Raw genomic sequence first — 144179 nt, 5'->3', positions numbered from 1 at the left:
CGAAGGTAGCGGGTTCAAACCCGGCAGAATTAGTAGGATTTTTTGAAGAGCGGAATAATCCTACAGCCCTTCAGGCAAGCAACTCAATGTTGAAAACATCCTAGGGATGTGAGCTATGAATTTTAGGTAAATAAAATATAATAAAGTATGAGAATATATTCTTTATTTATTATTCCTAAAATTACAATCATTTTCTTAATCATCGTTATTCGGTCGGTTAGATTAGCAGTTTGCCTTTTTCTAAGCTACGAGCGCTAATGTGAGTCAATCAACGAGCTAGAAAGAGAAATAGGGATAACATTCTTTATAAATTCTGAGCAATGTACTAGCTGATGTACCCGTGTTTCGCTACGGGATTCTCAGAAATACTGACTTTATGGTTATCCTAACTGAAGTCAACATAGGTCATTACAAAAACGTCTGGAGGAATGTAGTGATTAAAAGCAATGCTATCATATAAAATACTCGATCAAATGAAAAACCGCGCATTTTCTCACTTTTAACGAACGGTACTACGGTGCCGATCTAACAGTTCAAAGTTTCAGAGCTGGAATGACCAGGCCGAAGACTGCCATGAACACTCCTCTGCCATTATTCCCTTGAATATGCACACTGCTCATTTCATGAGCATGAAGGAACTTTACCAAATGAATGGAGAGTTGCTATAGTAGCCCCTGCATATAAAGGAAAGGGTGATAGACATAAAGCTGAAAATTACAGGCCAGTCAGTTTGACATGCATTGTATGTAAGCTTTGGGAAAGCATTCTTTCTGATTATATTAGCCATGTTTGCAAAATTAATAGCTGGTTTGATAGAAGGCAGTTTGGGTTTAGGAAAGGTTATTGCACTGAAGCCCAACTTGTAGGATTCCAGCAAGATATAGCAGATATCCTGGATTCAGGAGGTCAGTTGGACTGTATCGCGATTGACCTGTCTAAGACATTTGATAGGGTAGATCATGGGAGACTACTGGAAAAAATGAGTGCAATTGGACTAGACAAAAGAGTGACTGAATGGGTGGCTCTGTTTCTAGAAAATAGAACCCAGAGAATTAGAGTAGGTGAAGCTATATCTGTCTCTGTAAACATTAAGAGGGGAATTCCTCAAGGCAGTATTATCGGACCTTTATGTTTTCTTATATATATCAATGATATGTGTAAAGAAGTTGAATCAGATATAAGGCTTTTCGCAGATGATGTTATTCTGTACAGAGTAATAAATAAGTTACAAGATTGTGAGTAACTGCAAAATGACCTCGATAATGTTGTGAGATGGACAGTAGGCAATGTTATGACGATAAATGGGGATAAAAGTCAGGTTGTGAGTTTCACAAATAGGAAAAGTCCTCTCAGTTTTAATTACTGCGTTGATGGGCTGAAAGTTCCCTTTGGGGATCACTGTAAATACCTAGGTATTAATATAAGGAAAGATCTTCATTGCGGTAATCACATAAATACGATTGTAAATAAAGGGTACAGATCTCTGCACATGGTTATGGGAGTATTTAGGGGTTGTAGTGAGGATGTAAAGGAGAGAGCATATTTGTCTCTGGTGAGGCCCCAACTAGAGTATGGCTCCAGTGTATGGGACCCTTGTAACGTTCCAGACGTCACAGTGTAATTATGTTAATTTTATTATGTGTAATTAATTCAGGAATTTAACGTCATGATATTTATCTTCGTATGTTATTTTATTATAATTCATGTCCGATCATTTGCTCACTATCATTTCATTACTTTGTAACTACGACTTGTAAACGAAGGCTGAATATCCTAATATTAACTTAGATTCTTGCGACATTCGTTTAAATTTAACTTGCAGTAGATTTTCCTCTATCTTGCCACATCACCGAGGAAGAAGGAAGGACAAATTTAGACATCAAATTCTGGGAAAAGCGAGCACGTGTTCAAGCGTTGTAACCACAGCTACTGTATTTCGACCAGAATAATTCAAACTGATCACCGCCTATATTTTCAAAGGAGCGCCATGTTGCCATGGATACTGAGTGAAAGGGCTAATAGAAGAACAGTTGATATCATGGTTGGGACCCATCAACTTTAATATCTGGAGTGGGGAGAGACGTGTCAACTGATTGGACCACGTGTAGCGACCTGTAATTAGAGCCAGAAAAGGTTATAAAAGGGCGTGTTGGAGCTCTTGGCATCATTCTTCTATCTTGTATTTCGCTTTAGGTCTGATAACTTGTCTTATGGTTGTTGTACCATAGTGGACTAGAGTGATAGTTTATCACTTCTACATTCATTACTTCGTTACCACGACGTGGTACTTAGGAATTTCTGAATGATGGGTGTATAGCCACTCTCATCAGGAAGTACGAACAGCTCTGTATTAGACCAGTTTATACCAGTCTAAGACAATAGGTAGCATTAAACTAGATAGAAATGAAACTTCAGTGCACATTTTCAGTAAAGTTGGAAGGATTGTTAATTGAGTATCCTCTCCACATAACCCAAGGGGGTTTTTCTAACTATGATTTAGGGCTCATCTCCAATATATGGGATAGAGCATAACAGGGAGTGATAGTTTCAAAGCCATCATCCAATTAGTGCTTGATGCAATTTGCAAGGCAGGAATGGTACTTAGCTGCAGATGAAGATATCTCAAAGACGACCGGTGATGTCCCAGCTACAAGGATGGAAGCTTTCCAAGGACCAGCAGAACAAGACTACATGGTGAGCAAGCGAGTTAAAAATATTGCAAGTTTTCGCGAAGTAGAGTCATTCAATTTTTTGTTAAATTCATTTCCTATTTTAAATTCAGTTCTCGTCAAACCGTCGTCATTTATATTCAATATAATAAATAGTATTTTCCTAGTTCACTTTAATCAGTCTGCCTTAATTAGCCTTTTGATTTATAATTCTCCTGCTTAATGATTAGTGCACTATCACCCCATCCCTGTGATGAGAGTCCGTCCAAGCTTTATTATAAATTTTTGTTTTTAAGTCATCAACTTAAAGATTGGCGCCCTTAGCTTGCATAGTTGCATTTCTCGTTCAATTATTGTTCTCCAAAAAGGGAAATGTCACACCCTTACCAGGATTACTTGATTCAGGAACTGGAAAAATCCAAAGAAAAGCAGCTCGATTTGTTCTGGGCGATTTCCGACAAAAGAGTAGCGTTACAAAAATGTTGCAAAGTTTGGGCTGGGAAGACTTGGGAGAAAGAAGACGAGCTGCTCGACTACGTGGTATGTTCCTAGCTGTCAGTGGAGAGATGGCGCGGGAGGACATCAGTAGAAGAATTAGTTTGGATGGTGTCTTTAAAAGTAGAAAAGATCACAATATGAAGATAAAGTTGGAATTCAAGAGGAAAAATTGGGGCAAATTTTCATTTATAGGAAGGGGAGTTAGGGATTGGAATAACTTACCAAGGGAGATGTTCAATAAATTTCCAGTTTCTTTGCAATCATTTAAGGTAAGGCTAGGAAAACAACAGATAGGGAATCTGCCACCTGGGCGACTGCCCTAAATGCAGATCAGTAGTGATTGATTTGATTTTGATTTGATTGAACAGTGCCTCAGAGTAGAGACTGAATAGCTCGAATCTATGGTGAACCAGTGTGTTACGTACCAGTAGAATCAGAAAATTTATGATCCAGAGGAATGGCATGGTAAAGAAGAAAGTTATCTAACTTCCCATCTACTTTCCGCCAATATTCAGACAGGCTGTTACACTCGGTACGACCGGGCGAGTAGGCCGTGTGACAAGGCGCGCGCAGCTGTGAGCTTCAGCCGGGAGATAGTGGATTCGAACCCCACGGTCGGCAGCCTTGAAGATGGTACTCCGTGGTTTCCCATTTTCACACCAGGCAAATGCTTGGGCTCTACCTTAATTAAGGCCAAGGCCGCTTCTTTTACACTCCTAGCGCTTTCCTATCCCATCGTTGCCATAAGACCTATCTGTGTCGGTGCGACGTAAAGCAAATTAAAATATATTCGGTACGCAGCAGTAATCCTATCTATCGAGAATGAGTGGCAACAGAAGACAGAAAGCACATCACAACAATGATCAATATAATGTTATTGTTGATCAATTATTTTATGAGCTTTCTAAATTGTAGGCCTTCACATTTAGTTTTCTTTCGACTCTATGATATTAGGGCGTCTTACAATTATTTATAGCGTAGACTGTAGTTCCTTATTCTCCGAGTTTACATACCGAGTTTCATTATATTCTGTTTACACATTTTTTCTCGTGACTCTGCGCTGATATGGACTTATTAAGAAAAATCCAAAATTCATGAATATCTCTGTCGGTACGGTAACAATGTATAAGACATAAATGATCGGAAATTTAATTCTATGTAACTTCAGTTGTGTAGTATTTATCGATACGACCACTAATAACATAAATATTTGAGAAAGAAATTTTAGGCATTCCCCTAAACTACCATTTCAATCGGCATGACTAAAATTATTTATGGCCTACATTATAGATACTTATTCTCTGACTTTGCATACCGATTTTCATTAAATTATCTTCAGTCATTTTCTCGTGATGCGTGTACATACATACAGACAGACAGAAAATACCAAAAAATTAAAAAGTGCATTTCCTTTTTACTGAGGACACGACCGATACAGAAATACCGTCCTTTTTAAAATTCTGAGCAATGTACAGACAAAAGTCTTATTTTATACCAGGTGGCTCTCGAACGCCGTACTTTCTACTTATAAATGCCCCGCATGCTCAAATGATGAATGGGAAATCTACCAACTGATTTTCACAGGGGAACTACTGCCAGCGGGTAAGTTACGTCAGAATATGAAGAGATAAGAAACGGAGTGTCGCTCGCAGCATGATACTCAGCGCTACTGGTATAATGCACCCCTTGCATTAGTAAACATTGTTTTCGACCGCATAGTTCAAAGGCTGGTGTATGGTACAGCAGCACTATATTTGCTGTCTGCATATCGGCAATGGCTAGTGTGATCAGCAGCGGTGAATACACAGGCATTATATTAATCTGGACAACCTGGTCGGAGTGCAACAGAAGCTCCAAACAGACGTACGCCTTCGACACACATATTTCGCCGAACAGTATTAGTTTTGGTTCCATACATTCAACTCTTTTATCGAGTTGAATGTCTACACGTGTATAAATAAATAAGTTATTAGATTTCATTTAACTTACTGCATCTTTGGCGTGTCTACAAACAGTAGTGGCGGTGAGGGGTGGGGTGAGGAGGGACAGTCGCTCCCACTCCCTCTTTGTAGAGTAAATATTACATTTTATTCCACTTTAGCCAGCTGGAACTAAGAATTATTTTAAAAAAGCTATTTGTACAAGGCTTGTTGTCTTATATGCTAAATCTTTCCTTTATTGTATAGCGCTACGGCAAGTAGTGGAGACTTTGCATGTACTGTGAGGAAGGGAAGTAGGGGTAATTTTTTTTTTTACCGAGGTCGTGGCCACTGAGTTATAATTCACCCGCTTGCCGCGCGCATTCGTCAGTCTGGCAGTCACTTTATTATCTGTTAGTTTCTTAGTGTGTATTCAAATACTAAATACCGAGCTCGATGCTGCAGTCGCTTAAGTGCGGCCAGTATCCAGTATTCGGGAGATAGTAGGTTCGAACCTCACTGTCGGCAGCCCTGAAAAGGGTTTTCCGTGGTTTCCCATTTTCACACCAGGCAAATGCTGGGGCTGTACCTCAATTTAGGCCACGGCCCCTTCCTCCCCACTCCTAGCCCTTCCCTGTCCCATCGTCGCCGTAAGACCTATCTGTGTCGGTGCGACTTAAAGCGACTAGCAAATACTAAATGATTTTTAATTGCATAATCATGCCGTACTTCTATTTAATTATACCGGGCGAGGTGGCCGTGGGGTTAAGGGTGCGCAGCTCTTAGCTTCCTATCATTTATGTCTTATGCATTTTTTACCTTACCGACTATTAGAATGGAACTGATGAATTGAGATTTCTGTTGCTCAGTCGATGTCAACGCCGAGCATTGCTAACGTGGAAATATTGCTCAATCTTGTTAACTGGCGATGGTTTTTGACACGATTGTCTTGAAGTGTAAAAGCATCGGTCAATATCAACAAGAAAAATAGTGAAGATGATTGTAAAAAATGAGAAAAAATTGTAAACAAACAATCGCTTGAAGAGAATCATGAAAGAAGGAAGGACTCACTTTACATTAGATGCCCTAATATCACAGAGTCGGAAGAAAATTACCAATGCGATTGCCTAAAATATTGAAAGATCGTACAAATGATTAGCAATAGCATTGAATTGACCATTGTTTATTTATTTATTTATTTATCTATTTATTTATTTATTTATTTATTTATTAAGTGGTGAATTTAGGGCTGTTGGCCCCCTCTTGCACTTACTCACATACATTTTTTGGCTTCTGCAGCATTACTTTTAAGTCTAATAGTAATCAATTACAGTTTATGATATAAGGAATAACAATAATACAATTAATTAAGAATACTATTGGCGAAAAGCTATGAGATAAATAGAGAGTGGATAATAACAGAAATATATCAAATTAATACCTAATGAATGTATCTGTCGGCCTCTGTGGTGTAGTGGTTAGCGTGATTAGCTGCCACCCCCGGAGGTCCGGGTTCGATTCCCGGCTCTGCCACGAAATTTGAAAAGTGGTACGAGGGCTGGAACGGGGTCCACTCAGCCTCGGGAGGTCAACTGAGTAGAGGTGGGTTCGATTCCCACCTCCGCCATCCTGGAAGTGGTTTTCCGTGGTTTCCCACTTCTCCTCCAGGCAAATGCCGGGATGGTACCTCACTTAAGGCCACGGCCGCTTCCTTCCCTCTTCTTTGTCTATCCCTTCCAATCTTCCCATCCCTCCACAAGGCCCCTGTTCAGCAAAGCAGGTGAGGCCGCCTGGGCGAGGTACTGGTCATTCTCCCCAGTTGTATCCCCGACCCAAAGTCTGAAACTCCAGGACACTGCCCTTGAGGCGGTAGAGGTGGGATCCCTCGCCGAGTCCGAGGGAAAAGCCAACCCAACAGATTAAGAAGCTAGAAGATGAATGTTTCTACTTACTAGCTTAAAGGAGAACTTATTCCAATATAACGCAAAAAGAAATTAACTGAATATTACTATGTTACAATCAGAATATAATAAACGTGATGTTACTATGTTATTTCCAAGGAACAATGCATAGTCTTAAATGAGAAGAGTAAAAACGTAAATGGGATAGATGGAGATACTTAAATCTAGTACGTAATGTCTGGTTTCATTCACACGTCATTCACTCTTATATTCATTCGAGTCAACTGTATGCACTCTGGAGGAATTTACGGTAGGCTGTTTTAAACGTCCTAGACGAGCAAGATTTTATAACACCTTCCGGGATCGTATTCCATAACCTCGAAGCAGGTTGTGATGTGGTTTGCAGATCTTCGATAGATGGGACTACTGCTGTTTCCGGAGTGAAACAGCTGGTAGAGTAGCTGGGGAGTGAAATATCTTTGTACACGCTAGAATATTGTCCCGTCCACGTCGAGTACTACAGCTAGTGTAATCATATAATATAAATGAATGGGAGGTTAGAAGTGGAAAGTTAAATGTCCAACTTCACCAGATTACTGGTCGACTGTTAACTCATTTGAGAGGTTAACACCGCAATAAAAGGTTTTCTGATTGCAATATTGAACAACAGCTTTATTTCTATCCGACATGATTTGTTTTAATTGCTATTGCTAGTGACACCCACGCAACCATATTGGATCTGTCGTGCGATGTATGCGTTGCCACCATATGGCTGGAATTAACTTCTTCACACATACTAGAGGTGTGACGAACGGTTATTTTTGTGTCACTGATATAACTGTCACTGCTACAATAAATTAACTGTGAAAAGTAACAATTAAAAATAACGTCCAATGTTAGTCACCTTTTATTGGTCACAGCCTGGTCACGGCTTCAAGCTTGTCTCCTTACAACTGTGTTGCGAAGTCCCCATTCAATTCACTCGCACATGCGCGCACGCATCACTACACTGTTGTAGCCAAACACGCATTCCTATTTGCTATAAAGTTAACGAGAGGCAGACAACGGATGAAATGAGGGGACAACACAGCGTATTTTCTGAAATATAGAGGAATGAGTTTGACAATGCACCGATCAAGAACAGAAGAGAAGAAAACATAATGATCTGTCTGCCGAACCTCGGCACAAACCGGCACAAGAGGATCGATTAAGTAAAATGAAATAATTTTATGTTATCTATAATATATTATCTATCATATCAATATGGAAAGTTAGCATACTATTTTATTTATGGCACATGCAATATTATACGGGTGAAACTTATAATAATATTATAATGTAGGTAGCCCTGCGTGATGTCTGAATCAACGATTACCCCTGAGAAGTTGAATATGTCATAACAGTTTACATTTTAGTTACCAGATGACAGCAGCAACTTAAACAAATACATTATCGGGTATATTATACACTATAGTGTATTTGGCTTCAAGCGATCTCCTACGAAAGCGCTTTCACTTGGAACACAAGCGTAATATCTGTGTCTGTAAGGTGGGTGCTACTAGTGACAGTTACCACTTCCCAGTTACTGTTTTCACTAGTACGTCATTCTATTGTCGTTACTCGTTAACATGTTATTTTTGTCCTCGTTACAGTTGTAACAGTGACAGGCATGTAACTGTGACAAAGTAACTGCTACGTTATTTTTCAGCCTTCCCTAACTCATACAGCAGTGTACCACAGGTTATCCAAATACCAGATCTACTGCCGTTATTGATGGTAACTATAAGTTGAGCTGAAAATGGACGAGAGACATTAAATATGTACAGATTAGAACATAATAAAGGATATTAGAAGACCTATGACAGTGTACCAAAGCAGTTGATTTGGGATGCACTGAGGAGAAAGAGGAACTAGACAGAGCAGAAGTGCAAACGATAATAGGTTTGCACAAAAATGTGTCAGTGTTGTATTAGGAGGAACAAAATGGTTTGACCGGGGTAGTTGGTCGTGCGGTTAGGAGCTCGCAGCTGTGAGCTTGCAACCGGCAGATAGTGGGTTCGAGCCCCACTGTCGGCAGCCCTGAAGATGGTTTTCGGTGGTTTCCCATTTTCACACGAGGCTGTGCCTTAATTAAGGCCACGGCCGTTTTATTCCCACTCTTTGGCATTTCCTACCCCATAGTCGAAATCAATCAATCAATCAATCAATCACTACTGATCTACATTTAGGGCAGTCGCCCAGGTGGCAGATTCCCTATCTGTTGTTTTCCTAGACTTTTCTTAAATGATCTCAAAGAAATTGGAAATCTATTGAATATCTCGCTTGTTAAGTTATTCCAATCCCTAACTCCCCTTCCTATAAATGAATATTTGCACCAATTTGTCCTCTTGAATTCCAACTTTACCTTCATATTGTGATCTTTCCTACTTTTAAAGACACCACTCGAACTTATTCGCCTACTAACGTAATTCCATGCAATCTCTCCACTGACAGCTCGGAACATACCACTCAGTCTAGCAGCTCGTATCCTTTCTCCCAAGTCTTCCCAGCCCAAACTTTGCAACACTTCTGTAACGCTACTCTTCTGTCGGAAATGACCCAGAACATATCGAGCTGCTTTTCTTTGGATTTTTTCCAGTTCTTGAATCAAGTAATCCTGGTGAGGGTCCCATACACTGGAAACGTACTCTATTTGGGGTCTTACCAGAGACTTGTATGCCCTCTCCTTTACATCCTTACTATAACTCCTAAACACTTTCATAACCATGTGAAGAGATCTGTACCCTTTATTTACAATCCCCTTTATGTGATTACCCCAATGAAGATCTTTCCTTATATTAACACCTAGGTACTTACAGTGACCCCCATAAGGAACTTTCACCCCATCAACGCAGTAATTGAAACTGAGAGGAATTTTCCTATTTGTGAAACTCACAACCTGACTTGAAACCCCGTTTATCATCATACCATTGCCTGCTGTCCATCTCATACATTATCGAGGTCATTTTACATTTGCTCACAATCTTGTAACTTATTTATTACTCTATACAGAATAACATCATCTTGAAAAGCCTTATATTTGATTCCACTTCTTTACTCATATCATTTGTATATAGGAAAATATAAAGGTCCAATAATACTGCCTTGAGAAATTATCCTCTGAATTATTACAGGGTCAGATAAAGCTTCGCCTACTCTAATTCTCTGAGAGTTTTAAAGAAATATAGCAACCCATTCAGTCAATCTTTGTCTAGTACAATTGCACTAATTTTTGCCAATAGTCTCCCATGATCCACCCTATCAAATGCCTTAGACAGGTCAATCACGATACAGTCCATTTGACCTTCTGAATCCAAGATATCTGCTATATCTTGCTGGAATCCTACAAGTTGAGCTTCAGTGGAATAACCTCTCCTAAACCCGAACTGCCTTCTATCGAACCAGTTATTAATTTAACAAACATGTCTAATATAATCAGAAAGAATGGTTTCCAAAGCTTACATACAACGCATGTTAAACTGACTGGCCTGTAATTTCGTTTGTGCACAGGGGCTAATATGGAAACTCTCCATTCATTTGGCATAGCTCCTTCATGCAAACAATAATCAAAATTGTACTTCAGATATGGTACTATATCCTAACCCATTGTATTTAGTATATCCCCCAAATTTTATCAATTCCACCTGCTTTTCAAGTTTTCAATGTTTGTATCTTATTGTAAAAGTCATTGTTATCATAAGTAAATTTTAATACTTCTTTAGCATTAGTCACCTCCTCTATCTGGACATTATCCTTGTAACGAACAATCTTTACATACTGCTGACTGAATATTTCTGCTTTTTGAAGACCCTCACATACACACTCCCCTTGTTCATTAATGATTCCTGGAATGTCCTTCTTGGAACGTGCTTCTGCCTTATAGTACCTATGTATACTCTTCTACTTTTCACTAAAATTTGTATGACTGCCAATTATTCTTGCCATCATGTTATCCTTACCTGACTTCTTTGCTAGATTCAATTTCCTAGTAAGTTCCTTCAATTTCTCCTTACTTCCACAGCCATTTATAATTCTATTTCTTTCCAATATGCACCTCCTTCAAAGTTTCTTTATTTATCAGTTATAATAAAGTGGGTCTTTACCACTCCTTACCACCTTTAAAGGTACAAACCTGTTTTCAAATTCCTCAGCAATTGGGAACATGCATCATTTTCAAAAATATTATTTTTGAAAAGTACACCAATGAAATAGTACGTAAACGTATTACATTGTGGTATGTTGCCTTGTTTTCTACCATTAAAAAAATATTTAATAGTGCCTTTCCGCAAGGCGAGTGAAACGGCCTCTGACGTAAGCGGCGCGCTGTGACGTCACGATCCAGTACCGCATGGAGCTCTACCAGTCGTTGTGCATCAGCCGTTGCTAAAAGCCGATTGTTTATTATTCATGATCGCGAATAACTTCAAAATGACAGAAGAAAGGTTCAAAACAGCACAATCAGACAACCTATCTTGAAAAATAGTGACTTTTGTGGCCGCAGAAATTCGCGGATAACAAGCAAGTTTGTAAGTGGCGTCTTTTATATACGTGCAATGTACTGTAACCCATAGTATTAGGATAACAACGAACCTGGATAGGTATCACATCACTTTCAACATTTCCTTCTAGACTGATTCCCTTATTAAAGAATAACATTACATTTTCGGGCTTTCAGCATTAGTAAAGTAAGAAATCGGATTTCAGCACTAACATAAACATATAGGTTGTATTATAGTACTAGTCCGCTTCTGTGGTGTAGTGGTTAATGTGTGCCACTCCCGGAGGCCCGGTTTCGATTCCCGGCTCTGCCATGAAAGTTGAAAACAAATAGTACGAGGGCTGGAACGGGGTCTATTCAGCCTCGGGAGGTCAACTGAGTAGAAGGGTTTCGAATCGCACCTCAGCCATCCTCGAAGTGGTTTTTCGTATTTTCCTACTTCTCCTCCAGGCACCTAAGGCCACGGCCGTTTCCTTCCCTCTTCCTTGTCTATCCCTTCCGATCCTCCAACAAGGCCCCTGTTGAGCATAACAGGTGAGGCCGCCTGGGCGAGGTAATGGCCCTCCTCACCAGTTGCATCACCATACTCAAAGTCTCACGTTCCAGGACACTGCCATTGAAGTGGTAGAGGTGAAATCCCTCGCTGAGTCCGAGAGAAAACCAACCCTGAAGGATAAACTGATTAAGAAAGAAAGAAAGAAGGAAAGAAAGAAAGATCATAGTACTATAGGGCTATAATCTATCATTCCCAAAAAAATATATATTTATGGTTGGGACAACTGGCCTACCGTCTTCCAGGGCCCATGAAAGAGAAATATCTTTGTGGAGGGAAAAAGTTAAACATGATAAAGATAAATATGACTTCATCTAGTTTTCACAAGTCGGGCTGAGTGGTTCAGACTGTTGAGGTGCTGGCCTTCTGACCCCAACTTGGCAGGTTCGATCCTGGTTCAGTCCGGTGGTAGTTGAAGGTGCTCAAATACGTCAGCCTCGTGTCGGTAGATTTACTGGCACGTAAAATAACTCCTGCAGGACTAAATTCCTGCACATCGGCGTCTCCGAAAATCGTAGAAGTAGTTAGCGGGGCGTGAAGCCAATAACATTAATTACATTTGGCTTTTAACAAGCTGAGCATATCAGGAAAGAAAAGTGTCCTGGTGACATTTTAGTCGCTCAATACAGGAATATCTTTGGGTGCTGTGACTTTTCCTTTTTTTTTTTTTTTTCTTTACGTCACACCGTCACATATAGGTCTTATGGCGACGATGGGACAGGAAAGGCCTAGGAATGGGAACAAAGCGGTCGTGGCCTTAGGTACAGCCTCAGCATTTGCCAGGTGTGAAAATGGGAAACCACGAAAAACCATCTTCAGGGCTGCCGGCAGTGGGGTTCAAAATCCACTCTCTCCCGGATGCGAGCTCACAGCTGCGCGCTCCTAACCGCACGGCCAACTCGCGCGGTATTTTTACCCTTCGGTTTATGACTTGGCTTGTATAACCTAAAACTTAGGCTAAGTTGGATAATATTTTAAACACCTACATCACTATTTTCACCTGTGTGCAATTATATTATTTATTTCATTAATATTATGATAATTATTATAATTGAGCATTGTTAACTTATAAGGCCCCAACAGACAAGCATTGGTTTTGTGTAGTTATACATTTGTTAAATTCACGTTGTTTCCTTTACCAATTAAGCTCTTCAATAAAGACATACACAACTGTCCCATGCCAAGATATATTGGTAGAATTAGAGCTGTCAAATGGTTCATAACCCTTTTGATTTATTATCTTGATATGGATCACCCAAAACATAGGTTAGGTTTGGAGAATACTTTAATAATCAGCATTATTTAATGCACTGTTTGTTACTTTCATATTCCAAGATGTAATTGAAGCATTTAAATAAAGCATCATACATTAAAATTTAAAGTTTTACCACTAGAACAGCTGACATAGAAAAGTGGTTTGAAAATTCAAACAAATTCATCTTACGTTAAAATCTTCAAAAAAAAAATTAACTGTAGACTTTTCCCATATATCACCAGCATTTCTCCAGCTCGCCAAAATCCATTTCTCTCTAGTTTTAGCGTCTTTGGAACGTTTATAAACAATTTGTTTATGGTATGCGATGTGCTATTGCACATCGGAACTCTACACCATTTATAAGTTTTCTGCCTCACTGTCTGCGCAGGATTCATTTTAAGTCTAAAATATACCACTCAGATTATTATCCAATGTATAGACCTCGAATTTAATCATACTAGACACTAACGTAAAGTAGAAATACGCGAAGTGTATCCTGCTTCTCACAGCACACTATGTGGTCTGCTAATTCAGCCAACCTGTACGATGACGTCAGGCCAATGAGATCGCGTACTTGCGTGACGTGACATTTTCGTAGATTTTTATCATGTTTGGAGTTATTATTTGTACATTCTGATCACATTTTTGAATTCTGCATGCAATTTTGAATCAGATTAGCATATTTTTAATTAAAACCCCGGATCATGCATGTTCCCTATTGCTCTAGACCTATCCCAGAGTCTGTTTACATATTTATTTTTCGTTTTCCACCGATCATAGTTATTTCTTAAAGACTCCCTCATGCCTGCTTATTCAGCCATATGATACTGCCTAATAGTCCTACTTTTAAGACTTTCCTTTCTTTCAAATTTATTTTTAACTACGACAAAAACAGCTTCGTGATCACTAATATCATCTATTAATTCGGTTTCTCTATAGAGCTCATCTGGTTTTACCAGCTCCACGTCCAGTATATTCTTCCCTCTAGTTGGTTCCATTCCTTTCTGAATCAGCTATCCTTCCCACATTAACTTAGTTGCCATGTGTTGGTCATGCTTCCTGTAGTTCGTATTACCTTCCCAATTGACATTTGGTACATTGAGATCTCCCGCTACAATCCCATTCCTTTCCATGTTGTTTTCCACATAGCTAATTATCTTATAAAATAATTCTAAATCAGCGTCAGCGCTACCCTGTACTCCAAAGACATCAAGTTGCCTATTATCCTTAGAAATGATCCTTACACCTAGAATTTCATATTTGTTATCTTTTTTAGTAGCTTGCAAAGTCTTCTTTCACTAGAATGAATTACCACCCCCCCCCCCCCACCTCCACCCTCCTACCATTTCTATCCTATCTCTACAATACACACTCCAGTTCCGTGAGAAAATTTATGCATCCATTATATCATTTCTCAGCCATGATTCAACTCCTATTACAATATCTGGTAAGTATATATCTATTAAATTACTTAATTCTATTCCTTTCTTTACAATACTTCTACAGTTCAAGACTAACATTTTTATGTCAAAGTGAAATTTAAGACCTATCTGTGTCGGTGCGACGTAAAGCAAATTGCAGAATGGTTTGATGTGGAGAAAGAATTTAGGGAAGGTAGCGTACGGTTCCTTAAACCCTTCCCAAGAGTCACGGATGACATCCATCAAGCGTATAAAGCACAAGAGTGATATGGAGAAAATATGTAGATGCCTGAAAAATTGTTCTCATTCAGTACATGGGAGTCGTTGCGAATCTGCATCATTATTCAAATAAAATTCTACAATTAGCGTAGCTTATTCTTCTTATTCTTATTCTATTACTCTTCTTCACATACTAGAGACAGGTAACTTACCATTACTCTTCAAGCAAACAAAAATAATAGCCGTATTGAAAACATCTAAGGACCCCAACAAAAGTTGAGAGTTACCGGCCAATAGCTCTCCTCAGTGTTACTATGAAGCTTCTGGAAAATTCTGATACATAACAGGACCTCTGCGACAACAAATTGGCATATTTCAGTCGAGCAAGCTGGATTTAGACCTGGACGAGGATTATTACTATCCTTCAGTTCTCTTATGCCTTCAAGTCGGTCTAGAAAACCAAGAATAACGGCCGGGAGGATTCGTCGTGCTGACCACACGACACCTCGTAATCTGAAGGCCTTCGAGCTGAGCAGCGGTCGCTTGGTAGGCCAAGGCCCTTCAAGGGCTGTAGTGCCGTGGGATTTGGTTTGGTTATGCCTTCAATTCTGGGGTTATTTATTATTTAGCGTATGACATTAAAAATAAAAAACACACAATCACAAATTAAATATACAGTACACTATGTAGGTTACAATTTCACCATCAAGCTCTGAAAATAATCTATACAAGAAGGATTTGGGTCAAGAAAGTCTTTTCGGCTACCCTGATAAGCACTCAGGGGGCACTGTTCCACTATATGACGTACTGTTTGCTTAGGGGCACCGCAGCTACATTTCGGGGAGGGAAGTTTGCCCCATTTATAGAGGAAGTCAGCGCACATTCCATGGCCTGTCCTGATACGATTGAGGGTTGTCCAGGTTTTGCAAGGTAGGTCAAATCCTTGGGGTAATCTCATTCTAACCATTTCTGCCACGCAGATATATTCTCGCACAATCTTTTCATTACCAACGCTGTTTTTACAGGCTTCTGTCCTATTCTGTCACCCTGTCATCCTATGAGATGTGCGGTCTGTTTTGCCCAGCTGTTAATTCCACTTTAATTTCACAGATCTGCTTCGCTTTCCCTTCTCCTAACATGTTTGTACCTACGTTCCTCGACTCAATATTTTCGTTTTTCCGGCCACCTCAGGAAGTTTTGATTTCTATCTATTCTTGTTTTTCCTATTGTTGACTTAAAAACTTACGTTTCTATGGTTGTTACCTTATCGAGGTGTCAGTCTTGTAGTGCTAGGCTCTCTGCACCATACAGAGTAATCGGGCCCATGATTGTTTTGTATATCTGTACTTTTGTTTTGAGAGTGTACTTTCAAAAATCTTTAAAAATCTTCTCTCCCTACCTCATTGAATCACGTTTTAGTTGTTCCATGAAATGAATTTCTTTTTTTGATCTGTGTTGATAATTATGTTATATAAGTTGAAAAATATACTGGTTCAATCTAGTCAATACATATAAGTTTATTTACAATTGAAAGTTGTAAAAAAATCATATTGGAAACGACAGTACATATTTTAGTCGCTTTAGGCCATTTTCAGCTGTCTATAAATAACTTAACTTAAAAGTAATGTATTAAAAATTGCAACAAAACATGAGTAAAATTTACATTGATACTAGAAGACTCGTGCTGATCCGCAGCATTCGTATACGTGAGACGACTCGTCTTGACATGCCCTTTTCAATGGTTTTATCCCCCTGTGGGTGGGGGCGGTAGAATAACACCCACGGTATCCCCTGCCTGTCGTAAGAGGCGACTAATAGGGGCCCCAGGGGCTCTGAACTTTGGAGCGTGGGTTGGCGACCACGGGGCCCTTCGCTGAGTCCTGGCATTGCTTCCACTTACTTGTGCCAGGCTCCTCACTTTCATCTATCCTATCCGACCTCTCTTGGTCAACTCTTGTTCTTTTCCGACCCCGACGCTATTAGGTTTGCGAGGGCTAGGGAGTCTTTCATTTTCACGCCCTTCGTGGCCCTTCTCTTACTTTGTTCGATATCTTAATTTTTCGAAGTGTCGGATCCCTTCCATTTTTTCCCTCTGATTTGTGTTATATAGAGGATGGTTGCCTAGTTGTACTTCCTCTTAAAACAATAATCACCACCACTTCAATGGTTTTATGTACATTTAATAAGAGGTGCGTTGTGGCATGCCACAGTTCGTAGTCAGAGTACATCAATTCTTACGTCATCATGCCCTCTGCTTGGTAAAAAGAATCTATCCACATATCCGCTTTTTTTAAATTCTGAAGTTCTTGATGTAAAGCTTGGTATTGTGTCGTAGAAGGCTATGGTATTTTTAATCGCAGTTCTTCTATACAGAACGGTTGTCTTGTGAGCTCATAGGTTAGTCTCGAAGGAGCGTTTTTTGCCAGGCAGATACATGGCCCTCACTCTTTCTAGTGTAACTAGGCTGTCCGTCTGTAGGTGTTCCCAGATAATGACTAAGGCGTATGTCCTGTTCGAACGTAGACATTTTTCTCTTAGCAGCAAGTAAGTTATCAGGAACGCCTGCCATCTGTTGTCTGTATTTGGAAGCTGGGAAAGGTTAGAGAATTAAAGAGTGTTCTTCCGTGATCAGAGCAATTGTATAATCTCTGGCTTAGCAGGTAGTAAGAAAACATATGCTGCATTCAGTGAGGGTGAAATTCACATATTATCAGAATATTACTGAAAGGAATTTGGGGTTCCACTGCACTTAATATCGTTACTGAAAAGCCTGTATAAAAACCACGCAGCAACCATAAAGGTGGATGGTGATCTCTCAGGCATTTTCAGTGTGACAAATGGAGTAAGGCAAGGTTGTATATTATCACCTCAACTCTACAACATCTATGCAGATTGTGTCATCAAAAGAGCTCTCAATGGCTGGAATGGTGGAATTTCGATTGGTGGCAGAAAAATTAATAACCTGCGCTTTGCAGATGACACTTCCCTCATCGCTGGTAGTGAAGAGGAACTTCATGACCTGCTTACAAGGCTGAAGAAGAGTATGGTCTAGAGATAAACATCAAAAAGACCAAACTAATGGTAGTTGATCGGCAAGGTGAAATCCAACTTACGGGATACCTGAAGGACCTGGATATAGTTAAGGAATTTGTATACTTGGGGTCTGTCATCAATAGCACGGGAAGCTGTGATAAAGAGGTAAAAAGAAGCATTGTCTTAGGTCGTGCTGCAATGGTTAAACTTACTAAGATCTGGCAGAACCGGGCAATATCAAAAGCCACGAAGATGCGCTTGGTAGAATCACTAGTGTTCTCCGTCTTTTTGTACGGCTGTGAGACCTAGACCGTGGATGCTAAAGACAAAAAACGCATTGATGCCTTTGAGATGTGGTGTTGGCGGAGAATGCTACGTGTACCCTGGACAGAAAGAAGAACTAATGTTTCCATTCTGGACGAACTCTGCATCAATAAACGCCTATCTTCCCGTGTGAGTGAACGTTACCTCCAGTTCCTTGGCCACATTTTAAGACGAGACGGAGAGAACTTGGAAAAGGTAATTTTACAAGGCCAAATTGAAGGCAGTAGACCACGAGGAAGAACAGCAAGCAGATGGATAGATCAGGTGAAGAAGATCACTGGGCTACCACTTCAGGTCATATTAACGAAATGTGAAAACCACTCGGGATGGAGACATCTAGTCAAGGTTGCAACAAGGAAATGATGGAGTTATGAGGTCACGACGCTCAGTAATGAGCACAACGACTAATGATGATGTTGACTGAAAGGGTTAGTCGCTTAGCAACCTGCTAAGTACAGAATGTATTGTGGGTTAGTGTAAGCCTTCGTCTGCAATTATTGGAGTGATCATTTAATGATTACTCAAAGTTGACCTAACTTGGAGACCTATCAATGTTTCATAATTCACCGCCAGGAAATTCCTGAGAGAATAAACCTAAAATGAAGCAAATCGGTCCAGTAGAACGGAGAGACGGATTTGCCGAACTGTTTTTAGTAAACTCTTTTAAATTCAAATAAGTGCGTGCTAGAAACATCATTAGAGTCGCTTGATGGAGTATGATGAAGTCAGAATGAGTTTGACCTTGAACAGTTTTACGTAATAAATGACATTGCTGATGCAATTAAAAGTTTCTTCTGTTTAACATTTCTTTCACGTAAAAATATTGATAGTTAATTTATTATTTTATTGTTTCACTTCATATTATAAAAACTTCTAGATGTTACAGTTTACAAGTGTACTTTAATTACACCAGCATTGCCATTTATTACGTAGAACTGTTCAGTGTCAAACTCATTCCGACATCATCGCACTACGTCAAGCGACTCTTTAATCTAATGATGTTTCAGCATGCACCTATTTTAATTTAAAATTATATCATATGAATATAAATTTTACTCATGTTTTGCAATTTTTAATACATTAATTTTAAGTTAAGCTATTTCTAGACAGCTGAAGATGCTTAATGCAGCCGAAACATGTGCTGTTGTTTTTAATATGATATTTTAACAAGTTTGAATTTTAAATAAACTTGTATGTATTGACTAGATGGAAACAGTACACTAGTTTTTCAACTTTTAGTCGTTTGCTTAGGGAACAGCAACTCATGCAATAGTGTCTAATTGTTGGTGCAACTCTCCAGAAGTTTTCATGGGAACTGATATACCTCACTTTCACATAACATACGATCTCAATATAATTTATTTGTCTCGTTGAACGCTTTTAGAAGAAAGCTACTGCACATTGACAGTGTCATATCTTTAGTAGATATACCTGAAGAGATTTTTGCCACTTTCTGCACCTGGACAAACGCCAACTTTCATTTCAGCTTCATTCCTTGCTGGAACAGTGTCTCTGTTATTAACGTTAGGAACACTCTTCATTGCTGTGTCTCCTCAGTTACGACGTCTATAAAGCTGATATGGGTTCGTTTTATCTGCTGCACTTTCAATGAATATCTTGAGAGAGCTCTTTGAGTAGAAATTGTCTATCACGCAAACTGATAAAGGACTTCCTTTACCACATATTCTGAACATCATTCTCTGAAGAACTATGTTACGAAGATTTGGATACTAATTGAAACTGGCTGACTGCCTTAACGAGTTCATCTATTCCTTCCGGGCAAGGCCATACCTAGTGGGGGTTCAAACCCCCTCCGAAATAAAATTGAACTTGAATAATTTAAACAGAATATACGGGTTTTGAAATAGCCTGCAATAACTTAGAAATATTACAAAAACAAGAATTTGCAAAATAATAATAATAATAATAATAATAATAATAATAATAATAATAATAATAATGTTATTTGCTTTGCGTCCCACTAACTACTTTTCCGGTCTTCAGAGACGCCGAGGTGCCGGAATTTAGTCCAGCGGGAGTTCTTTTACGTGCCAGTAAATCTACCGTCACGAGGCTGACGTATTTGAGCACCTTCAAATAGCACCGGACTGAGCCAGAATCGAACCTGCCACGTTGGGGTCAAAAGGCCATCGCCTTAACCGTCTGAGCCACTCAACCCGGCAATTTGCAAAGTAAACAATTGAATTTAACCTATGAAATCTATGTCATCTTAAAACGTTACTCTATGAATATAGTTAATAAATAAAAATGTTATTGGCTTTACGCAGTCAGGCTCTTTGGCTGAATGGTCAGCGTTGAGGACTTCGGTTCTGAGAGTCTCGGGCATTTCAATCGCGTCTGATTTATTCTTCTGGCTCGGGAACTGAGTATTTGTGTTTGTCCCAACACTTTCCTCTTCATATTCATACAACACACTACACTACCAACCACCACAGAAACACGCATTAGTGATTGCATCTCTCTATATAGGGTTGGCATAAGGAAGAGCATCCGGCCGTAAAACTGGGCCAAATCCACATGTGCGACACAGCTCGCACCCGCGACCCCACAAGTGTGAGAAAAGCGGTAGAAAAAGAAGAAGATTGGCTTTACGTCCCACTAATTACTTTTACGGTTTTTCGGAGACGCCAAGGTGCCGGAATTTTGTCCAGCAGGAGTTCTTTTACGTGCCAATAAATCTACCGAACGAATTTGAGCACCTTCAAATACCACCGGACTGAGCGAGGATCGAACCTGCCAAATTGGGGTCAGAAGGCCAGCGCCTCAACCGTCCGAGCTACTCCGCCCGGCATGAATTCAGTTAACAAGTTTACTGAAAACATAAATGGAAATGTTAATTTTGCTGAGATATACTGCACCTATCTGATCGTAAGGGTGCAATACGGATTGTTTTTTTATGTTCTAAATATATTTTTCACCATAAATCAATTTCAATAAACATAAAGAAAAATTTGTACGTTATCGAGCCGCTAAAAGACTTGTTTAAATTGATTCAACCCTCTAAATATTTTTAATACTTACAGAGAAACACATTGTTACTTAAATTTTTAAACACATCTTTGTGTCGCACCTCACGCACATGTTAAAGCGTGTTCTGCCTACCAGATCGCCATGAATTTATCTTTCTTCTTCACCCGTTGAGTTGTAAATGGCACTGCTCTAAAACTATTTCAAACTTTTCTTTGTGTAAAATCTATTTGAAAGCAAAAAATGTTTCTATAGTTTTTGTTTTCGGAAGACCCCCCCCCCCCCCCTCTCCCAAATCCTAATACCCTCCGAAAAAATTCTGGGCACTGTCTTGTTTCTGGCTCTTCGAGTTTGGCTGAATTGTCGGGGTTAAGTAACACGTGGCACTGGGAATTACCTTCAATACAATAGAAAGCCCCAATTTTCCTCAATATATTTTCCTCAAAGAGATCATTCTGAAGTTCTTTGAGTTGCGATAAACGTGAGTTACAATGTCAGGAAGATGAGCATGATCTTCATGAGGAATCAAATCAGAGGCTTTTTCTGGCCATTTTCGATTGCAGTTGAACGTGAGGAAAATATCAGGTTTGATATTGTTGCTGCTCATTTCGGGGAGGGCTGCCTTGAAATGTGTGCGTCAGAATTCAAAATTACTAGTTCTCCCGCTGAGAGGCCTTACTGATTTGAAAGGGCAGCTACAAAACCTTGCAAGTCATATGTTTGATATGTTCAAAACACTGCCTGCTCGATCTGCATCCGATCTGCCTGCTCATTACAACATTTTAACATGGCACTAAATGAAACACTCCGTTTACAAATACCCACAACAGGTGGCAGCACCAACCGGCTCCAGACCTGTCGGAATGAAATAGCGGGAAATAGAGTAGTACTGTACTTGTTTTCAAGGTGTACTGCTGCGTGCCTTTCTGCTAATCAATGAAAGGGAAACCAGAATGCCGTGAAAATACATTTAAGTACAGAACTGCGTCGAAAGAGGTTGAGTATTATATCCAGGGAAGGAAACAGCAGGGGAAATAAATGGATACCTTCTTACTATTCCGTGGTTTGCAGTCTGCAGTTCGTAAATGACGTTTTCAAAATGACCAGCAAAAAGCGAAAATTAAAAACAGGATCTGTACCTAGCCTTTTCCCTGATTATCCAGCTTATAAACAACCGCTAATTTCAGCGAAGAGGAAGAGAAGGGATTCAAGCACAGAGACGTCTAACAAGATCTCTTCAAACATCATTGCAGAAAATGGTAAGCGTTATATAAGGTTTGAAGTATTACATACTAAGTAATATAATTTCTGAGGACAATTGTAGTGTTAATTTGAAGGTACAACACAGAATAATATGCTGTCATAGATTCCATTACGAAACGTTTGTTAGTGGTATAAAATCGTGTCAATATACTATTATTATTATTATTATTATTATTATTATTATTATTATTATTATTATTATTATTATTATTATTATTATTATTATTATTATTATTATTATTATTATTATTATTATTATTATTATTATTATTATTATTATTGTACCGGGTGGTACACCTCCGCGCCGCTAGTTCAAATATTGCGCTCGTTGAAACTCCTCTACAGGAGAAAGCCTGAACTTTAACAAACTGTATTAACTCAACAGTTTCTCCGAAGATAGCTCTGTATGAAGTTTGATGTGTTTTTGTTTGTATTTAATCAAGAAGTGTGGACGTTCTCTACCAGATGTCTCTACTAAAAACTATGATTACGCACTCTGGTGCGAAGGAATGAACCTTCTTGAAGAAATTTAGTATTCATAAGTTTTGTTTTTACTATATTTTGTTCTGTTATCTTTGGGTTGGCAACATTAATCCTTTCTATCCGCCTGTTTTGAATTTAGCCAATCCCAAATTTCTTTATTTCCAACCAATCATGTACGTCTTCTTCGACATAGATATGTTGCTCTAAGCTATCCAATAAAAGCGAAAGGGTGTGTCTACTCATTCCTGAAAGGTCTCGAATGTTCCACGAGGGTATATAAACTGCTGATTTTCTTATCTCGGTGCCCCTTCAGTAACATCTAACTTAGTGTGTGTGGAAATGTAGCAGGGGGCGGGAAGCGCCTCTTTCTTCAAGCAGCAGTTCTTCTACAAGGTAATGGCCTGTTAAAATCTTCATTTCTTGCTAGCTCAGCAGTTTTTAACTCTCGGGGAGGGTTCGAAACCTTTAGTATGTAGCCTACCTTTTAAAATGTAAATTCTTTTCTGTCTGTGTAAAATCTATAAATTTCTTTTACTGTAAAGCGGGGATAGAGAGTGCTTTACCCTCTCGAACTCACCTTCATTTTGAAATTGAGGTGACTACGTTTTCATAACCGTTTCTTCTCATCCTTAAAATATTAAAGTTTTCTCATACGGGTCACCTCCTTAGCTTGGGATTAGCCCCTGTGTTTCGGCCTAGAGCCACTTAGGTTTTAAAAGTGTATTTAGGAGTGCAAGTTCACGCCTCCAATCCCTTCTGTCCTTTGGGCCAGTAACTTAACCTGATATTTAGTTTTCTTCATGCGAAGGCCCTGTAGGTTGGGTATTAAATACCCTTGTTTCTTTGTATGCCTTGATGGCAGTTTGGATAAGAGTCTGTTATTGCCTTGATAGGCTTGAAAGATCGAGAGCGGGTCAGCTCTTTATGGTGTTGTGGTAAAGGTGCCTTAGAGAGGCTTGAGGTTAATAGCTGGGAGCAGGTGCTCCTTGTATTTAGGGGTTTTCTGCCCTTTAGCAATGGTGGTTGTGAGCTGAGAGCTCAGAAATTAAACTTGGGGTTCGAAGCCCAAATCTTGTAACGATCTGTAAATTGTTAATTTGTTGATCTGCTACTTGGTACCTGTTATACTTTGTTATTGATTGATTTTGAAAATAAAATATAACCTTTGTTAAAGTTTTAAATTAACTTCAATTTTGTAGTTTGAGACCTATTCCAGCCCGCACCTTCTTTCACCTCAAACTACCACGGAGATCTCCGTAACAATTATTATTATTATTATTATTATTATTATTATTATTATTATTATTATTATTATTATTATTATTATTATTATTATTATTATTCATTACGCAAGTAGGGCCTATTCAGTTGTTTCGGTTTTACAGTTATAGCTAAACTAATTTCAGGTACTCTATCTTTCTTTTTCCAATCGACACTCCGTTTGCGGATACAGAGGTAGGCCTAAATACTAGTAACAACGAACCGTGTGACGTTGGTTGTCAAGTTGATATGTTGGATGACAGTAGCATGGAAACTCTAAAGAGAACAAATAAGAGGCTTCGTGTTGCGCTATTCAGAATGAAGAAGAAAATAGATCCGGAAGAGAAATTACACCGATCAAGTAAACAGCTTGAGTTGTAATACGCAACTCAAACCACTGAACATTATAAAGAAATTGTTGATCCTGAGGGTGTTGAAAAGGCCATTTATCTTCAAGATCAAGTGAATAACTTTCAGAAACTGCGCCCAGTATGGTCTGAAAAAACTATACGGCATTGTATTTGTTGGCGGATTGCTCTGCTTATTAATGTAGGGAAGTACCATACGACAAAGTTTCCAGGTTTTCTTGTTCGTCGAAACCTTTTGCTCGAAAAGTCCTGAAGCTATAACTCTAGAGCACCACTTTATACGTAAAATTCTTTAATTTTTCTGTTACTTCCAGATTTTAAATTTTGCTTGTGTGCTTATATAGTTGTATTCCGCAATAAGTGGGTACGTCTCGTGCTGCCATCTAGCGGCAGATTGTTTGTGAGTCGTGTTACACGTTTGAATATGGAATGAGCAGGCAGATCGCTTGCAGATCGAGCAGGCAGTGGTTCAAAAATATCTTTTTTTAAAAGGTTGAAAACATTTCTGGGCAGACAAAGTAGGGGTCCCCATAGTACGAAAAACCCGGATGTTGAGGACTAAAGGCCCCAAAAAGGTCTCAAACTGTGAGAAGAAATAGATTTCGAAAATCACTTCAGGCCTAAATGCAGTTCCGGCAACAGTGTTTCTTTATTCATTTTCTTTTTGATTAAAATCCTAGCCAAATTCATTTATTTACATAATACTTTCTATTAAGTGTTCCTTGGTTCAATGCCCTCAGGCGGTTTTTGATTTTTTTGGCAAATGTCCACACCGAATGTAGTTATAAAGGCTTAAGTGAAACTCTACATTGACTCACATTAGCGCTCTTAGTGGCGCTTAGACTAAGTGAAACAATGCATTGACTCACATTGGCGCTCGTAGTGGTAGAAAAAGGCAAACTTCTAATCTAATCGACAGGGTAACGATGATTAAGAAAAGGTGTTTAGTATCCGGGAATAAATAAAGAATATATTCTCATACTTTTTTATACTTTGTTTACCTAAAATTCATAGCTCATACTCCTAGGATTTTCTCAACATTAAATACCTTGCCTCAAGGCCTAGAACTGTGGAATTTTTTGGTTGATTCTTATGTACTCCAATCTGTGAGCTTCGAGATAATACTGCTAAAATAACTTCTCTGACCAATGGATGCGAAATAAAGAGATACAACCGCAATTCTGAGATAAATAAATTGAACTACAGTAATTTTAGTGCTGTTACTTTGCTTGTCATCGTCACCATCATTAACCCATTTACTCATTTGTGAGTGACATGACCTCACTGGTTCTGTCTTTGCTGGTCACATCTCTGCTGTATCTTCGCCATCCCGGACGATCATCGGTTTCCTCAGGTCACTTTGGTAAGACGAACCGGTGATAGTCTTTACTTGTCCCATCCATCTCGTTGCAGCCTGCTCTACCGCCCTCAACCTTCCTTCCATGATCAACTTCTGTAGATTTTGTCCAGGGCACCTCGCATTGAGTTCACAGAACTGAAGTATTCCTTCATTGATACGAGAAGAAAGGAGTTTTTAAACCTTCAGCTCCCGAATAATGGACGCATTGGTTCTTCTTGCGGTCCCAGTTAACTTTCTACAGCAGCACCCCAATTTTATACTTCTTCTATCACTTTTCACACGCACAGGTGAGATCGCGGGCGCGAGCTGTGGCTTATGTATGGACTTAGCTCTGTTTTAAGATTAAAATCTCCGTCTAGGACGAGAATCGAACCCGTGACCTTCTGAACCGAAGACCTCCACCTATAACTCCATTTAATAATATTAATGAAAATCACTGTTGTTGAAATACTGTCAGCTTTGCTTCACAACGTGTCTGCGTTCGCATGTTGTATTTTATGGATCGCTGTGTGTGGACTCTCCATTTAACATAACACAAATTAGAAGTGACGTTCCCAGGATGACGAGTGTTCTCACGGATACAAAGACAATCATTACTAGAAACAACCTGACCCTACGTGATATGGGCAAGGAAACGTCACTTTTGGCAGGTAAACGATAATTACATTGATTCCAAGAACAAAGAGATAGAAGATGTGATCCCCCTTGAGACTAGAAAGTGAATATCGTTTCTCCAAAATAACTACCGAGTTACAATTCTTCCGAAATAGTGTGCTGTTATATAGCAACGAAAGAGCAAATCTACTGGACGGTCCTATGGCTAGGTTGATTTAATTTTGTCAATTGACACCGAGTGTCCCAGAATAGACTTTTAACATGCCACTTACAATGACATAGTGTGTCAAGATTTATGAACACTTCAGCCGAAATCGGATCCACGAACTGTGGATCATGAGTCCGGTACAATAGCGACGCAGCTCTATGAACGGATCCGATATTCATTTTTGTGGGACAACCAGCGGATGGCGGGGACACGCTCAGCAGTGTTGAGATCTCATTCTTCCACCAGGGCCAGTCAGACTGCAAGCGTAAGTTGGGAAGTACAGGACCTCTAGCTGAAACTGGAATTAGTTCCAGTTAATAGAACCCATTTCTTCGTCTTCACCTCCGCGGTTTTCCCTTTCAAACTTTAGGTTTATGAGGCCTAGAGATCTTTCATTATCACTCTCTTTACGACTCCTCCCTTTACTTTGGCGACACGCTCATCCTTTGAAATGTCAGACCTTTTCCATTTCCTTGCTGGCGATAAAAACTGTAAACTCGTATCTTCGTCCGAGGTGATGCAGCTCGTTCCAGGCACACTCCCAATGGAGGTGAGGGTTGCTGTTGGATTTTTATTGTAAAAATAAACTAAGCAAATTCATCTCCATACAGGCCATTAAGGCCCTTCGACGTGTGGAAGGTAAAGGCTTCCACTATCCGTTACCTCGGCACTAGGTGGGGTAAAGTGGTTAGCTCTGCACTCGGCTGCCTTTGCTCCCAGGAGTTTATAATGTTACGGTTTTATTTTTTACGTCTAACTAACTACATTTCTGTTTGTTGTGATCAACCATCAGTAGAAGTAATTGAAGCAAGTCCATAAATTCGCAGGCATTCAAAAGGCCTGGATAATATCATCAAGTCCAAATGTATCTTTGCATATGTTAAAGTCAGAATGGTAAAGGCATTAGTTTTACCCATAGCTGGAAGATGGACCATAAGGAAGCAAAATAGGAAGCATATTGATGTATTTGAGCTCTGGTGATGGAGAAGGATATTGGGTATCCCTTGGACAGCCAAGAAAACAAAAGCATGGCTCATTCAAAAGATCAAACCAGATCTGTCTCTTGAGGCATTCATTCCAAGATTACAGCTGTCATATAATGAGACGTCTGATTCATTGGAGAAGACTATTATACTTGGACAGGTAGAGGGGTCTTCAATCAATCAATCAATCAATCAATCAATCAATCAATCAATCAATCAATCAATCAATCAATCAATCAATCAATCAATCAATCAATCAATCAATCAATCAATCAATCAATCAATCAATCAATCAATCAATCAATCAATCAATCAATCAATCAATCAATCAATCAATCAATCAATCAATCAATCAATCAATCAATCAATCAGTCAATCAATACTGATCTGCATTTAGGGCAGTCACCCAGGTGGCAGATTCCCTATCTGTTGCTTTCCTAGCCTTTTCCTAAATGATTTCAAAGAAATTGGAAATTTATTGAACATCTCCCTTGGTAAGTTATTCCAGTCCCTAACTCCCCTTCCTATAAATGAATATTTGCTCCAGTTTGTCCTCTTGAATTCCAACTTTATCTTCATATTGTGATCTTTCCTACTTTTATAAACGCCATTCAAACTTATTCGTCTACTAATGTCATTCCACGCCATCCCTCCGCTGACAGCTCGGAACATACCACTTAGTCGAGCAGCTCTTCTTCTTTCTCTCAATTCTTCCCAACCCAAACATTGCAACATTTTTGTAACGCTACTCTTTTGTCGGAAATCACCCAGAACAAATCGAGCTGCTTTTCTTTGGATTTTTTTCAGTTCTTGAATCAGGTAATCCTGGTGAGGGTCCCATACACTGGAACCATACTCTAGTTGGGGTCTTACCAGAGACTTATATGCCCTCTCCTTTACATCGTTACTACAACCCCTAAACACCCTCATAACCATGTGCAGAGATCTGTACCCTTTATTTACAATCCCATTTATGTGATTACCCCAATGAAGATCTTTCCTTATATTAACACCTAGATACTTACAATGATCCCCAAAAGGAACTTTCACTCCATCAACGCAGTAATTAAAACTGAGAGGACTTTTCCTATTTGTGAAACTCACAACCTGACTTTTAACCCCGTTTATCAACATACCATTGCCTGCTGTCCATCTCACAACATTTTCGAGGTCACGTTGCAGTTGCTCACAATCTTGTTACTTATTTATCACTCTATAGAGAATAACATCATCCGCAAAAAGCCTTACCTCCGATTCCACTCCTTTACGCATATCATCTATATATATAAAATAACTTGTCCTGACTGACTGACTGACTGACTGACTGACTGACTGACTGATTCATCATCGCCGAGCCAAAACTACTGGACATAAAGAAATGAAATTTTGTGGATACATTCATATCAAGACGTATGCGCTCGCTAAGAGAGGATTTTTGGATATTCCGTCGCTAAGGGGGTGAAAAGGGGTTGACATTTTAAAATGAGTGTATCTATATCTCAAAACTTTAAAAGTTTACAGATGTAAAATTTGGTATTTAGGATCTTCTTTAAAAATAAGGAAACACGTATTTTTTTGTTTTCATAAAATCCCAATAGGACGGCTGAAAAAGGGTGAAAAAGGGGTTGAATGCCTTTAATCAGGATACCGGTACTTATATCTCAGAAACTGAAGATATTACAGACCTGAAAATTGGTGTTTGATATCTCCTTTAAAAATAAAGAAACACGTATTCTTTTGTTTTTGGAAAATCCAATTAATGGGGGGTGTGAAAAGGGGGTGAATTTTGAAAACGAGTGTATCTGTATCTCAAAACTTTTAAAGTTTATAGATGTAAAAGTTAGTATTTAGAATCTCCCTTAAAAATAAAGAAACACGTAATTTTTTTGTTTTCGGAAAATCCCAATAGGAAGGGTGGAAAAGGGTGAAAATTGGTTGAATGCCTTTAATGAGGCTACTTATATTCCAGAACCTGAAGATATTACAGACCTAAAAATTGGTATTTGGGATCACTTTAAAAATAAAGAAACAGGTATTTTTTCGTTTTTGGAATATCCAAACAGTGGAGGGTTGAAAAGGGGGTGAATTTTTAAATGAGTGTATCTATATCTCAAAACTTTCAAAGTTTACAGATGTAGAAATTGGTACTTAGAACCTACTTTCAAAATAAAGAAACACGTATTTTTTTCGGAAAATCCCAATAGGAGGCGTGAAAAGGGGTGAAAAATAGTTTAATGCCTTTAATAAGGATCCTTATTTCTCAGAAACTGAAGATTTTACAGACCTGAAAATCGGTGTTTGGGATCTCCTTTATAAATAAAGAAACATTTATTTTTTGTTTTTAGAAAATCCAAAAAGGGGGTGAAGGGGGGTGTATTTTAAAAATGAGTGTATCTATATCTCAAAACTTCAAAAGTTTGCAGATGTAAAAATTTATATTTAGAATTTCCTTTAAAAATAAAAGAACACGTATTTTTTTGTTTTCGGAAAATCCCAATAGGAGGGGTGAAAAGTGTGAATAAGGGGTTAAATGTCTTTAAGGAGGATACTGATATCTCAGAAACTGAAGATATTACAGACTAGAGAGTTAGTATATGGAATCTCCTTTAAAAATACAGAAACAATTTTTTTGTTTTTGGAAAATCTAATTAATGGGGGTTAAACAGGAGTGACAAATTTGGGGTGAATTTTTAGAAAGACTATATCTACAGTATATCTCAGAAACGTAAAATTTTGCAGACGTAAAAAAAAAAGTATTTGGAATCTCCTGTTAAAATAAAGAAACAGGTATTCTCGGAAAATCCAATGAAGGTTGGGGGGGGGGGTGAAAAATTGAATTAATTGTATGAGGATACTTAGCCTAAATCTAATAAAAACTACAGTTGTTACAGACGTGAAAATTGGTATTTAGATCATCTTTAAAAATAAAACGACGCGTTTTTTCGGGGGGGGGCGGAGAATCATTTTTGGGGGCGAGTGTGAAAAAGAGTTGAATTCGTTTATTGAGGACACATATCTCAAAAACTGAAGATAATCGGTATTTAGAAGATCCTTTACTATTAAAGAAACAAGTGTTTTTTTGCCGGAAAATTCATTTAAGGGGGGTGGGGAGTGTGAAAGTAAGTGAAAAAAGTGAATTATTTTTATGGGAATACTTATATCTCAAAACTGAAGGTAACACACGTGAACATTGGTATTTGGAATCTCCTTTAAACATGAAGGAACACGTTTTCTTTTTTTTTTGCGGAGGTGGGGGGGAGGTAAATCAACTTAACCGCGGTGGGGTGAAAACGGAGGTGAGACCAATTGATTTTACTGTTCCTAATCTACTTATAAGGAGCCTCCGTGGCTCAGGCGGCAGCGCGCTGGCTTCTCACCGCTGGGTTTCGTGGTTCAAATCCCGGTCACTCCATGTGAGATTTGTGCTGGACAAAGCAGAGGCGGGACAGGTTTTTCTCCGGGTACTCCGGTTTTCCCCGTCATCATTCATTCCTGCAACACTCTCCAATATCATTTCATTTCATTTGTCATTCATTTAATCATTCCCCCACGGGGGTGCGACAGGCTTCGGCAGGGCTTATTCATTCCATTCCTGACCCGGTTGAATGACTGGAAACAGGCTGTGGATTTTCAATGTACTTATTCTGATCATAAACCGATCCTTTTTAATCTCTCCTGGGTTCGTTTTCAAGAGCCATCTTTTCCTTTGGAGAACCTTCTTAGATTACAGTAGATTCTTCTGGCTATAAACAAAAATTTAAACATATTTGAAATAAACGATAGATATATGATTGACAATGCAATTGTTCACCTCTGTAATAAGGTCAATAATGCACGGAAGTATGTCAGTCGCATCGCCAGAAGTCCTGCGCACTTGCCTACGGGCAACAATGGTGCTGGTCATACTGTCATCAATGACAACGGCAGCAGATGTAATTTACCGCCAAGTAGAGGTTCAGTACCGCCAAGGCACCCAAGAAGACACCACGCCGGATCTCCTCAAGGATTTGATCCACATTAAAAATGCTTATAGGAAAAGATGGCAAAGATTTAGGGACCCAACTGACCGGGTGGAATACCTGGACCTATCCCGGGAAGTACGGAATCGATTGCTGGAGAAAAGATTGAAAAATGGGAGGAACGTTGCCGTAATCTCTCAGAAAACGAGTCAGATCGCTAATTTTGGCGGAATCTCTCAGAAAACGAGTCAGATTGCGAATATCGGTGGGTTATATATAAAACGATAAGCATTCAATTATAAATTTCAGTATAATACCGTAGCGAAGCACGGGTATCTTGCTAGTTTATATATATAAGAAAACATAAAGGTCCGATAATACTGCCTTGAGGAATTCCCCTCTTAATTATTACAGGGTCAGATAAAGCTTCACCTACTCTAATTCTCTGAGATCTATTTTCTAGAAATATAGCAACCCATTCAGTCACTCTTTTGTCTAGTCCAATTGCACTCATTTTTGCCAGTAGTCTCCCATGATCCACCCTATCAAATGCTTTAGACAGGTCAATCGCGATACAGTCCATTTGACCTCCAGAATCCAAGATATCTGCTATATCTTGCTGGAATCCTCGTCTTGGAGACGAGGGTGGGAAAACTTGAGATAGATAGACTCCATCAAATCCAACATGAACATATCACTGCAGGGTCTGGAGTATATGGGTGAAGACCGGAACATCTGGAGTCAGTTCCTCCATGCAGTCTCCAGGAGTCAATGTCGACTTAATGGTAGCTGATCGTAAGCAACAACTTTTACGGATGTGGAGACGTCAAGGTGCCGGAATTTTATGGCGTATGAGTTCTTTTATGTGCCAGTAAATCTAGCAACACAAGGCTGATGTACTGTGCACCTTCAAATACCACTTCACTGAGCCAAGATCGAACCGGCCAAGTTAAACGCAGAAGACCAGCACTTTACCGTCTGAGTTACTCAGCCCGGTACGCCCAGGAATTAACCTGGTACTCATTTTTGGTGTATTCTGAATGAATCTTAGAGTCATGTGCACCTCCGGAAGTGGAAATCTCATTTCTTAAGTTTTTCGACTTCCTGATGGGGAATTCAAACCATGTTCTCCGGGTTAACCGAGCAGTCCTCTACCGTCTCGGTAAGGCAGCCCGTGATCTAGTTGTACTTCCCGTTAAAACAATGATTACTGGGAATATCCTGTTTTTATTGTCTGATTCCTTGGCTGAATAGTCAGCCTTCAGTTTAGACACTTGTGGGCTGTAATCCCAGTCAGGCTGGGGATTTTACATGCCTCTTGTTAATTTCTCTGACTCTGTGAGCGTAATATCTTTGCTACCACGCAGTGTTCCCGACTTTACCTCAACCCAGTGGACCAATAATACAAAAAAATAATTGAATGAAGGAATGTTCTCTTGTCTCCGTTGCAATGAAAGCACGAGCTTTTGAAGTACGTTGTGTAGTAAAATCTGTCGAAGAACATAGAACTGTGGAATTGTGAGTTATTACTCAGAAATTTCTCTTGTCTCCATCCCGGGGTACTTCCCGTATTTCAAATGTCGATGCGTGTGAGGTCAGAGTACCGAGCTCGATAGCTGCAGTCGCTTAAGTGCGGTCAGTGTCCAGTATTCGGGAGATAGTAGGTTCGAACCCCACTGTCGGCAGCCCTGAAAATGGTTTTCCGTGGTTTCTCATTTTCACACCAGGCTGTACCTTAATTAAGGCCATGGCCGCTTCCTTCCCACTCCTAGCCCTTTCCTGCCCAATCGTCGCCATAAGACGTATCCGTGGCGGTGCGACGTAAAGCAACTAGCAAAAAAAAAAAAAAAAAAAAAAAGTCAGAGTGACCATACAAAGTTCAAAGTTCGGGACCATCTGTGTCCTGCCCTACAGGTGCATGAAGATAAATGGCTGCACATCCTGCTGCTTTCGATGGTGCTCTATTAATTGTCGCGATAACTGGCTGTCATGAGGCTCATTGTGGGACAGTTTCCTCGCTTCAGTATTTTGATGGCACATTGAGCTGTGATGAATGAAATAATGAAGAGGGTCAAACAACGAACCAACAACAACGAATTCACTCGGAGGATATAGTAATATATATCAACACAGAAGCAGAAGTAAAGCAGATGCTCAATGGCTGGAATGATGTCTTCAAACAGTTTGACTTGAAAATCATTCCAAAACTGTGGTGCTGTAAGTCAGCCGACAAGAAACGAAAGTGAACTTAACTTTGGATGGGGAAAAGCTAGAAAAAAAGTGGATTATTTAAAGCATAGGTTGTATGGCCACAAAAGATAATCATTCCCCTGCTGATATCACCAGTTGAATCCAGAAAGAAGCACATTTGTCTTTTTTTTACCATCAACTGTGAAAAATCCTATGGGATGTTCAAATCCCAATAAAATCAAAGCTGACAATTTATAACAGCTTCTTCATATAGACTATCACTAGACCTCGGATTTTGCGTCAAAAACTTATTTTGTTTCTGAGGAGATAACTTAAATTGAAGTTATAAGCGTATTTGCACGTTTCGTGTATTTATAAGGTTAAGATCTATATTTGCTTACATTCCTATTTTTTTCTAAATCGATTAAATTGCTTTTAATTTGTTCCGAGAAACTCAGATATTTGCAGACTCGTTTTCAGTACTTTTAACAGCATATTCTTGAAACACTTTTCAAATACAATCTTAAAAGTGGAAAGCTGCAAACCATATTCCCCGGAAGTCCTTAAGAACTTCCCTCGGTAAATAGCCCCGTAGTCTGTGTGTCATTCATGAGGCGGGGAAGAGTGTCCATTAACCTGCTGGAATCAAAACTCTTAATTTCATTCTGTGAGAATTTTTCACTTGTCCGTTTGTTCAGTGTGTGCATTATGCCTAACGTGTCAATTTCCAAGTCGTCTCTCATTTAACAGTGGTTACAGGAGATTACCCATTTTACATCGGATGGTGAAGTTGTATTGTGACGTTTGCAGCAAAGACACGAGTAAAATTTGTTTTATAATTCCCCATAAAACGTTATCACCAATTTAGAACAATATAAATGGTATTTTGATTCATAAATGCTTATTAAAATAATATATGTAAAACTGAGGCTGAGAAAAATATACTTTCTGAACCTACTTTCTCATATTTGAGAACCTACTTTAGACTCCTAAAATAAAAATGCTAGTGCCTAAAATTCCGAAATCTAATCATTAAATGATATAGTCTTGAAATCTGCACTCTAACCGACAGAACTCCAAGCTGTGGAGTTGAAACATTATAGAACAACAGTCCAAAAGTCAAGAAATGATTGAAGTGGTAAGACCACAGGCCCATGTTTAAAAGTCATTGAGTGAAAACTTGTCGAAGGCCACATTAAGGTGATTTCGTCATCTCCACCCCGGTGAAACTCCAAACCTTAGCTAGCTGCAGGTAATTCCAGTCACATTTTTTAGATCGCGCAGGAGGTCATTCACAGTGTAAAGATAGTTATAGACAGGTTATGTAGATGGTAGGCAGGTAGGTATGAAATGAGGGATTTTAATATTTAGAGGCTGTTTGTCTCGAAGTGAAGTATTTCGAATTCTAACCTCCATCAATGAGCTCTTTTGACAGGGAATTAGTCATACAACGTCAAGTATTGTGGAGATAATATTGCCGGATTGCACTGAATTCGATTTTACCCGATCGATTAATCTTCTTCCAAGACCAACTACGATTACATCAGACCCTAATGCAGAAAAAACATGGCGGGCATCGGCGTGCGATATGAGAGATTGAGGGAAAGGTTATGCATGTTTATTCCGAGTCACCTAAAGAAAATATGACAAGTCGAACCTCATGAAATGCAACTCACTAACTCAAAATATGAATAATTAAACACCATAAGTAGCGTTATCGCGTATTGTAAGTCTAAATGAAATTTCAGAGGGGATAAAACGAAGGGAGAATTATTGTATCAACGTCAGGTTGAAACACAAAGTATAAAAATATTTCACATATGAATCTCCGGTCAGCAAATACGATATATAGATGTCAAAAAAGCACATTATTAACCTTACATGAAATACTATGTAACACCACCATTAACCACAGCCCATTATGTAAAACACGCAAACAAATTTCCCCAACAAAATTTCAACCCTCCAAAATCCACCTGTATTGTTGACTAGGTACAAGCGATATTTGTATGATAAACTTGACCGTCTAAAGCACTCGTCACCTTAAAACTCATCAGAATTGATGGCATAATTGTATTTTATATTAAAAGGAACATAATCCTCACGTTAACTCACGGGAAATGGGGTTAGGTTTAGTTTACGCATGTTCACTGTAAAACGTTGAAAATTAATTAAGTTACATCATTCTTGCACCAACGTTTAAGATTAATTTAGTCTCTAAATCATAAATCTTGGTCATGATTTTCCGGATCTTTCTGGGACTGATTTAATTTTCTTTGTAGTAAGGTACGTTGGCTGATAAGGTAAATGCTAGGATAGGCATCATTAGTTTTAACTTCGGAAGTTTGCGCGGCACTGGAATTAGATCACCACCTTCTATAGGTATATGTCTTCCCTCAGAATACATTTGATTTCAAAAATGATAAAATCATTAATGCACACAACATTATTAGTCCTATGATTCGTTTCGAAGTTTTCCTTACGAATGCTCTTAACCCAATTTTGCCTTAATACTAGGTCTATTGGAAACGGGAACACTGAGCTCTTACTTACATCCAGGCACACAGCACATTGAACTATAAACATATTGCATATGTAACTAAAAATAAAGAAAGTACTTTCGGAGAAGAACACGAGAATCAAAATTAACCTAATCACCACCGACATTGTTGGAATAAATGAGCTCTTTGAGAACAAACAGCTTCTTACGGCACTGAAAGAGGATCTATAATCTTCTTAAGACCATAAATAAATATCATGTACGATTAATAATATTCAAATTTCTATAAATATTTGGTAACAACACGGCTTACACAAATCAAAACAAACGCATGCCAGCACTCCAGCTGCCGCCATTATGGACAGTTTCGATAGGTCGGTTAAGGTCTGAGATATTGTAGTTGGTCTTGCTTCTTCCATCAATTTTAAACGATAGTTCCCATGATGCTATTTGTGTTGTTTAAATTCAAGTGCCCATGTGCCTGTGCTGTAAAAAATTGTTCCTTGTGCTTGTTTATTAGAAATATATCTTCGCCAGCCCTTCTGAAATCCTGTATTTCTTATTTGAGCACACCACAGGGGCTAGAAGTTGATGGTTCTATTAATGTATTCCTATATATTTACTATCTCAGTGCATTTAAATAGGTTATTTTTATTTTCATGTGGTACTTGGATACTGATGTGATATCCATATCTTGCGTATGCTGTGCTCTGCTGTCTCGCTTTTGAAGGGATCTATTATTTGTCATTTGTGTTAATATGTTAATCATTCATTTCAAGGTAAAGTTATTTCGTGGTGAGAGGATGAGGTTAGGCTCTCAATAATATAGTATGCCATACGAACTAGGGGTATCAAATCATGAATTACAACATAGTAAATACTTGAAAATAAAAATATATGATACATTGGAAATCGAAATAGTAGAACTGCATTGTAATCGTCGTAGTAGGTGAGGGGTTGGGGGTAGGACGGGATGGGTTAGGAGGGGCATCGCCCTCTCGATGGGAGGGGGGAAAGGAGCTGTGGTGAGTCGTTGCCTACGAGGAAGACCAACTACAATATATCAGACCTTAATGCAGCTATCGATATTAGCTAAAATGGCGGCCCGTTTGGTTTGTTCAAATGTAAACATGAGCATGTGCGAAGCATTAGTTTAGTTCTTTCTCAAGGTTTGGTTTGATTAAGAAACGTTAGTGTAGTGATGTTTTTATTGAAATTTGGTTTAAAAACTATTTTGATATATTAGGACGTGTCGATCGTATTGTGTGCCTGGATGTAATTCATATTATAGCAGATGAACTTACCTTCACATCAAGTGTACTTAATGCATCGTGGCGATTTCGTAGTTACAAGTATTTCATTAGGGCGCATTAAAATATTTGGGGATAAATTTGTCAATAGAGAGGATGTGTTCCGTGTACTTAATGAGCTGTGTTTTTTTTTTCGGATAAGGGCAAAACTCTGTGTTGGTGCCAATTCTACTACATTTCTCAATGACTATAACTTTTGAGGATTTTAAAAGTGAGGTTATAAAAAGTGATAAAGCTATTTATTTTATCTGTCAGTGAAGATTACATTCTCTTTGTTAAATAAGAGGACAAGGTATCAACTGATATACTGTCACTTACAGTACATATTTACTTTGCCAACGATTTGGGTGTTAAAGTGCATTATACGAAAATGGATATGCTACCAGAGAATTTCAAATTGATTCTCCTATTGATTATCTGAAGTGAAACAGATGTAGCAGTTTGGTGGATCATTATCAGAATCATTGTTATGAGAGAATTGAAATTCGCGACAAAGTTTCGTTTCTAACAAATTTCTTGAACGAGGTAGGCTATTATATTTTAAAGCGTATGGTAATAGCAATGTCATGCAAATGAATGCATATCTAAAACAAGTACTGATTTATAGGAAGAAGAATTACGGTCTGGAATAATTTGCCAAGAGTGCCCCCTACTAAATCTACACCAATTAGAATAATTTCCAACTTCTTTGAAAACACTTAAGAAAAGACTAGGTAGAAAATTGATACGTAATCTGCCACTTGGACGACAGCCCTAAATTCGGATCATTGGTGATCAATTAATTAATTAATAGACTGAATTGAAACGCATAAAATATTCTCCCAGGACTGTTATTTTAGAATGCAGTCCTATATTACCTATTTCCTTTACCATACTAGTTCACAGAAAATATTTATATTTTGAATTATCCACATACTGCTTATCTTAATTTAGGGTATTTCTAGATAGTATTGGTCTATTACCCAAAGTAAAGTGTTCTGTTCGTTATTATTGACAGCTTAGCAACTCAATACGATAATCAAAAGGTTATGTTTATGTATCACAGGCGTGTTTACATGGAATCGATGCGTCGGCCATGTTGTTTTTGTATTAAGCTCTGATATTATTGGAGATGGTCTCGCTACGAGATATAGTAGGCAACGGGTGAGCATACTGTATATCTGTTGATAATGATAGAAAGGTATTGCACATAATGCGGATTGTGGCGCTATCTCTGATTGCCGACTGGAACTGCAGGAGTCATCTGGCTTGGCCCCGAAATTTATTATTGAGTTTCCTGTTTATCCTATTATATCCTCTTTGGTCATGTCAAATAGCTCGAGCCAAGTAGAACAGTAAGAAACTGGCTGGAAACTATGACTGGAAGCAAGAGACCCAGAGGGAGGCCAGGGAAAAATTGGCTTGATCAAGTTGGAGAAGACGTGAGAGGAAGAGGACTGGATTGGGAGCAGATTCCGCAAGAAGAGAGGAGAGGTAGAGAAGGAGAAGGAGAGAGGTAGAGGACAGTTTTACACCGCACCCGGGCAACTGGAGACGGCTGATGATGATGATGTTTGAACTGAGCGTGGTGTAAGTGGCTACTGCCTCCCATCTACTGAAAACAGTTCCTATCGACAAAAACATAACGGTTTAGCCTTGTTTTCATATGAGACATTACGTTCTCACGACATTGTATACAGCACTCAGGAATCTTTAGTTCATACCCGATTTCTACAGGTAAAATGCATAGGCAAATACACTATAGAGAATACGTAGCACTTTGCGAAATATCGCAAGACATTGATTGCCAGCGCACCTAGCGAGACGGCCTTGAAACTAGTGTAGTAGTACAACGGCCGACTGGATCCCTCGCTGCGCTAGCTAGCTTGAGCGACGCATCAAGTCGGCCGTGAGTAGTACACTATAGGGAGCGTGCACGGCCGCTCTTAGCGCCTCTAGCGGAAGAAATCGGTAATGTTTTAGTGATCTTGCCAGTCCAGGCTGTGTAACTGTGGGAGTGAAATTGTGGTAGTAGTAGTGTATCAAAATGCCTAAATAGAATAGAAACTGTTGCGCAGTGAACTGCCACAACACACAAAGGAAAACGCATGGAAAAGGAATTACATTTCACACATTTCCTGATCGTCCATGGGAATCGGACAGACGCAGGAAGTTGATTTCGGTTGTGGGAAGATTAAAGTAAGTACAGTACCTTATTTCATTTGCGACGTAAATCACACATTTCATATCACCCAATTCAAACATACCAGGTATGCCAAGTCAAGAACAGGTTCATGAGTTGTATTTTTGGGCTTATGCCGTGTAAATAATTATAAACACACTCAACGTTTCAAAAGTAACCTTGCCTTTCTTCATCAGGAGACAAAAGAGAAGAGAAACGACGTATTGATGGGGCACCATTTGAAGCTTTCTGCATTTCAGTGCAGATGGAACTCCATGGGAACCCACCAAATGCTCCGTCATTTGCAGTGAACATTTTTTTTGGAGGAAAGCCAGGTAATATTGAAAATCACCTGTAATATTTACCATCCGTGTTTCAAGAGAGCTATAAGAAGAAACCGAAAAGAGAATATGATGTATCCCGGATTGAAAGAGCGAGTAAACGAATGAAATGGTCAAATATGCATACGTCTTCTAATCATGAATTTATTGTGAAAAATGAGTGTGATAAACTACATAAGTCGGTTTAAGCAGCATTTCAGACTGAAGCAACGACTTTCGAATTCACTTGTCTTTTAGTGGGAATGATGTAGGCACACAGTGCAACTCAAGCACAGTACCTCCAAGTATTTCGGAGAAGGTGGATAAACGTTATGGTCCCAACACCTCCCTGGACATATGCAGAGGATTTCATGGATACCAGAGCATAAAAAGTGAGGAACAGTTGAAGGACTTAACAAATATTTCATTTAAAGCATTCAATTATTTACTTTCTTTCTTTGTTTCTAAAGTGTCTATAAATATAATAAGAATGTTTGTTTACTCTTTTTAATGAAAATGAAATTGGGTATAACCTTTGCTGCCTTGGCAGTCATATTTGATGTACATCGAACTACTGCTGCGCGGATTAGTTAAGAAAGGCACTTATAATTTTATTTTCTAGCCTAGAAAACTATCCGTGCAAAACACTTGCCTCGCGCTTTCAAAATATTTTATCCTGATGCACGAGTTATAATAGATTGCACAGAAATGAAATCAGAAACGCCAGTAAGAATAGATGAGAGATGTTACATGCATTCTTCGTACAAGTCATGTTATACATTTTTAACAATAACCGTATCACTACTTCTCCCACCATAACAAGGGGAAACAAAAACAATAGGCTTCCTAAATCTTTTGCGTGAAGGGGACGTTATATTAGCCGACAAAGGTATTAAAACACAGTCACCTCGTTCTTTACTTGTTATGCCGCCTTTTATCGCAATGGGAGATTTAGAGAAGATGAAGTGTTACAAACTCAGAGTGTAGCAAGTGTGCGAATTCATATTGAAAGATGCATACAGACGGTGGAAATTTTCAAAATCTTGAAAAATATTCCTAAATATCCGTTTTCGTATATCAGCGACATTGTTTACGTAGCTTGTGTGCTAGCAAATTTCTTGCCACCAATAATAAAGAACGTAGAACTGTAACACATGGCCACTGTCAACTAGTTTCTGCGCTTTATTCACAGTTGACTTGCGACTATGTTGGAAGTGTATGTACTCAAACCCTTTCATAGCACTACTTCATACCTTGACGACAAGATGCAACGATATTTTTTACCGTAACTATGACGCAAGTCTTCACTTCAGCGGAACGCACTCTCACCGTATAAATTCTTGGAACTCCGCCAGAGCGCTCTTTTACTAGTACCATGCACGCTCCCTATGCCGAAAGTGTCAGGTTCCAAGTCGTCTTTAATTAAAAAGTGGTTACAGGAATTTCCACATTTCACATCAGAGGTAAATTTATTATTCTGCGACGTTTGCAGCAAAGAGCTGAGTGAATTATTTTTAATACTCGTATTTCCCCTTAACGGGTTATTATCAATTTTTCAAACTAAATATAGTATTTTAATTGATACCTATTAAAATACATAAAACTGAAGCTGCCTAAATTTTTTAGAACCTATTTGTGAGTCTATTTTAGGCAGTTAAACAACATTTAAGCACGTAAAATTCCGAGGTCTAGTAATCACTATTGCATGTTTCTTTGGTATTTGGAAGTGTGGTGTGCTGTCTGAATATGAAGAGGAACGTGTTTGAACAAACACAAATGCCCTGTCCCCGAGCCAGAAGAATTTATTAGACGCGATTAAAATCTCCGATCCGGCCGGAAATCGAATCCGGGACCTTCCGAACCGAAGGCCTAATCGCTGACCATTCAGCCAAGGATTCGGACAAAATGAAGTCATTATTTAGTTTCGTTATTTCTATCAGTATTAGCATGCAACTTGTGTAGTTTCAATCTTGCCGCCTGTTGTTTAAGGTCGGGCCACCAGGTGCGCCACTGTCAACATGTCTCTCAGTTTATTACGGGAGAATACGAAAGTGTCGAGTATTGTCTATAGTGAGTGTATTTGCTATAGGTAAATATTCTCCTAGGCGCCGAGTTTGTCTTTTTCCAGACAACTGTTTGCAGTGTTCACGTGTCATCCAGTATGCTAATTCATCTACCGAGAGTTGTAAACAGACTTTTATGGTCCTCATAGAATGTGATGAGGCTGGGCGAAGAAGTATAACATTTTACAGGGGAGTATCCAAATGGGGAATGAACTTAATACCTGTCTTTTAGAGGAGTAGTAAGGTGTGGCAATACTGAGGATGTAAAAATAAAATGAAGCTTGATGTTGCCTTGTTAGACAGAGGAGTTCGTAAAAGATATTCGTACTGTATTGCTCAATTTGCTAGGGAGGTATAACATTTTACAGACTGACATAATAAAAATCTTATCTTCCTCTTAACCATTCTAGATATTTTCTCCGGGACTGCCTCTCAACAAAGTGATCAACTGTCTGTTCACATTCTGGTGAAACAAGAAAGTCCATGCCAAATCTAGAGGCAAGTTGTTAAATTTGGAGGTTTATGGTTGTTGTTTGTCGACAGAATTCTCTTAATGTATAACCAGGACAAGTAGAACTATATAGTGTGACGACTTATGCTGGTTGCGGCGCTGTTGTAGACGTATAGGCATCAGCAGACTCTGAACATGTGTTTCGAAATGGGATTTTACGTGACTTAATTCAGAATTTATCGTTTACATAAATTATTTGAAACGTTTTTTTCATTGTCGGCCCCGTGGTGTAGGGGTAGCGTGCCTGCCTCTCACCCGGAGGCCCCGGGTTCGATTCCCGACGAGGTCAGGGATTTTTACCTGGACCTGATGGCTGGTTCGAGGCCCACTCTGCCTACGTGATGGTGAGATAGTGGCCCCTGTCTAGAAAGCCAAGAAAAACGGCCGAGAGTATTCGTCGTGCTGACCACAGGACATCTCGTAATCTGCAGCCCCCCGGGCTGAGCAGTGGTCGCTTGGTAGGCCAAGGCCCTTCAAGGGCTGTAGTGCCATGGGGTTTGGTTTGGTTTGGTTAGGTTTATTCATTATTCTGATGTTCAGGACTGACCGATGACTCTATTTATGTGCGAAATGTGTTTGATGCAAATTAAGATACAGTGTTCGTTGTTTTGAAGGTAATCTGTGAAACATACCTAGGAAATATTTTAAGTTAGTAATGATATACGGAAATTACTTCAGAAATTTTTTCGTCAGTCGTAATCAATATCTCAAATGTTTATGTGTTTAGATGCACTAAATGTTATTTCAATAATTCGCCACGAAACTGACTGCATACGGTATCAAACTCTGTTGCAATTACCAGTTGTAACTTTAAACAACAAGATTTCAACTGTTTAGTGTACATGCTGCGAAATATATTGTAAAAAACATAATTAAACCTAGGCTGCCATATTATTGCTATAAATACATACGTCACACACATGTAATTCTTACATAACTACCAGGTGTATAAAAAAAAACCAAACCCCATGGCACTACAGCCCTTGAAGGGCCTTGGCCTACCAAGCGACCGCTGCTCAGCCCGAAGGCCTGCAGATTACGAGGTGTCGTGTGGTCAGCACGACGAATCCTCTCGGCCGTTATTCTTGGCTTTCTAGACCGGGGCCGCTATCTCACCGTCAGATAGCTCCTCAATTCTAATCACGTAGGCTGAGTGGACCTCGAACCAGCCCTCAGGTCCAGGTAAAAATCCCTGACCTGGCCGGGAATCGAACCCGGGACCTCCGGGTAAGAGGCAGGCATGCTACCCCTACACCACGGGGCCGGCACCAGGTGTATGCATAAGTCTTTTCCAGTTTCACTAAGAGATGGCGCCAGCGAACAGTACGCAGCGTATGAATTTGACACATACGTCAGTTTGTTCGTCTGACGTTAACCTACCAACATACAAAAGTTGACTCCTCAAAACACTAGCGTCTGTGTTGTATCGTTCAGTGATCATGTCAACGTTTGTGTCTGAAAAAGAACATTTGCGGCACGCATTGATTTTCTAATTTAATCAAATGAAAAAAGGCTGCGGAAAGTCATTCCTGGTAGGAATATACGGTGAACACGCTCCATCGATTAGGACGTGTGAAACATGGTTTCGCCAAATCGTTTTGGCAAGAAGACCATGCTTTGTGTCTGGTGGGACCAGAGCGGTATTGTGTATTATGAACTCTTGAAGCCCGGCAAAACCATTAATGCACAACGCTATCGCCAACAAATGATTAATTTAAATCACGCATTGATCGAAAGACGACCGGATTGGGGTAGAACACATGGCAAAGTGATTTTGTTACACAACAATGTGCCATCTCACACATCAGAACCAGTGAAAAACAACTTGATATCGCTTGGATGGGACATTCTTCCGCACCCGCTGTACTCTCCCGACCTGGCGCCATCCGCCTAACACCTCTTCGCATCAATGGGCAACGCGTTCGCAGAGCAGCCTTTCAGCAATTTTGAGGAAGTTGGACAATGGCTCGACGAATGGCTTGCCGCAAAATACAAGCAGTTTCCCTGGCATGGTATTCATAACTTACCTGAACGATGGGCGAAGTGTGTAGAAGCCGATGGCCAATATTTCGAGTATACAAAAAATGGATTTCCCTTGAAAATTACGTGCTTCCTTTACCACAAAACCTGGTAATAACTTATGCATACACCTGGTACTTAATTTATATGTTTCATGCTCTGCTTAATCATGAATCTTACCAGTTTCTTTCTCTGGAGATGCGTCATTCTCTTTTTTAAGATGAACTTCCCCTGATTATCAGCATTAACCTTTGAGTTATCACTAGCACTAGAGTATATAAAGCTCATACTAGAGGAGTCCATTGTGCAATAATCATGAGAGGAACAGACAACTGATCTGGTAGATTGACGTTGATATGGAGATCTTCTTACTATGATGTTTTAGGATAAACATATCGGGAGATTCGTAAAACTTTAAAGGACTGCTGTGAGATCCATTTGCGTCTCTGTCTTGGAATTTCCACTTTTCAGCATTAATAATGAAACTGTAATATTTTTGGATAAGTACGACCGAAAAATACTGGTACAAATACGACTTCTATCACTCTTGTCGTGGAATAGCCTTCGACCATTTGGAGAACTGATTAAGATCTTTTTGGGTGAAAAAAGGTTTTCCTCTGGAATTTTTATTATAACCCGACTTGCAACACGGGACGTACCAAGTTGTAGGCATATTCACATACGGTAGACACTTGAACCATATGTCGAAATAGCCTATACATCCTACTTCTTAAATAATTCATATTTTTCACTTTTCAGTTCACGAAAATTTAACGCCAGATATCTGGCGTATATACAGCTACCAAAAGTGACCAGAAAATGTTCACACACTTCCGCGTTAAACCGAAAAATCGCGCGCTTACTTGCCTTTACATCGACAGCAGCGCTGCAGGCGACGGAGAACAATCTACGCTGTATCTCTTACCATGCGATTCAGAGGGAGTCGTCACACTATTCATTTATATTCGTCCTTCCAGGACAAAGATATCATAGGCCGTTATTCCCGACACCTATTCAATTAGTGTTAAGTGAGGATGGTCACACATTTGGTATCCTCTTAAATGAATAGTCCCCACCGAGATTCAATCTTTTCCATAAGTATTCATATTGGTACTATTTTAATACTGCAGTAGAGAGAAAGAAAGAAGATTAATGAATTAATTACATAATTAAAACAACGTATTAAAAACTTTACACACTCACTACTATATACAACTCTGAAAATCGTGAGCGCTCACTTGTTACATTGAGAGTAGTGTTGGAACAGCAATGAAACCACCCGTTTCACTCCTTCCCCAAATTCTGAACCGTGTATTTAGAGATTGATCAAATTTTACATCAATCAAATAGCACAACAAAGGAACATTCGTCTTCAATTATAAATCTTAACTTTCAAGTTCACCGCCTTCTCGATTCACAATAACATTGCTTAAAACATCCTCCCACTTTTGATTTTACACTGTGAAATCAAATTTATTTACACTTTAACAAGATATATTAAACAAAATTTCAAACACAGTTTAAGTTCTTTCACTCAAGAAAACCAAGAGGGATGTTCACTTTCCTGCCTGTCCTGGTAACTTTGGCAGCTTGCAAGGGGGGACCAGGAGCTGGAGACCTTGGAACAGCTACCTTGGTATTTTTTGGGTAACATATAGTGTTGCACCTTTACCTGAGCTTATGGGAGAGAAACACATCTCCAAAGGATAGATGCGTTGTATTGGCCGGATGAATTCTTCAGCAGCAGTTTTCACCTTCACTACTCGTACTACATTATCCTTCCCGGGGAACACCTCTGTCACTCTCGCTAAGGGCCGATCAGCACATCTCCACACACTATTTCTATCCTCCTCTTTATGTCTTCTTTCTTGTGAACGAGTTGACCTAAATACTCCAGTCTGAATCTCTTCCTCAATTCTTCTCTCAAGCGTTGTTGGTATTGGAGCCTTTTTGCACAAATTAATGTTAACATTGCAATTGAGATCATTCTGGCAGATCATTGAGGTCATTCTGACAGTCCTTTGCTCGATGACCATGTTTTAAACATGCGTAACATCCTTTTGATATCTTGTATGTACATTGAATGTGTCAGAGCTACAAGGTCATTCTGGTCATCTGATGTGTAGGTCAATGCTCTGGAATTTACAACAGCTTCACAGTCAATAAGAATCGCCATAATTTCTTCATGGCTTACAAAAGCATGGCCCAGTACCCGTCGCAACCGAATTTTTGACCATCTGAATGATTCATTACCACAACCCACCTCACCAGGCTGCAGTGAGTGGTTTGACTCAACATTCAATTTTCAAAACTGCTGTTTCTTCGGTTATCTTCTTCCAGTCAATCATTCAGTACCCTATCGTAATCTAGTAACTTATTAGCAGTTCTGAGTTTGGAAGTTGTAGATAGTAATCTTTTCTCAGCAAGGATCCTGTTATCTGGTAACTCTTCCCTACCCTGCAACCAAGGTAGACTAATTTAAGAGCGCCCCTCATAGTCCCTCTTCACAGTTTTTTCAAAGTACTCCATAACCACTGCTTCCTCCTCTTCCTTGGTCTGACTTTCAGAAGGATCACGAATCCCTAAAACACCCAACTTCCGTAGCTCTGGTAAATTATTGCTTTGTGTCAGCATGGTGGTTAACATCACAGCATGGTTAGGTTGCGTGAGTCTTCTTTCCATTCGTCCCATCACAACCCATCCTAGTCCAGTTTCCACTGCTGTGAGTCCACATTCCATTTCTTAAAATTTTCCAGTGTAAAGTATCGCCACGGCGTCCGCTCCTAACAGTATCGCAGTTGCTGGCTGTCCGTTTCCGACATCAGTTATTTTCATTCAACGTTGGTTCAGCTCTTTCAAGCAAGCCGTAGACGAGAGTCGATATATGGATCCACGTATTATGGGTTGTTCTAGTACTTTAACGTTGCTAGCGTAGTTTCTTTCCAAAGGTTTCTAAGCAGATGATGTAACATCATTGCTCCGTTTTCTTGGTTGAGCTTCCACCAAATAGGACGTGTTTTACCATCTCAGTATTTAAATGTCGACGCCTCATTTCTTCTGCAATCATTTTCAGGATATACGATCGTTGTGAACCTTAGTCAATTAGCACCCTTACTTTTTACTTTCTCTCCTTTACAACGAGATTTACCATGAGTGTTTGAAGAAATACTTCTGAGGTACATTGGCTAGATAAACACGTTTTGTAGACTTCATCATTTTTATCTTCTACAGATAAATTTTTCTGTGCATTCTCTAGATTTGGACACATGATTGTATAATGTATTTTGGAGAAGATTATGCAACTTACTCCTGATGGCAGTCCTTTGCTCGATGACCATGTTTTAAACATGCGTAACATCCTTTCCCTTTTCGCACCAAGACGTGCTTAAGGCTAAGGGATAATTTTTGGGCATGAAAACATTTCTTACTGTCATGAGTTTTATTACAGTTCAGATACACAACAGGACTCTTCTTCTTCTTCTCACCAGAAAATAAATCTGCTGCAGTAATCATAATATCATTGTCGTCAACTTGCTCTCCGTTGTTCTCCTGTTGCTTAATATCTCCACGAACTTCGAAGCCAGCTTTTGATAGCGATATTCATTCTTCACCCCCAGCTTCACACCGCAAGAATGCTAAAAGATGTTTCAATCACTCTTCGTAGATTCTACCTCTTTCGTTCTCTTGTTTTGACTGCCACAGTGTTCCTTAACCGCACGCGAAGTAGATCTTCTGGAATAGAGGATCCAACAAGTGGAAATTGCATCGCTGCGTTCTTATCTGATGTCAACCTGATTGATTCCAATGCTCTCAGGTGTGATTCTAATTTATCGTAGAGGTGAGCTATTTACAGCCTGGATTGGGTCTCCGTTACATTCTTTATCACGAGTACTAATAGCTCTCTCACGTAATATTCGGTCACAATTCTGCCATAGCGAATCTATTTTTTAAGCTTTCAATAGCTTTGTTATAATTTTCAGCAGATGCGGGGAAACTCTCTACAATCTCTCTGGCTCATGAACCTTCCACTGTAGCCTGAAGCTAATACTGAAATGTATCTACATCTTCCATATCCCTGTCTTCATCAATTCTTTTAAACTGGTTGCAAAAACTCAAAAAGTCTTTTATATTTCCACTCAATTGTTTCAGCTCTATTTTAGGAAGTATAAGTTTCCTCCTACTTGAGGTTAGGGATGAACTACCCGCCTTGGCATCATTGACTTGTCCTACTTGAGCGCATTTTGTAACAACGGTTTCCATCTTCACCTTAACACGATCAATTTTTCCTCGATATGTTTCTGCATTATTATATTCTGTTTCAAAGTCAGCATTTTCATCATCAAACATCAACGTGGCCATTCGATCGTCTAGTTTATTAAGATCGCGACATAACCTGTCTAACGTAGAAAATTTATTTTCACTATTTCCTCATTTGGATTCTCAGAATCTATTTTTTGCGTAAAACTGCCATAAGTTTTAGTAAAACATGCTCTCAGCACTTTAAGTTTCTCAAGTACTGACCCCATTTCTTCCGTTACGATAATAGACCTATAATAACCAGATTGAGACTCACCAATATCTGCGCTATTTAATCACGTCGTGGTCACCACACCTGTGTTGGAACAGCATTGAAACTACCCGTTTCGGTATAACTCCACATAAGGCTCGCCAGAATAAATAACATAGTAATCATGGCTGACGGTGGGCGAATGGACTCTGCCATTGGTTGAAGATTACGCCAATGAAATGTCGTTCCAGGAATTCAAGACAGCGAGAAGTTTTGTCCAACTTAAGCGACATAAAAAGACTTCAGAGAATGGGGCAATGTGAATGAATAAGCATACGAAATAAATAAGAATACTAACATCTCGTTGTCTTGAATTATGGGAGTGACGTTTCATAGGGAAAATCTTCAGGCAATGGCAGATTCCCTTCGTGCCACCGCCAGCCATGATTATATATGAACACCAAAGAGAAATAACAACATGTTGAAATATTTCAGACGCAGCGATGCAGTAATTACGATTATGAACACTGGAAAGCATATATTGCGCCACTTAAGCTTTAATATGAATAGGAAGTAGATGCCTAAAGCCGCGCGACTTTTGATTTAATATTAATAAGAAATAGAGGTTAGAAGCCGCTATGTTTGCTTGTTCACAGACCAATGATTTTGTCACTAGCCGGACCTAACGTATCGAGACCAATGGCTTTGTCACTAGCCATGCAGTACTTACGGATCTGAACACTGTAAAGCGTAGATTGCGCCATTTATGACTTAATATTAATAATAAATAGAGGTCTACAGCAGCTTCGCGGCTTCTAACGTTTGCTTGTTCACAGACCAATGATTTTTTTCCTTTTTTTGCTATTTGCTTTACGTCGCACCGACACAGATAGGTCTTTTGGTGACGACGGGAAAGGAAAGTCCTAGGAATTGGAAGGAAGCGACCGTGGCCTTAATTAAGGTACAGCCCCGGCATTTGCCTGGTGTGAAAATGGGAAACTACGGAAAACCGTCTTCAGGGCTGCTGACAGTGGGGTTCGAACCCACTATCTCCCGATTACTGGATACTGGCAGCACTTAAGCGACTGCAGCTATCGAGCTCGGTACCAATGATTTTGTCACTAGCTGGACCTAACCTATCCAGACCAATGGCTTTGTCACTAGCCATGCAGTAATTACGGATCTGAACACTGTAAAGCATAGAATGCGCCACTTATGACTTAATATTAATAAGAGATAGAGGCCTAAAGCCGCTTCGCGGCTTCTAACGTTTGCTTGTTCAGAGTCGCTTTGTCAATAGAGGTTCGCGGCTTCTAACGTTTGCTTGTTCATAGACCAGTGGCTTTGTCACTAGGCGGACCTAACGAATCCAGATCAATGATTTTGTCACTAGCTGGACCTAACCTACCCAGACCAATGGCTTTTTCACTAGACATGCAGTAATTACGGATCTGAACACTGTAAAGCTTAGATTGTGCCACTTATGATTTAATATTAATTAGAGACCTATAGCCCCTTCGCGGCTTCCAACGTTTGCTTGTTCAGAGACCAATCGCTTCGTCACTACCCGGACCTAACGTATCGAGACCAAGGTAGGGAGACAGTAATTACGGAATTGCACACTGTAAAGCATAGATTGCGCAATACTGGCACTCATGATTCAATATTAATAAGAAATATAAATAATGACATGTTTGAATGATTCAGAGGTAGCGGTACGCAGTGGTCCAGGGAAAAGGAATGCTGAAAAATTATTACATACACACTCATAAAGAAGGATACGGTATAGAAAAAAAAGGAACATATATACCGACATTGAACGTACCTTAATGGAGATCTTAGGTATGACTTGCACAAACAGCGACATCCATTTTCAACAGTAACTTGTTGATTACCATAGCAACGAAAAGAATAATTAAACATCGCGCGCAATCAGTGCCCCCCCCCCCTTTCATCGCCCAAGCTGGTACCTAGTGCTACGTAGTATTAGGAACTATCTTTAGTTGTTGGTACGTCATACTAGATACGAATTAAAGTTAGTACTAGGAACTAATTGAACTGACTTACATCCCCAATGACAAATGATCATTAAACAGCGGTTCTGCGCTGGTGAGCCTTAACGGGAGTTGTACTCCCGTTTCACTCCTTCCCCAAATTCTATACCGTATATTTAGAGCTTCAGCCAATTTTACAGCAGTCACATAACACAACAAAGGAAGATTCGCCTTCGTTTTAAGAACTTAACTTACAAGTTCACCGCCTTCCCGATTCACAATATCATTGCTTGTCCAGATGCAACAAGTAATACGAGTCCCAAAGAGTACTTGGGTGTCACTGCTTCCTAAGAGTAAACTTCCATTACTGGAAACAGAGACAGGGGGACGTTGCCGGTTGGAAATGTTGGTGGTGGTGGTAATTACTGTTTTAAGAGGAAGTACAAATGGGCAACCATCCTCTATTAACACTAATTAAGGGAAATGGAAGGTATAATTCCAATATAATGGTCCGTTATTGGACATTTCGAAAAATGAGTATATCAGTCAAAGAAAGACAAGGGCCACGAAGGGCGTGAAAATGGAAGACTCCCTAACCCTCGGAACCTAATAGCGTCGGGGTCGGAAAAGATCAAGAGTTGACCAAGGGAGGTCCGATATGATAGTTGCAAGTGAGGAGCCTGACAAAAGAAAGGAAAAAATAACCCCAGGACTCAGCTAAAGGCCTCGTGGTCGCCAACCTACGCTCCTAAGATAAGAGCCCCTGTTGCCCCTATTAGTCACTTCTTAAGACAGGTAGGGGATACCGTGGGCGTTATTCTACTGCCCCAACCAACAGGGGTTACTGGTTGGAGAGTCCGTGCCGATGGTAGTAAATGGAGTGAAGAACAACTGGCCCTTTGGTCTGATTTTACAAATCGTGGTTCTGGTGGCAATGCATGAGTGAAGACAGCACACGGCGACAAGATCAGGACAAACAAATTTCTCACAGCCTCCAGTGGGCACCGAGGCAAAGGACTCTAAAATGCCTATGGTAGAAGGGAAGGGATTTACGTGATGTACAGTAAACTCGACTTGTGACTGAGAAATGTTGTAGTTTTGTCACTTTAAGGAAAAAATGCAAGGTGGGAGATGTGCCTCCCTCCCAGTTTTTTAATGCCACCAAGTGATTAAACTACTGGATTAATTATATTTCTTTTCTTATGTTATTTTATGAGTATAAGTTTAAGTATTATAGGAAGTAAAGATAAGGCGGATTTCTGCTCCTCTTGTTCACCTGAACTTACGTATGTAAACTGGTACTTATTCATATGGATAAGTTCCATCCGAAATTGTAACCTTTGTTCCGGTGTGAAGCTTCATTTGTAAAAACATTCCCTTCTCTTATTTCTACGAATTCTGCCATAAGCCGCCCCTGCCTCCAAACTTAATCAGAAATTCCATTTTCCCCCTCCTCCAATGTCGCCAGCCACGATCTACACTATGTGTACCGCCTTGCACGACAGTTACTCTGGCCACAACATTTTCATGTTACAGTGTCCAGCATTACATCTGAGGCCACGAGCAGTCAATATGGGAGAGATGCCGTCGTGGGGTTCGGGCCAGCCTCGTTCCGACGAAGACTTCAAACTCTACCTTCTTTGGGCCTATCATAGTGGGAAGATACTGGGATGCAGTACTCAACCTCCCACTCAATCCTTGGGTGGGACCTTGCTCTTTGGTTTTGGCCTCTCATCACCTCGGCTCCAGCCCTCACTGTATTGCGAGGATGGTATTTCAGGGTACCCAAGAGATCCGAGCATCTCGTCCAGACATCGGCCACGGCGGCTGCTCCTGCCGTCAACCCTGGGCAATACAGCCCCTGATTCGGACTACTTCGGTGCTCTTATCATCAGGAAACCAAAACAAACAAACAAACAAACAAACAAACAAACAAACAAACAAACAAACAAACAAACAAACAAAGAAACAAACAGACAGACAAACAAACAATATACTCTTAATCACGATATACTATAGATTGCCATGTATTCCTATCCTATATCTCAGTGTTTTCAAATCTTAATGCACTTCAAGAGATCGAAACTGTTCACTCCACTTCAAAACATTAGTGGACGGAAGTCTGTACCAGGGATACACCTTCCCCGGCTATTTAAACTGCGCGCCTTCCCTACCCCCATCTATGCCGACGGACCTGAATTTTTAAACTTCCAAAAACTTTCTTTTCGATGGTGACATGGCCCTGCCATCTATTTACTAATGAGATATGGTGGAATAGAAAAAAACTAACTGCCAGAGAAATTTTGGTTTTGGGAGTTGTAAACCTTCTTTCTGAGGATTTATTTTTATGTATCGAATTTGTCAACACTTCATCTGGTTCCTCCTCTATTGTAAGCTACCTTTCACAAGCTTGTAACTATGTTCTCTAGCCAATCAAACTCGGGGGTGTGTATGGAAATTCAGCCTTTCATCATATTGTAGTTTAATTTAATCTGGAACTTTCCCCTACGGAACTATATAAGGAGGGCATTTTAAGACCGTCTTGTCTGAATTGTTCCAGAGTTTGAGAGTGTGACCTGATGGAGGCTATAGAGGTCTAGGGAGGCAGGGGCGCGGCCTGCTTGAAGAAGATCCAGCGATAGTTCTTGGGGAAGGTTTCAGCCGTTTCTTAATGTAATTGTGTATTTTGGTGGTGCAGTCTTCGGACTCTTCTTCTATTCCCTACTGGGAAATATGTAATGTAAGGGAACGCGAGTGGTGAGCCTCAGTCGTCTCTCCTTCAACTTTTGAATTTTGAAGATCTTGTCTCTTCTTTAAACGTTCCTCCTTTAGTTCAGCTTTTTCTAGCATGGGATTAGCCCTGTGTCATTGGGCCTTAAACCCACTTAGGTTCTCGTCCTTCCAGAAATTTCCATCTGAAGTGCCGGTGTTTCGCCTCCTTGCCTTTTGTTAATGGCCTACTACGTGTAACCATTTCATTTTATCCTCAAGGCCTTGTAGTGTGGGTAATTATGCCCCTGTGTATTCATAATTATTCTTAGGCGAACTGTGTCTTCGTTTTGATTTCTTTTGGGAACAGTTGTTGATATTATTGTGGAACATTGTAATTTGTAAGCCAGCCATGGGGCGACAGTGTATGAACACTTTGAAGTGGGGCAAGCCTATGGGTTGCCTAGTGTAATTGAGTGTGTCAAAAACAACTGATTGCCTGCTCGAGACTAGACTCGTACGAAGTATACCTGCTCGGAGCAAACCTTGCTCTTTCACAAAATTGTACCTGTCAGGAACAATTATGCTCTTTGACATGTAATTTAACGACTGTGAATTTATCCCAAGTCATTTTGTACCTGATTTAGGACTTGTAAGTCCAAGGCATTGTTAGAGCTGACGAGCTCGTTGTTAACATTTTCAATAAATTTGTTATTTTGTTAAATTTTCTATCTCTCAATTTTAAGAAAGGAAATAAGTAAAATTTCCAAATTGCCTATGCTGATATTTGCTCTAAGTAATCCCTTGTCCAGCCCTTCAACCCATGTGCTTCCTATTCCTCTGTGAGCCATGCATATCACTGGAATAATAATAATAATAATCGTATGGCCTCAAATCTTGAATGGAGATGAAAGTGCATAAATGGTCCACAAAATGCAGGTAGCCTAGTTGAACCGAAAAAAAAATTCTTTGAAAAAAGAATGCCTACTAAACTCACGGTGGTTTTCCCTGCAATGTTGTACGGGGTAGGATATGGACAATCTGAAGAGAATAAACTGGAAGTGGCAGGGATGAGGATGCTAAGGTGTATATGTGAGGCTACGAGAACGGACCGGATAACGCATGAAGTAATCAGAGGATGTGTAAAGGATCCTGTTGGAAAACACCCCATTAAATACTGCGAATGAATGGCCCCACAACCGCTTCAATCAACAGTCCGACGTACAAATCCGCTGTCAAATTTCTTGGGAATGTGATGAAAGTATTCCTGCTGTCAAAGAAAACCTCTCTCCGGACTATAACTCCTGCTGTATGTTCAGTGTGTCGATTCCGCTGGGAGCTTGATCCCAAACGCTCACTTGGACTCCTTCTTACAAACCTACGGCTATCACTTTCATCAAGCTAGAAATGGCTCTCATTTGAAAACACAACAGATCTCCAATGAGTTCTAACTTGACACCACTGAAGTCCCAGATGGCAGTGATTCGGAGTTAGTGACATGAACGCTACATGACGTCTGGCTCGGAGCTACTCTTCAAGTAATCGATTTGTTAGAGTTCGCTGTATGACTCTGGTGACAACTGAATCTGTAATGGCTGCTGCACCATGCAGAAAATACGGCGGTCTTCCTTCTCCGTGGTGGCCCATGTAAGTCGGGAACCCTGTATTCTTCAGACATTGCCTTCCTGTGACCATTTTTGTCAACACCGACGTACTGTTGATACCTCCCTGCCAAGTTCTTCTGCACTATCACGGAAAGGACAGCCACCTTCTCATAGCCCCATTCACGGCCTCGTTCAAACTCAGATACTGCGTTCTTCGTCTCCCTGAAAGCATGTTTGACTGACACCTACCACACAACGTTAATACCGGAGGAGGAGTAAAGCTCACGAAGTGTACAGCGCATATTTAAAGCGAAATTGCCTTGCAATGTCAAAGTAGCACCAATCTTTCTTTTGACTAGCTCGCAAATTTGAATAGGCGTCATCTGTCAGATGTGCTTGCAGATATCTTAAGAAAACGAAGTAATGACTAACATAAAAGATGCCCCAGCAAAACTCCAAACAAAATACGGGAAGATCAACCGAGGGGAAACATTCAAGTATCTGGGTGAGATCATAATGAAAAATTGACTAGACAAAGGAAAACTTATGGAACGAGTACACAGACTTGAAATAGCCTATCAAACGTCACGTTCAATCTACAACAAAATGTACCTGTCCCAAAATACTAAACTACATTATTATGAAACTCTTCTGAAACCAGTAGTTATGTATGCAGCCGAAACCCTATCCCTAAATGCTAATAAAGGACTTCTCGATGAGCTGAAGGAAAAAGAGCGCAAATTCATCAGAACTATCATGGGATTCAATTACAAGAACGGCACCTATTATAAAAAGCCAACAAATAATTGTAAGTAAAATAGAGAAAATTACAGAAACAATCCGTAAGAGGTGGGCACGATATTACGGTTATCTCAAACGAATGGACGGAAACAGGCTGACTAAACAGATCTTTCGGTTTTTTGACTCCAAACCAAAAACCACAATGTTCTGGTTTATGAACACCAAAGAAGACCTCCAAATGCTGCATATAAAACCCGATGACGCCTTCAATAGAGACCTCTTCAGCAAAAAGATACTGACGAATGGGCTAAACCGAGACAAGCAACCGAAAGAAGACAACGTACCACTTGGGCAGAGGAACGTAAGCTGGCCCACTCACAGAGAATGAGGGAATTCTGGGCTCAAAAGAAAGCGAAGCAAACTGCCAAATGTAACAAGACTTAAAGTGTTCCTTTAATAATAATAATAATAATGTCGGGAATCATCAAGATGAACTTGGCATATAAATTAAGTATGAACACTTACAACAACAAGTAGATCTCGATCAATAAAACTTAGACACTATCAGTGATTCGCCTAGATGCTTTATATCCAAATGAATATTTGAACCTGATTGAAACAGGATTGGTCAAGAGGTTGGAACTGGTGTAGAGAAAGATTCTGGGACCGCAAAGAACAGAGGATGGATCATACAGAAAGAAAGGAAACCAGCAATTATATCTCAAGATGGAAAGGATCTCAGATACATCCGGAAGATGAGAGCAATTTTATTCGGACATATCTACAAAATGACCCCGAGAAGATTGACCAATCAGCCAATAGGATTTTTTGAGATCAGAAAAACTACGGTGGGCTGGTATCAGGAGGTGAAGAAGGACCTGGGAGAAATTGGAATACAAGCGAGGATTACAGCCCAGAAAGAGACGAAGCTGAATTCGAATTAATGTGATCCATAGCCGATCAAAACGAAATAATAATAATAATAATAATAATAATAATAATAATAATAATTGTTGTTTCAGCCAGAAAGAAAATATTCGCTATCCCTAAACAGACCTAATTCTAAAGCTAGGAAAGGAAAATTATGATGCCTTCCAGAGACTGAAGAAGAGCGAGAACCTCAAATGTCTCAAAACCTGTTCCACCTTTACTCAAAAACTGCTTAACACTTTTTGATGTAATATTCATTGTTTATCGAATTGATGGGTAATAAAATAAATTACTTGCGTGCGAAGCCACGGGCAATTTTACAAAGTCTGCACGAAGCCCACCTGATAATGCATAATTCGAATTAAGGGATCACCCCGCATCAAACTATTATGTTGCAAATGGTGTTTCAATACGTCTATACTGTACATCCAATCGATTTGTCATGTCAAAACAATCATTGTGTTGTAACATTTCATGATTGACATCACCTGACAGCTATTAAATTGGACATAGACAGCAGGTCCTATCATAGCTGCCCAGTAATATATCATTTCATAGTTGGACGTACACTTGACAAAACAATAATCTCCGCTGACAATGAAATCACTGTTGCATGAAGATAAGAAAAATGCAACCTCAGTTCACGACATTTCCAATTTTATTTCTTTCCTGGAACGAGAGAAATAATAGGGTTTTTCCTTCTCCTCTACAGCCATGTACTGCATTTTCTTAAAGAACAGAGGGAGAGTTTTCCGAATTTTGTTATCTCTGAAGCAGTAATTTCCAACATATATCATCACTACAATTCGAAAGTCACATACTAGGAACCATATAACCAGGGATCTTCACCAAATTGACTTGTATACCAGCTAGCAGGAACATCATTCTTCATACAAGACCTGATGACAACTTATAATCTGATACCAACCTTAGCTACCAAAACGTTCCTGGACGAATACTACAGAAAACTGCAGAAATACACTCAGGATTATTTAATACTCCCACCATGAACACTGGTGAATGGAAAGCAGCCAATTTTGAGCTACGTCACCTCTAAACGAGAGGAGCAATTCACGGCTTTTATTACCGTATTTGTATTAAGAAATGTTTTCACCAGTTATCCAGCGACTGTTTGTGAAATATGAGGCTCACAATGTTCAATATACCACCTGTTTGGCCGCACACAAAGAACACTACCTTTTTCTCATTATGCAAAAGGTGAAACACTAACATGTATGTTTCATATAACATAAGCTCTTAAACCTGAGCGAGTTAAAAGGTGCGGTTTGTACCAAAATCTTCCAAATCGTCTCAATAGTACAGGAAAAATCTTGCATTTCTTGAAAAGTCAACTGAAATGTGTTTATTTTATGTATTTAATTTAATTACAAAGCCACACCAAGATTTCGAACGACCTAGGCGACTTACTCAGTATTATGTTAGTCCGGTAAGAAATGCTATATATAAATATATATAAATATATAGGAGGATAGAAACACGCCGCCATGTTTTATGAAGTACCTTTTTGCTAGGAGGTTAATGTAATTAGGCAGGTCATTGCCTGTTACTTGGAAATTAGCAAATGTACCCGTGCTTCGCTACGGTATTCTACATGGTGTACGGATTTCTCCGTAAATTACTGTAAAGGCAGTGAGTAGATTATATTCAATTGCATGTCCCTTAGCCCTAACCGAGGAACAAAACAGGGAGGACGCCATACGATGTAGGATAGGCCTTGAGGAAGTTCTGAGGATAATGGCAGGCCACATTTCCTACTGCCAATCACAATCGAGTTTGGGAGTTTCTATTTTAACGGCAGGCTCTCTTGGCAAATGCCATTCACAATAGAGATGGAGAGTTTTCTTTATAAAGACTGGCCCCTTCTTCAAATGCCAGTCACAATCAAGTTGGAGAGATTTGATTATAATCGAGAAATGTAGCGCTATCTAACATATCAACAATCGAGACACGACAATAAGTCAGAGAACCAAAGTTGTAGATCTCTCCAAATCGAACGGCGATTGTGCTATCTATTTCGAAAATACGACTTACCGTTTAGCCACCAATTACCCCTGAAACGAAGGTCTGCACCGTCATTAAAATGCATCAATATTTCGATATTTCCTGACCAAAAGTTATACATTTGAACAGCTCGGAATTTCCCCTCAAAGAAAACAGTGTTCAGGTTTCGGGGTTAGCACTCGCATACATATGGAGTAATTATGGAAGAAAGTAATCCATAAGAAAGTTGAAATTAATATAAAATTCGATTATAACTGAGGACAGCCGGATGCAATAAATAACAATAAATAACATGTGGGTGTATTGGAAAACAAAATGTCCCACGTATAAATTGTGATGGTATGAGTTACGGATATAAGAAGGTGGTAACAGAGCAGAAGTTCAGGTGCAGGGATTCTTATTTAAACAGATAAGAAGATGGCATATGGTGTTATTAGGTAAGCCTAAAGAGGCAAGACAAAGGCAAGAAATTAAAGAGGAATAGAGAATTAGAATAGAAATACAGCAAAAATTATAGCAAATGTCAGAAAACACCTTACGGTGTGAAATAATGGGCTACACACCACGGTACTTTTCAAATATTAAGAGCACCCCTTCGTGCTATTCGAGGACGATTGTAGCCTCCAACGACATTCCGCCAATATTCAGCAGAATGGCCGATTGACGTATCTCTTGCTTCCTACCCAAGGAACAACCACGAGTTCACAGGAATGATGACATAAATGGCAATACGTTACTTCCCTGTTGGAAAGCAGTCAGAGACGTTGCCATGGTAACCTATAGGTTCGTTGTCGGTCCGTCGGTCACTCAATGCAGAGCATGAGACCCGCAGAAAGTAGTAATTTTCTCCGTCATTTGAAGAGTAAACGAAATTATCAACATAACAAAAGTTGTTTATAATAAAGGGACGTTTCACATCTAGTCCACGGATTTTACCGAAAATCAATAGTATAAGAGAAAATAGAAGAACACTGTTCTGGTTTTCCTATAAACCCCCGTCTGTTAAGCGATTTTTAAATCGTATGCATATAAAAACCTTCTCAGGGATGAGCATATTCTAAATATGAAGTTTGGTTGAGATCTATTCACCCATTTCGCCGTGATGCTGGAACAAACGACAAACAGACACGAAAAATAAAAACCACTGATACGGTCTTGAGTTGACCTAAAACGGATAAATATAAGAAAAATTGACAAAACGAAGGAAGTTACAGACAGCGGATCCCCTACAACTTTATTTATACAGATAACAATCCAACATGCCGTGTTCGAGATGTACTTTCATGTAACTAGGCAACTCATTGACGAGGAATCTGTTCATTTTTATCACCAAATGGGATAAACAAAGAATGTAATGTATCCACTCGCGTTGCAATGAACATCATGCATCATGCGAAAAAATCGCCATTTATGTAACCAATAGAAATAGATTGATCTAATTAAGACACAGGAATATAAAAAATAGAACATATTTACAGTAATTATTTCTTTGTTTTGTAAGTGAAATTACAAGTAAATGTAATAAGAAAAATATAAATAACGATACAACCAGAAATAATGAAGAAAAAATGTTAAAGAAATGCATAAAGCAGAATTAATTAAAAACACCTTTTATTCAGTGAGGCGTAGCAGCGCACGCTGGGTATCAACTAGTTAAATATTATTATTTGAAGGAAAAATCCACACTTTAATCTCTGGTTAACATAACTCTTTACTGTTTCTTTCTACATCTTGTGTGTTAATATCATGTAATGAAGAGTATGCAGTCTTTCATGGATACGAGCGAAGAAGAGTCTTAACAACATTTGTGGTCTCTTCCATGTCGTGTAAAACTTGTGCTCAGACATGTATTGGGAATACCTATTCACATCTCTTTCTTGGATCATCACTGGATCAAAAGTATCCTTTAAAATAACTTCTAAATATTCAGCAACACAAAATGTGAGGATGTGCATGGCCATTCAGCAGTCCCAAAGAAATTAGTACCTTGTCTCCCAAGAGTTGTTGCGTTGCATTCGTCATAAAGCACGATGCTTCCTCATGGAGAAAACATACGTTTGACGGTTGAAGAGCGCTGATTGGAATTCGCTAGTAACCCTGTGCATTAATCTTGACTGTTCTTGATATCCATAGTTCCTCATCCTTTCATTTTACTCTTTCCCCCTCTCTTGTGTCCAATGTTCCTACATCTCCTCTTCTCCTTCTCCCGGAAACGCTTGAAATTTTCTGTCTATCTTCTGAATGTTGCTCTCTCTTGTCAAATGTATTATGTTATTCCAATCTCTTTCATATCTGTTTGTTTGCTACTTTGATCCACTGGTTGCTATTCTTCCTCTTGTAAACATGGTTAAACACTCGTTTTGTCAGTCTGCTCTTATCCATCCTCATTATGTGACCAAAAATATTGTAATTCTCCTCTTTCAGATCGTATCTGACATCCTTTCATTTTCTTCGTCCATGTAAATATCTTTATTCCTCCTATGTTCGGCTCCATGGCTAAATAGTTAGCGTGCTGGCCTTTGGACACAGGGGTCCCGGGTTCGATTCCCGGCAGGGTCGGGAATTTTAACCTTAATTGCTTAATTTAGCTGGCACTGGGACTGGGTGTATGTGTCGTCTTCATCATCATTTCATCCTCATCACGACGCGCAGGTCGCCTACGGGAGTCAAATCAAAAGACCTGCATCTGGCGAGCCGAACTTGTCCTCGGACACTCCCAGCACTAAAAGCCATACGTCATTTCATTTTTATTCCTCCTATGTCTAAACTCTTCTTCGTTTGTTTCCACTAGTCCCCGGATTTTCCTCAATATTTTCCTTTCCATTTTTGTCTTTCTTATTTCACAGGTTTTCATTAGAGAACATGCATTCTGCGGCATACAGACTCTTTTGTTTGATTACTGTGTTGTACTGTTTGACTTAAGTTTTCCTTGAGAGATTCTTCTTATTGTAGCTATCTTTAGTTAGTTGGTATACCAGTTTGCAATAATAATAATAATAATAATAATAATAATAATAATAATAATAATAATAATAATAATAATAATAATAATAATAATAATAATAATAATAATAATAATCATAACCATCATCATCAAAAGTACACTCACTCTTCCATCGTGAAATTCAGATCTGAGATTTTTTTTTTTTTTTTGCTAGTTGTTTTACGTCGCACCGACACAGATAGGTCTTATGGCGACGATGGGACAGGAAAGGGCTAGGAGTGGGAAGGAAGTGGCCGTGGCCTTAATTAAGGTACAGCCCCAGCATTTGCCTGATGTGAAAATGGGAAACCACGGAAAACCATTTTCAGGGCTGCCGACAGTGAGGTTCGAACCTACTATCTCCCGAATACTGGATACTGGCCGCACTTAAGCGACTGCAGCTATCGAGCTCGGTAATCTGAGATTTCTGAAGCCTTTCAAATCCAAATAGGAGTTCGGCAAAATTATGGCTTATCACCCCTACTTTTGTCCGACTCGTTGGCTGAATGGACTGGCCTTCGGTTCAGAGGGTCCCGGGTTCGATTCCCGGCCGGGTCGGAGATTTTAACCTTCATTGGTTAATTCCATTGGCCCGCGGGCTGGGTGTTTGTGCTGTCCCCAACATCCCTGCAACTCACACACCACACATAACACTATCCTCGACCACAATAATACGCAGTTACCTACACATGGTAGATGCCGCCCACCCTCATCGGAGGGTCTGCCTTACAAGGGCTGCACTCGGCTAGAAATAGCCACACGAAATTATTATTACCACTACTTTTCAACTCTGGTCTCGAAAGGGTCATCCGGGTATAGAGACATTTTTTCAATCTAAAGGAATTCTTAATGGAGTTCAAATAGGCCGAACTCGTAATGGTATCAATATTGACTGCCTTACTTTTGCAGAATGCGCAGTTAAGATTGGCCTTAAAATCTCCTATACCAAAACCCACTTCATTTCTAACATCACACATGCTCCACCACATGTTCTGACTACCACGGTAGAATCATGAATGTGGAAAGATTGAAGTATCTTGGTGAATGGGTTGCATCCAATAATTCTGAGAAGTTCGCCATCTTAACACGTGTCAACAACTTTGAACCAGCCCTCCTACTTACTCAAAACATATATAACAAAAGTCCACCTCTCGAAATACAAAACTTTGACTTATAACACTGTAATTAGACCTCAAGCATTATATACAGCAGAATGTTTTATCACTTCGAGTGAATAGCCTACTTGAAAAACTGGCAATTAAGGAAAAGAGGATAATCCGAAAAATGCTTGGTCCCAACCTCAAGGGTGGTGTTTACAGACTTCAGAGCAACTAATAAATATAGACTCACACCGAAATTATTTCAAGCGTAATCCGGAAGATAACTTTTTACGCTCATCTCTTCAGATTGCCAGCTGAAAGGATCTGTAAACGGGTGTTATCCTACTTCAGAAGTCTCAAAACTTTTCCTGCTTGGACTGATGGAGACTGATAAGGATCTCTTAAAGTATGGAATCACATAAACAGACTTTCAATTCCGAGCACCACTAAAACACAAACTTAGACAGGTTCATCAAGAAGTCCCAACTCGACTGAAGCATGTCCATTCTGATGTATGGAAGAAAGCACACTTCGAAAGGATGGAAACATGGTGGACCCGAAGAAGACTTTTTTTCTAGAATCTGTTTTACGCCGCCCCGATTCAGAGAGGTCCTATGGCGACGATAGGGTAGGAAAGGACTAGGAGTGGGAAGGAAGTGGCCGTCGCCTTAATTAAGGTACAGTCCAGGATTTACCTGGTGTGAAAATGGGAAACCACGGAAAACCATCTTCAGGACTGCCGACAGTGGATTTCGTACCCACCATATTATTAATGCAAGCTCACAACCTGTAACCACATAACCACAAGAAAACAAACAGTTATTAGTGGCCCTAATGAATAAAAATTTAACTATTTTAATTTTTCAGCCTACATAGGACTACTTAGTCAGGTTTGCGGAGGTTTTTCTTCTTTTTGTAAGCCCTATACTGATTAATAATAATAATAATAATAATAATAATAATAATTACTTTAATGGTTTTCGCAGATACCGGGGTGCCGCAATTTTGGCCCGCGGGAGTTCTTTTACGTGCCGGCGTATCTACCGACACCAGCCTCGGGTATGTGACCACCGGACTGAACCAGGATCGAACCCAGCACATTGAGCTCAGAAAGCCAGAGTTTCTACCGCCTGAACTACTCATCCCGGGTCTGAGATTGTAATCCCTATGTTTTGCCCTTAAAGCAACAACAACCAGCCGAGCTTTAGACGTCAGAGGAGATAGTGAATGTACTGGAAATATATGTTACTCAAAACGGGCTCGCTTCCAACTTCCGCTGTTAAATCTTAGTTTTTTTTTTTTTTTTTTTTTGTTGAATACGTAACTGCTGCCAACATCGCAGATGTTAAAAAAATCAATCCTCCTCATAAAGAGATGTTGTACTCACAAGAAACTGAAAGTAAGTCGTACCATATGTTCTCTTCTCCGGGCTATAAAACTTAACTTACAGTGCTGTAGAGCATCGGACTTGCCGTAAAACGTTACATATCTCAAGGAACGTAATCCCCCCCCCCCATCCTACATTCTTCTTCAGACATCCGGAGCGAGATCATTCCTAGAAATCAATAACGAGTTTTTGTCGTCCTTCGGGGCTATGGTAACATGTTCATTATCGAACACATTTTCTGTTTTTTCATCAGTGCTTGCGCCGGACGAGCAGCTAACCATAGAACGCTTCTTTCTTTCTTTCTTTCTTTCTTTCTTTCTTGCTTTCTTTCTTTACTTATTTATCGTACGATAATGCAAAGTTATCTATATATATGAAATAAGAGTTTTGTCTGTACATTGCTCAGAATTTGAAAATAATGGCATTTCTGTATCGGTCATGTCCATAGTAACAAGAAAATGCACTTTTTACATTTCCGTAATTTCTGTCTGTCTGTATGTATGTACACGCATCACGAGAAAACGGTTGAAGAGAATTTAATGGAAATCGGTATGTGAAGTCGGGGGATGAGCCTCTACAATTTAGGCTATAAATCATTTTACTCACGCTGAGTGAAATGGTAGTTTAGGGGAAGGCCTAAAATTGAATTCTTAACTATTTATGTTATTAGTGGTCTAATGAAAATCGGTATGTGAACTTGGGGGATGAGCCTCTACAATTTAGGCTATACATCATTTTGCTCACGCTGAGTGAAATGGTAGTTTAGGGGAAGGCCTAAAATTGAATTCTCAACTATTTATATTATTAGTGGTCGTATTTTAAATAAAATGGGTATGCAAAGTTGGGGAATAAGTTGCTACAATTTTGGCTATCAATAATTGTATTCACGCTGCGAAAAATCGTAGTTGAGGGGAAGGCCTAAAATTTAATTCTCAAATATTGTTGTTATTAGTAGTCCTATCTTGATGAAAATCGGTATGCAAAGTCAGGAAATAAGTCGCTATAGTCTAGGCTGTAAATTATTTTATTCACGCTGAGCGAAATGGTAGTTCAGGGGATGGCCTAAAATTTAAATCTCAAATGTTTCTTATTAGAGGTGTAATCGATGAATGCTACATAACTAAGGTTATATAGTATTAAATTTCCTATTATTCATGTCTTATACATTGTTACCGTACTGACTATGATCACAAAGATATTCATAAATTTGGATTTTTGTTATTAAGTCCATATCAGCGCCGAGTAACGAGAAAATGGGTAAACAGTATTTAATGAAAATCGGTATGTAAAGTCGGAGAATAAGAAACTACTGTTTACGGTATAAAATATTTTACAAATCACAGAGTCGAAAGAAAACTAAATGTGAGGGCCTACAATATAGAAATCTCATAACGTTGATCAACAATAACATTACATTGACCATTGTTTGTCGTGATGTGCTTTGTGGCTTCTGTTGCCCCTCATCTCCGGTAGATAGGATTACTGCTGCGTACAGAGTATTTTTATTTGATTTACGTCGCACCGACATAGATTTTATGGCGACGATGGGATAGGAAAGGGCTAGGAGTGCCTTAGGCCTTAATTAAGGTACAGGCCCAGCATTTGACTGGTGTGAAAGTGGGAAACAACGGAATACCATCTTCAGCGCTGCCGACAATGGGGTTCGAATCCACTATCTCTCGGATGGAAGCTCACAGCTGCGCACCGCTAACCACACGGTCAACTTGCCCAGTCGTACAGTGTAACAGCCTGCCTGAATATTGATGGGAAGTAGCTGGGGAGTTAGATAACTTTCTTCTTTAGCATGCCATTCCCCTGGTTTATAAATTTTTTGATACTACTGGTACGTAACACACTGGATCGTCATAGCATTCGGGCTATTCAACCCCTCTTTTGAGGCACTGATTGGAATGAACAGTGTGCATATTTAGCAGAATAATGGCAGATGAGTGTTCATGGCAATCTGAGGCCTGGTCATCCCAGCTCTGGAACTTTGGACTATTAGAGTGGCACCTCCATCTAACCGCAGCACTGTTCGTTAAAAGTAATAAAACGTGCGGCTTTCCATTTGATCGAGTATTTTATATGATAGCATTGCTTTTAATCGCTACATTCATACTCACGTTTTTGTAATGACCTATGTTGATTTCAGTTAGGAAAACCACAAAGTCAGTCTTTCTGAGAATCCCGTAGCGAAGCACGGGTACATCAGCTAGTGTACATAATAAAAAAGAGATACAGAGAGGTCACAAGTCCAAATCCATATTTGAAAACCTACTGGACGGCTTCAATGGATGTGAGATGATCCAAAATGGAATGTGGTTCCAGTGCATGGGAACCTCACCAGAATTTTTGTTCAAGAACTGGAGAAAATCCAAAGAAAAGCAGCTCGATTTGTTCTGTGTGATTTCGGACAAGAAAGTAGCGTTACAAATATGTTGCAATGTTTGGGCTTGGAAGACTTGGGAGAAAGGAGACGAGCTGCTCGATTAAGTGGTATGTTCCAAGCTGTCAGTGGTGAGATGGGGTGGAATGACATTAGTAGACGAATACGTTTGAGTGGTGCCTTTAAAAGTAGGAAAGATCACAATATGAATATTAAGTTGGAATTCAAGAGGACAAAGTGGGGAAAATATTCGTTTATAGGAAGGGGACTTAGGGATTGGAATAAGTTACCGAGCGAGATGTTCAATAAATTTCCATTTTCTTTGAAATCATTTAGTAAAAGGCTAGTAGACAGCAAGTAGGGAATCTGCCACCTGGGCGACTGCCCTAAATGCAGATCAGTAGTGACTGATTTAAGTGCCTGGGAAAGCTCAGAGTGGACACTGAACTGCCCCACAGGCAAAAACACGAATTTCATTTACGTTCTACTGTGAAAATGTGAAAACAGCCAGTCACAACAACTCACCACTTCACAGAATATGCAATAAGAATAACAGAATGGCCATGAACAATATGGAGCTAGATTTCGGCTGTAACAAGCACAGTTTTCTCTATCAGCTCAGGCTTATGATTTAGGCACTGATTTTTTCAAATTTTATTATATGGTAATTATATAGTATTCCGCCTCTGTGGTGTAGTGGATAGTGTGATTAGCTGCCACCCCCGGAGGCCCGGGTTCGATTCCCGGCTCTGAAACGAAATTTGAAAAGTGGTACGAGGGCTGGAACGGGGTACACTCAGCCTCAGGAGGTCAACTGAGTAGAGGTGGGTTCGATTTCCACTTCAGCCACCCTGGAAGTGGTTTTCCATGGTTTCCCTCTTCTCCTCCAGGCAAATGCCGGGATGGTACCTAACTTAAGGCCACGGCCGCTTCCTTCCGTCTTCTTTGTCCATCCCGTCCAATGTTCCCATTCCTAGACAATGCCCCTGTTCAGCATAGCAGGTGAGGCCGCCTGGGCGAGGTACTGGTTATCCTCCCCAGTCGTATCCCCCGACCCATAGTCTGAAGCTCCAGGACACTGTCCTTGAGGCGATAGAGGGAAAAGCCAACTCTGGAGGGTAAGCAGATTAAGAATAATTATATAGTAATTAAGTTAGTAACGATTATTACACGACGTTGTTACCATCCTTGCTATCAGTATGTTCATGTCTTTATTTGTTACTGTAATTAACCCAATCTCATTATCATGATCATCATCATTAATACAATTATTTAGTCTATATGTACTGCTGTATTTAAAATTTTTAAAGTATGCTGTAATTGGAGACTTGTTCTTTGTTGTTTGTTTTTCATTAAAATAAAATAAAATAAAATAAAACATGTTGAACTGTCTGTAACTGCTAGGCACAGTTCTAGTTCGGTGAAGTCCGCCATCCGCATTTGGTGAGTGTAGCACCATATCTGCCTTGATTAGTCCTCCTTCGAATGAGAATACTCCACTGACGACTGGGAAGGTTGCACCCAGCTGGCTGAACACCAAAAGTTTTGTGACGGAGAACATCATTCCTTCCATTGACGTTTCCAACCATCTGAGAAGTTGAAAGAACTCCGAAGAAGGTCCTCTGTCGTGCAGCATGGGGATTGCCGAGATTTCAAACTCTTTCTTGTAGTTCTTAAAGTATCTGCGTGGATTGGTAAGTACGGATTGCTTATAATTTTCCTCCATGTCTTCAGTAACGATTCTAATCTCCGTAGTACTGGCACTACTACTAAATGTTTTAGTTTCCCCCATTGAAGGGGGCAGGCGGGCCTCCTAGACGTTGACGTCGTCCCTCAGGCCAGGAGATTTGTATCAAAGAAGGTCAGAGGGTTGGCGTTTCATGGTTTGTACTAGGAACTGCCCCGGCATTCGCCTTAATTCAGGAGAATGGAAAACCACGGAACACCCTTCTCAGAACAGCCGACGGTGGAGACCAGCACCTCTCCGTCTCCAAAATACAGAGGCATAGAACCACAGTAGAGCTGTAGCCACCCCTTCTACGCACGGTTGGCCGGTCGGAGTGCAGAGCCGTCGGACCACGGACCAGCCGTGGCCACTTGTGAACCGTGCCCTGGCACGTAAGGCTATAGTCTACACTGATGCTACAACATTATAATTTCTCCCCTGTTAACACTGAAAGTAATGATTTATAGTTACTTTCTAACTGTTCGGTTCGATTCAGTGTCGCTAACCATACTGTTTAGGGACTCTAGTGGTATAATACAGGGATTCTGCGGCCACCGCCACCGCAGGCTCCCAGAGGCCACCTCCACCACCACCACAGCCAGAGGCCTCCCAGATGCCTCCTCCACCACCACCACAGCAAGAGGCCTCCCAGAGGTCTCCTTCACCACCCGCGGGAAATTTGAATTTTTAAACAAAGCCACGTGCTTTTTGACAGCTGTCATCGACAACAACGCATCGCTAACCTCAGTACTGCCATCTTGACGGGCCTAAACCTCAGTAGTACCAACTTAACCTAACTAGCGCGAGGTAAACAAAGCCACGTGTTTTTTGACAGCCACGTGCTTTTTGACAGACAACAACGCATCGCTAACCTCAGTACTGCCATCTTGACGGGCCTAAACCTCAGTAGTACCAACTTAACCTAACTAGCGCGAGGTAAACAAAGCCACGTGTTTTTTGACAGCCACGTGCTTTTTTGACAGCTGTCATCCGCTATCTTTAAACTACAGAGCACTGTGCTGCCCTCTTTATCGCAGTAGCTGCAAATTCGTCACCTGTCATCCGCAGTGCTGCCATCTTGGCGGGCCTAAACCTTAGTGCTACCAACTTAACCTCACTAGCGTGAGATAAACAAATCCACGTGCAGCTGACATCTGCCATCTTTAATCTATAGAGCACAGTGCTGCCCTCTTTAGCTACTTACCTTTGAAATGTGGTGGCGGACAATTTGAAAAATGCTTTTTGACAGCAGCCATCTATGAGCACCGTGCTGCCCTCTTTAGCTAGATACCTGTGGTGGCAGACAATTCCACGTGACAGCAGCCATCTTTGAGCACAGTGCTGCCCTCTTTGTGGCGGCGGGCAATTCCACGTGCTCTTGTTTGGAAACAAATTCACGTGCTATTTTCTGACAGCTGTCATCCGCCATCTTGCATCACAAACCTCAGTGCTACACTCTTTAGCTAGATACCTTTGAAATGTGGTGGCGGCAAATTCTACATGCTCTTGTTTGGAAACAAACCTATGCGCTTTTTTGACAGCTATCATCCACCATCTTTAATCCAGAGAGCACCGTGCTGCCCTCTTTAGCTACTTACCTTTGAAATGTGGCGGCGGCAAATTGAAAAATTCTACGTGCTCTTGTTTGAAAACAAACTCACGTGCTTTTTTGACAGCTGTCATCCACCATCTTTAATCCAGAGAGAACAGTGCTGCACTCTTTAGTTGAAATGTGGTGGCGGCAAATTCCACGTGCTCTTGTTTGGAAACAAACCCATGTGCTTTTATGACAGCTGTCATCCACCATCTTTAATCCAGAGAGAACAGTGCTGCACTCTTTACTTGAAATGTGGTGGTGGTAAATTCCACGTGCTCTTGTTTGGAAACAAACCCATGTGCTTTTCTGACAGCTGTCATCCACCATCTTTAATCCAGAGAGAACAGTGCCGCACTCTTTAGTTGAAATGTGGTGGCGGCAAATTCCACGTGCTCTTGTTTGGAAACAAATTCTACGCGCTCTTCAGCTGTCATCCACCATCTTTAATCAAGAGAGCACCGTGCTGCCGTCTTTGTGGTGGCGGATAATTTGAAAAATTCTTTTCGACAAGCAGCCATCTTTAATCCAGAGAGAACAGTGCTGCCCTCTTTAGTTACTTACCTTTGAGGCGGTTAATTTGAAAAATTCTTTTCGACAAGCAGCCATCTTTAATCCAGAGAGAACAGTGCTGCCCTCTTTAGCTACTTACCTTTGAGGCGGTTAATTTGAAAAATTCTATTTAACAAGCTGCCATCTTTAATGAAAAGAGCATCGTGGTGCTATCTTGCGGGTAAATTTTACGTCACAGCTGTCATCAACCGTCTTGCATTGCTAACCTTAGTGCTGCCCTCTTTAGCTACTTACCTTTGAAAAAAAAATCTATTCGACAAGCTGTCACCCGCCATCTTGCATCGCAAACCTCAGTGCTGCACTCTTTAGTTGAAATGTGGTGGCGGATAATTTGAAAAATCTTTTTGACAAGCAGCCATCTTTAATCAACAGAGCACCGTGCTGCCATCTTTAGCTACCGCCATCTTACATCGCTTACCTCGCTGCTGCACTCTTTAGTTGAAATGTGGTGGCGGTAAATTCGAACAAGTTTAATCACGCATCGGGAAAGCTAGAGTAAGCAAGTGCTGCAGTGATAACGTCATCATGCATGTTTAGACTTGTCCGTTTTCTTAAGAGTAAGTCGGTGTAAAGGAATGTGGTGGCGGTAAATTCGAACAAGTTTAATCATACATAGGGGGAGCTAGAGTAAGCACGTGCTGCAGTGATGACGTCATTATGCATGTTTAGACCTGATCGTTTTTCTTAAGAGTAAGTCGGTGAAAAGCAATGCAATAAGTACAACATTTTTGAATGCGATCAAATATTTATTTACAAATGTACTACAACAGTGTTCGTTTTTGCTGCTGACAAGGTTGGTGTGCTTCTTAACAACGTATGCTTCTGAAATACCTCCTGCAACATTCAAATCAAACAAAACATTTAGAAATATATTATACTAAGTATGGTATGCTTTACAGAGAAGATCATATACTTCTTACCTTGTTGTTATTCCTTTTCGGAATCATCATCATCATCATGAGGTACTAGAGAAAGTTCATTCATACACCGTGTACAGTGTTCAATCCTCGGATTTGGTCCATCCCAATCATCATCACCATTTTCTCTTCGATGCTTGTAATGTCGTTCACAAGTTCTGCATAAAGCTACTTCGATCGACATCTTACTGTGTAGAGGAAGGATGTCCCAAAAATTATGTAGGTAAGAGGCAGCGTACGTATATAAAAATCCTGGTGGTAAGTATTGAATAAGATGTTTCGGCATCGACGATCTATGTTCATAGAACATCTTAATAGCCTCACTCACTCGTGTAAGATAAATAAGATGTTGCGTATGAGCATGCAAACAGCATGCACATTTACAGTTTTGTTCCATAGCGTACGATGTCGAAGCACACACTAATGAAAATGATAAAGATCTATTCTTATTTATAGTCTCGTAACAATATTCGTTAGCGGATGGTAAGTAACATCACTCATATGAATAATAAGACAATAGGCTGCTGTGTTAGCAGGAATGTTTTCAGATGTTTCAAATTCTAAACGAATATCAACTGGAGATTCTTTTATATATTCTTCATGATAAGAGCATTCTATAACTACAATCGGTGCTTTATTTTTAAATTCTTGAGGTGTAAATAGCGGACGATCTTCCTTCTGATAATACGATGATTGAAATTTACAAAACATGTCATAGAGCATCCCAAACTTATTTTTCTCAAAGTTAAAGTCTATGTTTTCGTAGGGATACGTAATTCCGTTGAGATGTAGTCTAACGTGTCTTAATTTACAGTGATCAAACAGGGAGCTATCTTTTTCGTGATTGAATTTACGATTCGTTTGAAATCCAAAAATAATGTACAAGGGCTTCTCAGTGAAACGTGATGTTTTAACAGCCCAGCTATGCTTGTTTGTAGGCGGTAACACAGGATATTCATGCAGCTCCCAACTTCTAAAACGTATAGGTAATGGTGTATCATTTTCTACAATCTTGAGCAATCGAAGTTTTTCACGATCAGATAAGGTTACATGTGGAATCCGCCACAGTATACGATGCAGTGTTATTTTCGATTCTACTGGTGTTTCTACTGCTTTAAGAGAATTGTAATCACTTCGATCACGGATTAGAATAACCTCTTGTTTTGCGTTGATTATAATACGTGTAACGTCTTCTGCGAATCCAAAAATATGTTTCAGTGATAACATACCCGTAAAAGTTCCATCCTCATTAATCATCCAGTTGTTAGTAGCTTTTGGACACCATCCAGCCATCCGCAAAAGATTACTTTCTTCATCACAGAAAGAAGGGTAGAGTTTCATTGCACTTGTAATACCAACATTCTTCGTTCGATCTATTTCAACATTATTTACTTCATATCGCGCTTCAGAAAAGCGAAAAAGCTAGAGCATGGTTGTTTAGTTGTGAAGTGCTTGGTCCACTTCCATCAGACTTTTCTAGTCGTCCTTCAATATAGAGGTAGCTTTCGTGTGGTAAGGTGTAAACATCTTGTTGATTAATAATAAAATGAATTTCATCATTGTTATTTAATCCAAACGTAAAAGGTTGATAGGAATGAAGCTCACTTCGTACTACACCTTCACGACTTTCTACTGTATTCGTAATGTCTAGCATTTCTTCCATTCTGTTGTAGTAGTGTATATCCTAAATCTTGGAGTATCTGCTTATGGGTATCTGTTAACTCGATGAGTCTCTGCACACATGTAGTATGTCTTCGGAATGTACACCGTGTTTTATAGATGGTTTTCATACTGGTTTAAGATGAAGTTTGTAAGCTACGTACGCGTGCTGATCTAAATGAATAAGCTGATTATGTTTATTTACAAGTCTAAGAGTAATGTTGCTAATGTGTTTTACAGACACAGGATGATAAAGAACTACTGCTGGTTTCTCACAAATAGTATATCCACGTTCCTCTGTAACAATAAAGTCGTGCAGGACGTGCGAAGGTTGTAGATTACTATTCAAGTCTGTAATAATATTACAAGTAATGTTCACATTATAATCATCGAAGAGTTTTATAGGTTGATCAGACTCGTAACGTACGTTCGGTAGGAGCTCCCTCGATGAAAATCCAAGCAGTGGTCCAATCGAATCAGGTTGTGATTTGAAGTCAATCTTAAATGATGATTCAATAACACATTTATGTGTAATGTTGCTTATAGTGATTGAGAACTTGTAATTATGATTACTAAAACTATCTTCCCTAAACTGATCAATTAACGTACTTTCAATATAGTCGTGAATATCGTCTACTATATAACTACCTGAAGGTAGTGTTAGCACATACTCATCGTAATAGAACTTGTTTACAGCATCACGCACATTATAGATTTTATTGTAGCTTTCAAACGATACTAGTCCAAGACTATGCGGCTGATAACCAAGTTCGATTGGTGGATTAAAATAGACGGTTGTTTCAGGTCCTTCTCCACGTACAGCAAACGTTCTTTCACTGTTCGTCATCACGTAGACACTAATGCACTTTCTCTACTGTCTGGGTTTGATATAAGAACATAAGACATAATCGTCCGCACATGCGTGTATTAAAGTTTTGCACACGGTTTTTATTGTAAACAATGTCTGCATTGCTTCCGAAATAACGTATGAGCTCAAAAGGAGGAGGTAAGTCTCCATAGCTATCAAAATACCATACTTTAGATTTACGTTTTACATAAACATCGTAATGAGTTCCAGGCCCAGACTGTCGTCCAAGTTAATTACGGCACTTTCACGTTCACGTGGGCGCACTGGTAGTTGATCGCGCATATACTCTCCTCGAAAATAATGAATTCCTAGTTGTTTAGCAAACGTAAAAACTTCATCATGCGTTAGAGCTCGATATGGCAGTGCATTCAGTAGACGTTTTTTGGAGAAATGTAGATACCAAGCCCTTTCTTGTATGGCGCCAGCTTCATGTTCATACCTTTGCCTCGTAACGCAATTGCCTCCATCGTCTTGTTATGACGTTCACTCTCTTTCAAGTGTTGTTTCGCTTCTTCTACAGCTTTGACAGTTCTCGCTACAGCACTAGCACCATCTAGCAATGACCCTAAAGCTGCTAAGCCAGCAAACAGCGCAGGAAGAAATCCTCCTCGTCTTGGTACAGGAATAATTCGTGCACGTTTACTAAATATTGCTCTGCACTTTGGAGATATTCTCGCTCTTGCTGCGCGTAACGCCATAGTAATAGCTACACGAGGATTGTATTCCCCTCGAATAGCTTTTTGAGCAGCCTTTATAACATCTTTCCATCCAACAGTTTTTACTTTCTTCTTCTCCTTCATGTCGTTTGGATATCGTTGTTTCACCATGCTGGACACGACTTTACTAGTCAAGAGCAAATCATAAACTAACCATTACCTCTTGTTTCGTTTAATATATATATTACTAATACGTACTTTATGATTCAGTTATCATTAAGATTATAAAGCAGCAAGACACGCTACCTGTTACCGACATTGTACCACATCTCTTACCTAGTTCTAGTACAACTACAAGAAAACGTCATGGAACGTTGTTTCCTTTTACTGTTCGATGTATTATATCAGGCCCGTCGGGATGCGGGAAAACAAATCTTTTACTCACACTTATTACTTCTGTAAATGGTGTACGCTTCGAGAATATTTATGTTTTCGCAAAGTCACTCTATCAGCCGCTATATACTATTCTACAAACTGTAATGCACGATCTAGTTAAAGATGGAATAAGATATTTAAAATTTAATTCGCATGAGCAAGTACCATCACCAGACGATGTGCTTCCTAATTCGCTTATGATCTTTGATGATGTCGCAACAGAACAGCAAAACGTTATTCGTGCATTCTTTAGTATGTGTCGGCATAAATATGTTGATTGCATCTATTTGTGCCAAACCTATTCTCGTGTGCCTAAGCAGTTGATACGCGACAACGCAAATGTTATTGTGCTTTTTCGGCAAGATGAGCGCAACATGCGACATGTATATAACGATCATGTTAACACTGATATGACATTCGATGACTTTAAACGTATGTGTGCTAAATGTTGGTCAGTACACCGTTACAGCTTTTTAGTTATTGATAAAGAAAGTGATGTACAGCATGGACGATATCGCATGGGTTTCGATCATTTTATATGCATTAACACAGAATTACAGTAACTACTTGATTAAAAACCATCATCATGTTAACATCTAGAAAGGAGATCACAAAACATATCATCCAAGCTCGAAACAATATTCGACGGAAATTTAAGGAGCTTAAACGTATTCAAGCAGACACGGATTTATTTTTAAAAACACAACTAAGTACACCACTCAAAGAAATTTTTAATTCTACTTCATTACCGCAGTCTACTTCAAGTTTTGCTTCTATGCAAACATCATATCATAAAGAGAAGCATGAAGAAGAAAAGCATGAACAAGATAAGGAAGAGAAGAAGCAGGATGTAGATCAAGAAGAGGAAGAGGAAGATAAGGAAGAAGAAGGAGAAGAAGAACTTAATGATACATCACCATCTAAGCGTGTTGAGTTTTTAACTACAGATGTTATTCCTGAAACACCTACTACATCGACGCAAAATCTACCATCTTTGTCTGAGGTTATGATTACACCAGAGTATCGCAATCAGTTTAGAACTTTTATTCAAGATACCTATGGATCTCTCTTTGCACATTAATAGAAAAACTTTTTACAGGACAAATTGAGACTACTTACGGTATTCGCTACGAAGATGACTGTTTCCGGATAGGAAATTCAAATGTTAAGATTAATAACAACAAACTCATTGTAAAAGGTGTTACCTATAAGCCTACGAAAGGACTCTTAGAACTTCTTTTCTCACGAATACCTGACAAGGATATAATTTTACAAGATGATCTTAAAAAATATAAAGCAATACTTTTTGCTACTGATGCAACACGACGTAATTACAAGAGAAAAGAAGCTGTAAATGCGAATAAGAGTTACAAGTATCGTGAGTTTATTTCTAAGCTGTTTCCAACTGCACGTAGTCTTGATGTTATCTACAAGCCTTTGTTGCCGTATGTGGATGTAAGGTACTGGAATGACCCAAACTTACTCGTTGAACGATTACAACTTTTAAGAGCATCGCAAGAGGCTAGTCACACTGATCACGGATCAGAAATTCTAGAAATAGAAAGAGAACTACGTTATGCCGGTATTATTTTGTAATGGCTCGTCAAGAGAAGATCTCACCTGTAAAGGTAAACATCGCACATGAGTTACATAAACCAGCACGTTGCACCTACTGTCGCAGACGCGTTATTACACGAGGAAAAGATGATCTCTGGCAAGCAGACTTAGTAGAAATGATTCCATATGCCTCTAGTAATAAGGGGGTATAAGTATCTACTTACTGTTATCGATGTGTACTCGAAGTTTGCTTTTGCACAACCCGTGCGTTCTAAAACAGCAGCTCAAGTTAAAGAAGCATTTAAACATATTGTTGAAGAATCGAAACGCTGCCCAAGGCTTCTTCAAACTGATCAAGGTAAAGAGTTTTACAATAAGGATTTTTCTTCTTACCTCAAGTTACTTGGCATTCAACACTACTCTACGTTCAGCAATCTCAAGGCAAGTGTTGTAGAATGCTTTAATCGTACACTCAAAACAATGATGTGGCGAGAATTTACAGCGCAAGGTTCATATCGTTGGATTGATCTGCTACCTAGACTTTTATCTACCTACAACGATACACCTCATCGCACTATCGGAACAAAGCCACGTCTTGTTACAAAGAATACACCTCGTATAAATGCTATTCATCTTGTAATTAAAACAGCTGATCCACGTCGCCATCGCTTTAAAGAAGGTGATTTTGTTCGCATCAGCAAACACAAGTCTATCTTTGCAAAAGGATACACACCTAACTGGAGCACTGAAATTTTTCAAATCAGAAGTGTTAAGCTTACTAATCCAGTTACGTATTTACTTCGCGATCTCAGAGGACAGCCTATTGAAGGAGGATTCTACATCGAAGAACTGCAGAAAACAAATATCCTGATCACTATTTAGTTGAACGTGTTATTCGACGTCGTGGCAATAAACTGTATGATAAATGGCTTGGTTTTAATAACAGCTTTAATTCATGGATTAATAAAGAGGATGTACTTTAAATCTTATGTGTGTTTTCTTTTAATCCTCTACGTTTCCTTTCTTCTAAGTCACTAGGACATGCTGTAGGATTAAACAACACCTGTAATATGTTTTGACAATTCATATTTATTTTAGACTATATATACATTTTTATCCTTTGTTTATTTTACGGTTTTTGTCACTCAGTTTTCGTTTTATTGCACCAACAACGACAAGTGCTGCTATCTTCTGAGCAGCTAAAGCACTAGGTAATAACACATACACATACACACACACACAGCATAACTTTACGAAGCAGATTTTAACAGCTACACGTCATACTCTATGCAGGCAGCATGTAACTACGTGTCAGGCGGACGTGTTCTAGGGTCGCAGGGGAGATGAAGCACGAAGAAAAGAAGATCAATCACTCTATTGATGAGTCCACGCCCAACATGCTTCCTCATCTTTTTCCCAGCACGTTTCTTCACCTTTTCCTTGTTTACTCTCTCCACAGCCATGATAAGTGTTTATAAGCGAAGACAACTCGTTAGTTTTAGGTCCGTGATACAGTTTAATTAGTTGACATGTACGGCACTGTCTCACAGAAGGTCTTCTACCTAAACTCACGTGTTCATGATGTAAACTACACGTTTGAAGCTCTGACAAAACAGGATCTTGAGTCCACTCACGAGGCACCTTATCCCAAATCTTCTTTACAGCATTCGCAGCTACATTAACCAAAAATGCCTTTGGTAATGCATTTAACTCTTCTTCAGTAAAAGTGTTTAGTTTCTTTTTGCATGCATAAAACTTTACGATCGCCTTTTCAACTGCGTTGCACTTAGTATCTGTTAGAAATGACATGATGTCTTTACTCTACAAATGTTTCTTTTACACTAAGGTTATTTCGACATTGCAGTTTACATATGTTGTTCACATCCCGGCATGCACTGCAACACAGCCAATCAAAGAGCATGCATACATGTTGTAAAGACTGTTTACTTGTTTCTCTACTATGCTCTTTCGGAAGAGTTTTAAATGATGGGCACCCCAATTCATGCATGTCGATAACTTCACACGATGATGGTAGAAAATCACGCAACCATTCTTTCTTTTCACAACCCTTTAAAAGAACAAGATCTGCTCTTGACAAATGTGCATTCATCATTAAAGGTAGAAAACGATAAGGTATTCCTTTTTCTTCCCACTTCAAACCTAAATTGTTTTCAATCCACTGAGTCTGCTTTTTATCTTCATATGTTTGCAAACAGTAAGGGAACGGTGGACTAAATACTAAACTAACAAGTTTTGGTGCCCACAACACACTGCAATCTAACACAGCCACCTCTTTAAACACAAATTTGTTTCCGTTTACTTTAAAGCCTTGCACATCAACTATTAATGTTTTCGTCATGTTTGCACTCCACTCTCTATCAGTGTTTCTCGAAGACTAAAGCTTTTAGTCAACGAACGGGTTTAAACATGCATAATAACGTCATCACTGCAGCACTTGCAAACTCTTGTTTTTATGATGCATACTTATTGCATCGCTTTTCACCGACTTACTCTTAAGAAAACGGACAAGTCTAAACATGCATGATGACGTCATCACTGCAGCACGTGCTTACTCTAGCTTTCCCGATGCGTGATTAAACTTGTTCGAATTTACCGCCACCACATTTCAACTAAAGAGTGCAGCAGCGAGGTAAGCGATGTAAGATGGCGGTAGCTAAAGATGGCAGCACGGTGCTCTGTTGATTAAAGATGGCTGCTTGTCAAAAAGATTTTTCAAATTATCCGCCACAACATTTCAACTAAAGAGTGCAGCACTGAGGTTTGCGATGCAAGATGGCGGGTGACAGCTTGTCGAATAGATTTTTTTTTCAAAGGTAAGTAGCTAAAGAGGGCAGCACTAAGGTTAGCAATGCAAGACGGTTGATGACAGCTGTGACGTAAAATTTACCCGCAAGATAGCACCACGATGCTCTTTTCATTAAAGATGGCAGCTTGTTAAATAGAATTATTTCAAATTAACCGCCTCAAAGGTAAGTAGCTAAAGAGGGCAGCACTGTTCTCTCTGGATTAAAGATGGCTGCTTGTCGAAAAGAATTTTTCAAATTAACCGCCTCAAAGGTAAGTAACTAAAGAGGGCAGCACTGTTCTCTCTGGATTAAAGATGGCTGCTTGTCGAAAAGAATTTTTCAAATTATCCGCCACCACAAAGTGGGCAGCACGGTGCTCTCTTGATTAAAGATGGTGGATGACAGCTGAAGAGCGCGTAGAATTTGTTTCCAAACAAGAGCACGTGGAATTTGCCGCCACCACATTTCAACTTAAGAGTGCGGCACTGTTCTCTCTGGATTAAAGATGGTGGATGACAGCTGTCAGAAAAGCACATGGGTTTGTTTCCAAACAAGAGCACGTGGAATTTACCACCACCACATTTCAAGTAAAGAGTGCAGCACTGTTCTCTCTGGATTAAAGATGGTGGATGACAGCTGTCAGAAAAGCACATGGGTTTGTTTCCAAACAAGAGCACGTGGAATTTGCCGCCACCACATTTCAACTAAAGAGTGCAGCACTGTTCTCTCTGGATTAAAGATGGTGGATGACAGCTGTCAAAAAAGCACGTGAGTTTGTTTTCAAACAAGAGCACGTAGAATTTTTCAATTTGCCGCCGCCACATTTCAAAGGTAAGTAGCTAAAGAGGGCAGCACGGTGCTCTCTGGATTAAAGATGGTGGATGATAGCTGTCAAAAAAGCGCATAGGTTTGTTTCCAAACAAGAGCATGTAGAATTTGCCGCCACCACATTTCAAAGGTATCTAGCTAAAGAGTGTAGCACTGAGGTTTGTGATGCAAGATGGCGGATGACAGCTGTCAGAAAATAGCACGTGAATTTGTTTCCAAACAAGAGCACGTGGAATTGCCCGCCGCCACAAAGAGGGCAGCACTGTGCTCAAAGATGGCTGCTGTCACGTGGAATTGTCTGCCACCACAGGTATCTAGCTAAAGAGGGCAGCACGGTGCTCAAAGATGGCTGCTGTCAAAAAGCATTTTTCAAATTGTCCGCCACCACATTTCAAAGGTAAGTAGCTAAAGAGGGCAGCACTGTGCTCTATAGATTAAAGATGGCAGATGTCAGCTGCACGTGGATTTGTTTATCTCACGCTAGTGAGGTTAAGTTGGTAGCACTAAGGTTTAGGCCCGCCAAGATGGCAGCACTGCGGATGACAGGTGACGAATTTGCAGCTACTGCGATAAAGAGGGCAGCACAGTGCTCTGTAGTTTAAAGATAGCGGATGACAGCTGTCAAAAAAGCACGTGGCTGTCAAAAAACACGTGGCTTTGTTTACCTCGCGCTAGTTAGGTTAAGTTGGTACTACTGAGGTTTAGGCCCGTCAAGATGGCAGTACTGAGGTTAGCGATGCGTTGTTGTCGATGACAGCTGTCAAAAAGCACGTGGCTTTGTTTACAAATTCAAATTTCCCGCGGGTGGTGGAGGAGACCTCTGGGAGGCCTCTGGCTGTGGTGGTGGTGGAGGAGGCATCTGGGAGGCCTCTGGCTGTGGTGGTGGTGGAGGTGGCCTCTGGGAGCCTGCTGTGGCGGTGGCCGCAGAATCCCTGTATTATACTACTGACTCTACTTGCTGATACGACGTCCTACAGTTACTGTGAATCTAGCACGTTGGCAGTCGCTTGCGAGAATACGCATTGTCACTGCTGTATTGTTGAAAATCACAAGGGTTACATTTGCGGGTATAATTTACCGAGCTCGATAGCTGCAGTCGCTGAAGTGCGACCAGTATCCAGTATTCGGGAGACAGTGGCTTTGAACCCCACTGTCGGCAACCCAGAAGATGGTTTTCCGTGGTTTCCAATTTTCATGAATATTGAATTTCTATCCAATTTTCATACCAGGCTGCACCTTAATTAAGTCCACGGACGCTTCCTTCCTACGCCTAGCCCTTTTCTATCCCATCGTCGCCATAAGACCTCTCCGTGTCGGTGCGACGTAAAGCAGCTTGTGGGTATAATTAAAGCATATTTTATTTTTCTGTGAGATTGCAAATCTATTTGGGTAATAACAGGTAAGTAGAATTGTGGCATGTTCGAATAATGAACCCCTATGGTTGGGGGGCGGTAGAATAACACCCACGGTATCCCCTGTCTGTCGTAAGGGGCGACTAAAAGGGCTCCAGGGGCTCTTCACTTGGGAGCGTTGGTTGGCGAACGCGGGGCTCTCAGCTGTATACTGGCATTGCTTCCATTTACTTGTGCCAGGCTCCTCACTTTCATCTATCCTGTCCGACCTCCCTAGGTCAAATCTTGTTCTTTTCAGACCCCGACGGTATTAGTGCACTCGAGGCCTAGGGAGTCTTTCATTTCCGCGCTCTTCGTGGCCCTTGTCTTCTTTCGGCCGATACCTTCATTTCTCGAAGTGTCACATCCCTTTCATTTTCTCTCTGATTAGTGTTATATAGAGGATGGTTGCTTAGTTGTACTTTCTCTTAAAACAATAATCATCATCATCACCACCACCACCCCTGCATTTAATAACGTAGTTGGTGTGAAATGGTGAACGGAACATTTTATTAATTACGCTCTCATTTCGACACATACTTACATATATAATTCGATGAGGATGTCTAAGAAGCAAGAAAAATCTGCAAGAACTCCTTCGAAAAGGCAAGCAACGTTACATATCAGCCTAACCTAACTTAACCTTGTCTTGTCAGAACTTGTACTATATATGCTTGTGTGTATTATTAGAGCGTGGTTGCACCCCAGTCCGACAAGTAATAGCAAATTTCAGGAAGGGAACTGAATTATTTACATAAGGCAAACACCGAAGAACAGTAATGCGTACATCATAATAAAGACAGAAATATAGAACATTAGGGCCCGGTTTCATCAACACATGTTAAATATATACTAACAAGTAGTTAGTTAATACGGAGTTAAAAATTTAACATCTTGTTAGGTTTCTTGCGTTTCATCAAACTTTTCTTGTGAAATGTTAACTAATCGAGGAGGCAGTGGTACGAACATGCTGTTTTACAGCGCACTCCGATGCGCTTTTGTTTGAGTACAGCTGTAAAATATGGCGCGTGAAGTGAAACGGAATCGTAGTTCTAATTTTTCCTCCTTCGAAAAATAGTTGTTAATTGAATTATTTATTAAATATATATATAAGTTATTGAGTGCAAGCGCACAGATGGCTTGACGATGAAAGAAAAGGACGAGGCGTGGGAGAAAGTCCGCGAGGGTTTCAATGGGGTTAACAGATAATTTCTTAGCGCGTATCCACTGTCACCTAACAAAATCACTTGGTTAATTGTCCCCACTTCAAACTGTGCTCCGATATGGCAGTTATTAAATATTGTATTGTCGTATGCAGAACCAGACCACCTAGCAAGTATATCCCTGATTTGGAGGTGAGGCTCACTAATCTCCTGATCATTAACATCAACAGAGAAATATCCCTTCCGATTACGATATATTTCGGCCCAATTGCACCTAGAACGAACACCAGGAAAACGGCTTATTTCATAGACGTCGCGGATAATTTGCTGACGCTCTTCTACTGAACGGAATGTTATATACCGCCTTCTCATGGATGCCATTGCTGCAGATACTCGACAAACAACTCTAGTAACAGTGGCTTTAGAAATTCCAGAATTGTCTCCGACCGTTATGTGAAAAGAATTAGTAGAAAAAAATCGTACCTGCAACATGGGAGAAAGGTAAGTTTAGGATATTCCAACCTCACTCGAATTTCGTCAACAACCTTAGCAACGACTATTTTCGATAACCTGTATCTATGAAGAAATTCTGCATCCGTCAAATTTTCAAAGTCATTACGTCTTCTTCGATCAGGATTATTGTGTAAAGGATCTAAATAGAGCAATTCCGCATCTAAAGGGAGATTCACAGCAGCCATTTTGGAACAGGTTGCTAAATTCTAATGTTAGCCATTTAACCATGGGAAATGGCTGATGTTAACTTTAATACGCAGTTTAACATATGTTGACGTTAACAGTTGTTGATGAAACGCAAATTTTCTTAAATCGTATGTTAAAATGATATAACACCTTGTTAAGTACTAACATGTGTTGATGAAACCGGGCCTAAATTGAGTGTGAGAGAGAGAGTTTATTTCCTTAATTCCTAATTGAGTTAGAAAACCGACTTAAGGCGACACTCCGGAGATAAAAATCTATATTTTTGGTCGTTTTGGTGAAATTTTTAAAATGGCTGAAATTGAAAGGATTGAGTTTCTCTTTTCTTTTCACGAAGTTGTTCCGCTAAATTCGAACAATTTATCACTGTAATAATGCTCTGTTTGCCAATCGTAATTTTACATTTAAATCCCATTTTCCTCCCACAATATTCTGCCAAATTTAACAAAATTTGTATGGTATATATCTCAGAGCTATATTAAGAAACCTGCGTGTGGAATTTTAGAACGTAAAAATTACAGAAAATTTAGTACGATATCTCCTTATATAAATTATGTACAGAAAAATTGATAAGTAGGCCTAGTGCTTTTAAAAGAAGTATTATCTACCTAATTACGAATTTACATTAGCATGTTAATTACATTTCATGAAAAAATGGAATTAAATATTTTAAAAAATATTTTGGAAAAACTATTAATTGTATATGCAAGATATCACTACTTTTATGTAGGTGACATTCCCACAAAGTTTCGTGAAAATCCATGAATTAGGTAAAATATCTTTTTATCTCCGGAGTGTCGCCTTAATTTTGAATAACTTGATAGAGATAGATCATTTACTTGGGTAATTCCGGCTCCATGGCTAAATGGTTAGCGTGCTGGCGTTTGGTCACGGGAGTCCCGGGTTCGATTCGCGGCAGGGTTGGGAATTTTAATCTTAATTGGTTAATTTTGCTGGCACGGGGGCCGGGTGTATCTGTCGTCTTCATCATCCTTTCACCCTCATGACAACGCGCAGGTCGCCTACGGGAGTCAAATCAAAAGACCTGCATCTGGCGAGCCGAACATGTCCTCGGACACTCCCGGCAATAAAAGCCATACGCCATTTTTACTTGGGTAAGGGAAGATCCATTATTATTACTCACATTGAGGTTAGTTTGTTGATGGTTATGTCTCGGGCATGGCCTGGCCTCTTCTTTAACTTCTTCAGGAACCCTAAATTCTTTTCTACAGTTGGGCCACCGGGCGAGTTGGCCGAGCGGTTAGGGGTGCGAAGCTGTGAGCTTACATCCGGGAGATAGTGGCTTCGAACCCCACTGTCGGTAGCCCTGTAGATGGTTTTTCGTGGTTTCCCATTTTCACACCAGGCAAATGCTAGGGCTGTACATCAATTAAGGATAACGGCCGCTTCCTTCCCCCTCCCAGGCATTTCCTATTCCATCGTCACCATATGACCTAACTGTGTCGGTGCGACGTAAAGCAAAAAAATAATACATAAACAAAAGCAAAAAGCGCCGTAAACGGCGAAAAAGGACAAATAAAACCCACCATTTTCTGGCCTACAATGACCCAGATTGAATATATATTTGGGTAGGCGTCATCTTCGCGCACTCGATAAACAAAGAAGGATTTTTCCTTAACTTCAGTACCCTAGTTATGAAATGAAATGTCGTATGGCTTTTAGTGCCGGGATATCCCAGGATGGGTTCGGCTCGCCAGGTGCAGGTCTTTCTATTGGACTCCCGTAGGCGACCTGCGCGTCGTGATGAGGATGAAATGATGATGAAGACAACATATACACCCAGCCCCCGGGCCATTGGAGTTAACCAATTAAGGTTAAAATCCCCGACCCGACCGGGAATCGAACCCGGGACCCTCTGAACCGAAGGTCAGTACGCTGACCGTTCAGCCAACGAGTCGGACACCCTAGTTATGATATTGAGGTTGTGGCACAGTACACGTTTGTCTTTATGTGGACGAGAGGAGGTGGTGGTAGTGACTATTGTTTTAGGAGGAAGTACAACTAGGCAACTATCATCTCTATAATACTAATCAGAGAGAAAAATGGAAGGGAACCGAAACTTCGAAAATGAAGGTATCGGCCAAAAGAAGAATAGGGCCAAGAAGGGCGTGAACATAAAACCCTCCCTAGGGCTCGAGTACTCCAATACCGTCGGGGTCGGAAAATAACAAGAGTTGACCAAGGAAGGTCGGATAGGATAGATGGAAGTGAGGAGCCTGGCACAAGTAAACGGAAGCAATGCCAGGGGGCAGCTAAGGGCCCAGTGGTCGTCAACCCACGCTACGAAGTTCAGAGCCCCTGGGACCCCTTTTAGTCGCCTCTTACGATAGGCAGAGGATACCGTGGGTGTTATTCCACTGCCCCCACCCACAGGGGGAAATGGGGGGAAGAAAGTTGAATGCAAGATTTATATTGCAAGATAGGACATTGCAGTGATCATGAAGAAAGATATCCCATCGACGTGTCTTCCATTGGTACGGTCAGTGATGATTTCGATGATCTAGATTATGACAATCACACTAATGGTAGTGAGTAGTCATGGCAATGAGTGATGGAATTATTCTAATGAAGATGACCCACCACTAGCTTCCGTACGGAAATACCGCTGTTGCCATATAAAGATACAGTTCCGCCTCAGAGCCATCAGTGGGGAGAAAAGAAACAAGAGACAATGTTTGCCAAGACTGAACTGTACTAGAACCGTGGCGGTAAAAAAATAGTACCACCTACTTTTTAGCAATTTAGCCACAATTTTTTTGAATCATGTACATACTTTTCATTTGAATTAAATTTACCGCCTATATCATAAATATTATATCAAACAATTTTGTTTGAAGTATTAACAATTTTCCCTCAACGTCATCTTTATTTGAGAATATTCCGGCCACGAAAGAGTTAATCACATTGGTTCCATTCCTATGTTATGAGTACTTTCTACTTCTTTCCTACCTCGTCTGGATTGTTCTGCAGAATACGCACCTAATTTAAGTTTTCGGTTTTAACGGCTTTTTGTTTTTGCAACTTCGCCTTCTTTCGATCAAATTTTTACTGCCCATTCTCATTTCGAATCATTGTTAGCTCATCCATCATCTCTGTAGTCAATACATATATTTGAACCGTACCTGAAAAGAAATAAAATGAAATGAAATAAAATGAAAAATGAAACTACAGCTTGAAGAAACAGCGGTAATAAATTATGTGTAAGATAAGTGAAATACTGAAAGTTGAAAATTTTGATGTGAGTGTTTTTGAAGAGGAAGATCTCACTTGGTTCAAGTATGAACCCATAACATCCGTTGATGTGGAGAGAAATTTTTCGATGTTTCGCAACATGCTGTCTGAAAACCGACGATCCTTTACACCTAAGAACCTGGAGAAGACAATTGTGATATACACTGACTGACAGAGCAAATACAACACCAAGAAGGAGTGGTCAGAACTTTATGCCAATTGCAGGGTAGACTGACGTCACTGAGGCATGCTCATGATGTGAAATGCGCCGCTGTGCGCACGGCATCGACTCAGTAGGATGTAGGACCACCGCGAGCGGCGATGCACGCAGAAACACGTCGAGGTACAGAGTCAATAAGAGTGCGGATGGTGTCCTGAGGGATGGTTCTCCATTCTCTGTCAACCATTTGCCACAGTTGGTCGTCCGTACGAGGCTGGGGCAGAGTTTGCAAACGGCGTCCAATGAGATCCCACACGTGTTCGATTGGTGAGAGATCCGGAGAGTACGCTGGCCACGGAAGCATCTGTACACCTCGTAGAGCCTGTTGGGAGATGCGAGCAGTGTGTGGGCGGGCATTATCCTGCTGAAACAGAGCATTGGGCAGCCCCTGAAGGTACGGGAGTGCCACCGGCCGCAGCACATGCTGCACGTAGCGGTGGGCATTTAACGTGCCTTGAATACGCACTAGAGGTGACGTGGAATCATACGCAATAGCGCCCCAAACCATGATGCCGCGTTGTCTAGCGGTAGGGTGCTCCACAGTTACTGCCGGATTTGACCTTTCTCCACGCCGACGCCACACTCGTCTGCGGTGACTATCACTGACAGAACAGAAGCGTGACTCATCGGAGAACACGACGTTCCGTCATTCCCTCATCCAAGTCGCTCTAGCCCGGCACCATGCCAGGCGTGCACGTCTATGCTGTGGAGTCAATGGTAGTCTTCTGAGCGGACGCCGGGAGTGCAGGCCTCCTTCAACCAAACGACGGGAAATTGTTCTGGTCGATATTGGAACAGCCAGGGTGTCTTGCACATGCTGAAGAATGGCGGTTGACGTGGCGTGCGGGGCTGCCACCGCTTGGCGGCGGATGCGCCGATCCTCGCGTGCTGACGTCACTCGGGCTGCGCCTGGACCCCTCGCACGTGCCACATGTCCCTGCGCCAACCATCTTCGCCACAGGCGCTGCACCGTGGACACATCCCTATGGGTATCGGCTGCGATTTGACGAAGCGACCAACCTGCCCTTCTCAGCCCGATCACCATACCCCTCGTAAAGTCGTCTGTCTGCTGGAAATGCCTCCGTTGACGGCGGCCTGGCATTCTTAGCTATACACGTGTCCTGTGGCACACCACAACACGTTCTACAATGACTGTCGGCTGGGAAATCACGGTACGAAGTGGGCCATTCGCCAACGCCGTGTCCCATTTATCGTTCGCTACGTGCGCAGCACAGCGGCGCATTTCACATCATGAGCATACCTCAGTGACGTCAGTCTACCCTGCAATTGGCATAAAGTTCTGACCACTCCTTCTTGGTGTTGCATTTGCTCTGTCAGTCAGTGTACATAGTAAAAGCCTCCTCGAGGCACACAGAAACAAATTTTTTTTGGAAGAGCACCCGCTCTCAAAGTTCCAGCCTATCAAAGGCCACACCAAATTCCACCTTCAAGCTGTCCTCTAAGGACATAAACACAGGGGTAAAAATACCCAACCTACTGAGGCCGATTTAGTAAATAAACAGGAAAATTACAAGGCCCCAAAATACAAACTTGAGTGGAGGCGTAACTAGCACTCCGAATATACTTTATTGAAACCTATTCGGCTCTAGGCCGCTTATGCAAGGGCTAATTCCATACTACAGAGGTGACTTATATATATAAAAAAATTATATTACATTAGGAAGGGAAGAAACGGTTGTGAAAATAAGTTCACCTCAAAGCAATAGGAGTGGGAGCTCGAGAGGGTTAAGCACTCTCTATCCCAATATGTAGTTTAAAGAGATAGAATCTATACCAAGTGTCTTTTACATTTTAGAGGGAAGTTACACGGTAAAAGGTATCGAACCTGCCCCGAGAGTTAAACTGCTGAGCTAGCAAGAAAATAAGTTATTAAAAGGCCATTACCTTATTGAAGAACTGCTGCCCGATGAAAGAGGCGCTTCCCGCCCCCTGCTACATAATTTACACTATGATAGATGTTACTGAAGTGGCCCGGAGACCCAAAAATCAGCAGTTTATATACCCTCGTGGAACATTCGAGACCTTTCAAGAATAAGAACACCCGCCCACAAGCTTTTTATTGGACGGCCAAAAGATTACATGTCAAAACTGAAGAAGAAAACCAGGATTGGTGGAAAATTAATTACAGAAATTTATGATTGGCCATTTTCAAAACTGGCGGAAATAAAGGGTTAAGGTTGCCAACTTAAACAATGGCAGAAAGAAATTTAATAAGAACAAACTTATAAATACTAAATTTCTTAAAAAAAGGTTCCTACACTTCGCACTAGAGTGCCCAATTGTAGTTCATAAGAGGTGCCATCTAGAAGAGAATGTTCGCACTTCTTGCTACAGAGAAAACAAAAATGCATCGAAAACGACACAGTTCAGAACGCTTCAAAATTTACTAGTAGGGACATCTTCTGAGAAACTTGAGAATTAACCCGGTAGTTAAAGTTCAGGCTTCCTCCAGTAGAGGAGTTTCAACTGGCGCAAACAACGAGCTCTTTCTAGCTCGTTGGGCGCAAAGTTCGAATTAGCGACGTGGAGGTGTACCACCCGGTATACTGCCAACTGGATGGAAATGAATTCTCAATTGAATCGATAATATGATCGATCGATATGAATTTTCTAAACATTTATTATCTTACGTCAACAACCGTGTCACACATACATTATTTAATATATAACATTTCTCTATGCGAATCTTGTTACTAGCATGAATTATATAGTTTGGCTTTGCTGTGTAAACAACAACAGTACTAGTTCGTAAAGTGTACGCCAGATGCCGCACAGCGATGAATAAGCGATTCATAGTTTGTGTTTCAAAGGTTGCCAATATGGATGTCGAAGATAACCGAGGTCTACCGATTCAGCACTAGGGAGCTCAGGGCTTAAGAAAAGGTTCGTGTATAGTATCTCGATTAAGGTCACGGCCGCTTCCTTACCACTCCTAGCTCTTTCCTATACCTTCTTCGCCATAAGATCTATCTGTGTCGGTGTGACGTAAAGAAAAATTTTTATATTACGTCATTCATTTCATTCTTAATTGACAGGGAAACTGCCCATCACAGGAAATGCTAAAAACTGTGATTTCGATGCATCAGACGGTTGCTGTCACATGTTTGCGCTTGCACATCTCCCGAGTACGTCGCTGTGTGACTATGTGTGAGTTAGTGAGCGGAGCAAACGTATTTCGTGACCAGTTAAACGCAACACAGAATGTTGTTCACGATAAAACAGCGCGCGTTCATTGTCGAGTGTTACGCAAAGCACGATTCGAGGAAAACCTGGCTGGAACTGTTTGCACAAGTGTTTAAGAATGGAAGTGTTTTGGTAAAACCTGCAGCAAAGTCTGCAATGGAAAACGTAGTGGCAAAGTGACGTGAAAGGGGCTCTGTAGAAGAAGAAAAAAATTTGTAACTATCCGAAAAGAGTTCGAACACCAGAAAACGTTGCTCGAGTGAAGGAAAATAGGCCTCTGTGGTGTAGTGATTAGTGTGATTAGCTGCCACCTCTGGAGGCTCGGCTTCGATTCCCGGCTCTGCCATGAAATTAGGAAAGTTGTACGAGGACTGGAATGGGGTCTAGTCAACCTCGGGAGGTCAACTGAGTGGAGGGGTGTTCGATTCCCTCCTCAGCCATCCTCGAACTGGCTTTCCGTGGTTTCCCACTTCTCCTCCAGGCAAATGCCGGGATAGTAACAAAATGCCACGGCCGCTTCCTTCCCCCTTCCTTGTCTATCCCTTCCCGTCTTCCTATACCCTCACAAGGCCCCTGTTCAGCATAGCAGTTGAGGCAGCCTGGACGAGGTACTGGTCCTCTTCCCCAGTTGTATTCCCCGACCTAAAGTCTCAAGCTACAGGATACTGCCTTTGAATCGGTAGAGGTGGGATCCCTCGCTTCCGAGGGAAAAACCAACCCTGAAGGGTAAACGGATTAAGAAAGGAAGAAAGTGTGAAGGAAAGCTTGGAACGGAGTCCGACGAAATCTCAACACGGTTTATCTGTGCAAGTGGGAAATAAGAGATTGTCGTGTCGAAACATTATCAAAAAGGACCTGCATCTGTATCCTTACAAATTCACTGTTGTGCACGCGTTAAAGTGACGAGACGAACCTTCGCATATTGAGTTCTGCCGGTGGTTTCTGAGTAAAGTGGAGTCAGAACTTTCGGATCCTCAGTTTTTCATTCCTTCAGATGAGGCTATTTCCAACATCTTCCGTGATGTTCATTAACACCGCGTCAGTCCTATTGTAAATATTTTCCGGACCAGTTTTATTTCGAACACCTGGTAGAATTAACCCGTCTGATGTTGACGTCAGGAAGGGCATCCCGTTGCAAAAACTTGAGACGAAGATTCATCTCACTTTATAAACGGTACAAGGGTACAGGTGTACGCATAAGTTTTTGCCGGTTTTTGTGGCAAAGAAAACACGTAACTTTCAAGGGAAATTCAGTTTTTGTTTATTCAAAATATTGGCCATCGGCTTCTGCACACTTCGCCCGTCTTTCAGGTAAGTTGTGAATACTATGGCAGAAAACTGCTTGTCTTTTGTATCAAACCATTCGTCGAGCCATTTTCCAACTTCCTCGAAATTGCTGAAGTGCTGCTCTGCGAGTGCGTGCCCCATTGGTGCGAAGAGGTGATAGATGGAGCCAGGTCGGGGCAATACGGCGGGTGCGGAAGGATGTCCCATCCAAGCGATTTCAAGGTGTCTTTCACTGGTTTTGCTGTGTGAGACGGCGCATTGTCCTGCAACAAAATGACTTTGCCATATCTTCTGGTCCATTGCGCCGTCTTTCGATCAATGTGTGATTTAATTTAATAATTTGTTGGCGATAGAGTTGTGTTTTAACGGTTTTGACGGGCTTCAAGAGTTCATAATACACAATACCGCTCTGGTCCCACCAGACACAAAGCATGGTCTTCTTGCCGAAGCGATTTGGCCTTGGTGTTGAAAGACCGGCTTCGCCAGGTGAGAGCCATGATTTTCTCCGCTTAGGCTTTTCAACATAAATCCATTTTTCGTCAACCGTCACAATTGGGTACAGAAATGACTTTCTTTCGTGGCGTTGAAACAGCATTTCACAAGTGACTTTGCGATTTTTTATTTGCCGTTCATTCAGATTGTGTGGGACCCATTTACCGAGTTTATTGATCTTCCTCATTGCTCGTAAACGTCTGCTGATTGTTTCTTTTGACACATTTCATGCTTGTGCGAATTGTTGAGTGTTTAAGTTGGCTCATCATCCGGAGCGTGCACTGTCTTTCGCATTGAAATCACCATGTTTAAACTCCTACTACTAAAATGTTTTAATTCCTCCCCCTGAAGGGAGAGGCGGGCCTCTTAGACGGTGCCGCCGTCTCTCAGGCCGGGACACTTGTTACGGTGAAGGAGATGCACGGAGAAGGTGAGCGAGTTGGCCGCCGTGGCCTATACTAGGAACTGTCCCGGCATTCGCCTTAGTGCAGGAGAATGGAAAACCACGGAAAGCCATTCTCAGGACAGCCGACGGTTGGGAGCCGTGAAGTTCAGCTCTGTCCCGTCTCCCGAATGCAGAGGCGTAGAGCCGTGGCCACCCCTCCTCTGCTCGGTTGGCCGGTCAAAGTGCAGAGTTCCTGGACCACGGACCAGCCGTGGCCATTTATGGGCCGAGACCAACTCTGCATCTACAGACCCAATTGTCGAAATCATGTCTCACATGTTCTGATCGGAGGAGCGTATTCACCATATGTTTCTACCAGTAAACTATGACTTTCCACAGCATTTATCTCTTGATTAAATAAGAAAAGCAATGAGTGCCGAAAATGTTCTTTTTTCAGACACAAACGTAAACATGATCACTGAACGACACAACACAGACGCTAGTGTTTTGCGGACTCACTTGTGTGTGTTGGTAGGTTCATGTCAGGCGAACAAACTGACGTATGTGTCAAATTCATACGCTGCGTACTGTTCGCTGACGCCATCTCTTAGTGAAAGCGGAGAAGAGCTATGCATACCATCTGCGCACTTTTTAGCGATAGATTTACACCCTAGTGCTGAAGCGGTCGACCTAGGCAATCTTCGAGATTCGTACTGGCAATCTTTGAAACACAAACTATGAATCGCTTATGAATCGCTGTGCGACGTCTGGCGTACATTTTACGTACTAGTACTGTTGTTATTTACACAGCAAAGCCAAACTATAGAATTCACTCTAAGAATAAGATTCGCATCGAGAAATGTTATATAATGTTATATAATGTGTGTGTGATACAGTTGTTGGCTTAAAATAACAAAGATTTAGAAAATTCATATCGATCAATCATATTATCGATTCATTCCAGATTTCATTTCCATTCAGTTGGCTGTGCTACCGGAACCGGAAGAGCTCCCTCCTTACTCCTCAAACCCGCGCACAAATCTATCGCTAAAAAGTGCGCAGATAGTACGCCTGGTATGTCAAAGATCTTTCTAATCTAAGAAATGTGAAGAACACTGATCACGTAAAGCATACTGTCTTGTTATCTTTCCAATTCTTTTGTAATTCGAGTTTCATTTATTTCGACGAGGGCGAACGTTTTCACCTCTGAACACCCGCTGCTAGTTTGAGGACAGAGCCTACCCAATTTTTTTAAAAAATATCGACGTTTAAATCCGAATCCAACAGTAGCTTTGTGATGAAAAAGTCCGGCTCCATGGCTAAATGGTTAGCGTACTGGCCTTTGGCCACAGGGGTCCCGGGTTCGATTCTCGGCAGGGTCGGGAATTTTAACCTTAATTGGTTAATTTCGCTGGCACGGGGGCTGGGTGTATGTGTCGTCTTCATCATCATTTCATCCTTATCACGACGCGCAGGTCGCCTACGGGAGTCAAATCAAAAGACCTGCATCTGGCGAACCGAACTTGTCCTCGGACACTCCCGGCACTAAAAGCCATACGGTACACCATTTCATTTTTGTGATGAAAAAGAACGATCGACCTGATACAAATAAATTGGAATTGTTCCAGTTGAAGACTCTAGTCATGCTGCAATGCACTCGCTCTGTCTTGTGAACTTGTGTTGTTGGTCCACTACTTTTCTTGTCCAGTATAAATCCCAACATTACTTGAAACAAACTCTGCTGGCTCCTAACTTCCTCCCCGTGAACTTGGAGATTTACATGCACCACCGATCTGACTTTGAAAAAAAGTAAAGTTCTTCAAGGAAGTTTCTAGGAACTGAAAGCGGAACTTCACAACAAAAGCACTTGACCTGACATATTTCCTGTCCTAATGTAGAGACTGAACTATCTTATTTGTGTCTCAACTGATACTATCAAAAGACAGTGAATTACACTAAACACACTGCAAGTGGTTCCTAATATGCGAATCACGCTTTGAACAAGTTTCAGAAATCTCTCAACAATGGACTACAATAAATACGGAGGGGGACAGTGCAGGTGGTGGATGCGAATTTTTTTTTGCTATTTGTTTTACGTCGCACCGACACAGATAGGTCTTATGGCAACGATGGGACGGTAGAGGGCTGGAAGTGGGAAGGAAGCGGCTGTGGCCTTAATTAAGGTACAGCCCCAGCATTTGCCTGGTGTGAAAATGGGAAACCGCCGGGCTGAGTGGCTGAGACGGTTGAGGCGCTGGCCTTCTAACCCCAACTTGGCAGGTTCGATCCTGGCTCAGTCCGGTGGTATTTGAAGGTGCTCAAATACGACAGCCTCGTGTCGGTAGATTTACTGGCACGTAAAAGAACTCCTGCGGGACTAAATTCCGGCACCTCGGCGTCTCCGAAGACCGTAAAAGTAGTTAGTGGGACGTAATGCAAATAACATTATTATTATTAAAATGGGAAACCACGGAAAACCATCTTCAGGGCTGCTGACAGTGGGATTCGAACCCACTATCTCCCGAATACTGGATACTGGTCGCACTTAGCGATTATTTTTAAGAGGAAGTACAACTAGACAACCATCCTCTATTAACACTAATCAGGGGTAAAATGAATGGAAGGGATCCGACACATCAAAAATGAAGGTATCGGCCAAGGATACGAACGGAAACCATTTCACCAACTAACTGCGATTGTGGTGCCTCTAAGCCAGGGCCTCTCAAACGCCCAAAATCTCACGCGTGCAAATCGAGGTGCAAGAGCTCCGTGCACTGTGCATCGCTCCCGCTCGGCACGGCTCGTACAACGCTTCGTCTCTGGGCTACTCGGCTAAGCTCGACTCAACTCGGATCGATTCGTCTCGGATTTGGAGCGCTACGCAGCAAGTGAGGAAGAGGGAGACAGGGGGAGCGAGCGAGACAGGCGTGGGGAAAGACAGAGACCGCGCTATAGCTCCAAATCGAGGAGTGGGGGTCTGCACTCTGGTCAACCAAGCGAAGTCGTCTTTTGCACCGTGCACAGTGCATGCACCAAGCGCATGCACCCTGAGAGGCCCTGCTCTAAGCAGACCATCCAGCACAATATCAGAGCGTGTCCAGAAAGAAACTACAGTGTCAATGTCACTGATTTTGCTCATGCGTTTCCAGAGACAGTTGCATTAACAGTTTAGACATATATAGTTTGTTTTTCTAAAGCAGTTAGCATCTATGTACGTATTGTTTCTGTAAAGCCATCCACTAAATAAATAAATCGGCTAAAGTAAGTCAAGGGTCACGAATTGCTGTGATAACAGTTTCTCCGCCCTAGCGGTCATCTCTGGAAGTTCTCGGCGTTCGGAGTTTGTTTGTGAGGTCCCAGGCTCATTGACAAATTGCTCTTTTGAAAGATTCTTCTTGTTAAGACGTTGTCTCCAAACGGAGGTAGACGATCCACACGGCCAGCTCTGATCTTGACGTTGCAGCCATGCCATGTGGATTTATTGGAATATCTCTCAGGATCTTTAATGTTGTGGTTTCCCGTTGCCTTCTGCATCCTAATGCCGTTGACCAAACTGGTTCCTCCGCCTTTGGGAACAATTTCTTGTCCCCAGGACAACAGAGTGCCCTTACCCATACCCGCTCATCCACTCTCAAAGAGACTGTTGGCACTTGGTATAGGGGATCTCCTTATACCGGGATATAATCGGTCCCTTCATTCGTTAGCCGCCTGCATATAAAATGTTATTTTTATATGCAGTCGTTGCCCCCTCTCTACCGCGGGGAGGTGAATGTCAGGATTTCACAGTCATTGAAACAAAGACCAAATGGCATTTCCTTGTTTCTCTGGTTCTTTAGAGAGGTTTCGAAAGATTGCTCTTTTGGAAAGAATGAGCCTGGTCCTGTGTGTGTAGCTGTGGGGATGAGCTAAAGAGAACTAGTGAACGCGGGGTGATCCGACACGAACGGGCCCCTGACTCACAGCAATCCCTGACTAACCCTAGGCACCGGTTCGGACGAGTGTGTGTACATCTCGAGGGTCTCCGTGATGTCCAATAACGGGCATTTATATTGGTATTATGAGTGTTACTCTCACGTTTAGAGTCATCGAGGCTTAAACCCACATGCTGTGTTTGAGCCACCACGTTAGAGATGCTTCTCATTGGATGTGTGGTTTACCAAACAAACTCATTGGACGAAATTGGCTTCGGTCTCTGCGGCATCATCTTCCAGGATTGTTTGAGGATGTTCCCTTTGGAGAAACGCCAGAGGATGTAGGTAGGCCTACATGCATGATGAAGCACCGGCACTTTTGGCTGCTATTGTGAGATGGCCAAAGATGGATTGGGCGAGGAGGACCTGTACCGTAACCTACACCTGATCCGAACCCTTTGGATTTTTGTATTTCGGACCACCTTAAAGGAGTAGTGTACGACACTTCGGCTAACACAATTAAAGAATTGGAACAGAGACTTGTAAATGTTTGTGGAGAATTTAAAAATGATCCAGGCGTGTTTAAAACCATTCAAATTTCAATGCGGCGACGAGTTCATTAAAAACAAAAGCACTTCTACCAAAGTATATAATAACTTTACTTAGTGTTGTATTGGTACCTTTTATTAACTATGAAAGGCCCAGGAGTGGGAAGGAAGCGGCCTGGTGTGAAAATAGGAAACCTCGGAAAACCATCTTCAGGGCTGCCAACAGTGGGGTTTGAACCCACTATCTCCCAGATGCAAGCACACAGCTGTGCGCCGCAAATTGCATGGCCAACTCACCCGGTGGCGCTTATGATACAACCTGTATAAGCTACCAAGTAAATTAGGATATACTTATTTCTGTAAAAGCAAAAGCTGTGCATTGAATAAAACGAGGATATAATACTGTATATTGCTCGTACCGCCTCTGTGGTGTAGTGGTTAGCGTGATTATCTGCCACCCCCGGAGGTCCGGGTTCGATTCCCGGCTCTGCCACGAAATTTGAAAAAAGGTACGAGGGTTGGAACGGGGTCCACTCAGCCTCGGGAGGTCAACTGAGTAGAGGTGGGTTCGATTCCCACCTCAGCCATCCTGGAAGTGGTTTTCCGTGGTTTCCCACTTCTCCTCCAGGCGAATGCCGGGATGGTACCTAACTTAAGGCCACGGCCGCTTCCTTCCCTCTTCCTTGCCTATCCCATCCCTCCACAAGGCCCCTGTTCAGCATAGCAGGTGAGGCCGCCTGGTCGAGGTACTGGTCATTCTCCCCAGTTGTATCCCACGACCAAGAGTCTGAAGCTCCAGGACACTGCCCTTGAGGCGGTAGAGGTGGGATCCCTCGCTGAGTCCGAGGGAAAAACCGAACCTGGAGGGTAAGCAGATGATGATGTTGATATTGCTCGTAAACCTATTGTTAGGCACTGACCAGAATTCACTTTGTTCAGGTATTTTGAAGTCATTTATTTGTTTTGTAAAATTACCATTAAATTTAGAATATTTTCAATGATATTTTAGGTCAACTACATCCCCCAATCACTAGTGATGATAATGAATCCAAGAGTTATCTTTCGTAGCAATTTTGTAATCATTTTGAAGCTAAAAGATATTGATTCTCTCCTAAGAAAGAATTGTTACATCTCAGTATTATATTAATGGGGCGCAGGCACAGAGGGAGCGCAGAAAAGACCATAAAAAGCAAAAAAGGAACAAGGTTTAAGAGTTAGATTGATGTGATTAAATGAAAATCCAAGCCTGTTTCCAGTCATTTGATCGGGTCAGGAATGGAATGAATGAAGCCACCATCTGGCGGCAAGGATAGGAATTGTGCCGGCTCCCGAAACCTGTCTCACTCCTTTGGGGCAATGATTAATGACTGTCAGATGAAATGAAATGATATTGGAGGGCGTTGCTTGAATGAAAGATGACAGGGAAAACCGGAGTACCCAGAGAAAAACCTGTTCCGCCTTCACTTCGTCCAGCACAAATCTCACAAGGAGTGTCCGGAATTTGAACCATGAAACCTAGCGGTGAGAGGCCGGTGCGCTGCTACCTGAGCCACGGAGGCTTCGATCTGCTCTTTATATTGTTGCGTTCACGGCCTGTAATTGTAGATATGATGTATGGGCTTTTGATGTGTCAAGAAACATCTTAATTTTATCTTAAATGGTGTGGTCAGTCGTTGCCCACGGGATATGCAAGGCCAGGAAGTGGACTGGGAAAAATGCGGGTTGCAGGTAGTTTTACAAATATGGGCTTTTGATGTGTCAAGAAACATCTTATCTTAAATGGTGTGGTCAGTCGTTGCCCACGGGATATGCAAAGCCAGGAAGTGGACTGGTAGAAATGCGGGTTGCAGGTAGTTTTACAAATGTCCGCTAGAGGTCTCGACATTGCCCTATGCTGTTCGCTCGAAATACATTAAATTAATAGAACATGTTGGTTTTAAAGGACGTAAAAACTGCAAATAATGAAGTTAGGGACACCTAAATGTGATTTAGAGTGATTTGATGTAAATCTAAGCAGATTTAAGTGATATTTGGAATTATTTTAGGCGAAGTCAAGTGCAATAAATAATAAAATCAATACATTAAAATGACTACCATGATCACTGCTCATATCACCCACATTTTTAAGATCTTACAACTTAAATGCTTTGTCCTGAAGTTCTTTTCTAAGTCATGAGCATCTGCAATTTTATGAGCTTCATTGTCGAGATTTGGTTTTTAAAGTTTTGTAATGGGAGTTACAGCCAGTGCTCTCTGATCACACTCGTCACATTTCAATGCGTCAATTAACTTAGGAACAACAAAAAGTTAAGCTTTTTTTTAACTAAATTCGTATTACCTACATAACATAAGGAGTGACGCGTATAATTCAAAGTATTTTGCAGAAAGTAAACAAATTTTGTTGAGGGGTAGCGTAATACTCCACGATCTTTCATCCTAATGAGGCTCCTATCATGGCCAAGGAAGACAACTCCAGAGTGACAGGTTTCTCTGAAAAGTGCTCTCTCTTTCTCTTTCTATTCGCTATGCTTCAACATTGAAGTTCTTCCTCATGAACAGTCGAAACGCGGAGCAAAATTCTCTGCGGAACTTAAAAGAGTTTCACCTTGACATTGCAAAAGCCCAAAGCATATTATCATCTCTACGAGCTGTTGTGTTCATGCCGGACTGAGTGGCGCTAGCTTTCTGACCACAACTTGGCAGGTTCGATCCTGACTCAGTCCGGTGGAATTTGAAGGTGCTCAAATACGTCAGCCTCGTGTCGGTAGATATACTGGCACGTAAAAAGCCTCCCGCGGGACTAAATTCCAGAACATCGGCGTCTCTGAAAATCATAAACATTTAATTATTATTATTAATATTGAATATCCAAAGCAGTTTGGAACCCTATTTTACATTGTATACTAGGGTTATAGTTAAAATGCATATTTAGTTTTACAATGGAAATGAATTCATGCATCTAATCGGCGGAAAATGAAGTGAATAAAGTTAATGAAATATTTGTAACAGCATGGCTTCTTAAACAAATGATACAGGGGTTTTGATAATTCAGTGTTGCAATAATTTAAATGAGAGTTCAAGTCATGTCTCCTTCTTTCAAATGCAATACATTCAAACAGCAGGTGGTCCACTGTTTGCGAGGATCCACAGACACATATTTAGCTATCAGGACGATTGATTCCAAATCGATGAAAATAATAACCGAATTTGCCATGACCAGTCAACAACAATTGAGTTATTTCAAAGCTTGGCACCAACACGTTACTTTGCAGGCGGGTGAGAACCTCAGGAAAGAATATTTTTCTGGTGACTTGGCCTCTAGTGGAAGAAGTACAAATGTTGTTCCATTGATGGATTGCTTGTTTCCTTATAATGTTTTTTTAGCGTAGCTAGGTGACTTTTCGTCATAAGTAATTTCCAAATTAGATGTAGCCGCTGCTTTTGCCAAAAGATCAGCTTTCTCGTTTCCAGATACCGGTATTCCACAATGACTGTGAATCCAGTCAAAACAGATGTGCGGAATTTGTTGAGATGTTTCTCTAATAGCTACAGCTATTGGATTCATATTATCTATGTTATTTATGGCATTCAACGCAGCTTGCGAGTCACTTAATAACCGAGATTTCTTGTTGTTAGATTTGCACCATTCGATCGCAGATTTGATCACCCACAGTTCAGCCTGGAAAATAGAGCAAGTAGAAGAGAGTTTGCTATTGCTATTTGCTTTACGTCGTACCGACACAGATAGGTCTTATGGCGACGATGGGATAGGAAAGACCTAGGAATTGGAAGGAAGCGGCCGTGGCCTTAATTAAGGTACAGGCCTGGCATTTGCCTGGTGTGAATAGAAAACTACGGAAAACCATATTCAGGGCTACCGACAGTCGAGCTCGAACCCACGATCTCCCGATTACTGGATACTGGCCGCACTTAAGCGACTGCAGCTATCGAGCTTGGTGAAGAGAGTTTGTACTAGGATGTTATTGGACGTAAATCCAATAACATTATTATTGTGTTCATAAAGAAACGAATTCAGGAATGACCCTTCTGTGGTTGATTAAAATATTACGGAAGATGTTAGTTGTGCTTGTAGAGAACTAGTAACTGCACGTTGTCCTACTGGCGGCTGCTGGGCTGGGCGAGGATCCTTCGAGTTGGCAACACTACACTGTTATTGACTGAAATCTAACAGGAAGATACGAATCGAACTTCGAATTCCGACTGTTAGTTCTCAGATTAACAAAATAGATACGATGACCAAAGCTAGAATCTTCCTAAGCCATTCTACCGACCCTGGCATCCTACTCTTTAAAATGGGTCGTAAGAGCCATGAAGCCGAACACACGTTACAAACATCGCTGCCCTTTGCTCACTTACGACCTGGTTTAACAGGAAATCGAAATTGCTTCGGCCTTTTCCAAGTTTTATATCGTTCTCTCACTAATATAACTCAAAATTAAACTCCTGAAAGGGGCCGTTTGTTAAGAAAGGAGGTACCTCCCGCCCCTATTCCCCCAACAGCTCTCCAACTCAAACTTCAACAACTCAATTGTCTTAGAGAAGATGGGGTTTCTTCTCTGAGGGGAAATGAATACCGTCTCTCAGGCAGATCATTCCACACATTCATGCCACGGTCGGTAGAATGGCTTAGGAAGAATCTAGCTTTGGTCATCGCGTCTATTTTGTTAATCTGAGAACTAACAGTCGGAATTCGAAGTTCGATTCGTATCTTCCTGTTAGATTTCAGTCAATAACAGTGTAGTGTTGCCAGAAACTTTTCCGACTCATCGGCATTTCTCGGAAACAGATGAGTTTTTCATAGTTTTTGCCCTGGACTCCCATGTACTCACCCTAATAAAGGAATAATAGAAAGACGCGCGCCTTCTTGAACATTCCCCATAATCCAAAAACAAATGTTCAATAGCTGTCTTCTCCTACTTCTTTCACCGCTTTTTCCGCACCTGTGGAATCGCGCGTTGCGAACTGTGTCTTTGGATTGGCCCTATTTTACGACCGGATGCCCTACTTGACACCAATCCGATGAGGAGGGATGGAATTACTATTGCATGTTTCTGTGGCATATACACTCAGTCCCCGAGCCAGAAGAATAATTAACACGCGGTTAAAATCCCAACCCTGCCGGGAATTGACCCGGGACCCTCTGAACCGAAGGCCTCAACGCTGATCATTTAGCCAAGGAGTCGGACAATGATCAGTAGCTGCCTCGAACAATAACATGTTGGTTTTGTTTTACCCTACTTGAGATTTTTAGAAAATACAGTATGTACAATTTTTAAGGTATTTACTGCAGTGATACATTTAATTTGTTGTGATCGTCGCCATAAGACCTATCTGTGTCGGTGCGACGTGAAGCCAATAGCAAAAACTAAATTGTTGTGAACATTTTTTAAATATATATACCGTACCGTAAGTAATTAAAGTTTAATTTTTAATTTTTAATAAACCTACAAAACTTTGCTTAATCTGTGTAGACAAAAACTGCAGGAAAATAGCATTTAGGAAGGGGGGGGGTGAGGGGACCTGGGGAGGCAGAAGAAAATCACAGATGGGGTGAAAATTAACAAAAATATGGTAACTAGTGGGGAAGGGGCAGGATCACCTCGGTACGACCCTCTGGTGAACACAATGACATTTTTTCAAGAGTTCTGCTGTACATATATTTAAAATTGTACTAGTATTCGCTGCAGTGTCACCTAGGGCCGCTTTACATTAGCCGACTGGTCTTGTGAAACATTGTTTTGAATGGAGCTCTTCACACTGGACTACTCAATCAATCAATACTGATCTGCATTTAGGGCAGTCGCCCAGGTGGCAGATTCCCTATTTGTTGTTTTCCTAGCCTTTTCCTAAATGATTTCAAAGAAATTGGAAATTTATTGAACATCTCTCTTGGTAAGTTATTCCAATCCATAACTCACCTTCCTATAAATGAATATTTGCCCCAGTTTGTCCTCTTGAATTCCAACTTTATCTTCATATTGTGATCTTCCCTACTTTTATAAACGCCATTTAAACTTATTCGTCTACTAATGTCATTCCACGCCATCTCTCCGCTGACAGCTCGGAACATACCACTTAGTCGAGCAGCTCTTCTTCTTTCTCTCAATTCTTCCCAACCCAAACATTGCAACATTTTTGTAACGCTACTCTTTTGTCGGAAATCACTCAGAACAAATCGAGCTGCTTTTCTTTGGATTTTTTTCAGTTCTTGAATCAGGTAATCCTGGTGAGAGTCCCATACACTGGAACCATACTCTAGTTGGGGTCTTACCAGAGACTTATATGCACTCTCCTTTACATCCTTACTACAACCCCTAAACACCCTCATAACCATGTGCAGAGATCGGTACCCTTTATTTACAATCCCATTTATGTGATTACCCCAATGAAGATCTTTCCTTATATTAACACCTAGATACTTACAATGATCCCCAAAACGAACTTTCACCCCACCAACGCAGTAATTAAAACTGAGAGGACTTTTCCTATTTGTGAAACTCACAACCTGACTTTTAACACCGTTTATCAACATACCATTGCCTGCTGTCCATTTCACAACATTTTCGAGGTCACATTGCAGTTGCTCACAATCTTGTAACTTATTTATCACTGTATAGAGAATAACATCATCCGCAAAAAGCCTTAACTCTGATTCCACTCCTTTACTCATATCATTTATATATATAAGAAAACATAAAGGTCCGATAACACTGCCCTGAGGAACTCCCCTCTCAACTATTACAGGGTCAGACAAAGCTTCACCTACTCTAACTCTCTGAGATCTATTTTCTAGAAATATAGCAACCCATTCAATCACTCTTTTGTCTAGTCCAATTGCACTCATTTTTGCCAGTAGTCGCCCATGATCTACCCTATCAAATGCTTTAGACAGGTCAATCGTGATACAGTCCATTTGACCTCCAGAATCCAAGATATCTGCTATATCTTGCTGGAATCCTACAAGTTGAGCTTCAGTGGAATAACCTTTCCTAAAACCGAATTGCCTTCTATCGAACCAGTTATTAATTTCACAAACATGTCTAATATAATCAGAAAGAATGCCTTCCCAAAGCTTACATACAATGCATGTCAAACTTACTGGCCTGTAATGTTCAGCTTTATGTCTATCACCCTTTCCTTTATACACAGGGGCTACTATAGCAACTCTCCATTCATCTGGTATAGCTCCTCCGACCAAACAATAATCAAATAAGTACTTCAGATATGGTACTATATCCCAACCCATTGTCTTTAGTATATCCCCAGAAATCTGATCAATTCCAGCCGCTTTTCTAGTTTTCAACTTTTGTATCTTATTGTAAATGTCATTGTTATCATATGTAAATTTTATTACTTCTTTGGCCTTAGTCTCCTCCTCTATCTGGACATTATCCTTGTAACCAACAATCTTTACATACTGCTGACTGAATACTTCTGCCTTTTGAAGATCCTCACATACACACTCCCCTTGTTCATTAATTATTCCTGGAATGTCCTTCTTGGAACCTGTTTCTGCCTTAAAATACCTATACATACCCTTCCATCACTAAAATTTGTACGACTGCCAATTATGCTTGCCATCATGTTATCCTCAGCTGCCTTCTTTGCTAGATTCAATTTTCTAGTAAGTTCCTTCATTTTCTCCTTACTTCCACAGCCATTTCTAACTCTATTTCTTTCCAGTCTGCACCTCCTTCTTAGTCTCTTTATTTCTCTATTATAATAAGGTGGGTCTTTACCATTCCTTATCACCCTTAAAGAAACAAACCTGTTTTCGCATTCCTCAACAATTTCTTTAAACCCATCCCAGAGTCTGTTTACATTTTTATTTACCGTTTTCCACCGATCATATTTACTTTTTAGAAACTGCCTCATGCCTGCTTTATCAGCCATATGGTACTGCCTAACAGTCCTACTTTTAAGACCTTCCTTTCTATCACATTTTTTTAAAGTAGCACAAAAACAGCTTCATGATCACTAATACCATGTATTACTTCAGTTTCCCTATAGAGCTCATCTGGTTTTATCAGCACGACATCCAGGATATTTTTCCCTCTGGTTGTTTTCATCACTTTCTGAATCAGCTGTTCTTCCCATATTAACTTATTTGCCATTTGTTGGTCATGCTTCCTGTCGTTCGCATTTCCTTCCCAATTTACATCTGACAAATTCAGATCTCCCGCTACAATCACTCAGTAGTTGAGCTACAAAAAGAAGCCCGGTGACTGTCCTTGAAGTAGCTCATTCCCGCTACCGGTAACCGAGGCAGATATCGCAACACTCACTGGCGACAGTTGTGAACCACTGCCTTATATTGGGGTCTTCATATTAGGCTGCTCGGTAGCCCAGCTACTCGCCTTCAGTTACGTCCCGTTTAGGACTCCCTTCAGTGTCATCGTGCATTTTCAAGTTCTTTTTCGTTACGTATTCCGATTCAAAATATTATAAAAATAAAATTTTCTTCAGTATAAATTATCTAAGTCCGCCTCTGTGGTGTAGTGGTTAGCGTGATTAGCTGTACCCCCGGAGACCCGGGTTCGTTTCCCGGCTCTGCCACGAAATTTGAAAAGTGGTACGAGGGCTTGAACGGGGTCCACTCCGCCTCGGGAGGTCAACTGTGTAGAGGTGGATTCAATTCCCACCTCAGACATCCTGGAAGTGTTTGTGCGTGGTTTCTCACTTCTCCTCCAGGCAAATGCTGGGATGTTACCTAACTTAAGGCCACGGCCGCTTCCTTCCCTCATCCTTGCCTATCCCTTCCAATGTTCCCATCCCTCCCCCTCAAGACCACTGTTCAGGATAGCAGGTGAGGCCGCCTGGGTGAGGTACTGGTCATTCTCCCCAGTTGTATCCCCCGACCCAGAGTCTGAAGCTCCAGGACACTGGCCTTGAGGCGGTAGAGGTGGGATTCCTCGCTGAGTCCGAGGGAAAAACCGACCCTGGAGGGTAAACAGTTGAAGAACAAGAAGAAGAGAAGAACAAGATAAATGATCTATCTAGACAAGTGAACCAAAAAGACACGGTGCCATCACCACATAAATCATCGAATTTTCCAAACGATATTTCAACATAGGATGTGAATGAAGCCTACGAAGCTTTCTTTTCGACAATGCCAAGAACAACAAAAGAAGTGAGGTTGGGAAAGGAGGCTATATTTTGCGTGGCGGGCTACCGCTCGGCGATAGGAATTTCACATAAGATGCTCTGTAGCCAATTCCGGTTCTCAGATTCCTGGCGTGAAGCGGCCCACATTTGTTAGCTTGTCTATTTAAGAACAAAACAATACAAGCAGTCCAGGAAGAAAGTCACGTAAGTCAGGAAGACTGTCGAGACAATTACATTTTACAACAGCCAAGCTCAGTAAATACTGATACCGAAGGAATTAGCCTGCGGGAGCTTAAAACGGTTCTTGGTGAAGATCAAATTAATTAGGAACTCTTTAACTACTCAAGTGAAGAATTTATGTTTCTAAGATTTCAAAATATGGTTTGGAATACGGATTTTGCATACGCTCACAGTGCAGAACCTGAGAAAGACCAGTCCTATGCTATGAAAGTGAATTATGGTCAATAAGGAAAAGTGATGCTAATAGAATGAACCTTAATGAGATGAAATACACATCACTTATCCTTTCACTGTGCGGCAAGTCCACCCCCGTAGCGTAACGGTTAGTGTTGTTAGCTGCCGTCCTCGGAGGCCCGGGTTCGATTCTCGATACTGCCAGAAATTTAAGAATGGCAGGAGGGCTGGTATGTGGTTGAAATGGTACACGCAGCTCACCTCCAATGGGGGTGTGCCTGAAAAGAGCTGCACCACCTCGGGATGAGGACACGAGTTTACTTTTACTGTGCGGCAAAATTCTTCTTGAGTGCAATTCATTGGAATGCTGGCAATACAATCTTTTACCAACTTAAAGTGGAATGTACACATACAGTCTAATCTTCAAGGGTCTAGAAGCCGAGTGGTGTATATTTCTATGATAAGACCCGCTCTGTTAAACACCCTTCCTGCCTGGCATCCCACCAGTGAGGAAAACATGAAGAAGTTAAACGCAGTCCAACATCGAGCAGAGCGACTCAGTTACAAACAAGGTAAGAAAGTTGCTATTAAACAATTAATATCTGTTAACGACGTGTTTCATCAATTATACCTAATCTTTCTACGGAAATCTCTGGCTGACACTGTTAAACAGCCCCCCTTTCACCGCCTCCGGCTGTTATATCGTTCAGTTCGTAGAGAACAAGATGTCTGTCTCTTTACCCCTTGCGCTAGAACAACACCATACTACTCGGAATTTTTTCAATCGCCCTGCTCGACTCTGGAGTAACTTTCCTCGTGAAGTAAACGATCTTTCTCTGCAACAATTATTCCGTATGTGTAGGCTCTTAAAGGCCTTAGAACCCATGTAAATTGAAGATCTACACAAAATAAAAGTTTTGTCTTCACGATGCTCAGAATTAAGAAAAAAAAATGGTATTTCTGTATCGGTCATATACACAGTGACAAGGAGATGCTCTTTTTAACCTTCCGTTATCTCTGTTTGTATGTATGTACGCGTATCGAGAGAAATTGGGTGAAGACAATTTAATAAAAATCCGTATGTAGAATCGGGAAATGAGGCACTACAATCTAGGCTATAGATAATTTTTTCAATCGCCCTGCTCGACTCTGGAGTAACTTCTCTCGCGAATTAAACGATCTTTCTCTGCAACAATTATTCCGTATGTGAGTGAAATGGTAGTTTAGGGGAAGGCCTACATTTTTATTCTCAAATACCTACATCATGTTATTAATGGTCCTATTATTATTATTATTCTTATTATTATTATTATTATTATTATTATTATCGTATGGCATTTACAAGCATAATCTGCAAAAATATACAATTAACATACAAATTAAAATATAGAGGTAATTAAACTAGAATGTCCAGCTTCGACAACCAGTCCACTGCACTTGGTGTAGGGCCGATGACCTTCGATGTTAGGCCCCTTTAAACAACAAGCATCATCATCATCATCAAGCACTTGGTGTCAATTCATGCAGAGTCCGTAAACCATCCTTAAATGCTGACAGTGGACAGCTCTCAACAACATGAAGCAATGCCTGCTTCTCAGCACCACACTCACACGCAGCACTTTCACGATATCCCCACTTTTTCATCATATATCGGCACCTGCCGTGGCCTGTTCTGAAACGGTTGAGTTTTGACCATTCATGTCGAGGAAGATCGAAACCTGGCACTTTCTTCGTTGGGTCTTTAATCAGAAAGGCCCATCGCTGTCTCCATTCTGCTGTTACACTAAATTTTTCATAGGAGTGTAGATCAGTCCAGAGTGGATTCCTGGATTTTAACCTCATCACAGGTGGATCTCGTAAGGCATTGAACAAGAGTGAGGTCTTCTTGAGAAACTGCACTTTCGCTGCTTTTCTCCTCAGATCTGGAGGAGCAATGTTTGCTAAAACAGGAAGCCACTGAGTAGGAGTGGACCTCACTCTACCAGTAACGAACTCTCATGGATTCATTGAGCTGTACGTCAATCTTGCTGGAATGTACGCTGTTTTCCCACACAGAAGCGCAGTACTCACCAGCCGAGTATACTAGAGAAAGTGAAGCAGTGCGAAGAGTGTTTGCATCTGCACCCCAGTTGCTGCCCGCTAGTTTATGCAGTAGATTTACTCTTTTACTCAGCTTCTTTAACAGATTCGAGCAATGCTGTTTGAACGACAAGAACCGATCCAGTGTAACACCCAGATATTTTGGGAAGAAGTTGTGGGAGACTTCTGTTCCGTTAAAAAGCACATGTAGCTTCCGATTAGCTTCCATGTTATGCAAGTGGAATGCTGTTACTTCAGTTTTACTAGGATTTGATTGGAGTCTACATTTGTGAAAATAGTCGCACATGGTAGCTAGGTCCTCTGTAAGTATATCCTCACAGTGTGCCAAATCCGTACTCTGAGTAATTAAAGCTAGATCATCTGCAAACTGTATCTTCTTTGAAGTTGTTCTTGGCAGGTCATGGATGTAAAGATTGAATAGAATGGGAGATAAAACTGACCCTTGGGGTAAACCATTATTTAGAGATCTCCACCTGCTTCTTTCACCATTCAGAAATACAGCAAGTCGACGGTTGGATAACATGTTGTTTAGTAAGCATGCTAGCTTCTGACAAGGGATGACTTGAACAAACTTGAGCAACAGTCCCTCTCTCCAGACCGTGTCATAGGCTGATGTAAGGTCGACAAAAGCTGCAGCAGTCTTCAGTCTTTTCTGGAATCCTGCTTCAATCTCTGTTGTCAGTGTTAACACCTGATCACAACAACTACGATTCTTTCTGAAACCCCCTTGCTCAACTGGGATGACTCTTTCTATTGCTTCCTGGATACGGTTAAGTATCATTCTTTGTAGCATCTTGTACATTACGCTAAGGAGTGAAATTGGTCGATAATGTGAAGCATCAGTTCCTTCCTTTCCTGGTTTCAAGACTGCAATTACTTTGGCTTGTTTTAACAACTTAGGTAATTTACCAGTTCATAGAATTTCATTGAAGAAATTGACTAGCCATTGTTTTGTACCAGGGCGTATGGCCTTCAGGAACTCAGGATAGATTTCATCCAGACCAGCGCTTCATTTATCTTTATCTTGGATAGAGCCTTGTCCAGTTCTTCAGTACTGAAGTCACAGGAATACTCCGGATGGGATGTCAACTGTGATCTTCCCGTTCTTAGTTGCTTCTTAACACTCCTTGCGTGTACCTTGTCCATCTTCGCTCTAGAGATTTGTGTCAGTCTGGAGGCAATGGTGTTTGGGTTCATTGGCAAACTTCTGCGTTTCATTGTAGGGTCACTACCAAGTTTTCTTATGAGGTTCCAGGCTTTACGACTAGAGTGTGTGAAGTACATCTCTGCTGTAGTTCTGTGCCACTTCTCTCTCCTAGATTTATTTAGAGCCCTTAGCAACTCATCAGCTGTTGTTTTATTAGGAGAGTTCTGATATTCGGTGTAGAGCTGATTACATTCTTCTGACCATCCTGATATATATGTCTTACGATATCCCCGGGGAATGAACTTCCTAGCATTAGCTTTTATGGCGTTGACAAATCTATTGTAATTTTCAGGAACTGGTGGTATCCACTGTACAGTGTTATCAAGTCCTTCTGCAAATTTATCCCACTTTGCTAGACGAAAATTCCAACGAGGTTGTGGTACTGAAGACACAAGAGGGATCTCAGTGCCATAGTAAATAATAATGGTCCTATCAATAAATAGTACATAACTAAAGTTATGCAGAATAAAATTTTCAATTATTTATGTCTTACCGGCTATGTTAACAGAGATATTCATGAATTTCGACTTTTTGTTGCTAAGTCCAATATCAACGCCGAAACACGAGAAAATGAGTGAACAGAATTTAATCAAAATCGGCATGTAAAGTGTGGGAATAAGACATTACAGTCCAAGCAATAGATATAATTTTATTTACGCTAGATGAAATGATGGTTTAGAGAAAGCGGCTAAAACGTGATTTTTAAATACGTATGTTATTGGTCCTATCGAAAATACTACTTAACAAAAGTTACAGAGAATACAATTTCCGAACATTTATGTCTTACAAAGGTTTAACGTACCGAGTTTGAATTTTTGTTGTTTAGTCCTTATCAACGCTGAGCATTACTAACATGCAAATATTGACATGATACTGTATAGACTTTTGGGCTTATGCCGTATCAAGAAAATAAGGTGAAAGTATTTATGTTTCGCGGAGAACTGTGCTCTGCGTCATCAGGAGAATATCTCGACTGTCCACGAGAAAGGCTTCTTTAAGCAATGACCTTTCGAACGCTAGCGCTGTGCCACGTTCGGGGAGCCATCCGGTGACGAATGAAGGTACCATTTCCACTTCTATTAGGCCAATAACGTCTAAATTTCAAAAGGTCTGTCTGTGTTCGGAAACGCATTCTTTTGTATCTTCCCAGTCTCATCTACCGAGCACACCTTATTCTATTTACGCCCAAACTGCGCTCTCTCCGCTTGTATGAATTTTAGTTTCATATCATCTAAATACACTGCTTGGCTAGGGACGCAGCAATAATCCCATATATCGCAGCTGAGTGGCAGCAGAAGAAACCAATCACATCACAACAATAGTAAATATAATGTTGATTCGTTTTATAAGCTTCCGGTATTGTAGGCCTTCACATTTCATTTCTTCGACTCTTTGGTATCAGGGCATCTAATGTAAAGGGATACCTTAAACTCCAGCTTGTCTCACCCTTCAAGCGATCGTTCTTTTCGCTTTTTTTTTTCTAATTTTTGGATGTACCGAAAGGATTTACGTAGTATCTGGAAGAAGAGGTTTATGCATGAATATAAATAACGATCCAAATCTATGATTATATGCTCAATATGTTGAAATGAGAAAATCGGTGACTATAGCGTCCTTCTTTTGTTAGGCTTACCATTTTCAATTTTGCTTTTACGTCGCGCCGACAGAAATAGGCCTTATGGCCTGGTGTGAAAATGGGAAACCACGGAAAACTATCTTCAGGGCTGCCGACAGTGGGGGTCCGAACCCACTGTCTCCCGGACGCAAGCTCACAGCTGCGCGTTCCTAAACGCACGGCGAACTGGCCCGGTTGTTAAGTTTACCATAAGAGAGAAATATGAAGACGAGGTATGATAATTTGTGCCGATTCTTACTCAAGGCTTCATGAACTCATTCCAAAGAATATGTTATATAACAGTTTGAGTATACAGTATACACAAATTCATTGGGAGACACCCAGCAATGAAACGATTCGTTCACTAATTACATTCAAACATGAGACCATAACTCGAAAATTTTGTTCGTTCTTTCCAAATCTTCTTTTCTCCCTGCTTCAAGGGAGGTGCCGTTGATGTTGGGCACCATCATGCACACGAGACCTTGAGGACATTAGGAATTCCTGAGAATTTTTTTTTGCTATTTGCTTTACGTCGCACCGACACAGATGTCTTATGGCGACGATGGGATAGAAAAGGCCTAGGAATGGGAAGGGAGCGGTCGCCTCAATTAAGGTACAGCCCCAGCATTTGCTTGGTGTGAAAATGGGAAACCACGGAATACCATATTCAGGGCTGCCGACAGTGGGGTTCGAATCCACTATCTCCCGGATGCAAGCTGGCAGCTGGGCGCCCCTAACCACACGGCCAACTCGTCTGATCGTACCGAGTGTAACAGGCTGCCAGAATATTGGCGGGAAGTAGCTGAGGAGTTAGATAACTTTCTTCTTTAGCATGCCATTCCTCTGGTTCATAAATTTTCTATTACTACTGGCACATAACACACTGGTTCATCATAGCATTCGAGCTATTCAATCCCTACTCTGAGGCAATGATTGGAATGAGCAGTGTGCATATTTAACGGAATAATGGCAGAGGAGTGTTCACTGCCGTCTGCGGCCAGGTCATTCCTGCTCTGGAACTTTGGACTGTTAGATCGGCACCGTAGTACTGTTCGTTAAAAGTGAGAAAATGTGCAGTTTTTCATTTTATCGAGTATTTTATATGACAACATTGCTTTTAATCGCTACATTCCTACTGACGTTTTTGTAATGACCTATGTTGACTTCAGTTAGGAAAACCACAAAGTCAGTCTTTCTGAGAGTCTCGTAGCGAAGCACGGGTACATCAACTAGTAATTATGATAAAATAGTCCTCTTTGACTCGTACGGTGGCGTGTTGTATGTTATGACTCATAATATTTTTGAGAAAAGGTAATGCATATAACTTCTTAAAATCTAATTCTGAAAATGAGTATTTGTTTTCAACGTTAGCGCGAGTTCGCCCGTGTACTGAATGCTACACGACATCGGACTCCTCGGTACTCCATTGGTGTTCTGTGGGTACTCCTGTAGGCCGCAGAGTGATGATGTCATATTTCGAGTGTACCGGCCTTGCTTCGTTGGCCCAAGGTTCTTAAACACTACTAAAGGTTGGGCCCAACGCGAGACGAGCTGCTATTGGTTAACGAAATGACGTCACAGAAGGAGCAAAGCAGCCAAGCCCATAGCGCGCAGTTCAGTAGGAATCTCATAATACCAGCAAACATTACAGTTTCTAAGAACTAATTGCACACCAGACACAAAGTTTACTGCTGTTATAAGATTGAAAGAAAGTACAGCATAGTAAGTTTCATTATTTCTGTTACGAATAAGACGTAAATGTAACGTGACGGCACACTGACCAACGCTCGAAATTTATTAACAAATCCAAGTTCCTCTATTTAGTTTGAGGAAGGCTACGTGCTCTCAAATCTGTCAACATAAATATTTAGAGATACGAAATGTTTGTAATATTAAATGTTGACAGCAGAACTTCCGTAATGTAACTACCGCATGTTAACACACGATATATGACTCACTTCCGCAGATATCGAGTTTAAAACTTAACACATATTATAACAGCAGCAGAAGTAAGTTCATGTTCGAAACCTTGCATAGATATTCCTACTTTTTAAAATTAAATAAGAAAGAACAGGAAAAACACTTATTTAGAACACAGTCCTACCTGTGAGATCAGATGTCATGAAGTGGTTGCTTTTGAAGATAAAATCCACTACCGTGCCTTTCGCCGATGAGCTGCTATGGATTTTTCAGTCCTTGCCTGAATGTTCATTTGTCGTATGCGTATAAATGTTCTCGTCCTAACATACATTTTTACTATTTCTGGTGGTACAGCGGGGAATTTACTGCTAATTATTTGACACACTTTGCGTATAATATTAGGTATGCGTGACAGTTCAGCACGTCCGTGAAAATTAACTCAAATTTCTTTACTTGGTTTAGCCATTCTTCCGGTGGAACGAGTAGACCTCCCCGAGATAACACTTCTATCCATCCCACAGGGGCTGTACCAGAAGATATGGAAAGCATTTCCCCAGTGGGATTTCCCATTGACCTATCATATTTTCTTCCACGGTAGGCGATGTAGCCGGCGAGGTACCGAAATCCCTCTGCTGAACAATCAGGTGTAGCTGTAGATTGCGGTGAATCGTTAACGGCACGATTTTCTATCGCAATGTCCCGAATTTCTGTCTCACCTTCAATCATGCGTAATGCTTCAGACATATCCGGCAGTAAATCTACAAGTTTAGATGTCAGTATCACATTATCAGTTTCTGAAATCACTGCAGCTTTATTGGATAACGGAAAATTTTCTGAGTTCGCGCCCAGAAGTAAAAGTCTCAATCTAAATTTCACCTCGGTTGGTAGCGGATGTTCATAGAAATGTCCGAGTCCTCTTATCTGAGAAAATAAATTTTCCAGACAGTCTTGGCTTAATCGAGCAGTCAAAATGTACTTTATGTTGAGATATTGGAGGTCACTAAAAAGGCCAAATAATGAATGGATGGTCGTCATAAAACCTTTCTGAAATGGAAGCAATTGACTCGATTTACCAACACAGAAATTTCCCACGCAGATATATACACTACAATTATACTATGAACACAGAAATTTCATTCCAGCTACTATTACACTCTTCACGCAACTGACGAAAAGAAAATAACTGCACGAAAATACAGTAGGCCACTATAGAAACCAATAGCAATATACGGAAAGAAACTAAGTATAGATATTACTTGGAAATCCTTTCTTTATAAGGCAGACAGCGATACACAACGAAATAAGATACACGTGCGGTTGTATGCTACACAGTCACGGTGCTCCTTTGATGACGTCACGCGCAGGACGAGAGAAAACTAACATCTACTGCGCAGCCAATCTGGGCCACCCGTGCGTTGGCCGAATCACAGTTAAAAAACCACTGCTACTTCAAAATAGCAATCACAGTTTGACCTGTGAGAGTAAAATCACTGCTACTCACACCACTACAAAGTAATCGACTCGTACAAAATTTACCATAAAATTTACCTACTATTGTTTGTGACCCTGTTACGATATACTGTGCTTAATTTATTTCAGCATGGTTGCAGATCATTTATGAGTGATAAAACTTTAAATTTCCTCCAGTGAGAGTACTTTTAATTACAGTAGTTTATTGGAAATGTACATTAAAGGACAGTCATTTTCTTCAACATACGGGTTCATTTATTTCAATTTAATTTCCTTTATTTGTTTTTAATATCTTGGTGTTTGCCAAAAGCGGCGACGTTGTGAAAGCTTTGCGGGGAGTGTTCTTGGCAACAAGGCTTATTGAATACGGACTCCTCAGACTTGAGAACAGTGTTCGTAATAGTAAAGTTTGTTTTAAAAGGGGATGCCACATATTTGGTAATATTTAAAGATTTGCCTGTTGTTGATGTGTAAAGATTATCTTCTATTGTACAGTGCTATAGTGACAAAAATTATCTTCGATTTTTTCTTCTGGCTTATATTGGTAGTCATATTGCGTTTCTTGTTTGTCACTTATTTAGTGGCGACTTTAACACTGAAACCATATACTAGGGCACTGAGTGCCTCAGGGAATTTTTAGTTCACACTAATTTGGTATTCCCAACCCCTATAGTCCCGTAGCTACGTGACCTTTCTTCGGCCTTCATACTCTCTCAGGTAGTGAATTCATTCTAACAAGTGATGACTGGTTACCGTATATCAAAACATATGTTTGGGGCATAGAGTTAATGCAGTGTACGATTAATGAAGCGTTATTTCTTTGTAGTCAGTTTGAATTTTTATACTGTTTTAACATGTACCGTACCTTTGTACTTTGTGTTATGAGAGTTTGAAATCGATTACATTGAAGGCGATGAACAGATTTTACCAGAGTCATATAGATCTGAGCCTGATATCCTTGATGATTTTGGCCATGCTCTGGAACACGGATTCTCAAACATTTTCGGTCGCACCCCTCCGCACTTCCGAAACATGATATATCTAGCGCCCCCCCCCCCCTCCACCTGCACCTATTCTTCTTTCCTCTCTTAGCACTTCTCATATGCTACTTCGCACAAAAACGGATCAAGTGATCTACAGTATTTGAGTAATGTCAGGTAATCGTCTTGACATTTACGTACTTTGCTTTTGGGTGTATAATTAATGTTGCTGGTGGGAACAGAAGTAGAAGCGGAAGAACAATGCACTTTGATTAAATTCGAATCTTGTTCTTTATTACTACTGAATATTATCGAAAGAGGGCAAGCATTCGATCAATCACTTCCATGGGGTTTATTTTTACTACTGCTAATAAGCCACTTATTCATGGGTATGATGATACTTGTACAGTACTCTATCAGTTTATTGCAAAATAGAGCTAACCACTTTCACTAAACACTCAGTATAATTCACCTGTTCATTCACTGTCATTGATCTGACTGGATAGGCCTGGCTGAAATCGAGTCGACAATGGCAGAAATAGAAGAATCTATTGTTGTAAGGAAGTGGTGGTCACATTATCTTATTGTTATTAGCGGTTGTTAAGTGTTTGGTAAGGTGATACCGCTTCGGGTGGCTGGTGAAAGGGTGCTGTGTGGGAAATGTTATTCGCACCTTTTCTCAGAATGTATTGGCGGGAACTACTGATCAGTTCTTGTGAAATACGACAGCAAAAGTTCGAGTTTATAAGTCTTCGAATGGCGATGGAAGAGCTTCCTGCCTAGATTCATGGATGTGAGAATTTGAGAATAACTATATTTGTTACAGAATATGAAATAAAAATATTTCAATCAGAGTGGGCGCCCCCTCCGGTTTACCACTCTCTGCGCAATACCAGGGGCGGGCGCCGCCCACGTTGAGGACCATTGCTCTGGAAGACGTTGAAAATAAACATTATTGAAGATTATGATGTAACAGAATCCATATTTTCCATTCGTGCTCCAGATGAACTTATTTTCACATTAGCGGAACGATTAATGAGATCATGGGTATGATGATGACTGGAGATAGCGATCCCGGAAATCCACCTTTCTGTTGCGTAAAAAAGTGGTATTTACGATACCCTGTCAGCCAACACCAGTCAGTCTCAGGTCTGGAGTACGTAACGTCTGTCTAAAGAATTTAAAATCACTATTATTTTCAGTGAACGAAATATATTCGTATGCAAAAAAAAAAAAAAAGTGTTGGAGATGTGCCGAAATTTTACAAAGTGAACCTTGCAATTGTACCAAAAACCAAAAGGCAGAATTTTTAAAATGTGACCTTTTCCTTACCAGCGATTACAGAACTGTTCTGATTTACAAATATATACACTGAGTGGCCGAAAGTCACAGGAAGGGGTGTTCCATTAGAAAATGTATGACGCTGAGCGTTGCGGCTAACTGCTGCGTAGCTGAGCTGTCTGTCACAGAAACCATTGTCGTGAAGATGGCAGCACGTTGCAAGTTCACCGACTTTGAATGTGGGATGATCATCGGCACACGGCGAATGAGTCATGGCATTGCGGAGATTACACGCGAATTAGGGTTTCCAAGGTCAACAGTGTTGATGAAGGATCTTTATTATCGCAGAGAGAATGTTACTACCCACGTAAACCGCCACACGGGAAGATCACAGGTGTTTATCGAACGGACATCACATCACCTCCGCAGAACCATACTCGGCGCTCGACGGGCTTCTGTGAGTCAAATCACCGCCCGTGATGAATGTTGGGAGTCAGGAACCCATTTCTACCAGGTCTGTAAAGAGGCAACTGCACCGCATAGGCTTCACCAGCCGATGACCAACTCGTGTTCCTTTGCTGACACCTCGACACAGAGCTCAACGAGGTGCATGGGCCCCCACGAACATCGGCAATGGACCACGGAACAGTAACGGCGTGTAGTATGGTCCGATGAATCCCGGTTCCAGTTATATCGAGCTGATGGGCACGTGAGAGTATGGATGCCCCATGGAGCCATGGTGTCAACAAGGTTGTGTCAGGCGGGAGGTGGCTCATTTCTGGTCTGGGCGGCGTTCTGATGGTAGCAATTAGGCCACATTTTCCGGCTCCAGGGAGCGCCAACAGGTACACGTTATGTGGACATTTTTCAGACCATCTACATCCATTCCTGGCCCTAGAGATGCAATATCTCAACAGAACAATGACCATGTCACCGGTCTGTGGTGGCACGTAGGTCGTTGGAAGAGCACTCCAGTGAAGTTACGACCATGGATTAGCCTTCCAGATCCATCGATCTTAATCCAATAGAGTATTTATGTTTACAAGACAAATTGTGGGCAGCAGTGCAAGATACATGGATCCAGATCTGTCCAGAACGATTCCAACACCTTGTGGAGTCGATGCTCGCCGTATTGCCACCGTTTCGAGGGCTCTCGGAGGAGCAACTCGTTATTAACATCACATTCAGTGTCTTTCCATGACTTTTGTCCACTCAGTGTATATGTGTACTCTTTCACTACAATCCTCTCCCAGCTCCATTCTATTCATCTTCATAGGTCGGCAGATGCAGAGTAGGTTTCGGTCAACAAGTGTCCACGTATAGTCCGTGCATGGTCCTATAGCTCTGAATTCTGACCGATCAACCAAGCAGAGGAAGAGTGGCACGGCTCTACTGTGGCTGTACGCCTCTGTATTCGGGAGATGGAGAGGCACTGGTCCCCAATGTCTGCTGTTCTGAGAATGGTCTTCCGTCGTTCTCCACTCTTCTCCACTAAGGCAAATGCCGGGACAGTTTCTAGTATAGGCAACAGCCGCCAACTCTCTCACCTTCACCACAAATCTCCTTCTGAGCGAGTTGGCCGTGCTGTTAAGAGCGCGCTTCCTTCCCAATCCTAGCCCTTTCCGATCCCATCGTCACCATAAGACCTATCTGTGTCGGTGGGACTTAAAGAAGATTGAAAACAATATATCTCCTGACCTGAGAGACGGCGTTACCATATAAGAGGCCCGCCTCGCTCTTCAGGGGAAGAATGAATACGTTGAATAGTAGTTGTCTGCATTATCTCGAGAAGGCTGTTTCCCGCAACCTATCGATGCTGTTAAACTATCCTCACTCACTCGATCTATTATAAATCACCAGCCAACACCCACTACTGATCAGTGTTGCCAAGTACTTCCAGTAGAAATTCCCGTCATGTTGCTGAAATTTCTCCCGTCTACCGGATTTTTCCCAAAACTCTAACTTTTCATAATCCTAATGCTTCCACATAGGCATGGTACACTGAAATAAAGTATAACGATAGGACAGACTAATTAAAATATCTTTAATTAGGGGAACACGATAATCAACAACATGAAACGCAACGTTGTGTTCAGCAAAGAAAGCGAATATGGTAATTTTATTTCAACTTCCTTGATCTTTTTAGAAAACTTTTCATTAGGTTTTTCTTAACCTTTTTGATACAACTGCACTTATTTGAGTTGTAGCAGAAAGCGCTTTGACTAGTTTAATATGTTTTCGACCTTGGGTATATATCTGCAGCTCACTTTTGTCACATGGTAATTCGACGTTACATTTAAACTTGTAATCATTTCCGGCTCTGGGCACTCGCTTTATCCACCCCTAAAATTTTTCATCACTAACCCATTCTTCTTGAAACTTCTTCTTTCTCCTCGGTTCCCCACTGTAACGGTTCAAATCCCGTTACAAGAGGATATCCGTATTTTTATTATTGTATGATTTTATCTGTATTTTATTATTATTATTATTATTATTATTATTATTATTATTATTATTATTATGTTAGTATTATTATTATGTTATCTGTGATATTGTTACTATTATTATAATTATCAGTTTTATTCAATTCGATTTTGCAATGCCTGTTGCTTGCAAGATTGTACTTAGATGTATGCATATATACGTATGTGTAGAATAACACTCAATACCTGTACAGTGAGAATTGTTGTATATATCAGAAATTGGATGTGACGTTGGTACATTGTGCAAGATTGGTGGCGATTTTGCCAAGTCATTGCCACGCCATGGCTACGTCATCGTATTTATTTAGCAATGCGCTCAGAGACTCAGCCGCCCCGGGGGATTTCACCATTACAAGCAACAGTTTGAGGCGTTGTGGGAGTATGTCATTGTTATTTCTGGAGATTACGTAGCTGTGTCAACCAACGTCTATAAAAGGTGGATGCATATTGTAGCGTCAGTCATTATTTAAACGGAAGCAGTACAGTGAACAAGTCTACTAGATGAAGAGGCCTCAGTCGGTCAGTCAACGAGTGTGAACGAGAGATGGAGAAGACTCAGTGAGCCATTAATCATTGGTCATTGATAGAGTGAGGCCAAAAGTTGGTCGGTCACTTAGGTGAAGACACGGACGCAAGGGCTTACCACGGAGTCAGAGAGGGCAACCCTGGACCTGCTAAGAGGTGATATCATATTGACTTATAAAGAAGTCAGATGATATGGAGAAGAAGCAGTCACAAGGATGTATCACCAAGTTAGGCGTGACACATCTACAGTAAACACCAGATCAAAGGAATATGTCGTAATTACACTCAAAGTGTTGAAGGTACAGTCAAGTGAATCAGTGAGGGAAATATTTCGTATACATTGTTAAATGTCCGGTCAAGAAGAATTCAAATTCATGCCTAGTTTCTTTCAGTTGCAATGTCATAATTTCATATTCTCATCTGTTTTATCGCAACAAGACTCACTATTTTTATATATTATTTAAAGAATATATTTTGTTCTATCAAACGAATTCATAGTTTTATTTCAATGACAGTAAAATATCTTAACCTCAAAATGAATGGGGAAACCGAACGCCAATCTCCTTTTCCCAGAACTTACATGGTATGTTGTCAAAAGTAGAGATAGTCAAGAGTCTCATTCTATTATTGCTGCACTGAGTGGCAGCTGGCGCCCTTCAAATAACGTATGTGTAAGTAAGCAGGTAACACGTAAGTGTGAGTACAAGGTCCGACGAGTGTGTATTTTATTTAATGAATATTAATTTTCATAATTTTCAGGTTAAATGTAGATATTTCTTATTTTTCAATATAAATGCAGTTTTAAATATAATATTTGTAAAATTTAGTAAGAGAGTCAGGAACATCTTAGACCACTTCATCTGAAAATAACTCGCCCCTCTCCTTACGCTTCTTTTGAGTATATCTCTTCCTCCATTCATCATCACACTAAAAGAAAACTGTACCGTTTTTGAACTGGTTCTACGAAGAATAAACACCACAATCCCAAGCACTAGTGATGAGATCTTTACAGTCACACAAAAGTTGCAAAAGGTGCTCATGTGACTTGAGATTATATCCATATGCAATAATTACGGTGCATATCAGTGGATTGTTGAGGGACGCAAATTTATTGGGTTTGAACAAAAGCAGTGTTCATCAAAATATGCTACAAGAAGCCTAAGCATCACCGTAATATTAACAGGCTAGCTCATTTTGTCTAAACATATAAATATATTGTATATTAAAGTATTTTAAAATACCTTCACAAGCTATTTTTTATAACTTAGGTGCAGTGACGTTAAAATATCCCACGTATTTTAGACATTTTACGAAGTTTTCCCCTTTTTGCCACATTTCCTTAGCGCAGTCAATCTTTCCGTCGTCCGTGGGAAATTTCCCTCAATATGGCATCACTGCTAATGATCACCCATTCCAAACACCTGGTACTGCCCCTAGATAACAACTAGCATAGAAAGTAACACCAGGATACTGCAGATGGTGCGCGCTTCAACAAAGGCTCCCTTCTGAAAAACACAGCCTTTGCAACACTCTATGTAGGGATTTATGGTAATAACAATGCCATCATTTTAAGTTATACATACCCTTTTAATTGTACAGCCGCAGAAAGATAAATTGCACAGCATCTGTCTTGTCGCACCACACAAAAAACCCTGATACTGACAATAAGTACGATCACTTCCACTGCTAAAATCCCGTTGAAGGTAATGAATCCTACACTGGAATGTGGGAGAAGAGAAATTTGGTTTTAGGGAAGGAAGATATACAAGACAGTCCTGGACTAAGCAGAAAGATAGAAAAAGGGACGAGTTTGTGCTTCGTACTGTACCCTTCACCTGGAATCACCAAGGACAATACTGCCGTTTCACAAGTGACTTGACCAACACACTATAGCCAAGCTGATCGATAAAGATGCAGTCCGTATTCATTTGATGACCGCTAGATGCGAAAGAAGGTGACAGTACAATCTCTTAGGAGAGAGAGAGCTGCTCCGAATTTGCGAGTTCCGAGGGAAGACTCCCGAAAGGCTTCGAACTTGCATGGAAATCTTTTTGGAAACATAGATGACAAATTAAACACTTGTTAGAAATAAAATTAACACTGCACAATTCCAAATAATTCAGGTCAAATTATGGAAACAATAAACTGTCTACTTTACTGGTAGATGAAGCGTTGGTTGGACTGTGAGAACCGAAGGTAGAAATGTATCTCAAACATTGCATTAGATAAGAGTGGAGATGATTTGCATTGAAATGACGCTTTACCATTTAGGACTCTTTAGAGTGATGACAAAAATATGAGACCTGGAAATTCGTGATGCCTGAACTTTTATGAACTACGTGGACATAAAAAAATGTGTTCGAAATCCATCAGTTTGCAAAATTAAAAATTATTGCAACAAATCTCGCTAGTGTTTCCCGTAAGACTAGGGGTTATAAAAGCTTCCACGAACTAAGACGCGCTGACTTTTCCACGTCTGTTTCGCGAGGCTACACCTGTGACACTCTGGTCCAGGATTCGCGTTACGATAAATGATACTTCAACATTATATTAATTTAGTGAGAAATTTTATAGTTAGGGTTTGATATCTCTTCCTCTTCGGTCATTTCTAAAGATTGCTCCTACTGAACTTTATTCAACCAATAATAGACTAGTTTGCTATTATAAAAGGAATGGGCTGTTGCTTGCCAAGGATTATCTTGACTGTGGGATCATCAGTCGAGGTTCAACCCTCGCTTAAGGTACCTGGCGTGCTGGGACAACAAGTAAGCTAGGCTTCTTCATCCTAAACAATGTGATCCTAGAAGACTGGATTGGTATCGGGAGAAAAACAGCGTTCTCTTAGAATGTAAAGTTTAGGGTTGTACCGTACCTTGTTGGGCTTTAATGTAGGGATTGTAGTACCTTAGTTTATATCTTTATCATGTAGGTTTATCTAAGTTTTTCAAGAAGTGAATATAACCTCCCTAACAGGTGTAATGTCTTAAAAGGAAGTACGAGTGTGGAACGTAGTTTCTCTTTTCTCAATTCATTTCCTGTGACTAGAATTTACAACATTTCATTGCATCTTTCAATTTTCGGTCGTTAATTTTCCTTCCTTGGGGTTATCTCTTTCATTGGGCCTCGTGAACCGTTAGGTTTTATTCTTAAAAATTATCTTGGAATCGCTTGGTTGTATTCAGCATCCCTTTTATTTTTTTGTGTCGTCCTATTTTCCAAATATTCATTTCCTGACCTTTTGTAGAATTTAACTTGTTCTTGGCCTTTATTGTAGCATGAGCGTAGCTTCTGATCAGCTGAGGTTTTTTCCCGTTCATCTGTCCATTTTCGTTGGCTTCCATGAGAAAAAGGGTAGTCAGTATTCAAGAGTTTATTTTGGTATGTGAAGGCCCGTAGGCCTTGGCAATTGGTCGTACTGTGGGTAGGGACAGTAGGATGACACCCACGGTAGCCCTTACCTGTCTTAAGAGGCGAATAATATAGACCCCAGGGGCTCTTAACTTGTGAGAGTGGGTTGGTGACCATGGTGCCCTTAGCTGAGTCCTGGCATTGCTTACACTTACTTGTGGTAGGCTCCTCACTTTCATCTATCCTATGCGACCTCCCTTGGTCAACTTTTGTTCTTTTCTGACCCCTAGAGGCCTGGGGAGTCTTCCATTTTTACGCTCTTCGTGGTCCTTGTCTTTCCTTGGCCGATACCTTCAGTTTTCGAATTGTCGGATTCCTTCCAGTTTTCCCTTCGATTAGTGTTCTATAGAGTATGGGTGCCTAGTTTTACTCCCTCTTAAAACAATAGTCACCACTACCACCACCTTGGAAATTGGGAGCTCAATTCTCCCTTGTTATTAATGAAGATCTCAGAGCTGTCACCTTGTTATAAAGTTACTTATATGATTACCAATTGTTGTTAAGTGTGATCCTTTACCATTATTACTTAATAATAAATTCTTTTGCTAAAGAAAAAAGAAGTAAAAGAGAAAGAAAGAAAGAAAGAAAGAAATGAAGAAAGAAAGATATTATATATTAGTGTTTTTCTTTATGCCATCATCATCATCTGTTTACCCTCCAGGTTCGGCTTTTTCCCTCGGACTCAGCGAGGGATCCCACCTCTACCGCCTCAAGAGCAGTGTCCTGGAGCTTCAGACTCTTGGTCGGGGGATACAACTGGGGAGAATGACTAGTACCTCGCCCAGACGGCCTCACCTGCTATGCTGAACAGGGGCCTTGTGGAGGGATGGGAAGATTGGAAGGGATAGACAAGGAAGAGGGAATGAAGCGGCCGTGGCCTTAAGTTAGGTACCATCCCGGCATTCGCCTGGAGGAGAAGTGGGAAACCACGGAAAACCACTTCGAGGATGGCTGAGGTGGGAATTGAACCCACCTCTACTCAGTTGACCTCCCGAGGCTGAGTGGACCCCGTTCCAGCCCTCGTACCACTTTTAAATTTTCGTGGCAGAGCCGGGAATCGAACCCGGACTTCTGGGGGTGGCAGCTAATCACGCTAACCACTACACCACAGAGGCAGACGTTTTTCTTTATGTGGTCATTTATTTCCCCAACCCTATGGCCCTGCAACTTCATTCCCCACCCATCTGTGGACCGTTGTAACAATAACAATACGGGTCAGTCTAACGAAAACAGATCACCCGCAAGAAGTATAGTAGAACATTTCGTACCTCAACAGTAATCAGCAGAACTGTTAAGACATTTATCCATCTGGGTGATGAAGCTATCAATCCCATTCTTAAAGAAGCTGTCTGTGTCGATGTATGAGCCACATCTTTACCAAGCATCATCACCCATCGCCGTCTGATGCAAACCGATGTCTAGAATGTCTTCCTTCAGTTCGCCAAAGAACTGAACACCATAAGGGGAGAGCAATCTGATCTGTGGGGAGGTGGTTGAAGAGTCCATCACCCAAATCTGTGAAGCGTATTTCTCAAGCAGTTGGCACTGTGGGGGCGGACATTGTCATGAAGAAGATAATGCCGTTCAGTAGCGTGTCTGGGAGTTTCGACTATATTGTGCGCCATCATAGCGTTGAGCTTTAATTGTGGTACCATGATTCACCTGAAAATGGCAGCACTATCGCATCCGCCGATGACGTCATACCGAGGTCAGACTATTGTTGCTAGAGTCAATTGTCTTTCATCTTTACAATGAGATATTGAACACTGTCGTCATAGGCGTTGTCTTGAAATTATTTCGATATGAAAACTTTCGTGATTTTGTGGGTGGGGGCAGTAGCTCTTGCCTGTCGTAAGATGCGACTAAAAATGGCCCAAATAGCTCTTAACTTGGCGACCAAGTGGCCCTTAGCCGAGTCCTGGCATCGCTTCCAGTTACCTCAAGGATGACATAGTCTTTTGACCTGCCTTTTCGCGTCTTTTTCTCTTACAGGTGTTTACATTTACTCTCTATGATTGGTATCTGAAATGCATGCAAGGCTTTGTGACACACTCGTGCTCTGTCGTCTTCTCTTTCTCTGGCAATACAGCACAGTTCTGAACACTCTATGAAATTATATATATATTCAATATTAAACATACCTTATTTAACTTGGATATGCATTTGCTGCACAGCATGGCGTATCTATTCATTACCATTAAAGTCCCAATGAGAAGGACAGCTGTTCTCTCCAGAGAGTATACATTTCTGTGTTCTTACGCTGATGCTACCAGTTCACTCAATGTTTTAACAATACACTACAGTTTACACATGGTTAGTTTTAAGTAGAATACTTCCATCTGAGGGATATTTAAAAGCTAGAATGTCTGTCACAACGTGATCTCAAGATTTCGTTCTAGATCTTAGGGACTGAATGTTTGTGGGTGCTTCTTCAAAATTCAAGAACAGTGAGTAGTCTACAACTTGGCTGTGCATGGATTTCGTGGCCTTTCTGTTCTCATTTGAGTAACATAATACGCTTTTCGGAAACTTCCCATATGGCGATTTTCATAGGAAATATATTCTGTCATAAAGAAAAGGCAATGGCACCTTAGCCCTTAAATGAACAATTTGTCATTTCTTTCATATATGATGGTTTTTAGTTGGAGAAGCAACACATTATTATCAGAAAAATATTTTAAAATTATTTTTCATAATAAATACTTTTTTATTTATTTTCATCAGTCATTGCAAGTTATGAATCGCATTCCGTATTGACGGTTATCACTTTACAAAAGAAAATATTTATAAAATCCTCCTATCAATACAATTCAAGTCATCTGTTAGATGAAACAAAGTCTATACATGTTTCAGCCTAATCTCAAGGCCATCTTCAGTAGTAAAACGATTGTTACATAATATACAAACAAATTAAAAAACGTAATGATGTGAAGTGACAGTGATCATGATAAGTGAGTTAAAAACACATTGAGGTGCAAAGTCCTCTCGTCTAATAGATCTTGCTGGCTGTTAAATAAAACATTATGCTGAGGAGTTTTATTTAACAGCCAGCAAGATCTATTAGACGAGAGGACTTTGCACCTCAATGTGTTTTTAACTCACTTATCATGATCACTGTCACTTCACATCATTACGTTTTTTAATTTGTTTGTATATTACGTAACAATCGTTTTACTACTGAAGATGGCCTTGAGATTAGGCTGAAACATGTATAGACTTTGTTTCATCTAACAGATGACTTGAATTGTATTGATAGGAGGATTTTATAAATATTTTCTTTTGTAAAGTTTCATCAGTCATGATGTTAAAAGTTTTGAACGTTTTATGTACCTGTATATTAAAATCCGTACGATTACTGCAGCTATTGCCACACTTCAATCTTCGGAAAGTCTTTGATCACGAATTCTCTGAGGTGAACATTGTATTTGTTTTACCTAAAATAATTAAAGTGTACACTTCACTCCATGTGATTAGCAGAAAAAAATCATAACATAAAATATTTTTTATTTTTAATACACCAGCAACACCAAGCGAGTTCGTCCGCGAGGTAGAAGAAAAACCACACGTAAAATCGTAAAGCAGATATAACAAGGAAATAAATTCTCATTTGCGTATGTTCAATGCTGTGAATTTAAGGGTTAGAAGTATTTTGTATGTTCATAGAATTAACGCTCACCCAATTGTTCCTTACATAGGATGATAATGATAATGATAATGGTAATCGTATGGTCTCAGCTACCGTGTGCAGACATTTCGATTTGACGCCATCTGGCTGTCTGCTCGTCAATTTCGACGTTCCGTTTTACTCTAGGGCCACAAGATGGCAGACCGAGTAAACAGGATCTCTCTTGGGCGTCTGTGGCTGAGATTTAATGAATTTTGTCGGATAAATACAAAATGTATCACCAGAGATCTTTTACATGCCGACATCGTACGACATGGAGTGTCGAATGGACTTTTTTCCGCCCTTCAAAAATCCGACTACCTCTGCCGGGTTTGAACCCGCTATCTTGGGATCCAGAGGCCGACACTCCACCATAGATCCACAGAGGCAGCTTCCTTACATAGGAGGTATCCGTTGTATAGAAATGGGAATTCCGAATCCATTGATATCAAAATGTCAAAAATGGATTATCACGTGGGAGGTTGTCTATCATCAGTGATGTTATGCACTTAGAGGAAGTCTGAAAGACAACCGATGGATGCGCCAAAATGAGACGTACTAGCCATAAGGAGGAGTGAAACAGTTTGCCATTGCTTTCCTCACTGGACCACAGAGCGATATTGCAGACCTATGACTAGCACTTTATCGATCGAGCTGGATGTGCGGTTAGGGGCGCCTAGCTGTGAGCTTCCATTCGGGGGATAGTGGGTTCGAACCTCACTGTCGGCAGCCCTGAAATGGTTTTCCGTGGTTTCTCATTTTCACACCAGGAAGATACTGGGGCTGTACCTTATTTAAGGCAATGACTGCTTCCTTCTCACTCCTAGCTCTTGTAGAACTTGCGTGCTTCTGTAAGAAACCATAATATTTGCTAATTTTTTCAAGTTATTTTAAGAGTTTGTCAAATTAGCGTTTGGTACATTTGATTCAGAATGTTTTTAAACAATTGTGGGGTTTCAAATTGTGAGTCATGGATAGATCTATCAAACTAAATAAACACATTTCGAAAGTCACTTCTGGCCTAAATGCACTCATCTTCTTTTTTATTCAAATCCTAGCCAAATTAACTTATTTACATCATTATTTCTGTAATAAACTTATTAACAAATTCTTTCCGTAATTTTTTCCTTGGTTCAGTACGCTCAGGCGTCTTTTGAATTTAAAACAATATGTCCACACCGAATGTAGTTATAAGGGCTTAAGTGAAGCTCTGCATTGACTCACATCAGCGCTCACAGTGGTAGAAAAAAACAAACTGGTAATCTAATCGAGCGGATAACGATGATTAAGGAAAGGATTGTACGCCTAGGCTCTGTATGACAGCTGTTGGTGGAGCTGTGGAGGATTGGGCTGAATACCCGACATATATACACAACACAGAATATTTTCAACATTGAGTTGCTTGGCTTAAGGGTGAGAACTGTGGATGTTAAAAGTTCCTGTTCAAATTCTTTCGCTGAATAGATAAGTTAATTTTATTTCAATTTTTATTTCCATATAATTTGCCCAGTTTTACGTCCTCTTAAAACAAAAATCTACACCACCACACACAATGCCTGGCTATCCCCAGGAATTAACCTGGTGCTCATTTTTGGCCATTGAAAATCAGGGCAATTTGCCTACAAAATTAGAAAACTCGTTTCTAATTTCTTAAAATAGCTGACAGGGAATCGATACCTCATTCCACCCCCTCTGCATGAAGTAGGCTAATTTCCACAATATTTTCTATTCATTTAAAATTCCCAAATAACGAATTTTTGCAAACCACGCCCCCAACGCTTGTGAAATTTGGCCCCCGCCCCACTTTTGATTTAAATAAATACGTTTACTTTTCATCATCATCATCATCATCATCTGTTTACCCTCCAGGTTCGGTTTTTCCCTCGGACTTAGCGAGGGATCCCACCTCTACCGCCTCAAGGGCAGTGTCCTGGAGCTTCAGACTCTTGGTCGGGGGATACAACTGGGGAGTATGACCAGTACCTCGCCCAGGCGGCCTCACCTGCTATGCTGAACAGGGGCCTTGTGGAGGGATGGGAAGATTGGAAGGGATAGGCAAGGAAGAGGGAAGGAAGCGGCCGTGGCCTTAAGTTAGGTACCATCCCGGCATTCGCCTGGAGGAGAAGTGGGAAACCACGGAAAACCACTTCCAGGATGGCTGAGGTGGGAATCGAACCCACCTCTACTCAGTTGACCTCCCGAGGCTGAGTGGACCCCGTTCTAGCCCTCGTACCACTTTTCAAATTTCGTGGCAGAGCCGGGAATCGAACCCGGGCCTCCGGGGGTGGCAGCTAATCACGCTAACCACTACACCACAGAAGCGGACACGTTTACTTTTAATATGTATAAAATATAAAGTTTCCGTCTGAAGATTTCTCTTTGTTTAGTAATTCATTCTCCTTTGATGATCAGAAGTCATATGGCAACGTCCAATTGGAACTTACTGACAACCAATGTGACACTGTGCTGAAAAAAACAAGTCCAATTAAGTTGAGATATCCAAGTTTCACTCTTATTTTCCATATCAGTACTCTAAAATGCGCTGGTTGACAGCGAGTATACTAGCAATGTTCAGATCTACCGATCCCTGTGAATAGTTACTTTCACTTACAGAGTCAAAGAAATTTCCTTAGAGATCAAGACTAACAGCACAACATTTATCCCCCATTCTGAAATTGGCATCATCACAAAATCAAGCGGCTGACATTGAAAATCTGCTTTAAAAGAGAAAAATGTATGAACTCAAGTAAACAGTAAGTGTTTTCTCTCTCAAACAAACAATTCCTATTTATATAAAATACAGAAGAAGTCCGAGAGTCCGGCACGATCGGGACCGGCCCGGTGCCGGATTACCGAAAATGCCGGACTATCGGGCGGTACCTCTTACTACGATATAAGTTAAGGCGTACTGTGAAAACAGCTGTAAAACGGCGTTTCGCAGTAAAATGTTGATCAGCAGAATCATTAGTTTAATAACAGACTCCTCTTTTGTTTCTTATTGACATTCCATAATAATGCCGAAGTTCATCGATATGTTTGTAAGTCTTCCTTCACCATTTAGTCTTTCCATCTACAACTTCTCTTTTCCTTCTGTCTGCTTTATTTCTTGAAGGCATGTTCCCATCCGTTCTTGAACGTGGCCCATACATTCAATGTTTTAAATCTATTTTTTTTTAACCATATGGTTGGGTTTCCAGTACTCAGTGTCGCACACAGCCTTCCAGACTAAATATTTCCAGAGATAGAGATATTTACGTAAGTCAATGCATAACAACTGGATTGTATCAGATACATTTGCACTATTCACTTCAAAATAATAAAAACCTACATTTCCAATTGTTTCGACAAATAAAGCATCAAATTGTTCAGGAGAGATCATTATTAATGAGATAATAACATTAAAAATCCTGGAATGGTGCCGGACCATCGGGCGTTCCGGACTGTTGGATGCCGGACTAATGGAATTCTACTGTACGTATTTTGTTATTATAGGTATAAAGTGAAACTGGAATAATGATAATGTATTTCCTATTTATAAGTGTCCCGCATGCACTTATGATGCGCGGGATGCCTGATCGCTGGTGAAGAAAGGGGCGCTACAACGTGCTGTTGCTGTATTTCGGATATGAAATAAATAGCAGTCATTTTACTACACACATTATGAAACAGGGTGCATTTGTAAATACGACAAAGATGCAGAAAATAAAGTATATTAATCGAAACCGACTTTCAACCTATTAGGTCGTGTTACGTACATTTAGTACGTATTGAAGAGATGTTAAGTACAGAACAAAAATGGCCAACCAGACACCAGTGGGATCCGAACCCACAACCTCCACTGGTGTCTGGTTGGCCATTTTTGTTCTGTACTTAACATCTCTTCAATACGTACTAAATGTACGTAACACGACCTAATAGGTTGAAAGTCGGTTTCGATTACAATGCGGTCGTGAAAATTCAATATTCAAAGTATATTAAGTCATTAATTTATTCACGTACAGACATTTCATACCACAAAACACTTGCCTAGAACGATCTATAGCTCTCAATTGTAATTACTTGTGTAAAATTACGTGTGTAAAATGCAGGTGGCTATTTGGGAACTCCTGCGCAAACCGTCTGCGAGCTTCGGCTGCATTCAGACCAGATCCTCCATAGATTAAAATTATGCATCTCTATTTGTCGTTGCTGAACACACCAGGCATTATTGAAAGCAACTGTAGTGCTTGTATACCAATTAACAGCCCCCTACTATCCTTCGAAAATGAGGCTTCTTAACGCAAGGGACGCATTAGACGGGTAGCGCTGAGAAACATGCAGTGAGCGACCGTTCGGTTATCCATTCCTATTCTGACGTCACTACTCTTGCGAAGATAAAGCTATTAGATATACCATTCATCACCAGTGCATGCGGGTCACTTACCGGTAGAAAGTACGGCGCTCGTGTTTCACCTGGCATGTCCAATATTAACATCCTGTAAAATAAATATGGAAAACACTCGTTTTGCTGTGGGTCCCTTGGAGCTAAATTTATCAGTCGATTTGGCTCTATATACGTGATGAATTTGACATACCTGCACAACAGAGTAAGCGAGATTTTTCTCTCATAAAATGTACTCTTTACCTTATCAGTTTCTAGAAAAATAATATTTTAGACGCGTTTCAGACGAGGGAAGCAGCTGTGATGCAACCTGATCCATAAATACCTACTTTCAGTAGCCTGTATATCTCAGAGAAGCCATGTCTTACGGCGTCAGTACATGTTTCCAAAACTGTGAACAAAACATACTACGAGTGAAGCTAATTGTGACAGTGGACTGGGGTCATAACCAAAATTACTTACGATTAGAATGAAACGTGGCTCAGCTATAGTGAAACAGAGAGGGAACCTCTTTGGCTTATTTGATGATGTAGAAGCCATCCAAACAGCAGGTCTAGAGCTAATAAACTTCGCTTGCTTTAAGCGCCACTGCACAATAACACTCAGCGTCGAAACAAAGCCTGTTTCATTCCAAACATAACGTTGGTTTTACCGCACTCCCTCGTTTTAGTTACGAGCTACGACATAAAACGTTGTTATTTGCACATCTGACTGCCTGGTTGAGTGTCCAGTATTCAGCCACGTATTTATTATTGAGCAAACAGGATGTTTTCAGTGGATTGAGGAATTTTAGAAAAAAATTCTCCCCATTAAAAATTTTTATTTCTTAACGGTGATGTTCATTCTTTTTAAGGGGAAGTACGAGGAGAGATCAAATATAAACGAGATTTTATTTTTTATTTAATTTAATTTATTGAAAAACACAAGGCAATTACAATTTATATTTCCACATAGATTCCTGCTTCGGAAATGTGTTTGTCCCAGCGCATGGGCACCAATTTGATGCCCTCATTGTAAAAAAGAACAGGGTCGTGTCACCAGTCAATTGCGCACGAAGTCTTTCATACTCTCGTCATCTTCAAATTGTTGCCTTCCTAGAGCTTCTTTAAGCGGTGCGAATAAATGAAAATCGCAGGGCGATAAGTCGGGGCTGCAAGGAGGGTGATCAAGTGTAGTCCAGTGCATTTCCTGTAGCTTGGAGACAGAGCTGCAGTATGGAGCCGCGCAATGTCGTGGAGGAGGATGGCCAGTCGAATCGTGTGGTCTCATCATTTTCGGCAAATGTCGTATGGCTTTTAGTGCCGGGCGATATGCAAGCCTCGCCTTGTTCAACAGCTCGCAGTAGTAAGCAGCATTGATTGTGCGTCCCTCAAGCAAAAAATCAATTAGCAAAATGCCCCACCGATCCAAAAAAACGGTTGCAAGAATCTTGCCAGCTGACAGTCGAGTCTTGACTTTCACTGGTGATGTCTTCCCCCCCCCCCCCCCCGTCCGCCACTTCTTACTGGCTTGTTTGGATTCGGGAGTGTAGTGGTGGAACCATGTTTTCTCTCAGGTGACGATCCGACTCAAAAATGTATCACCTTCTTCCGCAAAACTTGCTGTAAGCCTCTGACAAACCTCCAAACGCCTAAACTTCAGATTTTTGGTTAAAGGGCAAGGGACCCATCTAGAACACATTTTACGGAACTGAGGTCGTGTGTGATGATTGCTTGACAACTCCCATAACTGATTTCGAATTGTTCTGAAATTTCTGATAAAGTCGCTCGTCGATCGTCGTCTATAATGTCTTTAATCGCACGAATGTTTTCGTCTGTAATGCTGGTATGAGGGTGGCGATAATTTTGATGATTTTCCACACGTTCTCGTCCTTCCTGGAACTTTTTATGCCAGGCAGATACATGCTTCCTTGACAATGTTTGATCACCGAACTGTGACGTCAATATGGCAAGAATTTTCATAATTATGCGTTGCGAAGTGGAGGGGTGCATCTGTTGCTCCGACATCGTGAGCGTTACTGACGAAACAGAGGGAAATATCTAACAGGACACTCTTCCCACTCCTAATGGTCCCGCCTAAGTATAGCAGATTTGCGAGGCCAGTTCCACCAACGATTGATGTTCAGGAACAAAAATCCCGTTTATATTTGATCGACCTTAGTAGAATTGGACAACCAACCCCTCTCGAAATTAATCGGGGACAGAAGTGGATGAGTTCTGGCGCTTGAAAGGACGGTGAGGAACAGAATGTATCAAAACTACTTTTCGCCTATGGGAAGAAGCAAGCCCAGGGACTCTCAACTTGCGAGCCTGGGTTGCCACCCACGGGATCTCTCTCTGAATCTGGCATTGTTTCAACTTACTTGTGTCACGCTCTTTGATATTTCCTATCTGACCTCCATAAGTCATTTCTTGTTCCCTCTTGACTCCGACAATCAACAATGATCTGCATTTAGGGTGGTCGCCCAGGTGGCAGATTTCCTATCCATTGTTTGCCTCATATTTATAATTAATTATAATAGTTTACCTAAATTTCTTAAATATTTTCTGTGAAATGGGAAATTGGTCGAACAGTTCCCACGATAATTTATTCCAGTTCCCTTACTCCTCGTCCTATAAATGAATATTTACTCCAATCTGTCATCTTGGATTCCAATTTTATCTTCATATTTTAATCTTTCCTAATTTCAAAAGCTCCACTCAAGCTTATTATTATACTTATGTCATTCCAAGCCAACTCACCACTGACAGCTCGAAACATACCACATAGTCGAGCATCTCGTCTCCTTAATCCCAAGTCTCCCCAGTCCAAAGTTTGCCACATTTCAGTAACACTGCTCCTTTTGTCGGAAATCACCAACAAATAGTGCTGCTTTCCTTTTTAATTTTTTTACAGTTCTGGCATCAAGTAGTCCTGGTGAGGATACCATACACAGGAAACGTATTCTAACTGCGGTCTTACTAGAGACTTATACGCCCTCTTCTTTACATCGTTACTACAACCCTTAAATACTCTCCTACGCATGTGAAGAGATCTTTAAACTTTCTTAACTACCTCGTTAATACGATTACTCCAGTAAAGATCATTCCTTATATTAACAATTAGGTACTTATAATGTTTCCCATGAGCTACTATCACCCCATCGTCATAGTAATTAAAACTGTGAAGACTTTTCCTCTTGGTAAAACTTAGAGCTTGATTTGTGAGGCCTATGGGGTCTTTCATTTTACACTCTTTGTAGCCATTCCCTTTCTCTTCACGACACCTCATCCTTCGAAGGATCGGATCTCTTCTTTCATCCTTCATGCCCATTTGTACTTCTTTTTATACTTGGACCGGAATATCAGGCAGTGGGGCTGAATATGCATCTCTTCAAAGCCAAAGTTGTACCCTATAAATGGGTCACCAAAGGATGTGTACAGATCAAACATACAATGTCACTTAATTCGTCTACCTTATCCAGCTTATACATATGAAGGGATGTACAAAGGAAGAAATCTTCTGATGGATCAAAGTGGGTTGGCCAGAATTTCACAAACAATCAGCAGTCTTCTGATCTGAACAAAATAGTTTCCGATTGGATTGGATTCCCTCCCTGAACACTGAATGATATTACAAAAGGATAACTCGTAAGGGGGCAAAGAAAAAAGGGAGAGATCAATGCTGGGTTTTATCAGTGTTTGATCATGTTGCTCGCAAAATGATGGACGACATTTGTTCTGGAGTGGAGTCCTTTAGACCACAAGAAAGACCACCAAACCCTCGGAGAGGTATTCGGAACATCGCTGAAATTCACTGGCAAAGAACTTGGGTAGAATTACTTGAACTTGAGACTTTACCAGGTCACACAATTTCAACACTATTGGATGACGATGATGACGGAGATGATGTTCAGGTGCCCTTAAATATCAGGAGTGGACAAAAGTTTGTTCGTGTCGCCATTTAGTACGCCTGGAAGGTATGCATAGGCACATAACGGCGTTGATGGACAAGTTGCCGGCTTAAGTCTTAGCAAGGTGCAAGTACACTTACGTTATGGTTGCTGTAGAGCGGGTTGTGGCCTCGCCAGACTGAATATTCCTGGCGTAAAGATTACAGTGCAAACGGATTTACACTGATCAGCCAGAACATTACGACCACCTACCTAATAGCCGGTGTGTCCACCTTTGGCATGGATAAGAGGGGCGACGCGTCTTGGCATAGAAACAATGAGGCCTTGGTCGGTCGGTCGCTGGAGGGAGTTGGCACCACACCTGCACACACAAGTCACCTAATTCCCGTAAATTTCAGGGAGGGGGCGATGAGCTGTGACGTAACGTTCAATCACATCCCAGATGTATTCGATCGGGTTAAGATATGGCGAGTTGGCGACGAGCCAGCACATCAGTTACAACTCGTCACTGTGTTTCTCGAGCCACTCCATCACACTCCTTGCCTTGTGACATGGCTCATTATCTTGTTGAAAAATGCCAATGCAGTTTGAAAACGAGATCGATACGAAGGGGTTTACGTGGTCTGAAACCAGTGTACGATACCTCGCGGCCGTCCTGGTGCCTTGCACGAGCTCCACTAGACCTACGGATGCCCACGTGAATGTTCCCCAGAGGGTAATTGAGTCGCCGTCAGCTTGTCTCCATCTCGCAGTACAAATGCTCCCTGAAATACGACCGGTTTGCACACTACCATCGGTAGGATGAAGAAACTATCGTGATTCATCAGTCCACCCAATGCTCTGCCACTGCGACAACGTTCAGTGACGATGGTCACGTGCCCATTTCAGTCGTAGTTGTCGATGTTGTGGTGTTAATATTAGCACTTGCATTGGTCGTCGGCTGCGGAGGTTCGCCTTTAGGAGTGTTCGGTGCTCTGTGTGTTCAGACACACTTGTACTCTACCCAGCATTGAAGTCTGATGTTAGTTCTGCCACAGTTATCTGCCTGCCCTGTTTTGCCAGTCTGCCCAGCGTACGACGTCCGACATCTGTAATGCGGGGTGGCTGCCCAAACCCTCGACGTTTGGAGGTGGTTTCACCTTGGTTTCGCCACTCGTTGAAGACACCACATCACTCCTCGAAAACCCGACAAGTCAGAAATGCTCGTGCCACGCCTCCGGGCCATCACAATCTGCCCTCGGTCAAACTCAGATAGATCGCAAGCCTTCCCTCATTCTATACACGGATGTATCCCCCGACGCAAAGTCTCACGCTCGAGGAGACTGTCATTGAGGCGGTAGAGGTGGGATCCCTCGCTGAGTCCGAGAGAAAAACCAACCCTGGCGAGTAAACGGATTAAGGAGGAAAGAAAGAAAGAAAGACAGAAAGAAAGAAAGAAAGAAAGGAAGACCATTACGGTGTACGTGGCAAACATATTAATTCTACTATACTTTCTCCATAAAGGAGCGACAATTCAACGTACTCTTCATAGGAGTACATCGCGAGGAAATGAATGATGTGATAGGTGTGGATTATTATTTGTACGTTGGACTCGGGACGTTGTGGATTCGATTCAGATGCTGGCCGTCTTGGAAATGGTTTTCCTCGCTTTCCCATTTTCACCACCAGGCAAATGCCTGGACGGTACCTTAATGAAGGACCAAGACCGATTTCCTTCCTAATCCTTTCAGCAGCCATCCTTAGGGGAAGGACGCCAGAACAGAGCACACCCCTTAAGACCAATAGCAAACAAATATAGTTTAATATATCCCCGCTAAAATGGAACACCTCTGTCCTTAAAAATTTTACCTCATGCTGGATTTGAAACACTACGCTATCGATATTCCCAAACCTGTGCTCCAGCCCTTAACCGATTAAGCCACGAAGTCAATGTACGTGATGCTTGTTAGAGGTTTAGTACTTAAGTACCGTATGGTCGTTCCACCTCGAAAGATAACATCCGTATCAAAGTCTTCAATGATGGTTTACAGTGTTCGCTTAATTTTTTTTTACATTACAGAGAACGTGGTGTAACCTATTAATTCGATCGTATTAACGAGACCTGTGTTATTTCAAGGCGCAATAAATCAATCCCATGTTTGCAGAATAGTTGTTAGTGTTTGGCACCGAATTGTGCATAGTAGTCTTTCGTTTGCTAGGTTCATGGATAAAGTTACAGTGGTGACACTCAGGTAGGGGAGAGCCTTATCGGTCATAAGTAGAAATTTCAAATTATTTGGTGTTCATAAAACTAAATGTTAAGGATCTCTAGGTTAGACGTCTTATTTGGGTTGCCTATCTCCGAGAGAATGAGGGGCTGGTGAACCACCCGGTGTATTCTCTACTTGTATTTTCGTTTAAACGTTTCTAGAGCTGTATATTACCTACGACTACCTGTGGCAGGTGTAAGTATTTCGGATGGAGTAAATTATTCCGTGCACTTCCTTTACCCAGTGCAGTTAGTGCTCCACAATGGCGTCTCTAATTGCTTGCCTAGTTGTGTATTCTGGGTCAATTGTGTGCTTACAGGCGAGTGGCCACGACCAGCGAGCCATGTACTCTACAGTAACGTATGCAGGTGAAAACTAGATAAGGAATTTATATGCTATATAAATCATTAATATAATCATGCAACTATGCTGCAAAAAGTGGTGAAAATGTGCACGTAAGTATGCACTTATTTTTATGCTATTGAACACTTTTATGAATTGCAAACGTAAGTTTCCTTTGGTAGATTCACGTTATTCGCGCACACCAATACATAAAATGGTGATCATGAATAAACAATTGAATGAAAAAGGATACGCTATAGTTGGACCCACGTGAGTTGGAGTCTGACATTTGATCGGCGAAAGCAGAAACTACGAAGTACGCTGCGTTGTCATAGTTACCTCCATCTGCGGCGTATCATCCTTTTATACGGACTGAATATTATTTAATCAAATACTTAGGCCTAATGCAATTAATTAAGCTATGACTCGTTCCTAAGCTCGAGTTAATAATTCCAGCATTTAAAACAGAACACGCCATTGCCGATAAATATGAGATTTCAAAATCATAGAACTGATAATAACCGCAACAAATGCACACGTTAAATAGAGAATAGAACTGTACAACCAACCACTGGTTAACTTAAAAAATAAACTAGCAACGAAAATAATATTCAGGAAATAAACACGTAAATACTGTAATTACATAAAGAAGAAACAACTAACATAGCTAACACAGTACCACTCCGAATAATATCACAAAAGCCACTGAGAGCAAGCCAACCCAGGTGACAATAGCTTCCTTAAATGTCGCATCTCTGTTATGGTTGCCATAGCAACAGACCATTTTAAAGCAGCGTTAGTCAACTTTTTCTCGCCGGTGGCGCTAAACGTCAGACTCCAACTCTCGTGAGCCCAACTATACTTACAGTTGCGGCTGTTCCACTAACACAAACAATCCGCGCGTAGTTTGTGAGACGTTAAAACACATGCACACATCTCCTAGGTAAGACACTGTATGTTAATGAACACACATGAAAAATTGTACTTGGTAAGGCTGTAATAAAACCACACAAACGTTAATAAACACACTTAAATACACAGTCACCTCATTTTACACTGCACACCTTACTTATACTCTGCATAATTTGCTCTGCAGTACACTACAGTACATTTCTTCAAATTTTTTGGCATTTGTCTGGTAATATTAGTTTAGTGTGGAGAATGATCTCTCTACATCCACGTATGCGGCAGCACGGTACTCGAATTCGGGGACACACGCTGTGTTCTTGTCTTAATTTTTCCCTTGAAATCTTTTCACAGCTGTAATGTTCATTCAGAACAGGGCCATTAATTCCACAAGCGTTCACGACATGAATTACTCTTGCGAGTTGGCCGTGCGTTAGGGGCGCGCAGCTGTGTGCTTGCATCCGGGAGTTAGTGGGTTCGAATACCACTGTCGGCAGCCCTGAAGATGGTTTTCCGTGGGTTTCCCATTGTCACACCAGGCAAATGCTAGGGACGTACCTTAATTAAGGCAACGGTCGCTTCCTTCCGACTACTTGCCCTTTACTATTCAATCGTCGCCATAAGATCTCTCTGTGTTGGTGCGACGTATAGCAAATACTAAAAAAAGAAGAACTTACTGCGTCATCACAGCAAGACTTTTGAAAGGTGTTCTGAGTAGCTCAGACGGTTGAGGAGCTGGCCTCCTGACCCCAACTTGGCAGGTTTGATCCTGGCTCAGTCCGGTGGTATTTGAAGGTGCTCAAACACGCCAGCATTGTGTTTTAATACTGTATTTAGTAGCACGTAAAAGGACTCCTGCGGGACTAAATTATTATTATTATTATTATTATTATTATTATTATTATTATTTATTACTAAAATACTGTATGAAGAGATGAGAAACGCTACACACACACAAAATAGAAAACTAATGCGGGTTTTTTTCGTCTAGCCCTAGCTTCTTAAAACTCTTACCAAGGATTTGTCCGTCTACAGAGTCTTAATTCGGCTGTTTTAAATCTAGTGTTGACAAGATAATTATGCTTTCGGGCTTCTCTAGTGTCACAAGACAAGACAAAATTGAATAGGTTTCGCAGAGAAATTTACTCCGCGACTTCAGAAGAAAATCTCGCCTGTTTACGAGCAACACTTCCGTAATAATGGAATTTCATTTTGCCGTTGGTCTGTTGTAAAGCATTCGTAAATTCAAACCTTCATTATTGGAGAAGTATTCCTCGTGAACAGACGGGATTTTCTTCTGAAGACGCAGAGCAAAGTCTCTCCGAAACGTAAAGAATATCACCTTGTTTTCCGACGCGGCAAATGCCAAAAGCTTGTTTTCATGTCTACAACTTAGTGGGGATAATCGAATACAAAATAATCGCTTATTCGATTATTTCATTTTATTCGATTATTCGATTATATTTCTCATTCGATTATTTTTGATTATTCAATTGAATGAATGAGGCAATCGAGTAGCGAATATTTTTTCCAATCGATTATTTTCCCCATTTTTTGATTATCCATTCAAAACTCTATTCGAATCAATGGGGCAATCGCATACTGAATTTCTCCATTCGATTAATTTTTCGATTATCGATTCGGAACTGCATTCGAATGAATGAGGCAATTGTATAGTGAATGCTTCCCACGTATGAAAATGAAAAGTTATGTTATTAAGACATTTAATTCACTCATTTACTTTCAACGTTTGGGAATTTGTTTGGAAGAAGGCGTATTTCTATTTTTCGTAAGAATTTATCTATTCGCTTATTTCAATCGATCATCCATCACTTAGATCGAAAAATCGATTAATGACGCATGCGAATATTCTATGCGACAAAATTGAATGAAATTTGAAACCATTCGATTAATTTATTCGTTTATTTAAATAATCGGATGGAAGTTATTCGATTATTAAAAGTATTCGATTATACCATCACTGCAACAAGTGATATTTGAAACTGATTCGATTATTTATTCTATTATTTAAATAATCGGATGGAAGTTATTCGATTATTAAAATTATTCGATTATGCCATCACTACAACAAATGATATTTGAAACTCATTCGATTATTTTGTTCGATTATTTAAATATTCGGATGGAAGTTATTCGATTATTAAAAGTATTTGATTGTCCCATCACTACTACAATTACCGTCCGTGAAAACGCCAGTCTTTAAATATGAGGCTAGTGTTGTTTTGAGACGGAGCAGCTGCTCAGAACAGGGGCGGCTCAACGTGATGCTTCCCTGCTATTCTCCCGGTTGACGGTCCATTTGATTATCGATCCATGTAACCCTCGTACGTTCACTATTTATTTATTTATTTATTTATTTATTTATTTATTTATTTATTTATTTATTTATTTATTTATTTACTTATTTATTTATATAGAAACTTTCCTTCAGAATTTACAGGTAGTCATAATGGCAAAAAGTACCGAATTAAAGAAAAATAATGTACTATGTAGAAGTATATAGTTTGAAATAAATAGAAATATATTAGTAAACCATTATTGAACAGTGTTCTATTTGCAAATAGTATTTGTGTAATTTTATTTGGTGGTCTTAACCCTAGAAGTGCCAAACTTCGCGCCTGCGACGCAATATATCACTAGAATGCCAACGTCGCATGTATTCGCTTAATCAGCTATAGCATCATTTATATTTCACTTATGCTATTATAACAAGTAAAAAATTGAATACAAAGCTTCAAGTCTTTCATAAGAAATTCCTTACCAGCCGCAAATGACTCATTCAAGGCCAGGGTATATAATTTCAGCTCATCCCCTTGTGGCCTCATTTGCAATGCAACTTCGCGCTCGCTCGCTGTTGCTGTTAGTTTCTGTGAATTCCCTTCGTTATTTTTCGATAGATTGTTGAGTTTATAAAAAAAAATATTTTGATGTGTAATTGTGGAGTGCGGCACTTCTGGGGTTCTATGAGGCCTGGCAGGGAAAGAAAACTGTCGGAAAATGACTCCGGGTAGTGTTCGGCGGTTGACGGAACTTAATGTTGTAAAAACTAGAAGACATGTTGCGGGTTTTGCATACATTAATTTTTAAAATGCGTGTTTTTATCATTAATGATGAATTTGAAAATATGAACGACAAAAACTGATTTAGTTTTTTAAAATTTCGATCGCCTGATAATCACCAGATAAGTTAGTAAAATATCTTATACTTATATGAGTATATAAAATAAGGTTTTCTGAGTAATACGAAGTGCTGCATGTCTAAATTTTCTCTAACTAAGCGTGCTTAATTTTGTTAAAGAATAAATGTGCAATGCATAAGAAAATTGCCTGGCCTTTAGGGAAGAACACTCGGCACTTCTACTGTTAAGCTTCTGACTGCTACTGTAGGAGTCTACTTCCCCTTCTTCGTACATTTCCGTGTGAATCATCAAATAATGATAGAGTAGAAGAATATACTGTCCTTTGTAAATAAGAGATGCAGTCTCCTCAGCATAGGTAATTCATCGCCCGCTACATTCTCGTTCCGAATGTAGGTCGATGTTAGTGCTGTTTGCGCTGGACAATGGTGAGAATGAATAGGTATAGAGATTGAAGGCTCATTCAGAAATAGCTTCAGAGGACGGAACGGTCGTTTTTCTGAGGAGAGGGGGTTTAAAATATATCCACCCCCAGGACTCGAACGTGCATCCTCTATTCCCCAGACCGGTGCATTAATCGATTGAGTGAACACTACCACCACTCGGGAGAACTGTATTCATCTAGCCATCTGTGGAGCGTTCAGGTATTCTCACAATATTATTTGCACATTTCACTCCTTACATTTAGCAATTCAGTAGTTTAGATAATAATAATTGTTACATATAAACCCACTTCCAACTTAAATGGAAAAGTAGAAAAATCAATTGAATTTTAAAAATGAAATGAAATGAAATGTCGTATGGCTTTTAGTGCCGGGAAATCCCAGAAAGGGTTCGGCTCGCCAAGTGCAGGTCTTTCTATTTGACTCCCATAGGCGACCTGCGCGTCGTGATGAGGATGAAATGATGATGAGGACAACACATACACCCAGCCCCCGTGCCATTGGAATTAACCTATTAAGGTTAAAATTCCCGACCCGGCCGGGAATCGGACCCGGGACCCTCTGAACCGAAGGCCAGTACGTTGACCGTTCAGCCAACGAGTCAGACATTTATAAAATATTAAAAGTGTATTTGGCACCGTCACTGAAATTGCTCACATTCTAGGTAAAACTAAGGAAAAATTTCCCCCACCACAATTACACAAAATTTCCTTTGCTTGCGGCAAGGTATACATTGGTCCCAAACATGTAGGTCCATTGGTACTCGTATCAAGGAACATGAATGAAATGAAATATTCGTCTCAAGCAGCTGAGCATGCCCTATCGTCAGGTCATGATGTCGTGTTCCAAGATTTTCGAGCTCTTACCCCACTAAATACTACAGGTCATGGATTATACTAGAAGCTGTGGAGATACGTGGAAATACTAACAATTTCAACATGGACACTAGCTATGTGGTTGCCAGCCATTGAGGATTTACGTTAGGTAGTTCTCTTCCCTGTTATTTCGTTTCGGTGTTTTCCAGATTCGTAAGTTTCTCATCATCAGATGATTCCATCCGAGACTTGTGTTAGTGTCATACTTTCACCGTATCTATACCTGTTATGCCCCCTCCGAGACAAACTCTATATGGTGCCGTCAGCTGCTACTTGGAATCCTAGAGCTGTACCA

The sequence above is a fragment of the Anabrus simplex genome, chromosome 9 (genome assembly GCF_040414725.1).
Source record: "Anabrus simplex isolate iqAnaSimp1 chromosome 9, ASM4041472v1, whole genome shotgun sequence".
Classification (NCBI taxonomy): domain Eukaryota; kingdom Metazoa; phylum Arthropoda; class Insecta; order Orthoptera; family Tettigoniidae; genus Anabrus; species Anabrus simplex.
Note: the sequence above shows the minus strand (reverse complement) of the source record.